The sequence below is a fragment of the Carcharhinus amblyrhynchos genome, chromosome 14 (assembly GCF_965287045.1).
Source record: "Carcharhinus amblyrhynchos chromosome 14, sCarAmb.v2.hapA, whole genome shotgun sequence".
Taxonomy (NCBI): Eukaryota; Metazoa; Chordata; class Chondrichthyes; order Carcharhiniformes; family Carcharhinidae; genus Carcharhinus; species Carcharhinus amblyrhynchos.
This window is the reverse complement of record NC_137337.1, coordinates 54,748,917-54,893,095: the sequence shown is the minus strand read 5'-3', so window position 1 is coordinate 54,893,095 and position 144,179 is coordinate 54,748,917. Positions and strand designations below refer to the sequence as shown.

The following is a 144,179-nucleotide window of genomic DNA, read 5'->3' as shown; positions in this document are numbered from 1 at the left end:
TGGTACTATTGCTATCCATGTTAGTTTCCTTTACTAGGGTCAGTAGTGTACCAACCCTGGCTCTAAGGCTTTCACAGATACTTGTGTGTGTATCTGATTGGGTTACGGTCTCGTGTTCCCACTGTTAGTACGTTTGTACCTTCAGTAACATCCCGCAGAGCCCGACCCGCGTATAGCGGGGAGATTTCCGCTCTCAGAGGCAGGTGAGCTCTGTATAGCCTCTCCGCAGGGGCCGCAGCATACGAAGAGATTACCGATTACAGTGACTGGGGCTACTATGGAATTTAATGCGGAGAAGTGTGAGGTAATTCACTTTGGTAGGAGCAACAGATGTGTCGAGTATAGGGCTAACGGGAGGACTTTGAATAGTGTGGATGAACAGAGGGATCTAGGTGTGTGTGTACATAGATCCCTGAAAGTTGGGAATCAAGTAGATAAGGTTGTTAAGAAGGCGTACGGTGTCTTGGCGTTTATTGGTAGGGGGATTGAATTTAGGAGTCGCAGTGTAATGTTGCAACTGTACACTACTCTAGTGCGGCCGCACTTGGAGTACTGTGTGCAGTTCTGGTCCCCGCATTACAAGAAGGATGTGGAGGCGTTGGAGAGGGTGCAGAGGAGGTTTACTAGGATGGTGCCTGGTATGGTGGGGAGGTCCTATGAGGAGAGACTGAGGGATTTAGGGTTGTTTTCGTTGGAAAGAAGGCGGCTAAGAGGGGATCTTATTGAAACATATAAGATGATTAGAGGTTTAGATAGGGTGGATAGTGATAGCCTTTTTCCTCGGATGGAGAAAGCTAGCACGAGGGGGCATGGCTTTAAATTAAGGGGGGGTAGCTACAGGACGGATGTCAGGGGTAGGTTCTTTACCCAGCGGGTGGTGAAGGATTGGAATGCCCTGCCTGCTGCAGTTGTAAATGCGTCTAGTTTGGGGGCGTTTAAGAGATCTCTGGATAGGTTTATGGACGAAAAGGGATTGGTATAGGCTAGTGGGTCATTGTTTTTGTAACTGGTCGGCGCAACATCGTGGGCCGAAGGGCCTGTTCTGCGCTGTAATGTTCTATGTTCTATGTTCTATGTACCCAAACTCCTATCACTAAATCGACTCTCAGAGGACAGCCGTTTCCCTATCTCCCAGGGAGTCACCTGGACCTGGGTGCAGACTGGCATGTAGTCGACCGCGGGTTGGAGTTTCCCGATGTGTAGTCGTTTTTTCACACGACCAGAGGTCTCCTGCTTGTAGCGGTCAAGGCACTCACAGTGGCTCCAGACTTCATAGCGCCTGGACATGTAGCAAACTCCTCACGGATTTTGCCCCCAGTGGCCCGATCTCTCGCGCCTGCAAAGGTCCTCACCGACTTGCAGTGCCCGGACATGTACCGAACTCCGTGAGTCCGATCCCAGTGGCCCGAAACGTTGGACGTCCTCCTTAACCTTAAATCCCAGGGTGCTGTCCCTGAACCTTAAATCCCAGAGTAATATCCCTAGTCTGTAACACCTGTTCTGTCGGTTCCCCTAGTGGGCAGTCAGTCTGTGGTCGGGGGTCAGCGGAATGTGAAAATAATACAATGAATCACAGTTCGCGATCTCAGCCGCCCACCCAAAAAGAAACTTAAACCCACGTTACCGCTGTGCAGCTACTGAACGGACCCTGTTCACAAGTTCAGATCGCAGCAGCCGTGAAACACCGCTCTGACACGAGGACACTAATATTCCGTGGGTTTGATGAAATGAGTAAAGATACTCACCCAGTGCCAGGAGACGGCGTTCCAGTGACGATCGCAATCCCGGACGAGCCCCCAATTGTTAGCGTGAGTGGGCGAAACGACCACTACGGACTCATAGGGTGAAGTTCAATAATGGCACAGCTTTATTTTCTTTTACGTCAACGGAGATGCACACAGGACATACAATTGGACTGTCCCGAAAGCGGTCTAAAGACTCCCCCACAATGGGCTATAGTTATACCTGAACTTTGTGTTTCAAATACTAATCCTTTATTTACAGTATTTGACTTCAGCCATCCTGTTTCGATGTTTTTGAGTGTTGGAACAATTGTTTTAAGTGTGCGTTAATCATTTTTGTCTGATTGGTTATCAATGGTCTGAAATCTCTGGGGTTTGAACCATAGGTGTGTTATTGATCTCAAGAGTTTTGAGGGGCCAGGGACGCTTCTTTAACTGTGCTAATTTTAGGTGTCTCCATGGGTTGTTTGACTGGTTTAGAGGTATTGATTTTGATGGGATGGGGATGTGTTTTTTAATTTAGTTCCTGTACGTGCCATCCTGTCCAATTTCCCTTATGTGCTAGCCGTCACTTGCATTCTAAAAGCATGCTCTTGCCTACTGATCAGTGTCTGTTACTTTGTGTTTTTAGTGGAAGGCTCTGAGGATAACTTTAGTTTGCTTCCATTTTGTGTGCCCAATTTTATAAAATTTGTTGTCCGATAACAGTGGCAAAGAGTTGAAGAAATTTCAGGAAACCCACATTAGTTCCACAGTTTCTCTCAATGCCATCAAGCAATGTTCGGTATTTGACTGATATTTTGCATATGTGACGATCGCAATGCGATGAGCATTTTGAGTCAATCCACATTTGGTTGCTACAGTTTCTCTGACAGCAATTGAATATGTTTCAGCACTGAACTGATATTGTGGCAAAGTGCTTATCTCGATGAGTTCAGCAAGTTGCAGGAAATCCACAATAGGTAACAAAGTTTCTTTGAATACCTTCGAGCAGTGAACGCCATTCGGCTGATGTTCTGCCAATGTGCGTATCTCAATGAAATAAGAAGATTGAGCACTTTCTGTTCTAACGTTCTCTCATAGCAACTGAATATTTTATGACAGTGAACTGATAAAGCGGTAAAGTGCTTATGTTGATGAGTTTGGCAATTTTCAGAAAATCCACTTTGGTTTCAAATGATTCTGTGATTTCCTTCGAACAATGTTCCAGATTACGCTGATATTGTGCCAATGTGTCTATCTCAATGAGATTAGCATTTTGATTAAATCCACATTTGTTTTCTCATCTTCCTCTGTTTAGGCACTTGTATAGCTTTTGACATTGAACTGATACGGCGACAAATGGCTTAGCACAATGAGTTCACCAAGTTTCTGCTAATCCAGTTAGTTTCCAACGTTTTGGTTAAAGCATTGAGCAGTATTCGGCATTAGGCTGATATTGGACCAATGTGTGTATCTGAACAAGAAAAGCCCTTTTGAGTAAATCAACATCTCTTTGCTAAAGTTTCTCTGACAGCAATTACATATGTTTCGGCGCTGAACTGATACTGTGGCAAAGTGCTGTTATCGGACAACAAAGTCCGTTTCACCAGTCAACTGATACGGCAGCAATGAGCTTATCTGGAGTTTAGCAATTTGCGTAAATCTACATTTGTTTCCAATGCTTCCCTCAATCAATTGAGAATTTTCTGCCAAAATATTAATATTGCGGCAACGTGCCAGGGCATAAGCATTTGATGAGGTTAGCATTTTGAGTAAATCCAGATTTCATTCCAATGTTTCTGTCAAAGTAATTGATTGTTTTTTCGCACTCCAGCTGATGTTGCAGCAATAGGCCTATGTGGATGAGCAAAGCATTTTCAGGAAATCTAAATTAGATTCCAAAGGTTCTCTGAATACTATCAAGAAATGTTCACTATTGGCTGATATCGTGGCAAAGTGTGTATCTCAATGTGATAAGCATTTTGAGTAAATCCACATTTGTTTTCCAATGTTCTGTCTTGGCAATTGAATATTTTTCGACAGTGAACTAATATGGAGGCAAAGTACTTATCTTAACGAGTTGAGCAATTTGTGTAAATCTACATTAGCTTCCAATGCTTCTCTCAATCCATCGAGAATTTTCTGCCAAAGTATTGATATTGTGGCTTAGTGCCATGGGTTACGCCTTCTGACTAAATCCACAATGGTTTCCAAAGTTTCTCTCAATTGCCATCGATCATTTTTTGCTCAAATGTTGATATTGTGGCGAGGTCCTTATCTCGATTTGTTCAGCATTTTCAATGAATTCAAAATCATTTCCAACGTTTCTCTCACTGCCATCGATTAATTTTCGCCAATAAGCTGATATTGCGGCAAAACTTAATAAGCATTTTGAGTAAATCCACATTTGATACCAATGTTTCTCTCAAGTAATTGAGTATTTATAGCCAACAATCTGCTATGACAGCAAAAGCCCGATGTCAATGAGCAAAGCATTTTCAGCAGATGCACATTATTTTCCAAAGGTTCTCTCTATGCCAGCGAAATTGTCGTTCAATGATGGTGATATTGAGGCTTAGTGCCTACCCGTTGAGTTAAGCATTTGGAGTAAATCCACATTCATTTCTCATGTTTCTCTGATAGCAAGTGAACATTTTTTGCCAGTTCAGCACTTTGCATAAATCTACATTAGTTTCCAATGAATCCATCGAGAATTTTCCGTCAAAATATTGATATTGCGGCAAAGTGCCATGGCGGAAGAATTTGATGAGGGAAGCATTTTGAATCAATCCACATTAGTTCCCAAATTTTCTCTCGATACCATCGAGCAATGTTCGGTATTAAGCTGATATTGCGATAAAGTGGAAAACTTAATGAGATAATGAGTAAATCCATATTTGATATCAATGTTTCTCTCAAAGTAATTGATTAGTTTTGCCAACTATCTGCTACTGCAGCAAAGTTCCACTGTCAATGAGCAAAGCAGTTTCAGCAAATCCACATTATTTTCCAGAGCTCCTCCCAATGCCATGGAAATTGTTTCTTCAACAATGGTGATATTGAGGCTTAGTGAATTAAGCATTTGGAGTAAATCCACATTGCCTTCTAATGTTTCTTTCATAGCAATTGAATATTTTTTGCCAGTGAACTGATATGGCAACAAAGTGCTGGCCTCAATGCGTTTAGCAATTTGCGTAAATCTACATTAGTTTCCAATGTTTCCCTCAATCCATTGAGAATTTTCTGCCAAAATATTGATATTGCGGCGAAGTGCCAGCCCCGGGCTGCTCTTACCAGACCAGGCCAGACTGGAGTCCTGGGCCGTTCAGACAGGATCAGAGCCCCGGGCCGTTTGGACTGCAGCTGAGCCCCATGCCCTTTGGATCGGTCTAAAGCCCCAGGCCACTTGCACCGGACTGGATCGGAGACCTGGGCCATTTGGACTGGACCGGACTGGAGACTCATACTTGAGCCATTCAGACCGAACTGGAGCCCTGGGATATTCGGACCGGACCGGATCGGAGCCCAGGGCATTTAGGACCGGACCGGAGCCCCAGGCCGTTCAGACCGGGCCACAGCCACGTGCCGTTTGGATTGGACAGGGCTGTGACAAGTGGTGTTCCTCAGGGATCAGTGCTGGGACCTTCGCTGTTTGCAATATGTATAAATGTTTTGGAGGAAAATGTAACTGGTTTGATCGGTAAGTTTGCAGACGACACAAAGGTTGGTGGATTTGCAGATAGCAATGAGGACCAAAGAGGAGACAGCAGGATATAGATTGGTTGGTGTTTGGGCGAAGAGATGGCAAATGGAGTTGAATCTGGACAAATGTGAGGTAATGCATTTTTGAAGGTCTAATACAGATAGGAAATATACATTAAATGGCAGAACCCCTAAGAGTACTGTTAGGGAGATGGATCTGGGTGTGCAGCTACACAGATCACTGAAAGTGGCAATGCAGATGGAGAAGATAGTCATATGTCATGCTTGCCTTCGTTGGCCAGGGCACTAAGTTTAAAAATTGGCAAGTCATGTTGCAGCTTTATAGAACCTTAGTTTGGTCACACTTGGAATATAGCGTTGAATTCTGGTCACTACAATGCCAGAAAGATATGGAGGCTTTGGAGAAGGTACAGAAGAGAGTTACCAGGGTGTTGCCTTGTATGGAGGGCATTAGCTATGAGAAGAGGTTTGAGAAACTTGGTTTGTTCTCACTGGAATGATGGAGGTTGAGGGGCAACCTGAAAGAAGTCTACAAGATTATGAGAGACATTGACAGAGTGGATAGTCAGAAGCTTTTTCCCAGGATGGAAGAGTCAATTACTAGAGGGCATAGGTTTAACGTGCAAGGGGCAAGGTTTAAAGGAGATGCATGAGGCAAGTTCTTTTACATAGAGGGTGGTGGGTGCCTGGAACTTGCTGCCAGGATAGGTAGTGGAAACAGATACAATAGTGACCTTTAAGGGGTGTCTTGACAAATATATGAATAGGATGGGAATGGAGGGATATGGTTCCCGGAAGGGTAGCTGGTTTTAGCTCAGTTGGACAGCATGGTCGGTGCAGGCTTGGCGGGCTGAAGGGCTATTCCTATGCTGTAATTTCCTTTGTTCTTTGAAAGCTCACGCCAGCGAAAGGCACCCGGTCACTGCTCGCAAATCCATTCCATTGCTCGCTCACAAAATAAAATCAGCAACCATAATCTGAAATTTCAGGCCCACGTAATACATTCTGAATCCTGCCACCACCTTCAAATCTACCGCACACCCTTCATAAAAATAGAATCATTGACCCGAATCTGAAAGCTCACCCCGGAGCAAGACACTCGGAACATGGCCACTGCCTACAAATCTACCCTGCCCCCACAAAATCTGACTGACCCAAATCTGAAATCTCGTGTCCAAGGAAGGCACCTGAAAGATGGCCAGTGCCTTCAAATCAAGCCCGTTCCCTTTGCAAAATGAAATCACTGACCCGAATCTGAAATTTTATTCCTGCAGAAGGCACACACAGGTTGTCCCCTGCTCACAAAATAAAATCACTGACCGTAACCTGAAAGCACACGCCCGGGGAAGGCACCCAGAACAAGGCCACTGCCCGCAAATCCATCCTGACCCCATTTGGCAGAATTTTTCCATGGAGAACAATCGGCATCTCCTGACCATTGCCAGTAGTGCAGCATTTGGCATGAAATTTTTTTCCCCGTGGTCAATGACCGCCATCTCCCCACCATTGCCAGTGGTATGACTCAGTTCAGCATTTCTGGGTGTTTTTATTTCCTGGCCTCCACCCTGGGTCCCCTTCACAAAATAAAATCAATGACCCCAATATCAAATCTCATGCCAGCTCAAAGCACCCGCAACCCAGCCACCACCTGCAAATGCAGTGGTTGGTGCTGCTGCCTCATAGCTCCAGGGACCCAGATTCAATTCCAACCTCAGGTCACTGTGTGTGTGGAGTTTGCACATTCTCCCTGAGTCTGCGTGGATTTCCTCCAGAAGCTCCTCCCACAGTCTAAAGAAGTGCGGGTTAGGTTGATTGGCTGTGCTAAATTGCCTCTTAGCGTCAGGGGGGATAAGTAAGGATAAATAAGTGGGGTTACAGGAATAGGAACCGGGTAAGATTGTGATTGGTGCAGACTCGATGTGCCGAATGATCTCCTTCAACATTGTAGGGATTCTATGATAATTCTGTCAAAAAATCCATCCCGCTCCTTCACAAAATAAATCACCGGCATGAATCTGAATGCGGATGCCCAAGGAAAGCGTCCGGAAAGCCCTTACCCCTCGCAAGTCCATTCAACTCCCTTCACAAAATAGAACACCAACATCAGTCTGAAATCTTGCACCCGAGGAATACACTGTAACCAGGCCACCGCCCGCGAACCCATCCTGTGCCTGTTCACATAATAAAATCACCAACCCTAATCTGAAATCTCATGCTCGCAGAAGGCACCTGCATCCCAGCCACTGCCTGCAAACCCTCCGCTTACAAAATAAAATCAGTGGCCATAATCTGAAATCTCATGCCCACAGAGGGCATCGCCTGCAAATCTAGCCCATCGCTTCACAGAATAAAATCAGCCACCCAAATCTCAAAGCTCATATCCGGGAAAGGCATCCAAAACCTGGCTACTGCCCACAAATTGATCCCGCACCTGCTCAAATGTAAAATCACCGACCCTATTCTGAAATCTCACACTCCCAGAAGGCACCCAGACCTTGGCCTGGGCCCACAAACCCCTGCTCATAAAATATAATCAGCGACCATAATTTGAAAGCTTACGCAAGGGGATGGCACTGTAATATAGCCACCGCCTGCAAATCCATCCCATGCACATTTGGCAAAGCTTTTCTGTGGAGTACGACCACCATCTCCCAGTCATTCCTGGTATTGTGACATGGATAAGTACTTCCTGGTTTTTGTACCTGGGTACCACCCACAAATCGAGTTGGCCCCCTTCGCAAAATAAAATCACCAACCCAAATCTGAAAGGTCGAGCCTGGGGAAGGCACCAGCGATCCGGCCACTGCCTGTATAACCATGCTGTCTCCTGCTCACAAAAAGAAATCATGACCCCCATCAGAAATCTCACGTCAGCAGAAAGCATCTGGAACCTGGCCACCACCTGCAAATTCATCCTGCCCCAATCTGGCAGACTTTTTCTGTGGAGTACCATTTCAATCTCCTGACCATTGTTGGTAGTGTGGTATTTTGCATGAATTCTTATTCCATGGAGTACAACTGCCATCTCCTAACTATTCCCATTGTGTATTTTGGTTCAGCGCTTCTGGGTTTTTATTTCCTGGCCACCGCCCGCAAGTTGAGCCGATCCCTCCACAAAATAAAATCAATGACCCTAATATGAAATCTCTCACCCGTGCAAGGCACCGCAGCCCGGCCATTGCCCACACATCCATCCCACTAACTGGTTCACAATATAAAATCATTGACCCTAATCTGAAATCTCTTGCGAAATCCATCCCGCCCTCTGGACAAAGTAAATTACCAACCCGAATTGAAAGCACTCGCCTGGGGAAGGCACCAAGAATGTGACCACCGCCTGCAAATCCATCCTGCCCACTTCATAAAAGACTGACCAACCCAAATCTGAAATCTCACAGCCCTGGAAGGTGACCAGAACACGACCAGCACCCGCAAATCCATTGCACCCTGTTGACAAAAAAAATCACCGACCTGAATCTGAAGGCCCATGGACTGGGACCCAGCCACTGCCTGCAAATCCATCCCGTGCCCTTCACAAACAAAATCAACAGCCCAAATCTGAAAGCTCACAGTCGGGGAAGGCACCTGCAAATCCATCCCACACCTGCTCACATAATAAAGTCACTGACCCTAATCTGAAATCTCATGCCCGTGGAAAGTCCCGGAACCCGGCCACTGCCCGCAGACGCATCCCGTTCCCTACTCAAAATAAAATCAACAACCATAATCGCAAAGTTCATGCCTGCAGAATGTACCCCCAACCCTGCCACTGCCTGCAAATCTACCTCACTCCCTTCACAAAATAAATCACTGACACGAATCTGAAAGCCCATGCCCAGGGAAGGCACCCAGAAAATCCTCACCCCTTGCAAATCCATCTCGTCCCCTTCACAAACTAAATTACCAACTCCAATCTGAAATCTCGTGCCTGCGGGAGGTACCGGCAACCCAGCCGTCACCCAGGAATCTATCTCGCATCTGCTCACATAATAAAATCACCAACCCTAACCTGAAATCTCACACCTGCAGCAGGCACCTGCAACCCCGCCACCATCTGCAAATCTACCCCACTCCCTTCACAAAGTAAAATCACCGACTTGAATATGAAAGCTCACGCTCGTGAAAGGCACACGGAACATGGTCACTACCTGCAAATCCATCCCGCCTCAAAAAGTAACCAACCCAAATCTGAAATCTTGGAAGGCACCTGGAATCTGATCACCATCCACAAATCTGAGAGCTTTCAGATTCGGGTTGCTGATTTTATGTTGTGAAAGGAGTGGGTAGATTTGCAGGCGGTGGCCAGGTTCTGGATGCTTTTTGCCTTCTCAAGTCAGCCGCAACCCGGTCGCCAGCCGCAAATCCATCTCACCCTTACACAAAATAATTCTGAAAGCACCTGCAACCTGGCTAGTGCCTACAAATCGATCCCGCACTTGTTCACATAATAAAATCACCAACTCTAATCTGCAATCTCATGCCCACAGTAGACACCCAGAACCCATCCATCCCATCTCCTGAGATACTAAGAGGTTAACATTGCGTGCAACTAAGAACTTTTGAGTTGATTTCAAAATGACAAGGTGATTAATGAATTTACCCTTTAACAGTTCTCTTTCTTTCAACATAACAATATTACGACCTCAGATATGATTAACCTGACTAGAACAAAAGGTGTCTTGTGATTAGCTATATTATATCAGGCCTCATGTGATCATAAGGATTGTAAAAGCTACATAAAGGGGGACAGTCCCATTATTTAGGGCACCTTTGGTACCTGATTCCCAGAACAGGGCGGCAGTTACGTAGCAAAGGTTTGCCAGCTTGTATATGTAAGAAGAATAAAGATCTTTTGAATCAGACAGCGATTGGTATTTGCTTTTGTATCAAGGACAGAAGAGTCTCACAAAAAACAAACTTAACACCCTGCTCACAAAATAAAATCACCGGCCCGAATCTGAAAGCTCACGCTCCAGGAAGGCATCCTAAACCCGTCCACCACCTGCAATTCCATCCTGGCCGCATTTAGCAGAAATTTTCCATGGAGTATGACTGTCATCTCCTGAACATTGCCGGTAGTGTGGGTCGGTTCAGCACTTCCTGGTTTTTTAATTTCCGACTACTGCCTGCAAATCAAGCCGGTCTCCTTCACAAAATAAAATCACTGATCCCAATCTGAAATCTCATGCCCGTGCAAGGTTCCCAGAACTCGGCCACTGCCCACGAATTCATCTTGCCCTTGCTGGCAAAATAAAGTCACCAACCCCAATCTGTAAGCTCATGCCTGGTGAAGGCACTGGCAATTCAGCCACTGCCCACGTAACTATTCCACCCCCTGCTCACAAAATAAAATCACTGACTGATCACTGATGCCAAAAGTTGATGACAGGAAGGCAGTGGCAGGTGAGAACTTAGAAGCTATCATCACTTGTGCTGAAGGATCCTCTTGGGGAGAGTGATCATTGTATGGTGGAGTTTCTGGTGCAGATAGAGGAGGAGAAAGTGGGTTCCCGGACATGCGTCCTTTGTTTGAACAGAGGGGAGTACGGTAGGATGAGAGAAGAATTGGCGAATGTTGATTGGGGGAGCGCGTTGGAAGGTAGGTCTGCTGAGGAGCAGTGGAGGATCTTTAAGGAGATCTTTCTTGGTGCTCAGCAGAAATTTATTCCGATGGTTAAAAAGGACTGTAGGAGGAGAGGTAATAAGCCGTGGATAACGAAGGAGGTGAAGGAAAGTGTTAAATTAAAAGCGGAGGCGTTTAGAGTAGCTAAGAGTAGTGGGCGAGAAGAGGATTGGGAGAGGTTTAAATGTCAACAAAGATTGACAAAGAAGTTGATAAAGAAGGGTAGGAGAAACTATGAAGCTGGGCTAGCGCTTAATATAAAAAAGGATAGCAAGAGTTTTTGTAAATATATAAAAAGGAAGAGGCTGGCTAGGGTGAACGTTGGACCCTTAGAGGATGAGAGGGGGGACTTAGTGGTAGGGGATGGGGAAATGGCTGAGGTCTTGAATAACTTTTTTGTTTCGGTCTTCACGGAGGAGGACGTGAATAATTTGCCGGGTGTTAGTGATGGAAAGGTGGTAGGACTGGAGGGTCTCTATGAGGATGTGTCTAGGGCGGTGGATAGAGGAGAGCCGGTGGATGTGGTCTTTCTTGATTAGAACATAGAACATAGAACATTACAGCGCAGACCAGGCCCTTCGGCCCACGATGTTGCGCCGACCAGCTTTTAAAAAAAACAACACTAACCCACTAATCTAAACCAATCCCATTTCGTCCATAAACCTATCCACAGATCTCTTAAACGCCCCCAAACTAGGCGCATTTACAACTGCAGCTGGCAGGGCATTCCAGTCCCTCACCACCCTCTGGGTAAAGAACCTACCCCTGACATCAGTCCTATAACTACCCCCCCTTAATTTAAAGCCGTGCCCCCTCGTGCTAGCTTTCTCCATCCTAGGAAAAAGGCTATCACTATCCACCCTGTCTAAACCTCTAATCATCTTATATGTTTCAATAAGGTCCTCTCTTAGCTGCCTTCTTTCCAGCGAAAACAACCCCAAATCTCTCAGTCTCTCCTCATAGGATCTCCCCTCCATACCAGGCAACATCCTGGTAAACCTCCTCTGCACCCTCTCCAAAGCCTCTACATCCTTCCTGTAATGTGGGGACCAGAACTGCACACAATACTCCAAGTGCGGCCGCACCAGAGTTGTGTGCAGTTGCATCATGACGCTGCGACTCCTAAATTCAATCCCCCTACCAATAAACGCCAAGACACCGTATGCCTTCTTAACAACCTTATCTACTTGATTCCCAACTTTCAGGGATCTATGTACACATACACCTAGATCCCTCTGCTCCTCCACACTATTCAAAGTCCTCCCGTTAGCCCTATACTCAACACATCTGTTATTCCTACCGAAATGAATTACCTCACACTTCTCCACATTAAACTCCATCCGCCACCTCGCAGCCCAGCTCTGCAACCTTTCTAAGTCTTTCAGAAGGCGTTTGACAAGGTACCTCACAAGAGGTTATTGCAGAAGGTAAGGGGACATGGAGTTGGGGGTAGGGTGTTAGCGTGGATAGAGGATTGGTTGTCAAATAGGAGGCAGAGAGTGGGGGTTAATGGGTGCTATTCGGATTGGCGGTTGGTGACTAGTGGAGTGCCCCAGGGGTCGGTGCTGGGGCCTCAGCTATTTACCATTTATATAGATGATCTGGAGGAGGGAACCGAGTGTATGGTGTCGAAATTTGCTGATGACACCAAGATTGGTGGAACGGCAAATTGCGCGGAGGGTGTGGAGAGTCTGCAGAAGGATCTAGATAGGCTGGGTGAATGGGCCAGGAACTGGCAAATGGAATTTAATGTTGGCAAGTGCGAGGTGGTCCACTTTGGTAGGAATAATGGTAGGAAGGACTATTACTTACATGGCGAAAAACTGCAGCAGGCGACGGTGCAGAGGGACCTTGGGGTCCTTGTGCATGAGTCGCAAAAACCCAGCCTGCAGGTGCAGCAAGTGGTCAGGAAGGCTAATGGGATGCTGGCCTTCATAGCGAGGGGGATTGAATATAAAAGTAGGGAGGTCTTGCTGCGGCTGTATAGGGCATTGGTGAGGCCGCAGCTGGAGTACTGTGTGCAGTTTTGGTCGCCGCACTTACGCAAGGATATCTTGGCCTTGGAGGGGGTGCAGAGGAGGTTTACTAGGCTGATACCGGAGTTGAGGGGGTTGAGCTATGAGGAGAGGCTGAATAAACTAGGCTTGTACTCGTTAGAGTTTAGAAGAATGAGGGGAGATCTCGTTGAGACATATAAGATGATGAATGGGATGGATAGGATAGAGGTGGAGAGACTCTTCCCGCTCAGAAAGGACAGTAGGACTAGGGGGCACAGCCTCAAGATAAAGGGGGGGACGGTTTAGAACGGAGTTGAGGAGGAACTTCTTCACTCAAAGGGTGGTGAATCTCTGGAATTCTCTGCCCATTGAAGTGATGGAGGCTGCCTCGCTAAATATTTTTAAGATGTGGGTTGATGGGTTTTTGATAAGCGAGGGGATTAAGGGTTATGGGGAGAGGGCGGGAATGTGGAACTGAGCCACGACAGATCAGCCATGATCTTATTGAATGGCGGGGCAGGCTCGAAGGGCTAGCTGGCCTACTCCTGTTCCTATTTCTTATGTTCTTATCACGAAAGAGGTAGTGTTGGGCAAATTAATGGGGCTAAAGATAGACAAATCTCCTGGTCCTGATGGAATGAATCCCAGAGTACTAAAAGAGATGGCGGAAGAAATAGCAAATGCACTAATGGTAATTTACCAAAATTTGCTGGGGTGGTTCCCCGCAGATTGGAAAACAGCAAATGCGATGCTACTGTTTAAAAAAGGAGGTAGACAAAAGGTAGCTATAGGCTGGTTAGCTTAACTTCTGTAGTAGGGAAAATGCTTGAATCTATCAAGGAAGAAATAGCGAGACATCGGGATATAAATTGTCCCATTGGTTAGATGCAGCATGAGTTCATAAAAGGAAGGTCATGTTTGACTAATTTGGTGGAATTCTTTGAGAACATTACATGTGCAGTGGACAATGGGGAACCTGTGGATGTGGTGTACCTGGGTTTCCAGAAGGCATTTGGCAAGAGGCCGTGCCAAAGACTGCTACATAAGATAAAGGTGCACAGTGTTATGGGTAATGAGTTAGCATGGATAGAGGATTGGTTAACGAACAGAAAGCAAAGAGTGGGGTTAAATGGGTGTTTTCCTGGTTGGTGATCAGTGACTAGTGTTGTGCCTCAGAGATCAGTGTTGGGACCGCAATTGTTTATGATTTACAGAGATAATTTGGAGTTGGGGGCTGTTATCGCGAGTGGGCGAAACGATCACTACAGACTCAGGGTGAAGTTCAATAATGGCACAGCTTTATTTTCTTTTACGTCAACGGAGAAGCACAGTCAGGACATACAATCGGACTGTCCTGAAAGTGCTCTAAAGACTCCCCCACAACAGGCTATAGTTATACCTGAACTTCGCGATTCAAATGCTGATCCTTTATTTACAGTATTTGACTTCAGCCATCCTGTCTTGATGTTTTCGAGTGTTGGAGCAATTGTTTTAAGTTTGTGTTAATCGTTTTTTGTCTGGTTGGTTATCAATGGTCTAGAATCTCTGGGGTTTGAACCATAGGTGTGTTATTGATCTCAAAGAGTTTTGAGGGGCCATGGACGCTTCCTTAACTGTGTTAATTTTAGGTGTCTCCATGGGTTGTTTGACTGGTTTAGAGGTGCTGATTTTGATGGGATGGGGATGTGTTCTTTAATTTAGTTCCTGTAGGTGCCGTCCTGCCCAATTTCCTTTACATGCTAGCCCTCATTTGCATTCTAAAAGCGTGCTCTTGCCTACTGATCAGTGTCTGTTACTTTGTGATGTTAGTGGAAGGCTCTGAGGATAGCTTTAGTTTGCTTCCATTTTGTGTGCCCAATTTCATAAAATTTGTTGTCTGATAACAGTTCCCCCCTGTCGGTCGGGAGCGGGCTTGTCCCGCCTCCCTCAGACCGATTCTTCTTAACAAATTTTACGTCCGGTGCTCCCTGCATTTGCACGCTGCAGTCGTACAGTTTAGGGGAGCCTCGGGTTTGTCAAATTAGGTGTGTGCGGGAGAAGTCTTCCCGATTTGTGAATTGTCCCATATTGCCAATCATTCTGATTAGCTCCCTCCTAGTTTTGGTTTTCTTGCTCTGGGGGTGTGTATAGCACATTATGACCCCCCCAGGATATTACCAGTATGAGTTGGATGGCAACCAGTATGTGCGAGATTATCTGGATCCAGGGGTGAATGTCTACACTTAGACCCCAGTCCCACACCCTCTGAACCCATGCCTGGCTCTGTAAGGCTGACTCTGTGTCATGCTCTGGGATTTTGATATGTGATTGTAACTGGTGGTATAATTGAACAGAGTGTCCCACTTTGAGACGGAGCTCTCTCAGTATTTCTGATAAGTGTGGGATGGGAGCCTGTTCTGGCTCTCGGTAATATTTGAGGTCGTCTCTCAATGGGTCCGTGGCATTAAGTGTCAGGGTCTGTCTACTTCGGATGTTGGTGATGTGGACCTGGCCAATAGTGACCGGTCGGCGAGGGGTGAAGCAGAAGTTTGGGCTGGGGATCGGGCATGTCAGCCCATTGTATATGAAGGAAGTCTTCCCTCGTTGTGGCTACACAATACCTGCCTCGTCCTCCATATCCTGCCCGGGCAAAGTGTGGATCAGTGGGTGTAATTTCTAGGGTACAGCCCTGTGTTTTGTTAAACCCGCATTCCGCTGCCTCTCCTTGTCTCAGTGGGTGAGGGCAGATGGTTATCTCTCCTCTTTGTTTGCATCCCGAGAGGGAGGTACTGAATATCATGCCATGCTTTGAGATGGCCGTGACTTCGGTTATGTGGTAGCGGAGGGAGGTGTTGCCTCTAACAACACCGATGTTTTCAATTTGGAAGATAGGGAATGGTCCTGAGTCTGGTGTAACTATCGGAATCAATAGGACCAACCCTACTCCCATACTCTCGCTAACCTTGCAGTCGGGGATCACTGGATATACCCGCGTCATTCCTTTCAAGGTTCGGTTATCCAGCACCCTCTTCTGATCTGCGAGTTGTGCTATCCGGGTGCTGTCAATCCAATCGGAGACCTGTGTACCTGGTCCAAATTATGTCTTAATCATCCACTGACTGTACGCATGGTACAGCTGTCCCTGTTGTACCCGGGTAGTGTTTCTCTCTATCTATGAGGTGGATAATGGTACGGGCGTGTGTTTCCAATATTGTGATTCCATCTAGTTGAGCATGGGCACCCCTCTCCCCCAAAAGTGCCTGCTCGGCTTGTTGGGCTAGTGACTGTTGCAGGATATCTTTCATCACTCCCTTCAACTGTTCTATCTTATTATTGAGTCCCTGGATGTCAATTGAGTTAACCACGCTGGATCCGGTATTTATCCCTGTGAGGATGTCATTGACTATGCCCCTTCTGCTTCTGTGTGTGTTGTCTCTGTAGTGTGTTACTCCCATCGCATCAATAACCCGCTTTATAGTTTCTCTGCCCAGCATTTGGTACATGTCTCGTGTTTGTTCTGAACAGTATCCCGGCACCTGGATCCCTGAGATATTGATTAGAACAGGCACGATTTTGTGTTTCACGTTGTCATCTACAATTTCTCCCTCGTTCCACAACACCAGTCCTCCCTCCGGCCCCCCGCTCAGCAAGGGGCAGAGTAAGATTTCGGGCGTCATGGTCGTGGGGGCGTGCGTTGTAGGAAGTGCAAAACATACATATAGTGAGACTACTGGAGCCTCAACTAGTCCATAGTACCCGCAAATATCAGTGTCCGGTTTCAAAATGTCTCTTTGTGGCTGGATCCGTGGGTCCTCGGGAAGGGCGCAGATTGTTCCAAAGGTGCAGCCCGAGTCGCTCAGCGAGTCTGGCCGTTGGATACATGTTTGGGTCTTATCCAATGTGCAGGTGAAGCACGTCACATCGAGACCTGGGTGGACTTGTAGCCATGCATTGGAATACATTCTGTTGCTCTCGGAGTATGGTGCTGCCGGCACGCACAACGCCTCGAACGTATTGAATATTATTCCGTGGGATTGTTGATAGGTGGTGTATCCCTGGATGGCAAACCTTGGCAAGAAGATCATGGATAGGGCCATCCTCCAAGTGGTTATCATCCTGGAGAGAGGTAGGAAGGGTACACAAAGCCTGGTGTCCGCCAGGTATTAGAATCTTAATATTAACTAATCTCTATAAACTAATCTACTTAGGCATGCCTCTACATCTATATACAAATATACACATATTAAGAGCCATGGCTGATGTGTGGCTCTCCTCCGTCCTAGAAATGAAGGTTGTTAATTCGATCTTCGCTGTGTGGAGAGAGGCGGTTAGTGATGGGTCGATACGTGGCCCGTCGACGGACTACTCTTGTCTTGACAGTTGGTCAGTCCTGTCTCCCCCCCCCCGGGGTGGTATGCCTTTAGCTGCGACCAGTGTTTCCAGTGGCCTTTCCCTTTGATGTCAACACAGGCACATGTGTCGCTGGTGAGGATAATCTCATGGGGTCCTACCCATTTTGGTGCGAACCCTGTTTGATCGGGGGCAACTCGGACCAAAGCCTTGTCCCCTACCTGGGGAAGTGTGGGGGTATGGCAGACGTCATGTTTCCTAACCTGGTCTTTTATGGCCTGTTGGTCTCTGGCTACGTGGTGTAGCTCTCTGAGTTGGTGGTCTATATCTTGCACATATCTTTTCATTTTATCCCGCAGGGGTGCCAGTTCTTCTCCTCCTACCGGTATGTTTTCTGGGAGTCTCATTGCCCTCCCCGTCATTAATTCAAATGGTGCAAGTCCTATAGTGCGACCGGGGGTGGCTCGTAGGCGCGTTAAAATACAGGGAAGGACATCTACCCACCCCTGACCTGTCTCAGCAATTGACTTGGCAATTGTGTTTTTAAGTGTGCAGTTCATTCGCTCGACCATCCCAGAACTCTGAGGGTGGTATGGGATATGGAATCGCTGTCGGATTCCTAGGGTCTTACAAGCCTGTTTCATTATCTTGCCTGTGAAGTGTGTCCCTTGGTCGGAGTCTAGTTGTAGTGGGACTCCCCACTTCGGGATGATTTTGTATGCTCGGATGTGGGCTACGGCGGTGGCTTCGCAATCCCGAGTTGGGAATGCTTCCACCCAGTGGGTGAATTGATCGATTAAGACTAAACAATATTTCTTTCCTTAGCTAGTGGGTAGGGGGCCGATGAAGTTGATCTGCAGGTTTTCCCAGGGTCCTTTTGGTCGGGGTTGGTGGGCCACTTTAACTCTCAGGGGTCGGCCAGGGTTGTGCTGTGCGCATATGGTACAGCGTTGGCAATATTTGGCTACATCCCGTCCCATCCCTGGCCACCACCAATCAGCTGACAGTTGGGCCAGGGTCCCATCCCGGCCGGAGTGGTCTGGCTCGTGGTGGAGTCGGAGTAGTTCGGTGTGTATAAATGAGGGGGTGACTACTTGGTGCCCTCTGCACCACACTCCATTTTTGTCCCTGGACGCCCCTGCCTGTTCCCACTGTGCCACCTCATCTGGCCTGGTACTACCCTGCAGCTTATAAATATCTCCTTCCTCCAAGGGTGCTGTTGTGGTGGCGGCTACGTGCAGGAGGGCTTCCCCAGCTGCAGCCTTGGCTGCAGCGTCTGCGAGTTGGTTCCCTTTTTGTTCCGCTGTCTTTACTCTTTGGTGGGCTTTTATCTTAATTACGGCTGCTTCTGAGGGCTGCAGGTCAAAGAACAAAGAACAAAAACAGCCCGGGAAACAGGCCCTTCGGCCCAACTAATTATATTTTCGTGCTTTATGCGGCCCCCCGCCCCCGCCCCCCCCCCCGTGGTGATAAACCCGCGCCTTTTCCAGGCCATCATGTAATCGTGGACCACCCCAAACACATATTGGCTGTCAGTATACACATTTACTCGCTTTCCCCTTCCTGTCTTGAGGGCTTCCGTGAGGGCTATGAGTTCGGCCACTTGGGCTGAGGTCTCCCCATTCATAGTGTCTTTTGCTACCGGTATTATCCCTTTTTGGTCTACTACTGCCCAACCTGTGTGGTATTGTCCCTCTACTTGTCTTCGGGACCCATCTACATACAGTATGAGGTCGGGTTTATCTAGGGATTGATCATTAATCCCTCCCTCCTCTTCAGTGTCTGGGTTAATTGGACAGTAGTGTGGACTTCCCTCTGATAGGAGTCCCTCAACAGGGTTCTTCCCAGTGTCCTGCACTATCTGGATGGACCGGTGTCGGGGGAGGAGTACCGCTTCCCAATTGGCCCTTCGGGTGTCCAAAACAGTCCGGAGTCGGCCTGTATTCAGGAGCTCAATGATGGTGTGTGTCGTGTGTAAAATGATGTGTCCTGACATAGTGATCAGTTCGCATACCCTGACTGCCCAGGTGGCGTAATCTAGTGCAGTCCCTGGGCTACTGGGGATTGTCGGGTGGAATAATATGCCACCGGTCGCATGGTACCCCCGTATTCTTGGGTTACCATGGAGCTATAAAATCGCTCCTCTGAGTCATAGAAGAGGTGGAAGGATTTGGTTATGTTAGGCAGGCGTAGGACTGGAGCTGCTAATAGTTCTGATTTTAGGCGTGTGTATGCTACCTTCTGTTCGGGTCCCCACTCGATCGTTTCTGCTCCTGGCTTTCCCCCTTTGATCAGCCGCTGAATTGTTCAGCCAGGGATGAGAACTGGTTAATGAAGTTCCGGCAGTAATTAAAGAGTCCCATAACTCTACGCACCCCTTTAACTGTGTTTGGACGGGGCATATTTATAATCGCGGTCTTCCGATCGGAGGGGAGGGCTCTCTTTCCTTGACTTATGTTGTGTCCTAATTACCGGACCTCCTGTTGTACAATCTGTGCCTTGGTTGGGTTGATTTTAAACCCCGCAGCCTGCAAGGCGCGTAGGATTGTGGACGGTTGGTGGAGGCAATAAGGATGTCGTCCACATAATGGAGGAAGGTACTTCTATATGGGGACAGATCACAGTCCTCAAGGGCCTCACTCATAACTCGGTGGAAAATGTTGGGCCTGTTGGGCCTCCCTTGGGGGAGGCATGTCCATGTGTACTGTTTCCCTCCACAGGTAAAGGCCAACCTTTCCTGGGAGTCCGTGTGAAGCGGGATGGACCAGAATCAGTTTGCTATGTCTAACACAGAGAAAATACCATGTTCAGGTCGGAGTCCGTTAAAAATAGTGGATGGACTCACGACTATGGGGTGTTCTTTCGGGGTTATTTTGTTTAGGGCAGTGTAGTCTACGGTCAGTCGGTAACTTCTGTCTGGCTTACGGACTGGCCATATCGGGGAGTTGGTGTTAGACACTGTAGGTCTTAAAGTACCCTGGGCAACCAAAGCCTGAACGATTTTCTCAGTGGCCTGTAGCGCCTCGGGCTTTATGGGGTATTGTTTGTGAGGGATGTGGATCGGCCCGTGTATGTGTAGGGGAGGGATTTTTACGAGGCCGCAGTCTTGTTTCCCTGCTGCCCAGACTTGGGGTAATGATGGACATAGAAGCACTACTAGCCCTTCCCTTCTCCAATCTCGGGCTGTGGGTGTGTGGTCTCCTACCTGGACTGCAGCCACATTTTTGTTTGGGACCCAGTATCCCTGAATCCCACTTTTGTGTCCCTTCCTCGCAGTCCACAGCAGGCGCTTGTTAAAGGCATCCACCACTTCCCCTAACTCCCCCGGGAGGTCTATTCCCAAGATTGTTCCCTCCTGATTCGGGCATACCCAGAAGTGTACTGGGAGTAAGATGTCCTCAATTTCTAGTAGGACTGCCTCGCTCTGATAAGCTGTAGTTCTATTTCCCCCAACCCCCACTACTACGATAGACCGGTGGGTTGTAGGAAGTGCCATGTTGGTGAGGGATATTGCGGCCCCCGTATCTATTAATATTTTGCATCGCCGGCCCCTTAACGATGCATTAACCCAGATGCGGGGGTCGACTCCTGGGATGGGGGCCGACACAATTCATGCGGTCTTTTGCGCCGCCAGAGTCTGTATAATATCCAGCAGCTGCTGGTGGCTGAGGTGTGCAGTATCAGAAATGATTTTGCTCTCTTTCAGGTCAGGGCGCACTTGCCGGGGTTTAGTCATACCGGGGGGCTCTCTCTCTCTCCTTGGGAACCTCCTGCTACGGCAAGCTGACTCATTGTGTCCAGTCCTGCCGCAATTGTGGCATATGTGGGAGGGTTGGGCCACCTGGACTCGCTAGTCTTTTCTACAATGACCAGGTTTCCCACACCTGTAGCAGTCCCTTCCGTCAGTTCCCAGGGAAGATACCCCTGCCCTAGCGCTTTGGATCTTTTTCTGTTGGTTGTCTACACTAATAGCCCAGTTCCCTAGCTCGTCAAAGGTGTTAAAGTTTACCAACCCGGTCTTTAGGATTGCTTGGTGCGCTGGGCTCAGCCCATCCTTATATAGCTGGAGGAATGCGGGGTTCTGTCTATCGGCATCAGGCATTCCCCATGGGCTAGAAAGGCGTCAAATTTCCATCACCCGTATTCCTGGGCTCCTTCCTCCTTCCCCTGCACTACCCCTATGATTGCGTTCCAGCTCACGGGGACTTGCCCCATGGTTTGGGTAATATCATCTTTAAAATCCGTCAAGAGCTTGGTCTTGCTCTCGGCGGCTCTCGTTCAGGTTCGCGCACCATGTCCCGTTCTGGTGCTCTACCTGAAGACGGGTCTAATAACTCTCCGGCATTTTGGCTCTTACGAGCCCTGCTATATCCTGATTATGTAAATTGTAACGCATTTGCATCTCCTTAAGTTTTTGCCATAAGATTGCGTTACTGCGTCTGGGCTGGAGGGTCGGGAGTTTGTCCAGCAGTTTCACTGTGTCCCCCGGGGTAAGGGATACATATGTCATCTTTATCCGAGCCTGGGCAGATCGCCCTCACCCGTCTCCCCCTTGCCCCCCCAGGGACACACTCAATTTTAACAGGGGCTGCCATAACGCGATGGGATGGGGGGGTCGGTGGTAGATGGAATGCTCCCCTCTGTTGGGCACAGTGAACCCGTTTCATCCACTAAACATTCCCAGTTGGGACACTCCTCACTTGGAGGTTCGTGTGAGAGGTCAGACAGCGCTGGCAGCACAGGGTTAGCGGCCATCACAGCGGCGTGTTGTCGCTGTGCAGCTTGTTCCTGCTTGCCTTGTACATATTTATGAACTCATCCTGCAAAGGTGACATGAGCCTTTAATATTAGGATCCAAGCCTTGTCATCCTTGCTCCTTTTCTCTTTCGCCCACCATTCCCGTTGGGTTTCAAGGTTTCCACCCTGCCTTCATCATGCTTTTAATTAGATTCTTGTTTTTGTCTGCTAGATAGCAGGTGAGGAACCCTTCTGGTCCCCATTCAAAGGTGGTACTGTTGTTATCCATGTTAGTTTCCTTTACTAGGGTCAGTAGTGTACCAACCCTGGCTCTAAGGCTTTCACAGATACTTGTGTGTGCATCTGATTGGGTTACGGTCTCGTGTTCCCACTGTTAATACGTTTGTACCTTCAGTAACATCCCGCAGAGCCTGACCCGCGTATAGCGGGGAGATTTCCGCTCTCAGAGGCAGGTGAGCTCTGTATAGCCTCTCCGTAGGGGCCGCAGCATACGAAGAGACTACCGATTACAGTGACTGGGGCTACTAGTTCCTACCCAAACTCCTATCACTAAATCGACTCTCAGAGGACAGCCGTTTCCCTATCTCCCAGGGAGTCACCTGGACCTGGGTGCAGACTAGCATGTAGTCGACCGCGGGTCGGAGTTCCCCGATGTGTAGTCGTTTCTTCACACGACCAGAGGTCTCCTGCTTGTAGCGGTCAAGGCACTCACAGTGGCTCCAGACTTCATAGCGCCTGGACATGTAGCAAACTCCTCGCGGATTTTGCCCCCAGTGGCCTGATCTCTCGCGCCTGCAAAGGTCCTCACCGACTTGCAGTGCCCGGACATGTACCGAACTCCGTGAGTCTGATCCCAGTGGCCCGAAACCTTGAACGTCCTCCTTAACCTTAAATCCCAGGGTGCTGTCCCTGAACCTTAAATCCCAGAGTAATATCCCTAGTCTGTAACACCTGTTCTGTCGGTTCCCCTAGTGGGCAGTCAGTCTGTGGTCAGGGGTCAGCGGAATGTGAAAATAACACAATGAATCACAGTTCGCGATCTCAGCCGCCCGCCCAAAATGAAACTTAAACCCACATTACCGCTGTGCAGCTACTGAACGGACCCTGTTCACAAGTTCAGATCGCAGCAGCCGTGAAACACCGCTCTGACACGAGGACACTAATATTCCGCGGGTTTGATGAAATGAGTAAAGATACTCACCCAAAGCCAGGAGACGGCGTTCCAGCGGTGATCACGATCCCAGACGAGCCCCCAATTGTTAGCGCGAGTGGGCAAAACGACCACTATGGACCCATGAGGTGAAGTTCAATAACGGCACAGCTTTATTTTCTTTTACATCGACGGAGATGCACACAGGACATACAATTGGACTGTCCCGAAAGCGCTCGAAAGACTCCCCCACAACGGGCTACAGTTATACCTGAACTTCGCGATTCAAATGCTAATCCTTTATTTACAGTATTTGACTTCAGCCATCCTGTTTCGACGTTTGAGTGTTGGAGCAATTGTTTTAAGTGTGTGTTAATCATTTTTGTCTGATTGGTTATCAATGGTCTAGAATCTCTGGGGTTTGAACCATAGGTGTGTCATTGATCTCAAAGAGGTTTGAGGGGCCATGGACGTTTCCTTAACTATGCTAATTTTAGGTGTCTCCATGGGTTGTTTGACTGTTTTAGAAGTGCTGATTTTGTTGGGGTGGGGATGTATGTTTTAATTTAGATCCTGTAGGTGCCATCCTGTCCAATTTCCCTCATTTGCATTCTAAAAGCATGCTCTTGCCTACTGATCAGTGTCTGTTACTTTGTGATTTTAGTGGCGGGCTCTGAGGGTAGCTTTAGTTTGCTTCCATTTTATGTGTCCAATTTCATAAAATTTGTTGTCCGGTAACACCATCTAAACCCCTTACCCTAGGGAGATTCCAATCGATATTTGGGAAATTAAAGTCTCCCATCACGACAACTCTGTTATTATTACATCTCTCCAGGATCCGTTTCCCTATCTGCTCCTCAACATCCCTGTTACTATTGGGCAGCCTATAGAAAACACCCAGTAAAGTTATTAACCCCTTCCTGTTCTGAACTTCCACCCACAGAGACTCCGTAGACAATCCCTCCATGGAGTCCACCTTTTCTACAGCTGTGACACTATCTCTGATCAACAGTATCACTCCCCCACCTCTTTTGCCTCCCTCCCTGTCCCTCCTGAAACATCTGAAACACGGCACTTGAAGTATCCAGCCCAGTCCCTGAGTCATCCAAGTCTCTGCAATGGCCATCACATCACAGTTCCAAGCAGTGATCCACACTCTTAAGCTCATCCACTTTGTTCAGAACACTCCTAGCATTAAAACTGACACATCTCAAACCTTCGGCCTCAGCACTCACCTTCTCCATCACCTGCCTATCCTCCCTCTCACACTCGACAATTGCTCTCTATTTGCAAGCTAACCTACTCTCTCCCACTTGATTTTGATTCCCTCCCCCCAGGTTGTTCTCTGCTTTTGTCCCACTGCCTCCCTTTTATACCTGTGATGCCATATCAATATCCCCTTCAATAGGATTTGACTTGGGTCGCCAAAATCATGAGATCTAAATTTAATAGATTATTGGTATCAAAGTACCTAATTCAAATTGATTGGCTGAATTAAAAAAATTCAAACGCCTGAAAGCCTGTGCCTTGGTAACCCTGCTGCTCGGCCTTCTGATACAAATCTTTCATTTTGGGGCACTCAATATGTTCTTGCAGTTTTTTAATTTTCTCAGCACCGAAAAAGGACAACCTTTTTAAAGGGACCATAAAATGCTTTTTCTCTAGCATTTTACAAACACCAATCAACAATTACTCTACTCAACTTCCCAACCACCTAGCAAGCCATTAATGTCAATAATGGGCCATCAATGCTGGCCCAGTTGTCCATTGAATAAAAAAATCTCTGCTCTCTTTTCGATCAATCTAGCCTTGCAATAACTGATTTGTCTGTTCTTCTGTCTTTGATATTATTTTCTCTTTTATCCAACCATTTCCAACATTTCCTCATACATCTACATCTTAAATGACTTAATTGACAGAATACCTGACTTCATTGCTCTATTCCCACTTAGTTTCTGACGTCATTCATTCATTTATAACTTAGTTACTGATATCATTGCATCATTTCTGCAGAGTTGCCAACTTCATTAACTAATTTCTGACTTTGTTCCCAACTTCATTAATTTATTCTCATCGTAGTTCCTGACGTCACGGTGTCATTTTCGGTGTAGTTGTTAACTTCATTGACTAATTTCCAACTTTGTACCCAACTCCATTGACTCATTCCCAACACAGGTCCTGACTTCATTGATTCATTTCCGAGACAGTTCCTGATGTCACTGCAGTATTTCCAATGTAGTTCCCGACTTCACTGACTCATTTGCGACATAATTCCTGACTTAATTGATTCATTCCCAACTCAGTTCCCGACTTCATTGATTCATTCCCAACGTGATTCACAACTTCAGTGCTGCACTTCCGACTTAGTTCCCGACTTTATTGACTGATCCGGACATAGTTGCCAAAGTCAGTGCGTCATTTCCAATGTAGTTGCCGACTTAATTGATTCATTCCCGACATGATTGCCGACTTCATTGGCTCACTCCCAATGTGGATCCCGACTTCATTGACGCGTTCCCCACTTTGTTACTGACCTCATTGAAGTCAGCAGCCGCACTGGAAATGATGCATTGACACATTTCTGACTTGGTTCCCAATTTTATTGATTCATTCTGGATTCAGTCCCCGACTTCATTGATCATTCCTACTGTAGATCTTTACATTCATTCACTCATTCCTGATTTAGTTACCAATCTCATTGGGTCATTTCTGACGCAGTTGGCAACCAAATTAATTCACTCCTGACATCATTGACTCATGGCTACCGACATCACTGACTCATCAAGATAAGCATTTTTGCTGCAATATCAGTCCTTAGCGAAAAAGACTCATTGGCATTGAGAGAAATTTTGGAAACAAATGTGGATTTACTCAAAATGCTTAACTCATCAAGTCTCTGAACGTCCCTTCTGCAGACATAAGTTTCCCATTTAGGGCTGGTGATTTTGTGAACAGGCAGGATGGATCCATGGGCAGTGGCCTGGTTGCGGGTACCATCCATGGGTGTGAGATTTCAGATTGGGGTTGATTTTATTTTGAGCAGGAGCCAAGGTGAAATTTGCGGCCAGTGCCCGAGTTCTGGTGCCTTGCGTAGGCATGAGATTTCTGGTTGGGATCAATGATTTTATTTTGCGAAGGAGACCAGTTTGATTTGCAGACGGTAGCCTGGAAATAAAAAATCTTGAAGCACTGAACTGATCTGCACTACTGGCAATGGTTGGGAGATGACTGTTATACTCCATGGAAAATTTCTGCTAAATGTGGGCTGCATAGATTTGCAGGAGTGGCCTAGCTTCCAGATGCCTAAACTAGGTGCCTAAATGCATGAGTGTTTAGATTCGGGTCAGTGGTTTGTTTTGTGAAGTGGGTGGATGGATTTCCAGTCAGTGGCTGGGTTCCAGGTGCCTTCCTCAGCATGACCTTTGAGATTTGTGTAGTAACATAAGAACGAAGAGCAGATATAGACCATGTGCCACATTTCCCCCCACCCCGAGCCTGCTCCGCAATTCAATAAGATCACGCTGATCTTTTTGTGGACTCAGCTCCACTTACGTCCCTGCTCACTTTAATTCCTTTACTGTTCAAAAATTTATCTATCCTTGCTTTAAAAACATTCAGTGAGGTAGCCTCAACTATTTCACTGGACAGAGAATTCCACAGATTCACAACTCTTTGTGTGAAGAAGTTCCTCCTTATTTTGAGGCTGCGCCCCCTAGTTCTAGTTTCACCTGCCAGCGGAAACAACTTCCCTGCTTCTATCTTAACTGTTCCCTTCATAATCTTATATGTTTTTATAAGATCTCCTCTCATTCTTCTGAATTCCAATGAGTATAGCCCCAGTCTACTCAGTCTCTCCTCATAAGCTGACCTTTTCAACTTTGGAATCAACCTAGTGAATCTCCACTGCACCTCCTCCAGTGCCAGTATATCCTTTCTGAAGTAAGGAGACCAAAACTGTACACACTAGTCCAGGTGTGGCCTCACCAGCACCTTATGCAGCTGCAACATAACCTCACTGTTTTTAAACTGAATCCTTCTGGCAATGAAGGACAAAATTCAATTTGCCTTCTTAATTACTTGCTGCACTTGCAAACCAACTCCTTGTGATTCTTGCACAAGGGCACCCAGGTCCCTCTGCACAGCAGCATGCTGCAATTTTTTGCCATTTAACTAATAGTCCATTTTGCTGTTATTCCTACCAAAATGGATGACCTCACATTTACCAACATCATACTCCATTTACCAGACCCTCGCCCACTTAGACTATCAGACATGCAGACATTCAGCATTCTCTGCACACTTTGCTCTGCCACCCATCTTAGTGTCATCTGTGAATTTTGACACACTACAATTGATCCAGGGGCACTCCTCATCACAATGGATGTCTTGGTGCTCTACACCAGCATCCCCCACGACGATGACATTGCTGCAACTGCCTCAGTACTCAACGCCAACAACTGCAAGTTTCCAGACGCACAGGCATCTTTGTGCACAGGCTCAAACAAGACTTCTTCACCATGCAGGACCTTCAAACAATGTTATACACTAAATACATCGATGACATTTTCTTCCTTTGGACTCATGGTGAACAATCACAAACAACTATATGATGACATCAACAAGTTTCATCCCACCATCAGACTCACCATGGACTATTCTCCAGAATCGGTTGCATTCTTGGACACACGCATCTTCATTAAGGATGGTCACCTCAGTACCTCACTGTACTGCAAGCCCACAGGTAACCTCACGATGCTGCACTTCTCCAGCTTCCACCCTAAATGTGTTAAAGAAGCCCATCCCCTATGGACAAGCCCTCCGTATACACAGGATCTGCTCAGATGAGGAAGATCACAAGACACCTCCAGACGCTGAAAAACACCCTCATAAGAGCAGGATATGGCGGTCGACTCATCGCTCGACAGTTCCGGCGTGGCACAGCGAAAATCCACACCAAACACAGGTGGACAGGGTACCTTTTGCCATCCAATACTTCCTCGGAGCAGAGAAGCTACGACATCTTCTCCAAAGTCTTCAACATGTGACTGATGAAGACAAACATCTCACCAGGGCCATCCCCACACCCTCACTTCTTGCCTTCAAACAATCGCACAACCCCAAACAGACCATTGTCCACAGCAAACTACCCAGTTTCAGGAGAACAGTGACCACAACACCACACAACCCTGCCACTGCAACCTCTGCAAGACATGCCGGATCATCAACATGGATGCCATCATCTCACGTGAGAAGACCATCCACCAGATACACAGCCCATACTCTTGCAACTTGGCCAATGTTGTCTACCTGATAATGCTGCAGGAAAGGATGTCCCGAGGCATGGTACATTGGGGAGACCGTGCAGATGCTACAATGGATGAATGAACACCACTTGACAATCACCATGCAAAACTGTTCCTTCCTGTTGGCAAACACTTCAGCAGTCACAGGCACTCAGCCTCTGATCTTCAGGTAAATGTTCTCCAAGGTGACCTTCATGACATACGACAGCACAGAGTCGCTGAGCAGAAACTGATAGCCAAGTCCCGCACATGAGGACGGCCTCAACTGGGGTCTTGGGTTCACGTCACACTAACTGTAACCCCCATGGCTTGCCTGAACTTGCGACGTCTCTCTTACTGTCCTGTCTGAAGACAATACACATCTCTCTAACCTATGCTTAATGCTATCTCTACTCACAATGTCTACACCTTTGAGACTTGAATAGCAGGTCAGTTGTAAAGACTCGCATTCTAATCAGTATTCTGTAAACCGTGTGCCTTCATATACCCTGTGATCAGAACTTTCCACTCACCTGACGAACAGCATTCTGAAAGCTAGTGGCGTTTACTACCAAATAAACCTGTTGGACTTTAACCTGGTGTTGTGAAACTTCTTACTGTGTTTATCCCAGTCCAACACCAGCATCTCCACATCATGCAATATTCTAGTCATGGCCTAACCAGAGCTTTAAGATACAGCCAGTTTTGGACTCGATACCAGTTTATGAAGCATAACGTCCCCTCTACTCTTTCAGGATGTTTCACCGCCTTAAAAGATCTATGCATGTGAAGCCCAAGATTACTCTCTCCCTTTGTACCTTTAAAAAATAATAGCAGCGGTCCAAACACTAGCCCTTCACTTAATATTTACTTAATTTTTGTCCCCACCCCCTTAATGTTAACAGCCATTCTATTTTTTTGTTGACCAGTCATATTTTCCACTTCATTTCACCTCAATTTATTGAATTTAGTCTAGTTCATGCTTGGAGAATCCACCTGACATGCATCAGGTATTTTTGTTCATCATGTTCTCCATTTCCTTCAGCATCAAAACAGCTTGATTACTTTTCATCCTTGTTGGAATGGACTGAGCCTGCACCTGACATCTTCGAAGAACATCCACTGTTCCAGTAGTTTTATTTCCCTATCAACATTTGGTTCCATTTTACTCTTGAAGTTTGCCCTCTTTCAATTGTAGATGTTCCACTTCAGAGTGTTCCTGGCTATTCAGAGTGTTCCAGGGGGTGGTGGTTGATGGTAAATATTCATCATGGAGTTCGGTTACGAGTGGTGTGCCTCAGGGATCTGTTTTGGGGCCACTGCTGTTTGTAATTTTTATTAGTGATCTGGATGAGGGTATAGTTGGGTGGATTAGTAAATTTGCTGATGACACCAAAGTCAGAGGTGTGGTAGATTGTGAGGAAGGGTGTCATAGTTTGCAGGAAGACTTGGACAGGTTGCAGAGCTGGGCCGAGAGGTGGCGGATGGAGTTTAATGCGGAGAAGTGTGAGGTAATTCACTTTGGTAGGAATAACAGATGTGTTGAGTATAGGGCTAACGGGAGGACTTTGAATAGTGTGGATGAACAGAGGGATCTAGGTGTATGTGTACATAGATCCCTGAAAGTTGGGAATCAAGTAGATAGGGATGTTAAGAAGGCATAGTGTCTTGGCGTTTATTGGTAGGGGGATTGAATTTAGGAGTCGCAGCGTCATGCTGCAACTGTACACAACTCTGGTGCGGCCACACTTGGAGTACTGTGTGCAGTTCTGGTCCCCACATTACAGGAAGGATGTGGAGGCTTTGGAGAGGGTGCAGAGGAGGTTTACCAGGATGTTGCCTGGTATGGAGGGGAGGTCCTATGGGGAGAGACTGAGGGATTTGGGGTTGTTTTCGCTGGAAAGAAAGCGGCTAAGAGGGGATCTTATTGAAACATATAAGATGATTAGAGGTTTAGATAGGGTGGACAGTGATAGCCTTTTTCCTCAGATGGAGAAAGCTAGCACGAGGGGGCATGGCTTTAAATTAAGGGGGGGTAGTTATAAGACGGATGTCAGGGGTAGGTTCTTTACCCAGAGGGTGGTGAGGGATTGGAATGCCCTGCCTGCTGCGGTTGTAAATGCGCCTAGTTTGGGGGCGTTTAAGAGATCCATGGATAGGTTTATGGACGAAAACGGATTGGTTTAGGTTAGTGGGTCAGTTTTTTTTAAAAAAACTGGTTGGCGCAACATCATGGGCCGAAGGGCCTGTTCTGCGCTGTAATGTTCTATGTTCTATTGCCCACTGCCACTCAAAACTTTATGGTGATCACTTTTATCATACCATAGACACATGGTCCATTGTCAGTCACGTCTCCTCCCTAGTTGGACCAAAAATATACTGGTAACAAAAATTCCTCCCATTCTTACCATTTACTGTTTTATAAAAAAGACCTCAATTGATATTTGTGTTTCTCAATATTGTAACTCTGCAGATTTGCTCCCTTACCTCACTATTTGAAGGCTTATTGAATATTCCGAGTAGCATTATAAACTTTTTGCTGGTCGACTCCAACCCATCAGATAACTGGTGTTGCCTAAAACGTACTCTCCAACCTTGTGAAAAAGAATGTCTGAAAAACCACCCAGATTGCCGGGGGTGTGGGGTGGGCCTACCTGTACTGCAGGGATACCTGCACGGCAGGAGTGGGGTGGGGTCTGGTGGTGGTGGTGGTGGTGCTGGGGCTGGGGGACTGGAGATCGGTGCGGTCCGGGATGGAGAGCGAATGGGGTTGAGGCTGGCCTGGGAATGGTCAGGGGGAGGCTGACAGTTTGGGGTCACTGCGCATGTGCAGAAGCCCGCTGGTTACAGCCCAGGCAGGAGTAGGCCCTGCCCCCTGAAATCTAATGATATTCGCGCTGGTGGCCTCTGCAATGCACAGCGTGTGGGAGATTCTAGTGTGAATTCCCACTGAAAAAAACCAGCGTGATTTACATCAGTGTTTGTGAATTCAACACATACAATTCTTTGGGGAGAATTCAGCCCTGTATGTGCAAATGAATGAGGCTCAGTTACCATGGCCTCCCAGTTGGAATAGCCTTCCAGTAATCACTACCCCAGGCAGTGGGATGGCCTTCTGCATGCAGCAATAAAGGCAACAAAGCCTGTGTGACCAGCAAGTTACCAAGCTCCAAGGAAGCGCAGATTTGGCACTAATGTACAGCCTTATTTCCAACTGTTTTCAGATTACTGGAAGCATTGGGCCAGCATATCAGTGGTATGATTTGTGTAACCTGTACCCACCCTGTAGCCATAGCCAACATGGTGGCATTTCAAGAGTCTCTTTGGAGCGGGCTGTTCCTAGAACTATTACAAACTCTCCACTGCATAAGCAGCAGCCCCTTTAAGTTTGGTGAGGTAACTTAAAAAACATATCTATTCAATAAAGTAGAATCAGTAATAAAAAATAAAATGGCAGAAACTTAATCAGGCTTCATTTTAAACCTTATTGCCAATTTCACCAATGTTCAGGCCAACACAACATTGCTGCTCTCTCTTCTATGACCACCCCTCCGACCCTACGTAATTGAGCAACGCATCAACAGTTTAATATTGTGACAGGCTTTTATCTGTACCAAACCACTGAGTTACTGGGTGCGTCAGAAAGGAGGGACAAGGTTGAATCTGGAGAACCAAGTGGGAAATATGAAAAAATCTGTTTATTGAATGATCTATATCCCTCTTTGGAATAGCAGCAGGTTAAAAAAAAAATGGGGGCCTGAAAATGCACTGCCAAGTAGAGAGGTGGAGGCAGACACGCTAGGGTTGTTTAAGGCTTACCTAGATAGGCACATGAGCAGACTGGAGATGGAAGAATACAAAAGAATGTTCTAGTTGAAGATCAAGAGCCTCAGGACGTTCCTGGGAATTAAGATTCCCATCAGCCGTCCAACAAATTTTAAGGCTCACCTGTCTCTTGCGTTGGAGCTACTGGGGATCTTCCACGAATGTCTGTAAAGTCTGTTGTATGTTTATTGATGTCTCCTTTTTACATCCACATGCGATTTTGTCCGCCTTGTTGGCCATCAAGGGGCACGCACACAGTGGGTTGTGCGTGAGCTGCTCTTGGATGTTGCTTCAAGAGTTGCCTAGTGCTTCATGTCCATTAGTGTACGCTTAAACTGGACCAATTGACGGGCAACACGACAGCTCAGTGACTATCACTGTTTGCTGATCTTCGGCTTGGGTCAATGTCTGTGGGAGTTCACATATTCTCCCCATGCTTGCGTGGGTTTTCTCCGGGTGCTCCGGTTTCCTCCTGCACCCCAAAAACATGCTTTTAGGCTGATTGGTGTCAATAAATTGCCCCCAAATTGCATCTCCCTTAATCTGGCGCACATATAATTCCTTAAATTTGCACCCCAGTCCACTAGATGTAGACAAAAGTCGTAGGTAGAAGGAAGTCTTGAATAAGGCACTCAGTTAAAATGGGCGGCATAGGCTTGTAGGGCCTAAGGGCCTGTTTCCCGTGCTGTGCTGTTCTTCATTAATCGCACAACTGAAGCGAATTAATTTTAGTCCATTTTCATGATGCTCTGCTAAAGTTGGATTCTGCCACTTTTATTGTATGAAATAAAGCACACTCTGAAACCACAAGACAAATTAAACCAAAACAAGCTTAAACTCAGAAGTTTATCCAAGCTCAACTGCACATGAATGGACTTGTATCATTAGAAACTACTTGCAAACCAATCTGGTAATAATGCAAGGTAGAAACTAACAGATGTCATAATGCAGTCTTGTTGTTTCAAGTGGACAGCAATCCTTAGTAAAAGTGTACTCTAAATGATAATTCACAACGCAAAATAATACCTCTGTTGCACTCCGACTTGCGCCATCCTGCCCCTGCTGAGGTTTGGAAAGTCTGGGTACAAAATGTTTGTTTAGACTCTGCAGAGAACTGAACAAATGACGTGTTTACTTATATCCATTTCACATGGATTGTAAGTCAGATGTGACTGAAGAAATTGGTGCCCTTCTTGCTCTCTCTCTACAAAGTACCACTATGCAACACTATTTCCAAAAAGCATGTCACTTAAAATAAATCCAGACAGGTATATACAAATGAGATGAATCATTTAGCCCATTTCCATTCTTAATGATTTGACATAACTCAGCAGCTCAGCCTAGGTCATTTTTGGGGTGGGGAGAGTGTTGAATACATTGATTTTAAAAGCAAAGTGCTTTTAGTATGCTCTAATACCGATTCCTGCATTCAGCTGCTACTTATAAAATTAACTTCACTTTCTTCATTGTAAAGCGTAGTAATCACTTATGTGATTATTTGCAATCAAAACTGGTCCTTTTTCTGCGACTTGGATGTCAGTAACACTGTCAAACCTAGAGTTTCAAACTTTTTAAAAAAAAGTGAAAGGAAAACTTTATATTTCACATTGTGTCAGGACTTAATGGAACACTGTCAATAAATAATCAGACTTTGGAGTCAGACCATCTCCCATTTCGGTTGTTCAACATCTTGCATTGAGAACTTTCTAAAATAAAGCCTCCCAACCATTTCAGATTAAAATAAACAATTTCTGGATATAGTTACTCAAGATCAAAAAGACCCATTAAAGAGATGGCATTCCTTTTAATGGGCCCATATAGGTTATATTTCTAAGATAACCATGAACCCAACATCTTACAGCTTACAACACATTACACCCTTTACAAAGGTCATTGTAGTTTATTAAAACTTCACCCCAAAATAATTGTACGAGGCTGACAAAAACAATAGTTGGCTCCTTGTATTCTCATCAAATAATTCTGGCTATATAAAAAAAATGGAAAACGTTAAGATTTGATTTCAAAACACATTTTCAATTAAACCTATGTTGGTAACTAAAGGGGATACAGATCTCTTTAAAAAGTCAACTAAGACATTGGCAAATCTTTTTATTCATTTCAAAACCATTTAAACCCTATTCTGTCACCTGCTGGAAATTCAAACATTTTAAATGCAACCTTTTAAAATATTTTCTTAATGTTGATGAGAAAACATTTCTGCATATTTCAAAGTTCTTCTCTCTCAAAATTACTAGTGTCAAAACAAAAAATGTATAAACATCTTATTTCTAAACCTGCTCCTCCATATCACAGGAACAACCTGGATATTAAGTGCAAATATCTTGCATCAATACAGCACAACCTTCCATAAGTGTAATACCCGACAGAACAGAAATCAGTGTGTTGGTGATGAAAATACACAGAAGCATTCAATTTATAAAAAATAACCAGTCATTTATCTTAGTGAAACAAAAAAAGGATGATTTGGGGATATGACAAACCAAAGGAATAGGACAGGACTTCACATTATCTCTAAAATAAAAAATACAAGCTTCACAAGTGCCTCTGAAGACAGATGAAAGTTACAATTTTGAAGGATGGAAGAAATGTTTCCAAAAGACACATTCCTATGTTATGAGTAACAATCTATTTAACAAGTCCTATCTTTTTAGCCTCCGTTTCATATATTAATAACCTCCACATCTTCACAATGAAGACTTCTGCTTCTTCATCCAGTACCTGGAGGAGGAAATAACATTCAATTTAATATGACCTGAAGTAATTTCACTTTTCTTTTCCTCTCCCCTCAGCACTGACTCATCCTAGGGTAAATTTCTAGGACCACTACCAACTTTCTGGCATTTGGCTCGAATGATTGCTCATCATGAAAAGTTTTCGACAATGATTATTGTGAAAGATTTCAAAGCTGAGATGTACTTGATCCACAGTTACAAAGGGCAGATAAATAAATTGTGATGAGCCAGAACCTGAGACTAAATTGAACAAAGAATGCACAGCCACTGAAGCATCCCATTCCTTATGATCAAACAATCACCACAGACCAGGGTTGTATCTCAGAAACTGTCTTTCTTTAGGTAACTTTAAATGAACAATTGCTAACTTACAGCTGAAGTTTTTCTTTCAAATACACTGTACAATATACTGTCCTTACAATATTAGCTCAAAGTTTTTAAAACCTTCTCAATTTGAGAGTAAAACAATGGAATGAGTGACGCTGTAGGAATGACAAGACTGTGATCCATAGAATCCCATCTGTGCAGGAGGAGACCAAGTGGCCCATCAAGTCTGATGCATTGGCTCTGCACAAGATCACTCTACCCAAGCCCAGTCCCCATCCCAGGTCATCGGTCATGACCAATACACCTAACCTGCACATCTTTGGAGTGTCGGAAGAAACCGCTGTACCCAGGGGAAACCCCCACAGACACAGGGAGTAAGGGCAACCTCCAAGCTGATAGTCAACCAAGGCCAGAATTGAATTTGGGTCCCTGGTTAGTTTCAAGCTGGTCTTCAAATAGGCAACAAAAAGTGAAGATTGAATTGTGGACTGTTGCAGTACCTCGGGTGGTATTTCAAGTAATCCAGTGAAAAAAACGAGATTGCCGGTGCCCACAGCATTTCATGCCCACAATACACTGAAGTCATTTTAGCCCTTTCATAGATTCTACGATGTATGACCAATGACCAAATGGTTATTTGAAATAACATGCGTCACCAGATAATTAAAAACCTCCCAGTTTTCCATGTATTCAGCTCAGATACATTCATGTCAATTAATTAATGATGATTAATTCAATGGTGTATTTTAATTATGTGCTGTGATCAATTGTATGGAAATTGTGGGCATTAACTGAGGATTCATCTAAAACTATGAGCAGATATGACTTGAAACTGCGATTGTTGGATTAGGTGGTGTTATGCTTGAAATGTCATTCTCATTAACAAGTGTTAGTAAAAAATGTGCTCCAATTCAACCTTTCACCATCTGGTTTTATGAGCTCTGGTGATATCTTTTACTGGAAGGAAAAGCTAATGAAGCAATAATCCTGTTTAAATGACTAAATTACATACAAAATATTATTAACCAGCTCAACATAACTTAGTAACAGAAAAGAAACATTTTGTGGCATTTGGAAAATTCATGTGCTGATTTTTGTGTGAACTTGTTCAAACTGGCATTTTAATTTGTCAGAAACTATTTGACTTGGTTAAAAGAGGGACAAGACCAGCAGCTAAACGTTCCGGGATATAAGTAGTTTAGGCAAGGCAGAGGGGAAGGCAAAAGAGATGGGGGGAGTTGCAATACTGGTTAGGGAAATAATTACAGCTGTACAGAGGGAGGTCACCTTGGAAAAATGAAGTAATGAGACACTGTGGGTAGAGCTCAGAAATAGAATGGGGGCAACCACTATGATAAAGTTGTACTACAGGCCTCCCAATTGCCCACAGGATGTTGAAGAACAGATATGTAAGCAGATTCTGAACTGATGTAGAAATGATGTTGTTGTTGTAGTGGGAGACTTCAATTTTCCTCATATTGACAAGGGCAGCACAATGCTTAGCACTGTTGCCTCTCAGTGTGAGGGACCCAGGTCCAATTCCAGGCTTGGATCACTGTGTGTGGAGTTTGTACATCCTCCTCGTGTCCTTGTGGGTTTCCTCCAGGTGCTCCAGTTTTCTCCCACATTCCAAAGATATGTGGGTTAGGTTGATTGGCCATGGTAAATTGCCACTTAGTGTTAGGAGGACTAGCAGGGTAACAATACAGGGCCAAGGGGATGGGAACTGGGATTGACATCAGCGCAGACTCAATGGGCCAAATGGCCTCCTTCTGCACTGTAAGGATTCTATGATTCATAATCCTGTAGGGCAAGAGATCCGGAATGCTCAGGAATTTGTGAAGTGCGTGTGTTCCATTGGAGAGGGGGCTATACTGGATCTGGTATCAGGAATTGAGCCCTGCCAGGCTGTCGAAGTTGCAGTGCGGGAACACATGGCAAACAGTGACCACAACAAAACTCATGGAAAAAGACAAGGAGAAAGGTTAACTTCAGCCTCATCTGGCTGAAGGATATGGGTCAAATGCAGATAATTGGGAGTTGCTTAGTGGTTAAAAAAAGGAGTGGGACAAGTTGGGCCAAAGGGCCTGTTTCTATGCTGTAAACCTCTGACTCATTTGACAAGCTATCACTTAAAAGGCTGCTTAACAAAATTGAGACTTATGGAAAGGGAGGGTCAATGTGCAACTGGATAAATAAAACCCAAGAGCAGAACAAAGAACAAAGGAAATTACAGCGCAGGAACAGGCCCTTCAGCTCTCCAAGCCTGCACCGACCGTGCTGCCCAACTTAACTGAAACCCCCTACGCTTCCGGGGACCATCTCACTCTACTCCCATCTCATTAATAGACTTGTCAAGACATCCCTTAAAAGTCACTACCATTTCTGCTCCCATTACTTCCCCTGGCAACGAGTTCCAGGCACCCACTACTCTCTGCATAAAATATCTGCCTCGTACATCTCTTCAAACTTGCCCCTCGCACCTTAAACCTACGTCCCCTAGTAACTGACTCTTGCGCCCTGGGAAAAAGCTTCTGACTATCCACTCTGTCCATGCCTCTCAATCTTGTAAACTTTTAATCAGGTCTCTCCTCAACCTCCGTCGTTCTAGTGAGAACAAAAGTAAAGAGCTATGGTTTCTTCAAACTGGAGCTGGTAGACCAGTATCCCCTCCAGGATCAATATTAGGTCTATTGCTAGGAACAGAGTAAAATTTAAAAATTTGCTGGTGATACCAAATGTGGAGCACTAGCAAGCAGTGATGATTACATGGATTGCCTGCAACAGAATATAAATAACCTAGCTGAATGAAAGTGGCAGATTTGTCAGAAGTATTACAAAGAGGCAACATAGATCGAACAACTCAATTTTGAAGAGCTTGCAGGAACAGAGGGACCTCTGGACGCATGTGCTATTGTGGCTGGTGAGCCAAGCATATAGGAACTTGGCTTTTTACTTCCTTAATTTATTGGTGTCACAAATAGGCTTACATTAACACTAATGAAGTTACTGTGAAAATCCCCTAGTCGCCATACCCCGGCACCTTTTCGGGTACAGAGAATTTAGCATGGCCAATGCACCTAACCAGCACATCTTTCAGACTGTGGGAGGAAAACCACAGCACCCGGAGGAAACCAATGCAGACATGGGAAGAACATGCAGACTCCACACAGAGTGACCCAAGCTAGGGATTGAACCCAGGTCCCTGGCACTGCGGTAGTAGCGCCACCATGTCGCTTGAAGTATTCAATACAAGAGCAGTGAAGTCATGCTGAAAATATGTAAAGCTCTGGTTTTTCACAAGTAGAGAAATGAATCCAGTTCTTGTCACTGCTCTTTACAAAAGGTCCTCATGAGGTGCAATGGAGATTCCAGGGTTGAGGAATCAATTAGTTACAAGTTAGGTTTGAAAAAAGCTGTTTTTCATAAAAGTTGAGGGGAAATGTGATTATATGACAGTCTTTAGCTTCACCAAAATTGATTTTGGTGAAGCTAAGCTCCTTTGAGGGTGCAAAAGGGCAGCTCCAGATTGGAGCAAATACTGGATTAGCCAGTGATGCCCACATTGCATGGAAGAATAAAAATTGTTTCAAGCAACCTAGTTTAACCCACGACAATGCTGAGGGAGCAGGATGGAATCCGTGGCAAAGGTGCCAAGTTTGTGGGAGAAGCCAAAGAGCTTTAACCCGTGGATCAAATTGCAGTTCATCCTTGGACATGCCATTTAGTAACAGTGACAGAAAGACAGGGCTTACTGACAATGTATACTTTGAAGGTTGATCCTGTGTCTGAAGATGATTGAACTAAATGACAGCATGCAGATAAGGAACAGAAATTGACCAAAGGCAAATTGTTGGGAGGCTAGAGAAGTAATGGGGCAAATGAGGAGCTTCAGCTACAAAGGGAAAGCCATAGTGGAACTCAGCGAAGGCAGTCTCACTGAGGTAGACAACAAAAAGTTGCTGGAAGTTTTCAGCAATTGTAGTAAGGAAACTGAATTAACATGTTTCAGGTAGGGTCATCAACTTTTCTCCTTACTGCTGCCATTTGCCTGCCAAGTATTTCAGCAGTTTTTGTTGATAGTTCTTGGCTTTCTCAGTTTCCCTTCCCTGGTACTTAGAACTGTTTTAAGATCCTCCCTCCCTTTCACCTCTTGATTCACAACTATCTCTGGGATGTTATTTGTTAGATGTTCAGCTCCAAAGTGAAGCTTCCACTATTTCCAATATTAATTGCCCAAATCTCTCAAGGCCAAGTCACTTTAGTTCCTCTTTTCCTTTTGAAATAATTGTAAACTTCTGCAACCTGTTTTTATATAGAGCCATTTTTCTCATTTTTCCTCCTCTTTATTGATTTATAATCATTATTTGCTGCATTTTAAATTTTGTCCAATCTTCTGACTACCACTAATCATGCCATTCTTTAAGAGCTTACCACATCAGAGATTTACCATCTAATGCAAGAATTTCACAGATATGGAATGTGCTGTAAATTGCTGGAATACAGAACCTTAAAACAAAAGCAAAAAAAAACTTACCATGGCTACATCATCTAAAATGCTCTGTGGTGAACTGTGTGCCATGACCTGCGGAAGCAAATTAGTTCAGTCACAAGAGACATTTTACAATTGAAATTTTGTAGTATCTTTTATGCTTAGCTAATGCTTAATTAATATTGCAAAAACTTCTACGCTGACAGTTCTTAGTGGCACCTGACTGATACAGTATTCACAAAATCATTAAAAAAATCAATTGAACTATGCAAAGTATAAAAGGAAGTAGGTATTCTCAGATGTGATTCATAAATTTGTTGTTGATTTTATCTAGCAATACTGATGAACTAAACAGATGACAACCTTTTAAAATGTCAAATATGTTACAATCCTATAAATCTGTTAATTGTTGTGTTTTGTAACTGTCTCTAAGGTAAAATGGAAAGAACATGTGACCAGAGGTGTAGGGTAGTTAAAGATCAATGGCCCAGATTGTGTTTCTGGAGTCATTAAGGTGCTCATAATGGGACACAATGGCAGTGATGTAAAAGTGTCCCAAAGTTCCAGAAATGCGGAACTGTTAGGTTGCAAATGATTATGCGGACTATTTAATTCTACGATGATAGTGGTGGGGGGGTGGTGGTGGTCAAGAATAGCTAATTAGTATTTCTACATATTTAAAAGCTAATGGAATTCACACTGTGCTAAGAACGCACAGGAAGTCATTTTTTGATGTCAGATAACAGGCTTGCTTTTGGCATAAAAGGGTATTTTTCACGATTGGCAGAAAGTAACTCATGGGGTATCGCAGCGATCTGTGCCAGGACACCAACTGTTCACATTATATATTAATGATTTGGAGGAGGGAATTAAATGTATTATCTTCAAATTTGTAGATGATACAAAACTAGGTGGGAGGGTGAGCTGTGAGGACGATGCAAATATGTTTCAGCATGATTAGGGTAGGCTGAACGAGTGGGCATACACATGGCAGATGCAGTATAATCCGCCATGGTTATACTCTTCAGCTGTAAAAGTAGGAAGACATTATTATTCGAATGCGTAAATTGAGAGAGGTGGCTACTCAGAGACACCGTGGTGTCCTTGTGCAACAACATGCAGGAACCGCAGGCAGTAAAGGCAAATGTTACACTTGCCTTCATAGCAAGAGGATTTGAGTGCAAGAATAGGGATGTTTTACTGCAATTGTATAGGACATGGTGAGGCCACACCTGGAGTACTGCAATTTTGGTGACCTTGAGGAAGGATGCCCTTGCTATAGAGGACAACAGAAGTTTACCAGGCTGATTGTTGGAATGGCAGATCTGTCTTATAAAGGAGAGAACAAGTGGTTAAGATTGTGTATTTGGAGTTTTGAGGGGATCTCATAGAAACTTACAAAATTATAACAAAATTAAACACAGTAGATTCAGAAAGAATTTTCCAGATGGTGGGGGATTTCAGAACTAGGGGTCATAGTTTGAGGATAAAGGGGTTAATTTTTTAGGACCGGGCGAGGAGAAATTTCTTCACCGAGAGGGTGGTGAATGTATGGAATTCACAAGCGCAGAAAGTTAGAACATAGAACACTACAGCACAAACAGGGCCTTCGGCCCACAAGTTGCGCCAATCACATCCATAACCCAATAGCAAGAGCTAATAACAATAGTTGTTGTGTGATTTCAAGAAGTTAGGTATAATTTATAAAAGAATTAAGGAATATCTGTTGGGGAGGGGGTGTGAGATGAGGGTATTGATTTTGATGACCAGTCATGATTAAAATGAATGGCAGAGCAGGCTCGAAGGGCTGAATGGCCTTCTCCTGCTTATATTTTCAATATTTCTAAAACAATGAATAACACACATAGACAGCATTTGGGTCATCAGCAGATAGAAGCCACTGCTTAGTTTTGCAAAGAACTGCAAATGGATATATGAGGGAGAATGGTTTTTAATTGAAAAAATACATCCTGCAGTCATCCCAGGATTCCATGAGATTCAAGATTGAGAGGAGATTTGTTAAGAGGTTTTCAAAATCATGAGGATTCTGGGAGAAACTGTTCCCATTGGTAGAATGGGAACCAGCAGAGACCAGTTTGAGTAGCAAAAGAACTAGAAGTGACTGAGGAAAAAGATTTTTTTCCCTTCGGCAGAACTGAGTGTTTAGTTGAGGCAAACTCAATCAAGACATTTAAGAGGAAATTAGATCATTACCTGAAAAGGAGAAACATGCTGTCTACATCAAGAAAATTTAAGCTCTCCATTATAACAATTCATAGTTTTTGTAGTTCTCTACAATTTGCCCGCAAATATACCCCTCTGCAGCTTATCTACAAAATACAGTTAAAGTAATGATATCCCTAAAATTTCTTAGTTCTAATTAAATACACTGTATCCTTGATCCCTCTAGAACATCTTTTCTTTACATTATAGCATTATAGAAACATAAAATCTAGGAGCTTTTGGACCTTCAAGCCTGCTCCACCATTCAATTTGATCAGGGCCTCAGTCTCAATGACGTGGAGATGCCAGCATTGGACTGGGGTAAGCACAGCAAGAAGTCTCACAACACCAGATTAAAGTCCAACAGGTTTATTTGGTAGCACAAGCCTTTGGAGTCTCAGGCTCTTTCTTCAGGTGAGTGAAGAGTTGTGTTCACAAACAGGGCATAGATAGACACAGACTCAATTTTCAAGATAATGGTTGGAATGCGAGTCTTTACAAGTAACCAAGTCTTAAAGGTACAGGCAGAGTGGAGAGAGGGCCAAGCACAGATTAAAGAGGTGGGTATAATCTCCAGCCAGGACAGTTAGTCAGATTTTACAAGCCCAGGCAAGTTGTGGGGACTATATATAGCGTGACATGATGTAGCTGAGACTGTCCTCGTGCGCACAACTTGGCTATCAGTTTCTGCTCAGTGATTCTGCGTTGTCATGTGACGTGAAGATCGCCTTGGAGAACGCTTACCCGAAGATCAGAGGCTGAATGCCCGTGACTGCTTAAGTGTTCCCCAACAGAAACAGAACATTCCTGCCTGGTGATTGTCGAGCAGTGCTCATCCATCCGTTGTCATAGCGTCTGCATGGTCTCCCCACTGCCCTACTCTCATCAATCATCTTCGTCGCTTCCTCGAAAAACTCGATCAAGTTTGTGAGAAATGACCTCCCTTTCACAAAACCATGTTGCCTCTCACTAATAAGTCCACTTATTTCCAAGTGGGAATAAATCCGTCTCGAAGAATCCTCTCCAATAATTTTCCTACCACTGACGTAAGGCTCACCGGCCTGTAATTACCCAGATTATTCTAGCTACCCTTCTTAAACAGAGGAACAACACTGGCTATTCTCCAATCCTCTGGGACCTCCCCTGTACAGTATGAAGTCTCACAATACCAGGTTAAAGTCTAACAACTTTATTTGGTAGCACAAGCCACAAGCTTTGAGTGCTACCCCTTCATCAGGTGAGACTCCGAAAGCTTCTGGCTTGTGCTACCAAATAAACCTGTTGTACTTTAAGCTGGTGTTGACAGACTTCATACTGTGCTTGCCCCAATCCAATGCCGACATCTCCACATCTTACCTCCCCTGTAGCCAGTGAGGATACAAAGATTTCTCTCAAGGCCCCAGCAATTTCCTCCCTTTGCCTCTCTATTCTGGGGCATATCCCATCAGGCCCTGGGGACTTGTCTACCTTAATGTTTCACTATAGCTGGACAGGAGAATGCCAATCATGGACAAGGTTGGAGAATCCCAACCTTTATCGAATGCTCTCTGGAAGTCGATATAAATGATGCCATCAACATTCCTCTGTCCACTACTTTAGTCACCCATTCAAAAAATTCAATCAAGGTTATTAAAACATGTAAATCTCAGCCACTGCAGTGTAGAACACTAACATTTTTTAAAACCTTTAAATCACTAACCTTTGAACAAACAAAGTCAACTAGTGTTGCTTCTTCTTCACCAATGTATTCTATTATTTTTTTATTGATCCATGGTCTAATGCGTCGGTCCATCAAGTTCTGTTAAAATTCAGAAAATAGAACCATCAAAATAATATTCAACTGTAACTAGAAATGACAATTACAGCTCAATATTAATTTCACATCCTTTAAGGCTCAGACAGTATAGAAATCTAGGAGCTGAGTATGTATCCACAAATCTCAGAAGTGGCAAGTTCTCTTTTACTGCTCAGAACACAATACCTGAGTTCTGAGTGTTTGAACGGTAAAAACACACAACTCAATATCTTAGATAAACCAGAAACACAAAGGATGAAGGACGCGTCACCAAAGTCCTCCTGTCTACTCAATCGAGTACTTGTATTTGAGAAATTCAAGTGGAGAAATGCTGTGCTCCAAATCCTAAACTTCATAAGTTAGCATTTAGCTTCTTGCAGCAGATTCTTTAACTGAAAGGAAAATATCTCCAAATGAGATGGTTTTGTACTGGTGGCAGGAATCACCCCAGATCTTGATATGAATCAGCTGATAGGAATCTCACACAATTGCACTTTGTTTTTATTCTCCACATGCCAATGGAGAAAATCGCAACTTCTTTTGTAACAGAACTGCTCATGAAATTTCTCAAATACAAAAACTCCCGTAAGTCAGGAAAATTTGATTTGATTTGTCACATGTATTAATATACAGTGAAAAGTATAGTTAACATGATTTGCTCTAAGTCGAAATACCCATTTTTTTCCTGAACTGTGGGAGTCACTAGCAAGACCAGCATTATTGCTCAAATCTAATTTCCCAAAAAGTGCTTTCTTGAACTGCTTCAGTCTAGTTTTTTTTGTGTGGCAATTTCAGTCTAGTTCTATGTGGCTTGCTGGTCAGCAATGAGCTAAACCACACCTATTATAAAACTAATTTTACTGTGTGGAATAAAAAAGTGAACTGGGCAGACTGAAGCCTAAAATTTATTTTTTTACAGTAAAAGTTTAACTCATTTTCTTTCAATAAAATTCAAAGCTGTTATGGGATATTTTGACAGTTAGGAAATTAAAGAAAAAAATCAAAGTTGAACAAACAAAATGCTTAGCTCTCCAGATTCTTCTATCACTCTTTCATTAGAAGGCGATGACTCAAGCTTGAGTTGTTCCACAGCAAACAGGAGACACTCTGGTGCCTCATTCCAAGTGGCAAGGTAACCAATCAGGAATGCAATCTTATTAAGGACTTTGATGAATTGTACTGTACAGAATGCACAGCACAGAAGCAGGTCAGATAACTGAAATGGCCTGCATAGATGTCAATGCGCACATCAGTCTCCTCCCATCCTACTCAATCAGCATAACCTCATGTATTGATCTGGTTTTCCCCTTAAGTGCCCTGATGGTAGTTACCTCAACACGCCCATGTTAATAAATTCCACATTTAACCACTCCCTGGAAAACTTTTGTCTAAATTCTTCATTGAATTTATTGGATATATCAGATTTATCTCATTTCGTCTCTTCACCACCACCTGTGACACAAGCCCAACCACTAACTCTGGATGGCTGGAATTTTCTCCATTCAACTGAAGTGGAAAGCAGAGTCTTGGTGCTTTACTTAACTAGGGTTGAACTTCCAAGCACCTATTCTCTCTCCATTTCCAAGATATGTCGTGCATCCACCCACTTCTGAAATCCACATGCATGACTTTTGTCTCCAATGCTCAACTGACTGAGATCCCGTTCTTCACAAGCTTCAGCACAGCGAAAAACTTGTCTGCATCTCCTCTCTTTCCACTACCCACATCCAAGTCTCGGTCAGCCATCACTTTTGTGGTCACTGATTCTGTGATGGGACTAAGACTTACTTTTATGAAATACATCTCATCTTGGCTGATTCCTAAAATTTTAAGAACTGTACCCTTTAAAATGACTGAAGCCATGACAGGCTGTGGCTTTTGACAAATAGCAGCTAATTTGGTAAAGAATAAAGAAAAGTACAACACAGGAACAGGCCTTTGAGCCCTCCAAGCCTGCGCCGATCATGATGGCTGCCTAAACTAAAACCGTATGCACTTATGGAGTCCGTATCCTTCTATTCCCAACCTATTCATGTAGTTGCCTTTTAAATGCTGCTATCATACCTGCTCCCATCATCTCCCCAGGCAGCACGTTCCAGACATGCACCACCCTCTAAAAAAAAATTGCCTTGCCCATTTCCCCTAAACTTTCCCCCATGCACCTTAAACCTATGTCCTCTCGTACTTGACTTCTCTACCCTAGGAAAGAGTGTCTGACTATCCACTCCTCATTATCCAAGCCCCTCATTATCTTGTAGATCTCTATCACTTCACCCCCTCAATACCATCATTCCAGTGAGAACAAGCCAAGCTTATCCAACCTCTCCTCGTAGCTCTCCAGACCAGCCAACACCCTGGAAAACCTCTTCTGTATCCTCTCCAAAGCATCCACATCCTTCTGCTAGTATGGTGACCAGAATTGTACAAAATATTCTGAATAAGGCCTAACTAAGTTTCTGTACAGCTGCAGCATGACCTGCCAATTTTTACACTCAATTCCCCAACCAACAAAGGCAAACATGTCAGATGCTTTCTTGGCTACCTTATTCAACTGCGTTGCCGTTTTCAGTGATCGGTGGACACGTACTATTGAAGGAATTTGTGCCTTGTTATTTCTGAAGCGACATTAATGACCCTTGTGGGCTAGAGACCAAATTCAAAGGAAATTATACAAAGATCATCTATATTTCATATGTACAGCCTAGCTGCTGGAATTCTTCCTGAAGTCGTCCTTTCAAATTTTTAATGGGTAGAGCCTTAACAATCTTAGGAATGCAGACAAAGAAAATACATCCTCCATCAAAGCTAAAGTGGCAGTTATGGAGTCTTGCTGGACTGCAACGCGGTCTGCCATCTTCCAGCCACCAAGCAGTAGTGCAGAAAAGGGACTTTGTCCTGGTTTGAATGCCTGTCCCCATCCACGGTTTCTACTGAAACTTCTATACCATTGCCTGCATGATGAATTCACCTCTGCAAGGAATAGCAAGGTAGGACACGTGAATGCATGTCCACAGAGCTGATGCAGGGAACAGGGTTGACCTATACTAGAGGGACAGTTGCATCTAAACTGGAGGGGAATCAATATCTTTGCAGGGAGGTTCACTAGTACTACTCAGGAGGCTTTAAACGAGAGCGGCAGGGGGCTGGGAACCAGGTGGTGAACAAGTGGCAGCATTGATAGGAACATAGAGTTAGGACCAGTAAGTCTGAAAGTAAAGACAGGCAGGAATAGGTTAATAAACATGATGGGACTGATGCGTGTTTATTTCAACACACGTATTATGGATAAGATAGATGAGCTTAGAGCTCGGGTCAGTACATGGGGCTATGATGTGGCCATTACTGCACTTGATTGAGGGGGGGACAGGCTTGCTGCTGAATGTTCCAGGGTTTCGATGTTTTAGATGAGATAGAAAGGGAGGTAAAAAAGATGGTGTTGCATTACCAAGGAGAACGTTGCATCAGGACATTCTGAAAGGCTCGTCCACTGAGGCAATATGGGTGGAACTCAAAAACAAAAAGGGTGCAATCATTCTGATAGGATTATGCTATAAGCCCTCTAACAGCCACCAGGACACTGAGGAACAAATACACAGGCAGATTATAGAAAGACGCAATAACAACAGGGTTGCCTGTGGGTGACTTTAACATCCCCAATATTGATTGGGGTTTCCTTAGGGCAAAAGGCTAAGACGGGGCAAAATTTGTTAGATGCATCCAAGAAGGTTTCTTAAACAGGATGTGGATAGTCCAACTACAGGAAGGGCCATATTGGACGTTGTATTGGAAAATGAGCCTAGCCAGCTGACTGACCTTTCAGTGGGAGAGCACTTTGGAAACAGTGATCACAACTCCTTGGGCTTTAAGATAGCTTTAAGGATAAGTTAGAACCTTGCAGAAGGCACTAAACTGGGGGAGTGCAAATTACAACAGTATTAGACAGGAGCAGTAGTTGATTGAGAGTAGTTGATTGTCAAGCAAGTCCACAATCGACATGTGGGACTGATCAGAGTTCATGTTTCAGTAAAGAGGAAGGACAAGGATGGCAAGGTGAGCAACCCTTGGATACAGGGAGGTTGTGAATTTAGTCAACGAAAAAATGCATATAAAGGTTTAGGAAGCTAAAATCAGACCGAGTCCATGAGGATTATAAAGAAAAAAGGAAAGAACTTAAGCAGAGAATTAGGAGGGCAAGTAGGGGCCATGAAATAACTTTGGCAAGTACGGTTAAAAAGAATCCCAAGGCATTTTATACATACATTAAAAACAAGATGTTAACTAGGGAGAGGGTAGCACCACTCAAGGTGAAAGAGGGAACTCGTGTGTGGAGGCAGAGGAACAAAAACAAAAAGAGCACAGGGAGAGTGGTGCAGGTAAATACGATAGGGGCATTTAAGGTGCTTTCAGTTAAGCACATGAATAGAGGGATCTAGAACAAGTGCAGGCAGAAGAGATTAGATTAAATTTGGTGTCACATTCAGCATAACATCATGGGCCAAATGGCCTGTTCCTGTGCTGTACTGTTCTACGTTCTGCATGCACATCTCATCTTGGAACTCATCTGTACTGGAAAAGTGAATTATCCAGCATCATGTTATCAGCTTGCTGACATCTGTGAAGGAAAACATCACTGAGCTTTGGATTCTGGATTCATATGAAACAATAATTATTTTCTCTGGTATTTGTCTTCTAAATCTTTTTCTATCCCCTCTTTCACTGTTACAAATGGAATGGAGAATATGTTGCCACTGTCCTCTTGCATTTGTATGTGTGCAAATTAACTAATCCTGGTGAGTTTACCTTATTTAGAACAAAGAACAAAGCACAGGAACAAGTCCTTTGGCCCTCCAAGCCTGCATCGTTCATGTGTTCCTAACTAGATCATGCGTTTGTATCCCACCGTTCCCAGTCTGTTCATGTGACTATCTAGGCAAGTCTTAAATGATCCTAGCATGTCTGTCTCAATCACCTTGCTTGGTAGTGCATTCCAGGCCCCCACCACTCTGTAAAAAACGTCCCCCACGTATCTGTACTGAACCTTGCCCTCCTTACCTTGAACTTGTGACCCCTTGTCATTTCTGACCTGAGAAAAAGCTTCCAACTGTTCACCCTATCTATGCCCTTCATAATTTTATAAACTTATATTAGGTTCCACACCCCCCCCCCCCCCTCCCCGTCTGTGTTTTCAAAGAGAACAACCTTAGTTTACTTACAGCTAATACCCTCCATACCAGGCAACATCCTGGTAAACCTTTTCTGCACTCTAGAACATAGAACATTACAGCACGGTACAGGCCCTTCGGCCCTCAATGTTGTGCCAAGCTATGTCTAATCCCATGATCAAGCTATCCCCTCCCTATCATTCTGGTGTACTCCATGTGCCTGTCTAATAACCTCCTGAAAGTTCCTGAAGTGTCTGACTCCACTATCACAGCAGACAGTGCATTCCACACCCCAACCACTCTGAGTAAAGAATCTACACAGTAAAAAGTCTGACAACACCAGGTTCAAGTGCAACCGATTTATTTGATAGTACACTCACTAGCTTTCGGGTTAGTCCCTTCGTCAGGTGAATGGAGAGAATGGAGGTAAGTTGGTTGCACTTAAACCTGGTGTTGTCAGACTTTTTACTGTGTTTACCCCAGTCCAACGCCGGCTGGGGTAAACACATAAAGAATCTACCTCAGACATCCCTCCTATATCTCCCACCATGAACCTTATAGTTATGCCTCCTAGTAACAGCTACATCCACCCAAGGAAATAGTCTCTGCACGTCCACTCTATCAATCCCTCTCATCATCTTATAAACCTCTATTAAGTCGCCTCTCATCCTCCTCTACTCCAAAGAGAAAAGCCCCAGCTTCCTCAAACCTTTCCTCTCTACCCTCCAAACCAGGCAGCATCCTGGTAAATCTCCTCTGCACTCTCTCCAGTGCTTCCACATCCTTTTTAGTGAGGTGACCAGAATTGAACACAATATTCCAAATGTGGTCTCACCAACGTCCAGTATAGTTGCAGCATAACCCCACGGCTCTTAAACTCAAACCCCCTGTTAATAAACGCTAACACACCATAAGCCTTCTTCACGACTCTATCCACTTGAGGGGCAACCTTCAGAGATCTGTGGATACATAGAACATAGAACATTACAGCGCAGAACAGGCCCTTCGGCCCACGATGTTGCGCCGACCAGTTACAAAAACAATGACCCACTAGCCTATACCAATCCCTTTTCGTCCATAAACCTATCCAGAGATCTCTTAAACGAACCCCAAGATCTCTCTGTTCCTCCACATTCCTTAGAACCCTGCCGTTAACCTTGTAATCTGCATTCAAGTTTGTCCTAACAAATGAATCACCTCACATTTATCAGGGTTAAACTCCATCTGCTACTTTTCGGCCCAGCTCTGCATCCTATCAATGTCTCTTCGCAGCCTGTAAGTGCCCTCCACCTCATTCCACTACCCCACCAATCCTGGTGTCATCAGCAAATTTACTAACCCACCCTTCAGCCTCCTCTTCCAAGTAATTGATAAAAATGACAAATAAAAATCACACAAAAATCACTCTTCAAAGCCTCCACTTCCTTCTGTAGTGTGACGACCAGAACTGGATGTAGTATCCCAAATGTGCCCTAACCAATGTTCTATATAACTGCAACATCATATGCCAACTTCTATACTCTATGCCCTGCCCAATAAAGGCAAGCATGCCATATGCCTTGTTCACCTCTTTTTCCACCTGTGCTGCCACCTTTAAGGATCAGTAGACTTGCACACCCAGGTCCCTCTGTGTGTCTATACTCCTGATGGTTCTGCCATTTATTGTATAGCTCCCCCCTGCATTAGATCTACCAAAATGCATCACTTTGCAATTATCTGGATTAAATTCCATCTGCCATTTCTCCGCCCAATTTTCCAGCCTATCTATATCCTGCTGTAATGTCTGACAACGTTCATCACTATCCACAACTCCAGCAATCTTTGTGTCATCCCCAAAACTTACTAATCAGACCAATACATCATCTTCCAAATCATTTATATATATCACAGAGTTTACCCTATTTAGGGTTACAACAGAAATTGGATCACGCCAAAACCAAGGGGTTGGGAAATGCTATAAAGGACAAAATTAAAACACCTGATTACGAATGGGTGATGAGAAGAAAAATTAAATTCCCTTCCTTTCCATAACAATTCACTCCTGCTTTCCCAATACCTAAAATATAGAATACATACCTGTGTTAAAATGCTTTTGTGTCCTCATCTCTACAATCTTCTCTAGTCCTACATCTGTCAACTGTTGTCTTCTGTGCATCCCATGATTAGCAGCCATGCCCTCAGCTGTCAACATTCCAAGCTGTGAAATTCTCTTAATTTCCTGTTCTTGCCAACTTCCTTTTCCTGTTTAGAAGTCACTTCTTGGACCAAGCTTTGTAGTTACCTTTCCTAATATCTCTCTCTCTGGCTTGTTTCTATTTGTCCAATTTGGCTTCTATCAAGCATCTTGAAATGTTTTGGTCATATAAATGCAAACTGTTCTTAATATGATCCCACAACCCTTCTCCCAAATCATAATTGAACCCGAAAACAAATTTCAGCCAAGTAAAAACTTGAGTAGAAATATAATTCAGCCCATTTTACATCCAGAAGATCTTCCCACACTCAATAGTTAGCAAGCTGTTAGTTCAAATTGTTACCTAAACCCTTGCCTATCATCTTTGTCTCTAAATGTCTGAAGATGCTAACTCCTTATTGAAGCAGGACCCATGGAAGCCAGCTGTCCTCTTTTTACTAGTGGGCGTTATGAATTTCCCATCATCAACAGCCACAGTCAATCCTGTCCTCATTTTGCATTCACAAATACATAATTTCAATAATTTCATTTAGTACCTCTGCCAATCTGTTTTAACCCAACATTTATCATGACTCAGCTCTTCGAGACCTTCCTGGCTGCTCTGTAACTACCAAACTAAAACAAAAATCTGATTAAGAATTTCCACCTTAGGAGGTTGAGGACAATCCACATCTAACCACCTGTTCTTAAAACTCTGCTCATTTTGGCAGCTGAGATAATTCACAAGTTTCTAAAACACTCAACAACATTCTAATTTAAACCCACAACAGTCTATAAAAAGTCCATTCACCCTATCTCCCAGTGTTAATGGATGCTTAAAAGCATTCCATGATCCAGATCAGCACCTTAGCCAAAAATTAATCAGTTCTTCATTACTCTGTACCTACCATGTCACGTACTAGAGTTCATTGGATATATTGCCTCCGGACAATGGCAGAAGTAATGAGGATTGTACCAGCACCAGAAGTGGAAAATTTGGCTGATTTCAATACCCCTATCCTATCCCAAGAGACACTGATGATTATGTTATGACAGTCATTACAACAGAAATCAGTTAACTCAGCTAGACCAGAATTGCACATGGGAATTCCATCGTAGGGATAAAACTCACAATTGCGGAAACCAACTGTGCTAAAGTAGTCAGGTTGTTTCAACTTTCCGGCCAGCATTTATATTTAATCCCCAAACAACCCATTTGAGAGCAGAAATTCAATTTTGAAATTGTGGGATCAAACTATAACTGACATAGCTCAAGACAGTGACCTAGTACAGGATTGCATTGCATCACTCATTTGTTCACTCTCAAGTTAAGACTTACTGAATTGACATCTATGCTGTAGCGGTTTAGTTCTTTGAATCACAACAGTAAACAGCAGATTGTGTTAAATGACACACTGACTCCATTTATGCATCAATCTCAAAATTGTACAACCTGTATTCACTTTCACAGTGATTTGGGAAATGGATAAATTACTATTGTGCTTACCAGTTACAAACCCTCACAAATAAAAGTAGAGAAGCGTACCGTGTCCACAATAGACCAATCAAGAGGATATGCAAAAAGTTCCGGTTTAGCTGTTGGGATTTTCTCAATCAGATTTTTTATGTGTTTTCGTTTCTCTTCAGTATTTACATTTCCCTTAGAGGCACCCTTTTCATCCTCTGAATAATCCAGTGGAACAAGTTTCCGCTTACGAGGAACTTCATCACTATCTTCATCTTCAAATTTATTGAAAACACTATCAACTGGAAGTTTTTTTCTTTTCACTGAAATTGTCTGACTCGGACTACTGGAGCCACCTAAACAGAAAAAGAAATAAAAATCAAGTTCAGATTCACTAGTCAGTTAAGTATCGGATGGGGTCATATCAATTCTGGTTGGGGCCATGTTACTTCCATTGCTTGCTACCGTTGCCAAATTGTGTTCAACATTAAGTACCTGAACACCAGCAGTCTGTCAACTGCCTAATGAACATGCTGTGATGACAATTTGTGTACACACTTTCTTGCTCAAGGTTTGGGACACCATACTACAAAATGGAACAGTTCTCTCTCCGTGAGGATTTGGTGTCAAGTATCTAGCTCTCACTCCCCATTGTGAGCACAATGCAGTGTGAAATTGTACTATGCAAGGGCAGCACCCCAAATACACTGTTAAGTAAAGATGCATTGACCAAACATTGAGCACTGCTGAAAAAAAGACATGTCAAAGCTTTTTATCTTGCAGTCATCAGGACACTTTGCAAGAATACCAGTACAAGGGGAAAACTATATTGCAAGAGACTATTGATTGGTTGGTAAGTGGATTTGAATTAATAGAGGCTTTACCACAGAAAATGAACCAGTTGACGGTGACTGACAGATACTACCAAGCCTTGTTTGAAATTTCAAACAGGTAGCTTGACTCGGATTAGTCAAGATACTGCCCTGAAGAATGAATCAGTGAATGGCTCTCACTTATTTTGGTGCAATGCGTACACGTTCTTTGTTTGCAAAGATCAGGGCCCTGCCCTGTGTATTAACACACGTAGCCGTACACCGCAATGGCTGGCAAATCATTTCAAACAACGTGCCCTTTCTGCTATTCACAACAGGCTTACTGTACCCAGCACATGCTTGCAAAATTCAAACGTGCGTCCAATGTTAGATGTGATTCTGCATTTGGACAACATTTGCTAAATAATCCTCAGCGTGCTATCAATTACACTAACGACCAATTTAAGATTGTCAGTCAGACTTAGTGTGGTGCACATTTGCATGTACTGGCAGTATATATAATGATGCACAAGAGAAAAAACATGTACACGCAGTGTGCCTGTTTCAGCTAAATAAAGTAAGTGACAGCTATTCATTGATTCATTCCCCAGGACAATGCTATGTCCAATCAGGATCAAGCTACCGAGTTGAAATTTCAAACAATGCTTGGCAGTTATCTGGTGATGGTTGTCACCATCAATTGATGCATTCTCAATGGCAACGCCTCTACTAGAATCCACTGGCCAATTAATCAGCACTCTCACCTCATACAATATAAATTGTTGTTTTCCCTCATACATTGGCATTCTTGAAGTGCCCTGATGAATGCAAGACAGTTTTGACAGGTCTTTTTTTTCCAGCAATACTTAAAAGTTCTGTACAAACAAACAATTGTACCAAACATTACAGTTGTTCTTTCAACCAACAGTGCTATTTCTCATGCCAGCTTTCCACCAGTAGCTCATGGCCACCAGTAACTGGTCCAAGATTTCCCAAAGTGATTTTACATTGCATTCATCCAGCCAGAAGACAGAAGATTAATCTTATTTGCCTATGCTCAAATTAATTCCAGATCCCAAAAGTGAAAGAACAATGTTGCTTAAAAAGTTACGAATGAGAAAGGTATTTTCACAAAAGACCAACTCATTATCAGCAGCAACAGTTATATACCATGTTAACTTATAGTGCCTAACCTAATTTGAGGCTCAGTCCTATTTTAGGCCGCTGTTCCTCTTGCTGTTGATCTGGAGAATTCTCATGTGGAATGATAATGCCACAGGGAGATTCATCTGCTGGAGTGTTGGGTGTAGCATTTCCACTTGCTGATGAAACAGAGGGAACAGAACAAATAGGACGCAAGGTGGGTTTAAGGCAGGGTTTCTGCTCTGGCTCTTCCTCCTCTTCATCCCGTCGCTCCTCTTTCTCTGGCTTCTCCTCCTCCTCCTCCTCCTCTTCTGATTCTGGCTCCTGCTTGATTGGCTGTTGCCGCCGCCTTTCTGCTTCCTGTTCCATCTGCACACAAGATGTTAACATGTAACAAGACATTTAAGTCCATCCTACCACAAACCACACATGAAATCATGAAATCTAATACTTTGGGAACCTCCCCAAGGTCATCAGCGAAGGCAACAACCAGGGCCTTGCCTGTGTGGCAAGGCTATGGTGGTCACATTCACGAAATACCGCAAGCTATTTTGCCCTGCCTGCTATCACCCATCAATGGTGCAAATTCATGCCTCGCCATGGTGATCTCATGCCAAAATGGTTACAGCAAAATTAGTAGTATGGCTCACACAGAAACCCATCAAATCAGCTGCACCCTTCTTCCTAGCTAGGCATTCAACAGTGTTCAAACAAGCAATAGATATGACTAATTTAACTAGGAAATTGTTCAACATTTCCATTAATAAGCAAAATATGTGTTCCATGTTCAGTTAGAATCATAGAAAATTACAGCTCAGAAGCAGGCCTTCTTGCCTGTGCCGAACCATTTTTTGCCTAGTCCCACTGACCTGCGCTTGAACCATATCCCTCCACACCCCTCTCATCCATGAGCCCGTCCAAGTTTTTCTTAAATGTTAAGTGACCCCGTATTTGCCACTTATCTGGCAGCTCATTCCACAGTCCCACCACTCTCTGCGTGAAAAGCCCCCCCTAATATTCCCAATCATAGCAACTTAAGCCTAGTTACATCTACATTGTGCCCTTAGCATTGTACGAAGTTATTGGTTCACAGAATAGTGGCAGAAAATGCCTAGGTTTGAAAATACTTGAAGTGATGAAAAAGTTCACGAAATTTTGAGGTTTTTCTGACTATTGGTAATAGGTAGGCAGGAAGGGACAGAGCAAGAGAAATAGGCAGGTAGTACAACAATCTCCTGTGGCCATTCCTCTGCAAAACAGGTATACAGCTTTGGACACTGCTGAGAGGAATGACCTCTCCAGGGAAAGCAGCAGCAGCAGCCAAACTTGTACCATGGTTGGTTCTCTACAGAGTGGAGGGGTAAAAAGTGTGCCAGTGCAATAGTTACAGGGGATTCAATTCTAAGGGGAATAGACAGGCATTTCTACGGCCGTAAACGAGACTCCAGGATGGTATGTTGCCTGGTGCTAGGGTCAAGGATGTCTCAAAGCAGGACATTCTGAAAGGGGAGGGCGAATAGTCAGTCAGTCAGTGGTTGTAGTACATGTTGGTACAAACAATATAGGTTTAAAAGGATACAGTCCTAAAAGAAGAAAGTTAAGAAATCAGACCTCAAAAGGTAGTGATCTCAAGATTACTACCAGTGCCCTGTGCTCGTCAGAGTGGAAATGACAGAACATATCTGCTAAATACATGGCTGAAGAGATGGTGTCAGGGAAGAGTTTCAGATTCAAAGAGCAACACAGCACAGGAAACAGGCCCTTCTGCCCAACAAGCCCACACCACCATTTTAACATTGTGAGTGCCCTCTTCTACCTATGACCTTTGTCTATGCCTACTGGACTCCACAATAAAGGAATTATAACCAGATTGAGAGACGCCTAATTTAGGGACAATTTGTTAACACCAAACAGCCTAAGAGCACATTTTTGGGGTGTGGGAGGAAACTGGAGCACCTGGAGAAAACCCACGCAAGCATGGGGCGAATGTGCAAACTCCCACAGACACTGGCCCAAATCAGCAAACAGTGATAGTCACTGAGCTGTCATGTTGCCCGTCAGCCGGTCCAGTTTAAGCGTACACTAACGACATGAAGCACTAGGCAACTCTCAAAGCAACATCCAAGAGCAGCCCTCGCACGACCCACCGTGTGTATGCCCCTTGTTGGGCAACAAGGCGGACCGAATCACCTGTGGATTAAAAAAAGACATCAACCAACATGCACAACTTAAACAGACATACGCGGAATCCCCAGAAGCTCAAACGTAAGACAAGTGAGCCATAAAATATGTTGGATGGTCCACAGGAATCAACTGATTCCCAGGAACGTCCGAAGGCTCTTGATCCTTATTTAGAACAATCTTTTGTATCCCCAAATTATATTACTGGGGCATTGGAACTGGTTCTGTGGGAGGTGGAACCTGTACAAATTGGACGGGTTACATCTGGGCTGGACTGGGACTGATGTCTTGGAGGAGTGTTTGCTAGAATGATTGGGGAGGGTTTAAACTAATATGCCAGGGGGGTGGGAACCTACGTAAGGAATCCAAGGAGGAGGGAGCAAGGACAAAAAGAGGGGGTGAAGGTTCCAACTACATCAACAATCAGAAAGAAGTTAAAAGGAAGGAGAACTCAGGAGAGGAAGTGTTAGAATTCAAAAAGGTACAAAAACTAGTGTATGGGCACTTTATCCGAATGCTTGTGACATTCAAAACAAGGTAAACGAATTGACAACACAAATCACTGCGAACGAATATGATTTAGTGGCCATTAGAGAGACATGGTTGCAGAATGGTCACGACTGGGAGTAAATGTACAGGGGTATCAGACTGTTCCGAGGGACCGACAGGAAGGTAAGGGAGGTGGTGTAGTTTTGATATTTAAAGATGACATCAGGGCAGTAGTGAGAGAAGATATAGGTTCTATGGAAAACAAAAATGTTGAATCCATTGGATGGAAATTAGAAATAGTAAGGAGAAAATGTCACTGATAGGCGAAGTTTATAATATCATGGTGGGGCAAGAAATAAACAAAGAAATAACTGAGGCATGTAAAAATGGTACAGCAATTATCACAGGGGATTTTAATCTACATATCAATTGGTCAAACCAGATCGGTCAAGGCAGCCTTGAGAAGGAGTTCATAGACTATATCCATGATACATGAACAATACGTAATGGAACCTAGAGCGACCAAGCTATCCTAGATCTGGTCCTGTGTAATGAGACAGGAATAATTAATGACAGTTGGGGGTCCTCTCAGAAGAAGCAATCACAGCATGGTTAAAGTTAAAATACAGATGGAGCATGAGAAGTAAAATCCAATACCAGTGTTTTGTGCTTAAACAAAGGGATGAGAGGGGCATTGGCTAAGATAGACTGGGAACAAATACTTTATGGTGGGACAACTGAGGAACAGTGGAGGACTTTCAAAGCGATCTTTCATAGTGCTCAGCAAAAGTATATGCCAGCGATAAGGGAGGATTGCAGAAAAAAAGAGACACCATGTGGAAATGCCAGCGTTGGACTGGGGTAAACACAGTAAGAAATCTCACAACATCAGGTTAAAGTCCAACAGGTTTATTTGGTAGCAAAAGCCACTAGCTTTCAGAGTGCTGCTCCTTCATCAGGTAAGTGGGTGTTCTGATCACAAACAAGGCACAAAGATACAAACTCAATTTATAAAATAATGGTTGGAATGTGAATCTTTACAAGTAATCAAATCTTAAATACATGGGCAATATGAGTGGAGAGAGGATTAAGCACAAGTTAAAGACATACAAATTGTCTCCAGCTGGGACAGTTAGTCAGATTTTGCAAGCCCAGGCAAGTCATGGGGATTATAGATAGTGTAACATGAACCCAAGATCCCAGTTGAGGCTGTCCTCATGTGTGATGAACTTGGCCATCAATCTCTGGTCAGCGACTCTGCGTTGTCGTGTGTTGTGAAGGCCACCTTGGAGAACGCTTACCCGAAGATCAAAGGCCGAATGCCCGTGACCACTGAAGTGTTCCCCAACAGGAAGACAATACTCTTGCCTGGTGATTGTCCAGTGGTGTTCATTCATCCGTTGTCGTAGCGTCTGCGTGGTCTCCCCAATGTACCATGTCTCAGGACATCCTGATACGTCCAGTGTATCAGATAGACAACGTTGGCCAAGTTGCAAGGGTATGTACCATGTACCTGGTGGACGGTGTTCTCATGTGAGATGGCATCCGTGTCGATGATCCGGTACATCTTGCAGAGGTTGCTGTGGCAGCATTGTATGGTATCGTGGTCATTCTTCTTCTGAAGGCTGGGTAGTTTGCTGTGGACGATGGTCTGTTTGACGTTGTGCGGTTGTTTGAAGGCAAGAAGTGGGGGTGGTCTTGGTGAGATGTTCGTTTTCATCAATGACATGTTGAAGGCTCCAGAGAAGATGTCGTAGCTTCTCCGCTCTGGGGAAGTACTGGATAACGAAGGGTACTTTGTCCGCCCTGTCCTGTTTTTGTCTTCTGAGGAGGTTGGTGCAGTTTTTTGCTGTGGTGGGTCGGAACTGTCGATCGATGAGTCAAGTGCCATATCCTGTTCTTATGAGGGCATCTTTCAGTGTCTGTGCAATCCTCCTCCTCTGAGCAGATCCTGTGTATATGGAGGGAGTGTCCGTAGGGGATGGCTTCCTTAGCATGTTTAGGGTGGAAGTTGGAGAAGTGGAGCATCATGAGGTTATTCATGGGCTTTCGGTACAGTGAAGTGCTGAGGTGACCGTCCTTGATGGAGATGTGTGTGTCCAAGAATGCATGTCACACTATCTGTAACCTCCATGGCTTGCCTGGGCTTGCAAAATCTCTAACTGTCCTGCTGGACACAATACACATCTCTTTAACCTGTGCTTAACCCTCTCTCCACACATACTGTCCGTATCTTTAAGACTTGATTACCTGTAAAGAGTCACATTCCAACCATTATTTTGTAAATTGCGTTTGTGTCTTTTTATGTCATGTTTGTGAACACAACGCCCCATTACCTGATGGAGGAGCAGCGCTCCGAAAGCTAGTGGCTTTTGCTGCCAAATAAACCTGTTGGGCTTTAATCTGGTGTTGTGAGACTTCTTACTGTGAAAAAGAGATAATCAGCCATGGATATCTAAGGAAATAAAGGAGGGTATCAAATTGAAACAGAAGGCATACAAAGTGGCAAAGATTAATGAGAAACAAAAAGATTGGGAAATCTTTAAAGGTCAACAGAAAGCCACAAAAAAGCTATTAAGTAAGATGGATGTTCGTAAACTAGCTCAGAATATAAAAACATAGCAAAAGTTTCTACATATACATAAAATGAAAAAGAATGGCTTTAGAGGATGAGAAGGGGGATGTCATAACTGGAAATGAGAAAATGGCTGAGGCACCGAACAAGTACTTTGTGTCAGTCTTCACAATGAAAGACATAAATAACATGCCAAAAATTGATGACAGGAAGACTATGGCTGGTAGGATCTAAAAACGATCACAAAAGAGATAGTGATGGGCAAGCTAATGGAGCTAAAGGTAGACAAGTCTCCTAGTCCTGATGGAATGCATCCCAGGGTACTAAAAGAAATGGCGGGAGAAATAGCAATTGCACTAGTGGTAATTTACAAAATTCTCTGGACTCTGGGGTGATTCCCATAGATTGGCGTCATGTTTGCTGTTTTCCACTGTTAAAAAAAGGAAGTAGACAAAAGGCGGGTAACTATAGGCCGGTTAATTTAACTTCTGTAGTAGCGAAAATGCTCAAATCTACCATCAAGGAAGAAATAGCGAGACATCTGGATATAAAGTGTCCCAATGGTAAGACGCGGCATGGGCTCATGAAGGGCAGTTCATGTTTGGCTAATTTGGTGAATTCTTGGAGAACATTAAATGTGCAGTGAGCAATGGGGAACCTGTGAATGTGGTGTATTTGGATTTCCAGAAAGCATTTGACAAGGTGCTGCACAAGACTGCTGCATAAGATAAAGGTGCACAGTGTAATGTCTTAGCATGGATAGAGGATTCATTAACTAACAGAAAGCAAAGAGTGGGGGCAAATGGTTGTTTTTCTGGTTGGCAGTGACTAGTGGTGTGCCTCAGCGATCACTGTTGGGACCGCAATTGTTTACAATTTACTTAGATCTTTTGGAGTTGGGGACCAAGTGTAGTGTGTTAAAATTTGCAGATGATACTAAGGTAAGTGGCAGAGCAAAATGTGCAAAGGACACGAAGTCTGCAAAGGGATACAGATAATCTAAGTCAGTGGGCAAGGGTCTGGCAGTTGGGTACAATGTTGGGAAAAGTGAGGTCATTCATTTTGCTTGGAATAACAGCAAAATGGACTATTATTTAAATAGTAAAAATCGCAGCATACTGCTGGGCAAAGGGACCTGGGTGTATTTGTGCAAGAATCACAAGGAGTTGGTTTGCAGGTGCAGCAGGTAATTAAGGCAGCAAATGGAATTCTGTCCTTCATTGCTAGAGGGATGGGGTTTAAAAACAGCGAGGTTATGTTGCAGCTGTATAAGATGAGGCCACATCTAGAGCAATGTGTGCAGTTTTGGTCTCCTAACTTGAGAAAGGCACTGGAGGGGATGCAGAGGAGATTCACTAGCTTGATTCCACAGTTGAGTGAGTTGGCTTACAAGGAGAGACTGAGTAGACTGCGGATATACTCACTGGAATTCAGAAGAATGAAGGAGATCTTATAGAAACATAAGATTATGAAGGGAATAGATAAGGTAGAAGCAGGGAAGTTATTTCCACTGGTAGGTGAAACTAGAGCTCGGGGGCATGGCCTCAAAATAAGAGGGAGCAGATTTAGGACTGGTTTAGATTTAGAATGTCTTCACACAAAGGGTTGTGAATCTGTGGAATTCCCTGCCTAGTGAAGCAGTTGAGGCAAGGATATTTTTTTAAGGCAAGGATAGATAATTCCTTTACTGTTCAAAAATTTATGGCGACCGAGCAGCTAAGTGGAGCTGAATCCATGAAAACCATGACCTTATTGAATGGCGGAGCAGGCTCGAGGGACCAGATGGCCTACTCCTGCTCCTAATTCTTATGTTCTGTTGGGAGTGTGAATTGCTTGGCTCTTCCATTATGGAATGGATGATTTGGGCAAGTTCCCATCATTAAAATATATCTCTTTCTCATATGAAATTTTAGATCGATCAAAGTTAAAAGAATGACGTCAACCAGCTATATTCTTAAAATTAATTGTTTTGCCAACTTAACCAATAAACACTGCCTCCAGGAATGCATTGTGGAATGTTAGCTCAGGGTAAATTAACTATGTTTTCCTAAATTTTCAGTTGAAATTTAGCCACCCCTTTGACTAGCTGCCCAATCAATATTACAAGTTATGAAATGTAACAACAGCTTTACTCTTTTACACTTGAATTAAAATGCTTTGTTCACAATATTTGTAAATATTTCTAAATGTTACACATCTAGAACAGTATTGAGGCAGTGACTAATATTCAGCTGTGATTTACCCTTTGAAGCTCAGCATCTGGGTCAGGATGCCCTTCTGCCAGCAAACGCTGTCGAATCTCCTCATGCTCCTCCTTCTCTCGCTTGCGATCCCTTTCATCTGCTTCTATTTCTTTTTCTCGATCCCTTAAGCGTTTTTGCAAAGCACTCCCTCTAAGATTAAACAAGGAAATACCTTCACAGAATGCAGGCATAAGACACCCAAAATATGTTTCAGACATGTTTGAGGAAGACTAAATTTACCTGTAATACTTCGGATCATCTCGGTCATCGTCATAATCTTCCAAAAACTCTTTCAGTCTTTTTGCTTCCTTTGCCTGTGAAGAGAAATATCGCATTTAAGTTGCAAGTTATTTTAAAGCCAAAAGCCTTGCTATGAATGAATGTATTTGGAATGTTTAAAAAGTAAAACCAAATCTCCAGTTCCAAAAAAGTCTCTCAGTTATTTTCTTCCTTCATTTCAGCAGCACACACTGCATTTTCACTGTTGGGATGGCCTTGCTTTCCAGTCTGTGTTGCCGGCATCGAAAGCTGGTTACAATGACACAGGCAATGTATTGTCTCAAGAGGGATAAGCTCTTTTCCTGCATTCTCATGTTGATGAGAACCTTGATTCCTGTATGGCCGAGCTCCATATTGATAAGCAAATAATCAATCATGGCTTCAATCAGGCTATGCAAAGTGATCAAAAACATGTGCTAAATTGCTGAATTCCGCTCGTTATTTGCACGAAAGCACTACTAAACAGCTGCAATTTTTAACATACACAAATTCTTACTTACTGCTAAGACTGCACATGTTAAAATAGAAGAAATCATAGAAACCCTACAGTACAGAAAGAGGCCATTTGGTCCATCAAGTCTGCACGGACCACAATCCCACCCAGTCCCTGCTCCCATATCCCTACGTATTTACCCACTAATCCCTCTAACCTCCGCATTTCAAGAAATGAAGGGCAATTTTAGCATGGCCAAATCAACCTAAGCCGCACATCTTTGGACATACAGTCAATCTGAATATTTTATATATCAAGACAGTGTCTACAATGTTTTACTTATCATCTCTTCACTTTGATACTGTTACTTGTGTAACTTGTTCAACTTTTATCTCTCTTACTCTTGTCTTGTGGGCAGCACAGTGGCGAAGTCGTTAGCACTGCTGTCTCACAGCACAATGGACCCAGGTTCAATTCTGGTCTTGGATTGTGGAGTTTGCACTTTCTCCCATGTCGGTGTGGGTTTTCTCCCACATTCCAAAGATGTGCAAGTTAGGTTGATAGGCCATGCTAAATTGCCCCTTAGTGTTAGGGGGACTGGCAGGATAAACAGATGGGGGTTAAGGGGATAGGGCCTGAGTGGAATTGTGGTCAGTGCAGAGTTGACGGGCGAATGGCCTCCTTCTGCATGCTATGATTTGCTCCCTAGCTCTTGGCTTTGATTTTGTCTGCTGCTTGCATTTGATTTTGTCTACCGCTTGCATTATCTCCCTTTCAGTTTCTGTAAGATGAGTGCTCAGTGGGAATTGCTCAGGACTGAAATTTGCATTTCCTGGCATCTGCAAGGCACACAGCAACTATTTTCCCGACCTTCACTCACCCTTACTCCCAATCACAACACATCTATGTTTTCAACATAATCCTCCCCTTCGAAACAGCTCCCTCAAATCACACCATGAACCACTATCTCACCTGTTAAATGCGGTATGCAGGTGACCAGATTAATCAAATCCACTGCACATTACAACAAGTGGAAAACAGTGGCAGGGCTGGACAGAGCCAGCATTGATTTATGAAAGGCATACTTGACAAACCTTGTCAATTACTAGGGGACATAGATTTAAGGTAAAAGGGAGAAAGTTTATTACAAAGAGGGCCTGGAATGCGCTGCCAGAAGAGATACAATAACAAAGTTTAACAGGCATCTTTCACAGATACATGAATAGGTAGGGAATAGAGAAATACGGAACACTTAGAGGCAAAAGCTGTTTAGTTTAGGAAGGCATCATGTGGTGGTGAAAGCTTGGTGGGTACAAGGGCCTATTCCTGTGCTGTCTGTTCTTAAATCTACTGGAATTTTTTCAGGATGCAACTAGTAGAGTTGATAAAGGGGAGCCAGTGGACTTTAAGGCGGCTTTCGACAAAGTCTCACCTATGAGATTAGCATGTAAAATGAAAGCACACAGCACTGAGGGTAATGTATTGAGATGGATAGAAAACTGGTTGGCAGACAGGAAACAGAATAGGAATAAATGGGTCTTTGGCAGTGACTAGTGTGGATCATGGATCAGTGCTGGGACCCCAACTATTCACTACATATCTATGAATAATTTAGATGATTGTCATATCTCCAAATTTGCAGATGACACAAAGCTAGGTGGGAGGGTGAGTTGTGAGGAGGATGCAGAGATCCTTCAACGTCGTTTGGGCAAGTCTGAGTGGGCAAATGAATGACAGATGCAGTATAATTTGGATAAATATGGTAGCAAAAATGGGAAAGCAGATTGTATGTTGGGCATCATACTAAGAGGTTTCGAACACAAGAGCAGGGTAATTGTTGTAATTATGCAGGGACTTGGCTGGAAAATTATGTGTAGTCTCCTACTCTGAAGGAGAATGTTCTTGCTCCAGAGAGAGCTTAGAGAAGGTTTACCAGATTGAACCCTGAGATGGCAGGACTGACCCATGAGGGGGGATCGAGTCAATTAAGATATTTGCTGCAGTTCAGAAGAATGAGGGGGATGTCATAGAAGCCTATAAAATTCTAACAGGGCTAGATGGGGTAGGTGCAAGCAGGAAGGTGGCTCAGTGGTTAGCATTGCTGCCTCACAGCGCCAGGGACCTGGGTTCGATTCCAGCCTTGAACTGTGTGATGTTTGCACGTTCTCCACGTACTTGCATGGGTTTCCTTCAGATTCCTCCCATTTCCAAATACATGCAGGTTAGATGAATTGACCATGTTAGTGTCAGGAGATTAACAAGGTAACTAAGGGGGTTCTGGGGATAGGGCCTGTGTGGGACTGTCATTTGTGCAGGCTCAGTGGCCTCTGTCTGCACTGTAGAGATTCTATGATTTTCCTGATGGTGGGGCTATCCAGAATCAGGGCTCACAGGCTGGAGATACAGGGATAGAGATCATGAGAAATTTCTTCACCCAGATTGGTCAGCCATAGAATTTGCTTCCACACAAAGTTGTTGAGGCCAAAACACTGTAGTTAGATATGACGCTTGGGGCAAAGGGGATCAAATGATAGGGGAGAGGGGGTAGGGGAAGGGAAGCAGGATTAAGCTATTCCGTTGGATGATCAACCATGATCATAATGAATGGTGGCTCAGGCTTGAAGGGCGTCCTCTTGCTTCTATTTCTTATGTTTCGACACCTTACATGTCTGACTCACCAAAAGCTATCTGTGCTCATGTTGCCTTTCATTCCCCTTCCTTTCTTCTGAGCCCCTACTACTTTGATTAACTTCAAGTGTGCCCGACCTGGCCTTAATTCTGGTGCCAATTACATAACTGGAGTTCTATGAGGATGTGTCTAGGGCGGTGGATATGGTCTTTCTGGATTTTCAGAAGGCGTTTGACAAGGTACCTCACAGGAGGTTACTGCAGAAGGCCAGGGGACAGGGAGTTGGGGGTAGGGTGTTAGCGTGGATAGAGGACTGGTTGTCAAATAGGAGGCAGAGAGTGGGGGTCAATGGGTGCTATTCGGATTGGCGGATGGTGACTAGTGGAGTGCCTCAGGGGTCGGTGCTGGGGCCTCAGCTATTTACCATTTATATAGATGATCTGGAGGAGGGAACCGAGTGTAGGGTGTTGAAATTTGCTGATGACACCAAGATTGGAGGAAAGGCAAATTGTGCGGAGGGTGTGGAGAGTCTACAGAAGGATCTAGATAGGCTGGGCGAATGGGCCAGGAAATGGCAAATGGAATTTAATGTTGGCAAGTGCGAGGTGGTTCACTTTGGTAGGAATAATGGTAGGAAGGATTATCACTTACGTGGCGAAAAACTGCAGCAGGCGACGGTGCAGAGGGACCTCGGGGTCCTTGTGCATGAGTTGCAAAAACCCAGCTTGCAGGTGCAGCAGGTGATCAGGAAGGCGAATGGGATGCTGGCCTTCATAGCGAGGGGGATTGAATATAAAAGTAGGGAGGTCTTGCTGCGGCTGTATAGGGCATTGGTGAGGCTGCAGCTGGAGTACTGTGTGCAGTTTTGGGCACCATACTTACGCAAGGATATTTTGGCCTTGGAGGGAGTACAGAGGAGGTTTACTAGGCTGATGCCGGAGTTGAGGGGGTTGAGCTATGAGGAGAGGCTGAATAAACTAGGCTTGTACTCGTTAGAGTTTAGAAGAATGAGGGGAGATCTCATTGAGACGTATAAGATGATGAATGGGATGGATAGGATAGAGGTGGAGAGACTCTTCCCGCCCAGAAAGGATAGTAGGACTAGGGGGCACAGCCTCAAGATAAAGGGGGGGCGGTTTAGAACGGAGTTGAGGAGGAACTTCTTCACTCAAAGGGTGGTGAATCTCTGGAATTCTCTGCCCGTTGAAGTGGTGGAGGCTACCTCGCTAAATATTTTTAAGACGCGGGTTGATGGGTTTTTGATAAGAGAGGGGATTAAGGGTTATGGGGAGAGGGTGGGAATGTGGAACTGAGCCACGACAGGTCAGCTATGATCTTATTGAATGGCGGGGCAGGCTCGAAGGGCTAGATGGCCTACTCCTGCTCCTATTTCTTATGTTCTTATAACAATTCTAAACCAGTGTAGGTACACTCTTAAACCAAGCTAAAGGAAGAATTAGGAGGAAAAGAAAGGTCAAATTATCCCCAAAACCAACAAAGCTAGGAAAAGCAAAGCCAATTTTAAGTTGAATGAAAATAATGGGAGTGTTGACATCCTTTAGCACTATTAAGAAAAATTGGAGCTTTGACATAACAGTTCACATTCCCCATCACCACACTCACCATTTCTCTTCTTCTCTCTTCCTCTCTTTCAGCTTCCTTTTCATAGTCTCTTGCCTTCTTCCGTTCCCTTATTTCCCAATTTTTAAGACGCTGAATCAAAAGGCCAAACATTAAAAGCAGCAACGAAGAACAAACAAAATTACAGCACAGGAACAGGCCCTTCCGCCCTCCAAGCCTGCACCAATTATGCTGTTCGATTGAACTAGAATCTGCGAGCCTCCTAGAGACCATGTCCCTCCATTTCCATCCTTTTCATGTATTTGCCCAGATGCCCCTTAAAGGTCTGCTTCCACTACCTACCCTGGCAGTGAGTTCCAGGCACACACCACCCTCTAAAAAATCTGCCTCGTACATCTCCTTTAAACCTTGTCTGTGGCACCTTAAGCCTATGCCCCCCAAGCAATTGAATCTTCTACCCCAGGAAAAAGCTTCTGACTATCCACTCTAATCAGGCCCCTCAATCTTGTAGACTTCCTTCAGGTCTCCCCTCAACCTCCGTCGTTCCAGTGAGAACAAACAAGTTTCTCCAACCTCTCCTCACAGCTAATGAGGAGGCAACCATACCAGGCAACATACTGGTAAATCTTTTCTGAACTCTGTCCAAAGCCTCCACATCCTTCTGGTAGTGTGGCGACCACTATATTCCAAGTGCGGTCCAACTAAGGTTCTATAAAGCTGCAACATGACTGGCCAATGTTTAAACTCAATGCCCCAGCTGAAGGCAAGCATGCCATATGCTTTCTTGACTACCTTCTCCAACTGTGTTGTCACTTTATGACCTGTGTACCTGTATACCCGGACTCCTCTGCCTATCAACGCTCTTAAGGGTTCTGCCATTTACTGTATATTTCCTATCTGTATTAGACCTTCCAAAATGCATTACCTCATTTGTCCAGATTAATTTTCATCTGCCATCTCTCCAGCTAAGTCTCCAACCGATCTGTAGCCTGTTATATCCTGTGACAGTCCTCGCCGCTATCTGTGAATCTACCAATCTTTGTATCGTCTGCACGCTTACTAATCAAACCAATTACACTTTCCTTCAAAACATTTGTATATATTCCGAACAGCAAAGGTCCCAGCACTGATCCCTGAGGAACGCCACTTATAAGAACATAAGAAACAGGAGTAGGCCATCCAGCCCTTCGAGCCTGCCCCGCCATTCAATAAGATCATGGCTGATCTGTCGTGTCTCAGTTCCACATTCCCGCCGTCTCCCCATAACCCTTAATCCCCTCACTTATCAAAAACCCATCATAGCCTTCCATTCAGAAACGCACCCTTCCACCCCTACCCTCTCTGTCTTCTATGACTGATCAAGTTCTGTATCCACCTTACCAGCTCGCCTCTGATCCTGTGCGACTTCACCTTCTGCACCAGTCTGCCTTGAGGGGACCTTGTCAAAGACCATACTGAAGTCCATGTAACAACATGCACTGCCTTATCCTCATCAATCATCTTCGTCACTTCCTCGAAAAACTCGATCAAGTTACTGAGACACGGCCTCCCCTTCACAAAAGCATGTTGCCTCTTGCTAAAACGACCACTTATTTTCAAGTGGGAATAAATCTTGTCTCAAAGAATCCTCTCCAATAATGTCCCTACCACTGACATATGACTCACTGGTCTGTAATTACCTGGATTATCCTTCCTATCTTTCTTAAATAAAGGAACAAAACTGGTTATTCTCCAATCCTTTGGGACCTCCCCTGCAGATAGAGATAATACAAGATTTCTCTCAAGACCCCAGCTATTTCCTCCCTTGCCCCTCTCAATATTCTAGGGTGTATCCCACTGGGCCCTGGGGACTCGTCTACCTTCATGTTTCTCAAGAACCCTAATACCACCTCCTTTTTGATCTCAACATGGCTCAAACTATCTACACATCCTTCCTCAGACTCATCATCCACAAGTCCTTCTCCTTGGTGAATACTGACACAAAGTACTCATTTAATACCTTGTCCACTTCCTTTGGCTCCATGCATAGATTCCCTCCCATCATTGAGTGGGCCAGCTCTCTCCCTGGTGCTTTATAAACGTCTAAAAAGCCTTAGGATTGCTGGCCAATGACTTTGTGACCCTTTTAGCTCTCCTTACTCCTTTCCTTGTAGTCCACACTTGCTTCATGACCCAGCCTCCTAGCCTTGACAAATGCTTCTTTTTTCTCTTTGACTAGGCTTATAATATCTCTCATTATCCAAGGTTCCCAAAACCTGCCATATTTATCTTTCATCCTTACAGGAATGTGCCAGTCCTGAATTCCTATCAACTTACACTTGAAAGCCTCCCACATGCCAGATGTTGATTTGCCCTCGAACATCTGCCCCTAATCTACATTCTTCAATTCCTCCCTAAAAATGTTGCAATTAGCCTTCCCCTAATTTAGTACCTTCAATTGAAGGCCACACTTATCTTTATCCATTAGTACCATAAAGCTTACTGAAATGTGGTCACTGTTCCCAAACGGCTCCCCTACTGAAACATTGACCACCTGGCCTGGCTCATTCCCTAATCCAAGGCCAGTCAGTACGGCCCCTTCCCTAGCTGGACTATTTACATAACTGTTTCAAGAAGCCCTCCTGGATGCTCCTTGCTAACTCTGCCCCATCCATGTCCCCAGGACTGAGTCCCAATCCATACAGAAGTTAAAATCTCTCACCACAACAACCCCGTTACTTTTGCACCTTGCCAAAATCTGCCTACATATCTGTTCCTCCATCTCCCTCTTGTTATTGGGCGGCCTATAGTAAACCCCTATCACTGTGACTACGCTCTTCCTATTCCTGAGCTCTACTCATATTGTCTCACTGTATGAATCCTCCGAGATGTCCTCCCACAGTACGGCTGTGAGATTCTCCTTAACCAGTAGTGCAACTCCCCTACCCCTTTTACACCCGCCTCTCCCCCACCTGAAACATCTGTATCCTGGAACGTTAAGATGCCAACCCTGTCTTTCCCTTAACCAAGTCTCTGTAATAGCAACAACATCACAGTTCCAAGAACTAATCCAAGCTCTAAGTGCATCTGCCTTACTTGCTACACTTCTCGCATCGAACCAAATGCATTTCAGTCCACCAAACCCTCATGGTTAGCAACCACACCCTGCCTGCTCTTCTTACTGGCCCCCACTCTCTGGTTCCCTTTCAGTTAGTTCATTTTTGCTTCAGTTTCCACCCCCATGTCAAACTAGTTTAGCAGTTCCAAATTCAGTGGCATGAGGCAGAAACTAATCACCCACAAATATCTCTGGTTAGATGTGCTTGTGCATGCAGTGTAGCATATTAATAGCCAAAGCATCTACATCAATAAGCATTTTAAATTGTGAAATAAAACTTGACTGCAAAGTTTTTACTGAAAGAAATTCTGACTTTTAGTGTTAATTTTTTGTTCTGTTTTGGGATTAGAGACTGCTTCCAATGAAGGGAATATTTAAGACAACTACCATTCCCAAGATCAAATACAGAACAGAAGTAAACATGCCTCAACTCTAATCCAAGACATCTGCCTCAACTCTAATCCAAGACATCTGCCTCAACTCTAATCCAAGACATCTGCCTCAACTCTAATCCAAGACATCTGCCTCAACTCTAATCCAAGACATCTGCCTCAACTCTAATCCAAGACATCTGCCTCAACTCTAATCCAAGACATCTGCCTCAACTCTAATCCAAGACATCTGCCTCAACTCTAATCCAAGACATCTGCCTCAACTCCAGAAGTATAAAACCATTACTACAGCAGTGTTGATTGTGAATTCCTTTGATCTCACAATCGATACCTCTTGGTAAGCATTCTCCTTCTCACGGAGCTTCCTTTCAAGTTTCCGACGTTCATACATTTCTTCTTCATCTTCTTCCCGATCTCTTTTCTTCTCCTTTTCTCGGCTCTTCTCTCTGCAAATTTCAAAATATAAGCAAATGATTTTAATGTAATTAAGCATGTAACTGAGCTCTTGTGAAAGCTGTTGTGGTCAAATAACCTGATACTCTCAATGCCAAAGACAATAAAAGGTGCAAGTTATAAAGACCAAGTGGAAAGAGTCAACAACACCCAGAAAACCTCTTCTTTCCTCTTATAGTCCCACTGAGTTTGCACTGATTGCTTTCTTAAACGATGGAGCTTGTCTGCAGAATATCAACGTGTTACAGCAAATTTCAAATTTCCTTTGACAGAAGTTAACTTCCTCCGATTTTATTTCCAAATTAGCAAATGAAATAAGCCAACAACTTATACTAGAAAGGGGAAGCAAGAGAGAAATTTCAAAATATAATCTGTAGAAAGACAGTAAACTACTTTCCCAAAATTTAGTGCAAACCTGGATCTACTACGATCCTTGCTTCTTTCTCGGTCTCGGCTTCGCTCTCTCTCTTTATCCCGCTCTCGGTCCCTTTCTCGGTCTCGCTCCCTATCCTTGTCCTTGGTTCTTTCACGATCACGGTCACGATCTCTATCTCGTTCTCTCTCACGTTCCCGCTCACGCTCCCTTTCCCTTTCCCTTTCACGTTCACGTTCACGCTCCCGTTCCTTTTCTTTTTCACGTTCCTTCTCTCTCTCTCGCCTTTCCCTTTCTCGTTCACGTTCTTTTTCTCTGTCTCTTCTTTCCTTCTCAACTTCTTGTCTTTCTTTTTCCCTCCTTCCTTTTTCTTCTTCTAGTTTCTAAAAATTAACAGAACAATCCTTAGCCATTAAATGCAATATTTCAAACATTACATTGCTTTAAAGGAGAGCATTAATCACAAGATCATATTTATTATGCAGAAAGAGTGCATATTGATATAGAACCTGTCAATTATAAGGAAGGTATTGTACAGTTTAGATGATCATTTACTGATAAAACATACAAATTTTAATGATAACTTTACTGTCCAGAATTCCCTCAAGAAAATGAAAACATCAATAGACTACAATCCATCCTTGGAAGTGATTTGACTTACAGTGGTCTGCTAGGACTTGGACCGTCATGACTGGATTAAGACTGCCTAAAAGCTAAGTGTCTGGGAAGAGCAAGTAAATTGTTCACAAGTAATAGAATGACCAAGCTGTCAGCACCAGCAGATGCCAACACATTTAAAAAAAAACAACTTTTACACACACTACATACAACACATCATCCCTATTTTGTAATTAAACATGGAATTTTTAAAAAAATACAATATATAACAATTCAAAAGTATTAAACAATCATAAACACAGGTTCTTACCTCAAGGTTCTTGTTGTCAAACGGTCACCAATGACTCAAATCATCAAACAATAGCAAAAAGAAAGCTTTTACAACACATCAATTTATCCAAACAGCATGAGGCAACACAAAACACTCAAAATCATCACCATCCACTGCCGGATATACTGATGTAACTGCCATAATTAATGTTGAAAAGAGATGCAAAAGTATGTTTTAAATATATCAAATTGAATTAAGTGCACAAGCACAATCTGGCCTATATAAAAATGAAGATGCAAAGATTAGGGCAAATATTTATGCTGCAATTTTCAACTCTGATCATTCTAAATTGTTAAAACTACTAATGCATTAAGTTAAACAGTGCCAGCTTACACAAAGCACAAGCATGCTGGAACGTTTTGATAAAAAGCAACATAAAATTACAAAAATGGGTCATTTCTAGATTTGATGGATAGTCGTTTAAAGTGTTAACAAAATTTATATAAACTTACCTCTGTAATTTCCTAAAAACTAACATTTTGGTGTGAAGGAAAAATATATTCTTCTACATACTTACAGATGTCTGAAATCCCTTTTAGCTGAGCACATTTCACTAGGATAAACTTGAGGGTAAAGAAATATAAAAAGGTAGGCTTCAAAATCCCCATACCTTTGAATATTTTGTTCAATTCCTTGAGTTTTCATTGTATGTAATAATCCTTCAATTTCCATTTAAACTACTTATAAAATTCTGATTTACTTTACCATTTGATATCTTTTACATCACAAGATCAAAACTGCTTCAACATTAATGTGGCTTTTTAAATGATGTTACTGTGTTTTTAAAATGAATGAGTTTAAGTGAAAACAATTAAAATATTAGATTTAATGACACAGCAAATGCAAAATAATAGCAAAATGAAGAGAGGGAAAAGATAAACTTATCTTACCTCACATTCTTCAGACTCATCAGTGCTCTAAATGGACACCCCCTGTTAAACTGAACATCTGACAGCAACAGTCTGAAAGACTGCAGCAAATACATTACAATATAAAAGAATCAAAACATGCAAAGGTTGACTGTGCAAATATTAAAAGAATCCCAATGTTCAAATGATTGCATTAAACCACAAATACTGAAATAAAGAGATTACTCAAGATCATGACAAAACTAAACTTTAAAGAATGACCAGTTGCACCTTTGCATATTTCTAAGGGGGTATCCATGAATTTTATAAAAAAGAAACTGAAGCTCATACTTACATCCTATCCATGCATTTTCACAAGTTCTGAGTTCATCTTGCTTTAGTCACCATATGATCTCTATCATAATGGTGGGGGTCAATGAATAGATTAGCTTTAAGGGCATGTACATTATTCCATGCATGTTATATGGTACCTGTTTTGGATTCCCCTTGCCCAAGCTGCTTCTTCAATATGCAAATATATGCCTACCGTTCAAAAGTACTACATAACACCACTTATTTTTCCACTAGCCAACAGCTCGAGGGCAGGGCTTTAATTTGTTCTCCCTTCTCAAATTTGTGTTAACTTAAAATGTCTAAAGTTGATTCCTATACTCATTTGCTAAATGCGCTACAAGCAATACTCAGCTCAATGCATTAAGACAAAACTAACCACTAGTCTATCAACTGATGCTGAAACTAGTTCTGACTACATAAAACATGAAAGTATTTCTAAGAAAATCAGATTATACGAGCAAATATTCATTGTGGATTAAGCTATTTTTTGCTACCTTGTAATTCTAACTTAAAATGGGCCTAATGTAACATCCATCTACATAAAGTTGCAAAGGTAAAATTCTGATTGCTTCAATTTTACAAAGAAAAGCTAAATGACAGCAAATATTTTAATGACTAGCAGCTTTATTAAAAACGTGAAAGAGCCTGCAGTTCTTGTGCTTATATTTGTAGAAATAGTGAATTTTGGTACTACCTTGTGAGTATCTCTGAATTTGCTAATTTCTCGAGAAATTAGGTCTCGTTTGTCTTCTTCCATTTCCATCGCACTTATATCATCCTACAGAATAAGAGAGAATAGTTAATAAAACACACTAATTTTAATTGCAACTTGTCTTTTGTTGTCAGGGATACATTGAGAATAAATATGGAGATGGCTCTAAATACATAGTACGCATAAGGGATTGAGTTAACTATTTTGGGTAGTGTTCCTTAACCAGAGTCAAAATGAATCCTTCACCAAATCTGAAATGAATAGGAAAAAGATCCTCGGTTAAGATTATAAAGAAACGCTGCCAGTTACATAGCGCTCTCCTTTATTTAAAATGGCATCCGGAAGTGCTTCTATAGTTACTGTTGCAATGCAGGAAACATGGAAGTAAATGTGCATTATAAGCAAAGGTCACACAAACAGCAATGAAATAAATGACCAACCACAGGCAATTTTTTAAGCTATTGTTCATCTTTGAACAATGTTTTCAGTCTTTTACATTGACCAGAGGGGAAAAGTGAAAGCTAACGTTGGTCCTCCAGAACAAAAAACAAAGAAATGGCAAGGGCATTAAACAAGTGTTTAGCACCTACCTTAATGGTAGAAGGCTTAGAAAAGTTCCCATTGATATTTGATAATCAAGAAGTGAGGGGACGAGACGAATGTAAAACAATCATGGTCAACAGGGAAAAGTGCGAGGAAAGCTATGAGTTCTAAAGGCTAACATGTCCCCAGGATCCATTTCAATAGAAGGAGAAGAAAGCACAGACAAATCAGTTAGATGAACAAGTCACGTCACATGAAAATGCTGGAATTCGTTATCAGAGAGACTACAGCAAGATGCAAAAATCACAATGTGGTCAGGAAGATACAACATGGCTTTACGAAAGGCAAACTGTGTCCTACTATCTGTTGAGTTTTTTGATCAACTGACATTCAAGATGGATCAGAAAAGAACCAGGGGCTTACTCCTAGATTAGGGAGCAATGGTCAATTACAATTTTTTGGGCAGGAGGAATATTTGTAGCGGTGATCCGCAGGGGTCCACGTTGGGAACTTTGCTTTTCCTGATGTATATTAATGATCAAGATCTTGGTGTGCAGGGGACAATTTCAAAATATACAGATCACACAAGAAGTATTGCAAACTGTGAAGTGTGCAACTTCAACTTCAAGAGGATATAGACAAGTTGGTAGAATGGGCAGAAAGGTGGCAGATGAAGTCCAATGCAAAGAAGATGACGTATTTTGGTAGGAAGATCATGGAGAAACAATACAAAAAGGGGTAAAATTCTTAAAGGGGTGCAGGAGCAGAGGGACCTGGGTGCATAGGCACCTAGATCATTGAAGGTGGCAGGACATGTGGAGCGAGAAGTTAATAAGACATATAGCATTTATGACATATAGGCTTTATTAATAGGGGCAGAGTGCACAACAGCATTTAGTATCTTGGGCTTTATTAAGAGGGCAGAAAATACAACAGCATACAGCATTCTAGACTTTATTCAGAGGAGCATAGAGTGCAAGAGGAAGGAAGTTATGCTGAACTTGTCAAGACACTCAAGATCTCAGCTGGAGTACTAAGTACTGTTCTGGACGCCACACTACATGAAGATACTGAAGAGAGTGCGGAAGTGGTTCACAAGAATAGTTCCAGAGATGAGGAATTTTTGTTATGAGGTTAGCTTGGAAGGGTTGCAACTATTCGCCTTGCAGAGGAGGTCAAGAAGAGATTTGATTTGTTGGTGGCACAATGGTCAGCACTGCTGCGTCAGCACCAAGAACCCAGGTTTGATTCAAACCTTGGGTGACTATTTGTGCGTTTGCACATTTTCCCCACATCTGTGTGGTTTTCCTCCCACAGTCCTAAGATATGCAGGCAGGTGGATTGGCCATGCTAAATTAGTGTCCAAAGATATGTAGGTTAGGGGGATTAACGGTTGGATATGTTAGTCTATTCATTTATTTGAAGAGACAAAAGGACAGCACTGGTACGAGTTTTAAAATGGTTTTCCTTGATTGAAAAGAACTTAAAGAATTAACATGACAGAAGCAAAAACAGCAAACTTGGTATCTGGCTTCTCAGCCAGGGTCTCTTAAAAAAATGTACTGAAAGGAGTGGAATCTAAGAACTTAACTGAACACAGACTCTAAAACCAAAATATATTTCAACCCTTATATCATTACTGGAAGTGTTTTTTGTATGCCGTCTCCGTCCAGAAAAGGCTGCTGTTACAGGAAACTGTTTTCCTTCAGGAATGCAGTTAAATTTTAGCTAACCCATCATACTTTCTGATTCTACATGAAGTTGAGTTAGCTACAATTGTTCAGCTTAACAGAGTTACTTAACCCCTACAGTCCAGCATTTAAACTTAATTGTGCACAGGCAGAAATATCTTAAAATGAAGTATTTGCATGGACTGAATCAAACAGTTACACAGGATCCCTCCATTCCCTCCTTTGATTCTATATAACCATTTCAAATCAAATATGAAACCTCTTCCTGGTTCAAAATTGTTTGTTTCTCTTTCCCTTCACAGTCATCATCATCACTCAGAATTTACCCTTCTCTATTGTCATTAAATGGTTGTACATACATTTATGGAGTAATATTATCCAGTATATCATTACAACAATAAGAATAGCACCAGCCCTTGTACCATGGGTACAAGGGTTTGTACCCATACCTTGTCCCAAGTGAACCCAGCCAACCAGTTGCCCAGTTCCACAAGGTGGAGGCTGTTCAAGTTTTTTGATTTCCTTTCTTAATGTGTCCAGCCAAATTAGTGATATTTTCCTAACTGTCAGGTATTCATATGCAGCATACAGCTGGAGACATTAGCCCTTCTGGCATAGACATGTATACCAAGGTGTTTACCTCCAATTCTTTGGTCACTTGTTTTGGTTCCTTAGGTGCAAAGGACTGGCAGTAGATAAATGCTTAATGTACAAAAAGACAACAGAATACTGAATCTAAACATATTAAAATGTGACTATATATGCAAGTAGCATAAAAAGTCAATGTCCTCAGGTGGAACCACTGGGTGCTCTCCTGATCTGTGATGTATCCAGGCCTTCTTTCCCTGGACTTCAATGGCTGCTTGGGTGATCAATAGCACTTGGTGGACACCTGCTGGGAAACAGAACTAATAATATTTGCCAGATATTAACAATATTCTAATAAGTGTCGTTCCTCAAGCAGCAATCAGCTTTTCACAAGTCAATGGTTCTAAGCAACAACATTGATCTTCCTATTATTACTTCAAATGGTAGTGTGTACGGGGTGTCAAGAAGGGGTATTACCTCTGGTGGGAGAACATGTCGTATCCTTTTCAGGGCAGTTTGTCCATCCTTAGTTCCCACCTGGCACTCAGCTCTCACCTGTGGCTCCCCGTTGCTGTTTGCAAGCAACAGCCGCCACACTCCAGGCAATGGCTTCAGCAAGCCAGCTCAACTCGGTGAGGGTAGCCGATGGGTCTCAACCCTCATGAAATAGGGATTTGTCTATCCCAGCATGTGAAGAGACTCTGGTGGATTGGTCTCGTCCGCTCAATGGAAGGTTCAACTGTCAAGGCAGTCTCTGCAAGCGTCGTGAAACATGAACAGCAGGTCAAGATACAGAAAACGCGTCGTCATCCACTGCGCATAGTCCCATTTCCAGCCTTCTTGCCTCTTGTCTTGCCACTGGATCCAGATGGGAATTGGGAAAAGAGAGTGAGGCTGACGCTGCGCAACTCTCCCTCAATTTAATCTAAATCATTGCGAGTCTCCACACCATCATCATCATCTTGCTCAACCTTTGAAGTCCTGTGGTGATGGGCGAGCGACAAAGCATCAGGTGCGGATACAGTGGGAGCTGTAGTCACGGACCTGCACACAAGCGACTCAGGTCTAATGGTCATTTCCCACTGACCGAAGCAGCAGCGAAACTCAGCTTTTACCTGGGTGACTGAACAGTCCTTTTCAGGAATGCACTACTCACCTCCGTAGAATGGGGAAGGGGCTAGAAAAGATGCCCTAACCATTGCCTGCTTCACGTCACCCTGGCCAGTTTACCGCTGCTGGCGGGGATCCCATCTTGTGGTTGAACAAAGTAAAACACAAGGTGACACTGCTCACCATCGGCACTTGGAACGTGCGTACGCTTTTGGACAACCTTACAGCAGACAGACCAGAGAGAAGAACAGCCTTAGTTGCCAGAAAGCTTGCAAGATAACATTGCAGCCGAGTGAAACTCGTCTTGCCAACATAGGTCAGTTGACTGAAACTGGAAGTGAATACACTTTCCTCTGGAGAGATCGCGGCAGCGATGAATATCGCGATGCTGGAGTTGGCTTCGCTGTCAGGAGTCGGCTTCGCTGTCAGGAGTCATCTTGTTTGGAAACTTGATAGTCTACCCAAGAGTGACATTATGACATTACACCTTCCGCTACAGAACAAAGTCAAGCCACCCTAATCAGGGCCTATGCCTCCACAATGAGGAATCCTGACATGAAAGACAAGTTCTACGAAGAACTAGACGCCCTACTATCAGCAGTGAGCAGTAGCGACAAGGTGATCTTGCTCAGTGATTTCCATGCAAGAGTAGGGTGCGACTCTGCAATCTGGCAGGGAGTCATTGGGAGGCATGGAGTGGGCAAGTGTAACAGTAACGGCCCACTGTGCAGCACACGACCTCATCACCAACACAACCTTCCATCTGCCTACCCGCAATAAGACCTCTTGGATGCACTCCCACTCTAAGCATTGGCATCTTATTGACTATGTCATTGCCAGGAGAAAAGACAGGCAGGATGTTAGAGTGACCAAGGCCATGTGTGGTGCTGACTGTTGGACAGATCACAGGCTCATTGTCTCCAAAATGAGGCTTCGCATCAGATCCAAGAGGCGACCACAAGGAAGCAGGGTTATGAAAAGAATCAGTGCGGCCAAGCTAGCGTCAGCACTGACTGAAGACTTAGCACAGTGGTTAGCACTGCTGCTTCTCAGCTCCAGGGACCTGGGTTTGATTCCTGGCTCGGGTCACTCTGTGTGGAGTTTGCACATTCTCCTCGTGTCTGCATGGGTTTCCTCCAGGTGCTCCGGTTTCCTCCCACAGTCCAAAGATGTGCAGGTTAGGTCGATTGGCCATGCTAAAATTGCCCCTTAGTGTCCTGGGAAACTTAGGTTAGAGGGATTAACAGGTAAAATGTGCAGGGATATGGGGATAGGGCCTGGGTGGGATTGTGGTTGGTGCAGACTCGATTGGCCAAAAGGCCTCTTTCTGCACTGTAGCTTCTGCAATGTATGATTCTATGAAATCAAGCTGGCTGATCAACATCTCGCAAGCAGCGCTGAAGACGACTGGGAACACTTCAGGGATGCTGTCCATTCATCTGCACTGAAGATGCTCAGGCCCTCTACCACAAGCAGCATGACTGGTTCGATGAGAATGATGAGGAGATACAGACTCTACTTGTTGAAAAGCACTGTCTTCGTCGGGCCTGTCAGAATTACCATCGGCTGCCAAGAAAAATACTTTCACCAGTGCTTGCAGGGCAGTCCAGAATAAACTGTGTAAAATGCAGGATGCCTGGTTGAACGCCAAGGCAGATGAAATATAGGGGTACGCTGACAGAAACGACTTGTTCTATGAAGCCCTCAACACTCTCTACGGACCTCAATCTCTTGGGAGTTCCCCCTCCTGAGTACAGATGATACAACTCAGCCCAGAGATGGGCTGAACGCTTTGAAGCAGTCCTTATCCGACCGTCATCTATTTACGATGAGACAATAGACAGGATTCCCCAGGTCGACATCAACAGCGTCATGGATGACCCACCAGTAGTAGCTGAAGTCACGAAAGCTGTCAGCCAACTATCCAGTGGCAAAGCCCCAGGGGCAGATGCCATACCCGCAGAAATCTACAAAGCTGCTGGTCCTGTACTTATCGAGAAGCTCACCGAGTTGTTCCAGTCCTTTTGAAAGCAAGGACTCATTCCTCAGGAACTTAAAGATGCTTCCGTCGTACACCTCTACAAGAGGAAGGACAATCGGCAAGAATGCGACAACCACCCAGGAATCTCGCTGCTCTCCATCACAAGAAAAGCCCTCAAGAGTCCTGCTAAATTGTCTGGTCACTCATCTGGAGCTGGGCCTGCTTCCAGAGTCACACAGTGTGGCTTCCACAAAGATCGCAGGACTATTGACATGATTTTTGCTGCATGCCAATTTCAGGAAAAGAGTCAGGAGCAGAATCGCGAGCTCTACACAACCTTTGACCTAGCAAAAGCCTACGACACTGGTCAGCTGACAAGATCTGAGGAGGATCATGTCAAAGTTTGGCTGCCCCCCCCCCCCCGCCCCCACCAAAATTCATTCAGATGGTATGCCAGTTCCATGATGCAGTAAAAAGTCTGACAACACCAGGTTTTCGTCCAACCTATTTATTTGATAATATACTCACAAGCTTTCGAGGGACACCCTCTTCGTCAGGTGAATGGAGAGTTCTGGCCTCAGACAGAGCATATAAAGCACAGACAGTTTAGAGATTACTGATTAGAATGCGAATCTTTACACCTAACCTGCTGTTCAAGACCTGAAGTGGCTGATAATGTGAGTGGAAGGAGCACTGATCACAGTTTAAAGAGATGTGTATTGTCTCCAGACAGTACAGTAAGTGAGGTTTTGCAAACCCAGGCAAGTCACGGGGGTTACAGATAGTGCGACATGAACCCAAGATCCCTGTTGAGACTGTCCTCATGTGTGCGGAACTTGGCTATCAGTCTCTGTTCAGCGACTCTGCGCTGTCGTGTGTTGCGAAGGCCGCCTTGGAGAATGCTTACCCGAAGGGTCAGAGGCTGAATGCCCGTGACCACTGAAGTGTTCGCCAACAGGAAGGGAACAGTCTTGCCTGGTGACTGTCGAGCGATGTTCATTCATCCGTTGTCGTAGCGTCTGCATGGTCTCCCCAATGTACCATGCTTCGGGACATCCTTTCTTGCAACGTATCAGGTAGACAATGTTGGCCGAGTTGCAAGAGTATTTACCATGTACCTGGTGGACGGTATTCTCACGTGTGATGATGGTATCCATGTCGATGATCCGGCATGTCTTGCAGAGGTTGCTGTGGCAGGGTTGTGTGGTATTGTGGTCACTGTTCTCCTGAAGGCTGGGTAGTTTGCTGCGAACAATGGTCTGTTTGAGGTTGTGTGGTTGTCTGAAAGCAAGAAGTGGGGGTGTGGGGATAGCCCTGGCGAGATGTTCGTCTTCATCAATGATATGCTGAAGACTCCGGAGAAGATGTCGTAGCTTCTCCGCTCCGGGGAAGTACTGGACGACGAAGGGTACTCTGACACAGTGGACAGAGTACCCTTCGTCATCCAGTACTTCCCCGGAGCGGAGAAGCTACGACATCTTCTCCGGAGTCTTCAACATATCATTGATGAAGACGAACATCTCGCCAGGGCTATCCCCACACCCCCACTTCTTGCTTTCAGACAACCACACAACCTCAAACAGACCATTGTTCGCAGCAAACTACCCAGCCTTCAGGAGAACAGTGACCACAATACCACACAACCCTGCCACAGCAACCTCTGCAAGACATGCCGGATCATCGACATGGATACCATCATCACACGTGAGAATACCATCCACCAGGTACATGGTAAATACTCTTGCAACTCGGCCAACATTGTCTACCTGATACGTTGCAAGAAAGGATGTCCCGAAGCATGGTACATTGGGGAGACCATGCAGACGCTACGACAACGGATGAATGAACATCGCTCGACAGTCACCAGGCAAGACTGTTCCCTTCCTGTTGGCGAACACTTCAGTGGTCACGGGCATTCAGCCTCTGACCCTTCGGGTAAGCATTCTCCAAGGCGGCCTTCACGACACACGACAGCGCAAAGTCGCTGAACAGAGATTGATAGCCAAGTTCCGCACACATGAGGACGGTCTCAACAGGGATCTTGGGTTCATGTCGCACTATCTGTAACCCCCGTGACTTGCCTGGGTTTGCAAAACCTCACTTACTGTACTGTCTGGAGACAATACACATCTCTTTAAACTGTGATCAGTGCTCCTTCCACTCACATTATCAGCCACTTCAGGTCTTGAACAGCAGGTTAGGTGTAAAGATTCGCATTCTAATCAGTAATCTCTAAACTGTCTGTGCTTTATATGCTCTGTCTGAGGCCAGAACTCTCCATTCACCTGACGAAGAGGGTGTCCCTCGAAAGCTTGTGAGTATATTATCAAATAAATAGGTTGGACTAAAACCTGGTGTTGTCAGACTTTTTACTGTGTTTACGCCAGTCCAACGCCGGCATACCCACATCATGACTACTATCAGTTCCATGATGGCCAGAGTAATGGATGGCAGAGAATCCTCTGAGGCATTCCCAGTCCCGACGGTGTCAAACAAGGCTGTGTGCTCGCACCCACACTGTTCAGCATGATGTTTACTGCCATGCTGAATGATGCCTTCCAGGCCAGTGTTGCTGGAATCAGCCTCAAGTACAGAGTGGATGGGAAGCTCTTCAACCTGAGGAGACTTCAAGCTATTACCAAAATGAAGGAGGAGACTGTTCTGAGAGACTTCCTCTTTGCCAACGACAGTGCCCTATATACTGGCTCAAAATGTGGAGATGCCGGCATTGGACTAGGGTAAACACAGTAAGAAGTCTGACAACACCAGGTTTAAGTCCAACTGATTTATTTGATAGTAAACTCAAGTTTTTGAGGTTTCCCTCTTCGTCAGGTGAATGGAGAGTTCTGGCCTCAGACAGAACATATAACAGCACAGTTTACAGACTGATTAGAATGCGAACCTTTACAACTAACCTGCTATTCAAGTCTTAAAGTGGCAAACAATGTGAGTGGAAGGAGCACTGAGCACAGGTTAAAGAGATGTGTATTGTCTCCAGACAGTACAGTAAGTCAGGCTCCATCTACCTGACGAAGAGGGAAACCTCCAAAGCTCGTGAGTTTACTATCAAATAAATCGACTGGACTTTAAACCTGGTGTTGTCCAACTTCTTACTGGCTCAAAGCCAGAGATGCAAGTCAGTATGGACAAATTTTCCACGGTTTGTGACAACTTTGGACTCACCATCACCATTAGAAAGACTGAAGTCATGCACCCGCCTACTCCTCAAGCACCGTACACAGAACTCAATCACAATCAAAGGGCAGACTTTGATTGTGAAAGTGGGCCAGATCACTTATCTTGGCAGCACCCTCTCTCAAGCAGCAAGTATTGGCACAGAAGTTAACTGCAGAATAGCAAAGGCAAGTTCTGCTTTTGATAGACAGCGCTCCACTATATGGCTTCATCGAGAACTCAGCCCAGCAACAAAACTGAAAGTCTACAGTGCTGTGCTACTTACTACCCTCCTGTACGCCTGTGAAACTTGGACTGTGTATCGAAGGCATGCAGGACAGCTCAATCATTTCCACATGAATTGTCTTCGCAGAATATTACGCATCAGATGGCAAGACAAAGTGCCAGACACTGAAGTCCTCTCTAGAGCAAGTCTACCATCAGTTCACATACTGATGACAGCGCAAGCAACTCCTTTTTGGGGAACTCTCTGCTGGAAGACGCTTGCATGGAGGGCAGAAAAAACGTTACAAATACACACTCAAGGCCTCCCTGAAGTTGCTTGACAGACACGACCACCTGGGAAACACTGGCACAAAACCGCCCTACCTGGTGCTGCCTCATCCACAAGGGCTGTCAAACTTATGAAGCAAAGTGCATTGCTGAAGCACAACTTAAGCGCAAGCTGTGCAAGTCTAGAGCCACCAGCGCAACAACTACAGCACCTACAATACCACCAGCACAACAACTACAGCACCTGTCCAATATGTGCTGAGACATTCCGTGCCCGAATTTGCCCAATCAGTCATTTTTGGACACACTGCATCCGGCCTCAAAATGACTAATGATGTTGAGATCCTCGTCGACGACAATGGATGAACAACTTCAAACAGACTCGGGCCCATTGTCCTACTTGGGGTTACCCTGTACCACACAGGATTACTGGTAGTGCCTGGGCCATGGTGTCCCTTCGTGATAATATTTAGCAAGTCAGTCTTTCAGATTTCAGTTCATTCACTCCACTTGCCCAGATGATTGTTGGTGGTAAGGAGAGGGTGTAAATTCCAGGTCATGTTTAACAGCTTTCAACCTCTTTACAGACAATATCTGTAAAATGGGTTCTCTGATCAGAGTCTGTTCAGGACTCCCCATCTGGGAACGTAGTCCTTCAACAAAACCTTGGCTCTGTGTTTGACAGTGGATTGCTTTGCCAGGATAGCCTCCATCCATCTCGAGAATCAATCCACAATGACCAAGATGTTTTAGTATCCTTGACATGGAAGGAGATATATACATATAGTCAACCAGTAAATCCTGAAATGGACCCACTGATGCAGGGGGCTTTAGCTGGGGCATTACCGTGATGAGTGCCGGAATGTTGTTCTGACAGACCACACAACGATCTGCTGCCAGCTGGGCGTGTTTTTCGACTCCTTGTCTCCACCAGCTTTCTGAAACCACACCATCTGTTTCAGGCCCAGGTGTTCCCACAACTGGATCTGCTGTGCTAGAAAGGGCATCAGCGCCTTCATATATCATCTTCCCACTGAACATAGAACATTACAGCGCAGAACAGGCCCTTCGGCCCACGGTGTTGCGCTGACCAATTAAGAGAAAAGCAATGACCCTCTAACCTAAACCAATCCCTTTCCATCCATAAACCTATCCACGGACCTCTTAAACGCCCCCAAACTAGGAGCATCTACAACTGCAGCAGGCAGGGCATTCCATTCCCCCACCACCCTCTGGGTAAAGAACCTACCTCTGACATCCATCCTATAACTACCACCCCTTAATTTAAAGCTATGTCCCCTCGTGCTAGCCTTCTCCATCTGAGGAAAAAGGCTATCACTGTCCACCCTATCTATACCTCTAATCATCTTATATGTTTCAATAAGGTCTCCTCTTAGCCGCCTTCTTTCCAACGAAAACAACCCCAAATCCCTCAGTCTCTCCTCATAGGACCTTCCCTCCATATCAGGCAACATCCTGGTAAACCTCCTCTGCACCCTCTCCAATGCCTCCACATCCTTCCTCTAATGTGGGGACCAGAGCTGTACACAATACTCCAGGTGCGGCCGCACCAGAGTTTTGTACAGTTGCAACATGACATTGCGGCTCCTAAATTCAATCCCCCTACCAATAAACGCCAAGACACCGTATGCCTTCCTAACAACCTTATCGACTTGATTTCCAACTTTCAGGGATCTATGCACATATACACCTAGATCCCTCTGTTCGTCAGCACTATTCAGAGTCCTACCGTTAACCCTATACTCTACACATCTGTTATTCCTGCCAAAGTGAATTACCTCACACTTTTCCACATTAAACTCCATCCGCCACCTCTCGGCCCAGCTCTACAACTTGTCCAAGTCTCTCTGTAAACTATGATACCCCTCTTCACTATCTACCACTCCTCCAACTTTGGTGTCATCAGCAAATTTACTAATCCATTGCTTTATTCTGCCTCAATCCACATCCATTTTTCTATGTATTCTCATTTTGCATCTTCTGCAGATCTTGTGTCAGACCAAGTGCTCCCAGTCTGCACATCTGGGTTGATTCTTCCAACCAGGCTGATTGAGAGGCAGCCTTTTTGGCTCACTGGTTGGCCAGCTCATTTCCCTTTGCTTCCTCGGAATTTTCCTTTGTCTGGGCTTCGCACTTCAAAATGGGTACTTCCTGGGGCAACTTTATGGCTTCGAGTCTTCCTTCCTGTTACTGATAAGAGTACCTGCTACTTTGAGGCAACTCCTTTTGCGCCATAACTGACCAAAGTGGTGGGCGACTCCGAAAGCATACCATCAGTCCGCATAAATATTAGCCATTTGTCCCTCTGCTACCTGGCAGGCTTCAACCAACGCTCGCAGTTTGGCCTGTTAAGCTGACATTCCTGAGGATAGACAGCCTTTTACCACAGTAAATGTATGGGAGTAAATGCCCATTCTGCTTTTCTGACATCAACACAGGAGGAGCCATCTGTAAAAAGGATTAGATATGGGTTGTGGTACAGGGCCCTCAGCCACTAAGGTAGCTTATGTTTCTTTCAGAAGTTCCACACAATCATGGTCTTCTTCATACTCTCCCTCCTCAGGAAGCGAGAGCATAGTTGTGGGGTTAACTGGACTAGCCCAGATGAAATGGAGAGTGTGGGCCTCCAGAACCACCATCCAGTAGATCCATCGGGCTGCCATGACCTGTAATACTCTGTTTATTGACAAAGTGTGGATTGTGTGGGGACACTTGACAGTTAGCTTCTGATCCAGAACAGGTGTGATGGCCATAATGGCTCGACAGGTGGCAACCATATTGTTCAGGTAGCCTCCCCATCTCAGGGCTTACCATACCAATTTTGTGAAATAGTGACCAATTGACCTTGGCCGATCCCCATGTTCCTGTCAGTATAATGCTTAGTGTCCAATAGTTCCTTCCCACACAACTTCCAAGTCGATTCATTAATTCTGTGTTCACTGCCAACTTCCTAATGAGGAAGCTAAACATTACTTGAACGAATATCTCAATCATGCCCACACAATACTGACTATTTGGCACTCTACACAATTACAACAAAAGTCAATGAAAATTGTAACACAATATCTTTTTAAGAACTTTGGAATGCCTTGATCTGAGAATTAACTTTGGCAACTTCAGATCTGTTGATCAATTTCCAAAAAAGGTCATCAAGGTTTACCCCTTATTTTGGGCTGGTTTTATTTGCCTTTAATGTTTTCATTTTTTTTGATCCAGCCATCACTTTCCACCTCCTGCAGCTTTTACAAATCGAAATAATCCATTCACAGGCTTTTTGACTTACCAACAAATCTTCATGGTGATTTAGAGTCTAACCATAAATGAAGCAGTGATCTGAAAAACAGTCTTTTCTGAGCCCCCACATGTAATGGTCATTGACTTTCCTGTGATTTAGAATCATAGAAGCCCTACAAAGCAGGAGGAAGCCATTTGCCCCACTGAGTCTGCACTGACTCGCTGACAGAGCATCTTAGCTGCCCTATGCCCACAATCTATGTATTTATCTCACTAACCCCCCCCAACCCACACACTGGGGGGAGATTAGCATGGGTAATCAATCTAATCTGCAGATCTTTGGAACCAGAGCACTCAGGAAACCCACACAGTTACTGAAGGCCAGTATCAAATTCAGGTCCTAGGCGCTGAGGCAACAGTGCCCAGTGGCACCATTGTGCCACTGCGCTGCCCAATTTAACTGTAAACATTTGGTTGCCAAGCTCGACATGTCATAATAGCAGTTGGGATAGCCCTGACATTCAATACATTAAAGTTTACAGATATGAAGGAGCCTACATAGTTTCAACATTTATATTTCACATTTCCAGCAATTTCAGCCATAATTTCCTGCTCCTAAGTTTATTTTGTCTAAATATATGATGTCTTTTTTTTCCCCATGTTTATTTTTCCAAATCTTTAATTCTTCTGATCCATAGTAGCCAATTCATAAATAACGTACAGGGCAAATTATGGCTGGAAATTCAGCTGGGCAAAAATAATTCTAACTTTTCAAATGTACCTTTAATGTATTGGGAAATTAATTCAGCATTCAACTGACTGTGCATTTTTGCTTTACCAATTTACATGTAAAAAATTCATCAGGCATTTATTCACATTATTCCTGTTCTCCATCACTCTTTTCTCACTAATGGCAGATTCAGGATTTGATTCTGCCTCCCCAGCCTCTTACATGTTTTTATAACCAGACAATGAGGATCACAAAGGTAACACAACCCTGCATCCAAATTTTACCCCACTGAGGCAAGTGACCTAAAAAAGTATTTGCAACAACAGATTATATGATAAAGCAAAATGAAAAGTACTGAATTGTTGCCTCAGCATCAATATGGTTATCTCAAACATGTGCCAGGGTGTGATAAAGGAGCAGGAGCAGTGCACGGATAAGAGGCTGTGACAAAGGAGCGGAGCAAACCAAAGACTCAAATGATCAGTCAGTGACTGTGATAAAGGAATTGGAATACTTTGGTGATCCTGAGGTGGTTCTCCAAGTTTAGGATAGCAATATTACTGAAATAGCATCAGACTTCCAAAGTTATCCCAGTGTCAAGAATGTTGGAGGAGAGCCGTATCTATTTATTTGGGTCCTGAATCTGAAATTGAGGAGAGATCCTGGTAACCTTAACAGACTTGGGGAGTTTCAGGGATGTATTCACCTTACCTATGGTGAAGGAAGCTGAAAAGATGACATATGTAGACAGCTTAAGCAGCCTTTTCACTCCGTGCTTTTTATTTGGTCCTGCTCCCTTTGGTCTGGTTGAGAGAACAGTTTGTCATACCCAAAAAGATGGAGGGGTAGTCAAACACAAAAAAGAGATTGAAAATTGCAAGAGAAGTGCGCACAACCATCAGAAATAAAACAAGTAGTACATAACCCATGTTTGAAAGTAACCTGCTTCTTACATTTCTTACACCAAAAGTGCAAGAAACTGTGGTTGTCAGGGTGATTTGCATGTTCGGCACAGTCAGCATTTCCAGAAGGAAGATCTGAGCAAAACAGTGGTTTGTGGAGGAGTTGTTGTCAAGGGATAGTTAACCCCCAAATACTACTTCAGTGTTTCCCTTCCTCCAACAAAAAAAAGTCAGAGGGCCGCAAACAAGGGAAAGGTGAGTTGAGATCTTTTTAAACTGTAAAAGGGCAGTTATGGCAATGGTATGCTCCTCCTGCCAGATGTGGGAAATCAGGGAGCAATGTCCCTGCAAGAAGTGTGGCTAGTTACAGCCCACATTGTTCAACTGGGGCGGCAACTGAACACATCGTGGAACGTACAAGGGGCAGAGAGTGTGATAACTGTAATACTAGTCACAGGGAGGTTGTCACACCACAAGTTCCGTCAAGTAGATGGGTGACAACCAGGAGAGGCAGGCAGGTAGTCTAGGAGTCTCCTGTGACTAGATATATCATTTTGGATACTGTTGAGGAGGATAGCCTCTCAGGGGAAAATACCAGCAGCAGCCAGGCCGATGGAACCACACCAGAGTAGAATCGAGCAAAGACCAAGCAACTAGTAGTAATAGGGGATTCACTAGTTAGAGGCACAGACAGATGTTTCTGTGGCAATGATGGAGACTCCAGGATGGGGTGTTGCCTCCCAGGTGCCAGAGTCAAGGACAGCTCTGAGCAGTTGCAGTACATCCTTAAGGGGGAGTGTGAGCAGCCAGAGATTGTTAGACACATTGGTACCAATGACATAGGCAAGAAAGGAGATACGGTCCTGAAGCACAGAGAGAGATACTTAGGCAGAAGGCTAAAGTGCAGGACCTGGAGGGTAATAATTTCTGAACTAGTGCCACATGCTAGCGAGATTAGGAATAGGAAGATTAGGCAGATGAATGCGTGGTTTGAGAGTTGGTGCAAGGAGTAGGGATTTAGATTTGAGGATCATTGAAATCTCTTCTGGGGCAGGGGGTACCTGTCCAAGAGGCACTGGTTACTCGTGAACTGGAGAGAAACTAATATCCCGGTGGGAAGATTTGCTACAGCCACTCGGATGAGTTTAAACTAGGTTGGCGCGTGCGTGTGGACTCAAAGCAGTAGGGAGACAGAAGAGAAGACTGAAGACAGCATGGAAGTTAAAGAGAGCATGTTAAAAAGTAAAAGCAGCATCAGTAATCCTAGTACTAGACAGATCAGGCAGGAGTAGGGCAGAGAGCAAAGGAAGTCTAGATAAAACTGTAATTTATTTCAATGCAAAAGGCCTGACGGGCAAGGTAGATGAATTCAGGGCATGGATAGATACGTGAAACTGGGATATAATAGCTATTACTGAAACATGGCTACAGGAGGGACAGGACTGGTAGCTCAATGTGCCAGGGTACAGATGCTATAGGAAAGATAGAACAGGAGATAAGAGAGAAGGGGGAGTTGTGGTTTTGATTAGGGAGAACATCACGGCAGTACTGAGAGGGGATATTTCTGACAATTCACCCAGAGTGTATAGGTAGAACTGAGAAATAAGAAGGGGGAGATCACTGATAGAATTGTATTCTATGTCCCCAGATAGTCAACAGGAAATTGAGGAGCAAACATGTAAGGAGATTACAGATCACTCCAAGAAAAACAGGGTGGGACTTCCACTTCCCAAAGTGATTAACATTAACTGGGACAACCATAATATTCGAGGCTTGGATGGACAGAAATTTGTTGAGTGTATTTGGGAGGCATCTCTCATTCAGTTTGTGGCTAGCCTGACTACAGAGGGGACAAACCTTCACCTCCTCTTGGGAAATAAGGAAGAGCAGGTGACAGAAGTGATAATGGGGATCACCTTGGGGCCAGTAATCATAATTCTATTAGTTTTAAGATAGCTATGGAGAACAATAGACCTGCCACAAAAGTTAAAATTCTAAATTGGGGCAAGACCTTGCCAATGATCTTGTAATACTCCTATTCTCCTCATCCCTAAATCTGGCAGCCAGGAAGAGAGACTGGTCCAGAATCTCAGACAGATAAATAAGGTAATCCAACCTTTACATCTCATTGTCCCTTTTCCTTAGTAACATCCCCTCGGATGCATGCGTCTTTACCCTTTCTTTGCTATTCCCTTAGATACGGAGTCTCAGGATCTGTTTGCCTTTACTTTTAAGGACCAGCAGCATACTTGGACTCGCCTCCCTCAAGGATTTGTTCACTCGCCTATTCTCCCAGGTCTTGCACCACCAGCTCCAAGATCTTCGACTCCTGGATGGCTCCACAGTTATCCAACAGGTTGACCATCTGCTTTTAGCAAATCCATCAGAATCCACTAATATTGTGGATACTAACCAACTTTTGAACGCTCTCCACTCTTGGGGATATGTTGTGCCCGCTGCAAAGGTTAAGCGTACCCAACGGCAGGTACAATTCTTAGGAATTCTACTCAGCGCCTCAAAGCGAACACTCACCCCGAACGCATTTCACCTATCCTTATCCCTTGCCCACTACCTCCAAATGAACGAGAGCTGTGTTCGATCCTACAGGCTTTACAAAAGTTAACGGACAGGACGTCCCTCTATGGGTACCTTCGGGCAAAAATATAGCTCAACTTGCAGAGCGGTGTAATATAACAAATTCTTTTAAGAACCATTACCAACCCAACTACGACAGATTAGACTCCCCACCCCACTTTGTTGTAAAAAATCAAGTAAAAAGTCTGACAACACCAGGTTTTAGTCCAACCTATTTATTTGATAATATACTCGCAAGCTTTCGAGGGGTTACCCTCTTCGTCAGGTGAATGGAGAGTTCTGGCCTCAGACAGAGCATATAAAGCACAGACAGTTTAGAGATTACTGATTAAAATGCGAATCCTTACACCTAAGGATTCGCATTTTAATCAGTAATCTCTAAACTGTCTGTGCTTTATATGCTCTGTCTGAGGCCAGAACTCTCCATTCACCTGACGAAGAGGGTAACCCCTCGAAAGCTTGCGAGTATATTATCAAATAAATAGGTTGGACTAAAACCTGGTGTTGTCAGACTTTTTACTGTGTTTACGCCAGTCCAACGCCGGCATACCCACATCGTAAAAAATCAACACAGAGGATCTATCTGCCTGATAAGAAATGGAACCATACTGTTGACCATAGCTACTGCATTCAGCAGTTTAATATTACCTATCAGATGTATGGGATTGTGGGTAATCTAGGAAGTTGGATCAGGAATTGGCTCTCAGATAGGAGACAGAGGGTGGTGGTGGATGGTAAATATTCATCATGGAGTGCAGTTACGAGTGGTGTGCCTCAGGGATCTGTTTTGGGGCCACTGTTGTTTGTAATTTTTATTAATGATCTGGATGAGGGTATAGTTGGGTGGATTAGTAAATTTGCTGATGACACCAAAATTGGAGGTGTGGTAGATTGTGAGGAAGGGTGTCATAGTCTGCAGGGAGACTTAGATAGGTTGCAGAGCTGGGCCGAGAGGTGGCGGATGGAATTTAATGCGGAGAAGTGTGAGGTAATTCACTTTGGTAGGAGCAACAGATGTGTCGAGTATAGGGCTAACGGGAGGACTTTGAATAGTGTGGATGAACAGAGGGATCTAGGTGTGTGTGTACATAGATCCCTGAAAGTTGGGAATCAAGTAGATAAGGTTGTCAAGAAGGCGTACGGTGTCTTGGCGTTTATTGGTAGGGGGATTGAATTTAGGAGTCGCGGTGTAATGTTGCAACTGTACACTACTCTAGTGCGGCCGCACTTGGAGTACTGTGTGCAGTTCTGGTCCCCGCATTACAAGAAGGATGTGGAGGCGTTGGAGAGGGTGCAGAGGAGGTTTACTAGGATGTTGCCTGGTATGGTGGGGAGGTCCTATGAGGAGAGACTGAGGGATCTAGGGTTGTTTTCGTTGGGAAGAAGGCGGCTAAGAGGGGATCTTATTGAAACATATAAGATGATTAGAGGTTTAGATAGGGTGGATAGTGATAGCCTTTTTCCTCGGATGGAGAAAGCTAGCACGAGGGGGCATGACTTTAAATTAAGGGGGGGTAGCTACAGGACGGATGTCAGGGGTAGGTTCTTTACCCAGCGGGTGGTGAGGGATTGGAATGCCCTGCCTGCTGCAGTTGTAGATGCGTCTAGTTTGGGGGCGTTTAAGAGATCTCTGGATAGGTTTATGGACGAAAAGGGATTGGTATAGGCTAGTGGGTCATTGTTTTTGTAACTGGTCGGCGCAACATCGTGGGCCGAAGGGCCTGTTCTGCGCTGTAATGTTCTATGTTCTATGTTCTATCCCAGTTGGAAAGAAAAAAAGGTTTCTTGTTCCACTACACAAACTGGGATGTTCATACAGAACGCCTTCTTCTTACCAAAGGAATGTGAAGGTTGGGAAGAGGGAAAAATTACATGCCACAATGACAACAATCTCCCAGCTAATCCCAGCCTATTAAACGGTATGATCGCATACAATGGCACCTGTTTTGTCTGTGGAGATAGCCCTATCCTTGGCTTCCCTGGGACTGGTACGGATCTTGCTATCTAGCGTATGTAGTAGCCTATGTCCAACATTATGACTCCCTGCACGTCCACCTCAAAATACATCTATTAATATAGAAACGGCCATCACTGAAGCTTAACGGTTTTGGATGATAGCCTTTCCTTTCTATGGCACAGCAAAGGCAGCTCAAGAGCTGATCAATATGGCATGAGCTCTAGAAAATAGCTAATGATACTGCGGATGGATTAGTGGATGTGAGCACCGCTATCTCCGAAGTTTCAGCTGAAGTCATAGCTATACGGATGGTGGCACTCCAAAATCGAATGGCTTTAGATTACTTGTTAGCAGCAAAAGGAGGCACGTGTGCCCTAAGAGGCTCTGAGAGCTGTACATGCATTCCAGACTCCTCTGACAATATCACTGATTTAGCTGAAACTTCACCCAGATCATGTGCTTAGCGACAGCAAGTGTAAATACAAAGACAGTATGTGCGTAAAACCACAAATATGTCAAAAACCCATTTTGGTTGCCATTGAAACTGCATGTCCACCATTGCTCAAGCGTGAGATAGCACCCGTTCCTATATATCTTGGGATGCTGCCTTGCCCATAAAGCAAATGTTATCTCCTTCAAACAAGGACAGCATCAGCCGAGTCCCGTCTAAACCAGTTTACTTGAGGAGTTGTTATTTGCAAAAGAGTGCTGACAAAATTAGGGCTGAAGGGCAAAACTTTAAGAACTACAACCCTCCTGGCTGGTGGCCTTTTGGTAACCTCTTCGGAGGCTGGGGAGCGATGCTGATGCACCTGGGAGTCATTACCCTGGTAGCTTGCTTACTGCTAGGCTTATTGAAGGGTGTCTGCCAATGCCTGGCAAATCATAGAGCACATGTTCCCTTCTAAAGAGGTTAGAGTTATCATGGAATGATAAAAGGAGGGAATGAGATGTTCAGGGGTTAACATCCCATGAATCTCCTATGATCTTGGCCATTTGTAAAAAAAGGTGTGTAAGCTGAGCTCCTGCAAAAGTGCAAATGCAGCTGGTTGCTGTAAGATAAAGTGAAGTAAATTCTTAGCTTGAAAATTGTGATTAACTGCATCTTGCTGTTTGGAACAATTTGTGCTGGTATCAGCACATAGTCCCTATTCTGAACTGTCACCCCGGCCTTGCAAATAACAACTCCTCCTCGAGTAAACTGGTTTAGACGGGACTCGGCTGATGCTGTCCTTGTTTGAAGGAGATAACATTTGCTTTATGGGCAAGGCAGCATCCCAAGATATACGGGAACGGTTGCTATCTCACACTTGAGCAATGGTGGACATGCAGTTTCAACGGCAACCAAAATGGGTTTTCGACATATTTGTGGTTTTACGCACATACTGTCTTTGTACTTACACTTGCTGTTGCTAAGCACGTGACCTGGGTGAAGTTATACTACATGTACGTGACTAATTGCTGTAAAAAGAGTATAAAGGGAGGGACTACCCCCTGTTCAGAGAATATCGCTCAGCAAAGCTCAGCACACTGTGCTGACTTCGTAAAGCGATTCTCCAGAAGCTTGTACTTGCTTGAAAATAAAGGACTGGGCGTTCTTATACAGATTAGTGTCTTGTTCTTACATCAAGTATGCAAGGGTCTATGAGAAACAAACCTGACACCCACTCTAATGATATGCAAGTTAGGTTGACTCTTTTAATTCACAAGTTTTAAGTCGGTCCGCCTTGTTGTCCAACGAGGGGCATACACGCGATGGGTCATACTAGGGCTGCTCCTGGATGTTCGAGAATAGCCTAGTACTTCATGTCGTTAGTGTGCACTTAAACTGGACCAGGTGCTGGGCAACACAACAGCTCAGTGACTATCACTGTTTGCTGTGCAGACGCATGGATTTGGGCCAGTGTCTGTGGGAGTTTGCGCATTCTCCCCGTGCTTGCGTGGGTTTTCTCCGGGTGCTCCGGTTTCTTCCACACCCCAAAGATGTGCTATTAGGCTGACTGGAGGTAATAAATTGTCCCTAAATTAGTTTCCCTCAATGTGGAATGCCATAAGCACAGATAAGGGTCATGGGTGGAGGGGGGGACTGGTAATGTTAAAATGGCGGAGTGGGCTCATGGGCCGAAGGGCCTGTCTCCCAGGCTGTTTTTGTTCTTCTGTTCTTTGACTGGCCATGCTAAATTGCCCCTTAATGTCCCAGATGTGTAGATTAGAGGGATTAGCAAGGTAAATACGTGGGGCTGTGGGATAGGGGCTGGGTGGGATTGCTGTTGGTGCAGACTCGAAGGACTGAATAGCCCTTTGCGCTCTATAGGGATTCTATGAGTGCAAAAGAATAACTAGGGAGTGAGTAGGACCTCTTAAGGATTGAGAGGGTCATATACGTGCGGATCCGCAAGTGATGGGCGAGATCCTAAATGAATATTTCTCATCAGTATTTACTGCAGAGAAGGGCATGGATGTGAGGGAACTTGGGGAAATAAATAGTGATGTCATAAGAATTGTACGTATTACAGAGGTGGTGGTCCTGGAAGTCTTGAAGTGCTTCAAGATAGATAAATCCTTGGGACCTGATGTAGTGTATCCCAGGAGGCTAGGGAAGAAATTGCAGGTCCCCTGACAGAGATAGCTAACTCAACGACAGCCGCACATGAGGTGCCTGAAAATTGGAGGATGGTAAATGTGCTTTTGTTTCAGAAGGGCTGCAGGGTAAAGCCTGGGAACTACAGGCCACTGAGCCTAACATCTGTAGTGGGTAAGTTGTTAGGTATTTGAGACAGGATCTACAGGCATTTAGAGGCACATGTACTGATTAGGGACAGTCAGCATGGCTTCTGAGTGGAAAATCATGTCTCTCAAATTTGAGTTTTTTGAAGGGGTAACCAAGAAGGTAGATGAGAGCAGTGCAGTCGACATCTACATGGATTTCAGCAAGGCCTTTGACAGGGTACCGCATGGTAGGTTGTTGCATTAGGTTAAATCTTTCAGGATCCAGGGCCAAGTAGTCAATTGGATACAAAATCGGTTTGGTGACAGAAGATGGTTGTAAAGGGTTGTTTTTCAAACTGAAGGCTTCTGACCAGCAGTGTGCCTCAGGGATCAGTGCTGGGTCCACTGTATTTGTCATTTATAGTAATGATTCGGATGAGAATTTAGGAGGCATAGTTAATAAATTTGTAGACAACACCAAGATTGGTGACATAGTGGACAGTGAAAAAGGTTATCTAGGATTGCAACAGGGTGCCACGGTGGCACAGTGGTTAGCTGCTTCACAGTGCCAGGGACCCAGGTTCAATTCCAGCCTCGGGTCACTGAGTGGAGTTTGCATATCCTCCCCATGCATGAATGGGTTTGCTCTGATGTCAATGATGTGCTGGTTAGGTTGATTGGTCACGCTAAATTCCCCCTTAGTGTCCCAGGATGTATAAATTAGAGGGATTAGCAAGGTACATGTGTGGGGTTGTGGGATAAGGCCTGGGTGGGATTTTTGTTGGTGCAGACTCGATGGGCCGAATGGGCTCCTTCCACATTGTAGGGGCTCTAATTGGGCCAGTAGGCTGATGAATGGCAGAGTTTAATTTAGATGAATGCGAGGTGATGCATTTTGGTAGGCTGAACCAGGGCAGGACTTAGTTAATGGTAGGGCATCCGGGAGAGTTATTGAACAAAAAGATCTAGGGGTATAGGTTCATGGCTCTTTGAAAGTGGAGTTACAAGTGGGGAGAGTGGTAAAAAAGATTTGGTATGCTTGGTTTCATTGATCAGAATATTGAAGATGTAGAGATGCTGGCGTCAGACTGGGGTAAACACAGTAAGAAGTCTCACAACACCAGGTTAGAGTCCAACCAGTTTATTTGATAGTAATCTTACAAGCTTTTGGAAACGGTGTTTCTTTGTCAGGTATGTGGAAGATTCTGATCACAGAAAACATATCAAGTCACACACGGTCTACAGAATGTCTGCTTCTTTAAGGCTTGAATAGCAGGTTAGTTGTAAAGACTTGCATTCTAATCAGTATTCTGTAAACTGTGCGTGACTTTATATGCCCTTCTTTGATCAGAACCTTCCACACACCTGACTAAGAAACACCGTTTCCAAAAGCTTGTAAGATTACTTTCAAATAAACTGGTTGGACTCTAACCTGGTGTTGTGAGACTTCTTACAGAATATGGAATACAGGAGTTGTTGAAGTTGTACAACACATTGTTCAGACAACACATGGAATGCTGTATACGTCTCTGGTCTTTGATTTGATTTATTATCACATGTATAAGCATACAGTGAAAAGTATTGCTGCTTGCGCACTATACAAAGTATAGTGATCATAGAGAAGGAAATGAGACTGCAGAATGTAGTGTTACAGTTTAGCTAAGGTGTAGAGAAAGATCAACTTAATGCAAGGTAGGTCCATTCAAAAGTCTGCTGGCAGCACGGAAGAAGTTGTTCTCGAGTTGGTTGGTACGTGACCTCAGGCTTTTGTATATTTTCCCAAAGGAAGGGAAGAGAGAAAACATCCGGGACGTGTGGGGTCCTTATTTATGCTGGCTGCTTTGCCGAGACAACAGTAAGTATAGACAGAGTCTATGGATGGGAGGCTAGTTTGCATGATGGATTGGGCTACGTTCACAACCTTCTGTAGTTTGTTGCAGTCAATGGGCAGAGCAGGAGCCATACCAAGCTGTGATACAAGTAGAAAAAATGCTTTCTATGGTGCATCTGTAAAAGGTGTGGGAGTTGTAGCTGACAGGCCAAATGTCCTCAGTCTTCTGAGAAAGTAAAGGCGTTGGTGGGCTTTCTTAACTATAGTCTCGGTAAAGGGGTGTGTGTACGCGTGTGTCCAGGACAGGTTGTTGGTGATCTGGACACCTAAAGACTTGAAGCACTAATAGGTTACCCTAGAAAGGATATTATTAAACTAGGAGTACAGAAATGAATTACTAGGATGCTACAGAGACTTGATAGTTTGAGTTATGAGAGGCTGGATAGACTGGGACTTTTTCCCCCTGGAGCTTATGAGACTTAAGGATGATCTCATAGAGGTCTATAAAATAATGAGGGGCATAGAGAAGTCAACATCTTGTCCCAAAGTTAAGAGAAGTTTTGGGGCGGCAAGGTAGCACTGCTGCTTCACAGCTCCAGGGGCCTGGGTTCGATTCCTGGCTTGGATCACTGTCTGTGTGGAGTTTGCACATTCTCGTGTCTGCGTGGGTTTCCTTCGGGCGCTCCGGTTTCCTCCATAGTCTGAAGATGTGCAGGTTAGGTCATTTGGCTGTGCTATAATTGCCCCTTAGTGTCCTGTGATGTGTAGGTTAGAGGGATTAGTGGGTAAAATATCTAGGGATATGGGGGTAGGGCCTGGGTGGGATTGTGGTCAGTATAGATTCAATGGGCCAAATGGCCTCTTTCTGCATTGTAGGGTTTCTATGATTCTAAAACTAGAGGGTATAGGTTTAAGGTTGGGGCGGGGGGGGAATAGAAAAGGGTTCAGAGGGGCAATTTTTTCACAGAGGGTGGAGGGTCTGGAATGAGCTGCCAAAGGTCAACTTAAAGGAGGTACATTTGTCTTTTAAAAAGCATTTAGACAGTTACCTGGGTAAGATAGGCATAAAGGGATATGGGTCAAATGTGGGCAATTGTGACTAGCTTAAATGGCAAAAACTGGGTGGCTTGGACAAATTGGGCCAAAGGACCTGTTTTCATGCTGTAAATCTGAGTCTTTGCCTCAATAAAGGGAGCTTCTCAATAGAATTTTCAGGTCTGATCCTCCACCAGTAAAAGGGGGAGGAAAGTAGGCAAAGAGAAGGCGTTTAAAAATTTGGCAAATAAAATTAAGCAAAACTTCATTTTATGATAAACACAGTGCAACAGGAAACACTAGGACCTATTAGCAAATAGCATGGACACGAAATTCGCAGAGTAATAGGAGACAGTGTTGGGAGGTTAATGGATGTTTTCTGGTTTGGAGGCATGTTTAAAGTGGAGTTCCCCATATGTTGGTGCTAGGGCTGCTGTTCCTATAGAGCACAATTTTGAAATTTCTCAATAATACAAATCTTGAAAGCATTGTAAACCATGAGCAGATTGTATCAAACTTCAAAAGGATACAAGACAAGTTGGTGAAAATGGGTGGACAATTGGCTAATGAAATTTAATACGGAGAAGGCGAACTGAATAATTTTGGTGGAAGAACAGAGAAATAATACAAAACAAAGGGCGAAATTCAAAAGGTAGTGGAGGAGCAGAGGGTGCATATATATGCACATGAATCATTGAAGGCAACAGGACTGGGTGATTAATAAAGCATACTGGGGTATCCTGGGACATATTAATAGGGGCATAGAGCACAAGAGCAAGGATGTTATGTTAAACTTGCACAGAACACTGGATGGATCTCAGCTTGAGAATTGCATTCGATTCTGGCTGTAGCACTTTAAGAAGCATTAGAGAGGGTGCAGAAATAATTCAAGAAAATGGTTCATGGCATGATGATTTCAGTTTAGTACATAACTTGTGAAAGTTGGGATGGAGATGGAACTTAATAAAAGGAAATTTTGACAGAAGTATTCAAATTCACAAAGGGTCTGGAGAGAGTAGATAGGGGAGAGCTATTCCCATTGCGAACAAAATGGCACAGAATTAAGGTAATTGGTGACATAAGGAAAAACCTCATATGCATTGAGTATTCAGAACATAGAATGGATTACTTGAGGTAGATTCTTATATGGCATTGAAGAGGGATCTGGATTATTTTTGATAAAGGAAGAACATGCAGGGAAAAAGTGAGGGTCTGCCACGAAGAACTCTTTCAGGCAGCCAGCAGACACGACAGGCCTAATAACTGCTATGATTACGGAGTCATATACTGGTCTGGAGCCAGACCAGTTGAGGACAGCAGATTTCCCTCCCCAAGGGACATTGGTGAACAAGATTTTTTTTGTAAACTTTCTACAATAATAAATTCATGATAGTTTGTTGGATTCACATTCCACAATCTGCCAGGGTGGAATTTGAACCTGGTTCACCAAAGCATTACCCTGAGTTTCTGGATCAGTGCAGTGACACCACTGGCTAGTTATAAGGAAAGTCTATTGCTGATCACTCAGGAATAGGGAAGAGACTTTGGCAAGATTTAATTGAGAGGCTTAGATAGAGCAGAAAGACAAATACTGTAGCACAAAGACCTCTATCAGACCATAAGATTTAAAGTACTTGACAAAATTATTACAGCAGAATGGAAGAGTCATTTTTCACCCAGAGGGATGAAGTGATCTGGAACGCTGTCTGGAGGGGCAGCAGAGGCAGAAACCCTCACCACATTGAAAAATCACATGGATGTGTACCTGTAGCTACAAAGCTATAGACCAACGGTAGGGAGGAGAGGTTCCCTGTAATAGCTCTTCTGTAGCCGGGCAGGGTGACTCAATTGACTGACTCCTCCTGTGCCATAAATTTCTATGGTTATAAGATAAATACCTCCTCCTTCTTTTCCTTTTTCTTCTTTCTAGGATGTGCATCTTGGTCTTGAGAAGGTGCATTTAATTCACTGGAGTACTCTCTTATTAACCCTTCAATTGCTCCCTTCACAATCTGATCTCTCCTCTTGGTTTCCTCATCTACAACATCATCTGATGAATCTTCTGTCTTTGTATCCTACAGGATGCAACAAAAATAAAAATTATATCCAACATTAAGGATTGCTCACAAAACCAAACAGCTTGCAGCAGACTAATTCCCAGCTACATCAAATGTCTGTTTCTCATGATTCATTTATTGCCAACAAGAGGCAGCATTTTGTTTTTTTTAAAATCAGCCATAAGCAACATTAGCTTTGTCTTGGACTTGAAAGTTGGGACATTTTGAAATCGAGCTTTGCCCTCAAGATCCATCAATTCAAATGGGAAGCTCATGCAATATAAACACAAGACCATTTCTTCCTTTAAATATTTTTGCTGCTCGTCAATTTACTTCCCACTCATCATATTTTGAACTCCTTTCATGAAATACAGTTTGACATGCACTTTATCAAGTGTCCATTGTTGCTCAACAACAAATATCTTCACAGCATTACTACGATACACACATCAACCGGTACAGAATAGTAAATTTAATATTGTTCTTGCCAAATGCTATCACACTACTATCATTGGGACAATGCTCAACAGAATCAGGACTAAATTATAAAGCTATATGTTCCCTCTGTAAAGTCCCGTGTCAGTATTTGGCTGAACAGCAATCTTCCTCCTCCATCCCACAGAACTCCAATTGAAGTCTTATGGTCTTATTAGCTTCTTGATTAATAAGGGATCGGGATTATGGGGAAAAAGGCAGGAGAATGAGGATGAGAAAAATATCAGTCATGATTGAATGATAGAGGAAACTCGATAGGCCACACGGCCTAATTCTGCTCCTACGTCTTATGGTCTTATGAAGTTTTAATTTCTTGAGCATAAACTCAAATGCAATTAAGGGTTTGAACTCTGTCCCGAAGGGGTCCATTCTGCAATGACAGGTTTATTTTAAACAATGTTCAACAATTTAATTATTTTTCATCTCCTAAACTTCTTTCTCTAATAACAGATTATCTGCTGTTGCTGGGTAAAATTTATCAATGCGTTAAAGCTTCCAAAATCAGAAGGCCTGTTAGACTATAACCAATGATCCAGATAAATGCGAGGTGATGCATTTTGGACAAAATAATGTAGGGAGGAGTTATACAATAAATGGTAGGACCATTAAGAGCATAGAAACACAGAGGGACCTAGGTGTGCAAGTTCACAAGTCCTTGAAGGTGGCAGTACCGGTGGAGAAGGTGGCAAAGAAGACACATGGTACACTTGCCTTTATAGGAAGGGGTATATTGTATAAAAGCTGGCACCTAATGTTGCAGTTGTATAGAACGTTGGTTAGACCACATTTGGAGTACTGCGTCCAGTTCTGGTCGCCGCACTACCGGAAGGACGTGGAAACCCTGGAAAGAGTACAGAGTAGGTTTACCAGGATGCTGCCTGGTATGGAAGGTCTTAGCTATGAGGAGAGGTTGGGCAAATTGGGGTTGTTTTCCCTGGAAAGACGGAGAATGAGGGGAGACCTAATAGAGGTGTATAAGATTATGAAGGGTATAGATAGAGTGAACAGTGGGAAGCTTTTTCCCAGGTTGGATGCGAAAATCACGAGGGGTCATGGGCTTAAGGTGAGAGGGGCGAGGTATAATTCAGATATTAAGAGTGAGGTTTTTCCACACAGAGGGTTGTGGGGGCCTGGAATGCACTGCCAAGTAGGGTGGTGGAGGCAGGCACGCTAGAGTTGTTTAAGGCTTACCAAGATGGGCATATGAGCTGACTAGAGATGGAGGGATACAAAAGAATGTTCTAATTAAGGATCAAGAGCCTCAGGACGTTCCTGGGGATCAAAAGATTCCTATGGGCCGTCCAACATATTTTATGGCTCACCTGTCTCTTGCATTGGAGCTACTGGGGATCTTCCACGAATGTCTGTATAGGCTGCTGTATGTTTATTGGTGTCTCTTTTTTACATCCACAGACGATTTGGTCCGCCTTGTTGGCCAAGGGGCATACTCACAGTGGGTCGTGCGAGGGCTGTTCTTAGATGTCGCTTCGAGAGTTGCCTTGCGCTTCACGTCATTAGTGTGCACTTAAACTGGACCAATTGACAGAAACACAACAGCTCAGTGACTATCACTGTTTGCTGTGCAGTTACAGGGACCTGGGTCGGATCTCCAAATTGGGTCGGTGTCTGTGGGAGTTTGCACAATCTCCCTGCGCTTTTGTGGGTCTTCTCCGGGTGCTCCGGTTTCCTCCCAACCGCAAAAACGTGCTTTTAGGCTGATTGGTGTTAATAAATTGTCCATAAATTGGATCTCCCTTAATCTGACACACATATAATTCTCTAAATTTGCACCCCTTTATTGTGGAGTCCATGAGATGTAGACAAAAGTTGTAGGTAGAAGGAGGATTGGAATGAGGCACTCAGTGGGCAGTGTGGGCTTGTAGGGCCGAATGGCCTGTTTCCTGTGCTGTGTAATTTGATAACATTGAAATCTGTTATGATGTGACCAATGACAAAATGATATGGTGGTCAGCTGACTAGCTGACTCAGTATAGATAAGCAGCAGTTGGGAATTGTGGGGAGCTTAGATGGCTCAGGATGTGGCCTCAGGTGTTGGAATAATGAAATTTCTTTATTAAATCTTTTTCTTTGATTTATTTGTTGAACTAAGTTTTGTTTTATTTTAATCGCTTCCAACTGAAGAGTCCCTTCTGTTTGGTAAACAAGGCCTAGTACATGTCAAATGATAAGTAAACATGAATGGAGAACTGAAGTATGACATGCAAAATGGACAGGTTTTTAAGGTTGTGAATATAAAAGCATGCAGGTGATTACAGAAATGTAACATACTCCATTGACTCCTTTCTTTTTGGCCTTCCACTCATCCAGCTGAGCTTTCGTCTTCGCATCTACTTTCACAAGCAGTTTTTTGTCTCCCACTTGAAGTTCGTGCAACAATCGTAAAGCACGTAGCGTAGATTCGGGTTCTTTGTACTCACAAAAACCAAATGCTACCAAGACAAAAAAGTTGGTTACATTTAACAACATTTAGTTTTTAAAATTGCTGAAGTTGTAATAATTCATTTATCTACTTTGGGTGTTCATAAAAAAGTCTGAAAAAAAATAGGGATAAAAAGTAGACTTTGCATTTTTGGGCAATGTATAATTTCACAAAATCATCTGAAGAAGGATATACTGCAGGATACATAATTTAACACTACTGGACAGACTATTGTAACATGGATGCTGAACGACTTTACATTTTGCACAGCATCTTACTGCAATCACAGAATCCCTACAATGCAAAACAGGCCATTTGGCCCGAGGAGTCTGAACCGACCCTCCAGATAAGCACCCTATCCAGGCCCAATCTCCAACCCTAAACCTCCACAATGATCATGGCCAATCCACCTAACTTGCACATCTTGGGAGTATGAGAGGAAACCCACACAAACAGGGAGAACACGCAAACTCTCGACACAGTCACCCAAGACTGGAATCGAACCGAGGTCTCGGCACTGTGAGGCAGCAGTGCTATCACAGTATTTTGTATCCTCAGCAATTTTAAAATATTTCTCAAATAGGCAACTTTTTAACCTCCAAATCAGTTTCTGCACAAGTAGGCAGATGTAAAGATTATAGCCATGTTACAGAACTTCAATTATCCTGATAAAGACTTAGCTAGTAACAGGTTAAAGGGAGGGGAATTTCTGTAACATGGCTCACTGTATGTTTCAAATCCAATGAGGAAAGATGCATGCAGAATCTAGTCCTGGGAATAACGTGGGGCAAATGGAGCAGGTTTCAGTGGAAGTCTTTTGAACATGACATAAGAGCATAAGAAATAGGCACAGGAGTAGGCCATCTGGCCCTTCGAGCCTGCCCCCCCATTCAATAAGATCATGGCTGATCTGTCGTGGCTCAGTTCCACATTCCCGCCCTCTCCCCATAACCCTTAATCCCCTCTCTTATCAAAAACCCATCAACCCGCGTCTTAAAAATATTTAGCGAGGTAGCCTCCACCACTTCAACGGGCAGAGAATTCCAGAGATTCACCACCCTTTGAGTGAAGAAATTCTTCCTCAACTCCGTTCTAAACCGTCCCCCCTTTATCTTGAGGCTGTGCCCCCTAGTCCTACTGTCCTTTCTGAGCGGGAAGAGTCTCTCCACCTCTATCCTATCCATCCCATTCATCATCTTATACATCTCAATGAGATCTCCCCTCATTCTTCTAAACTCTAACGAGTACAAGCCTAGTTTATTCAGCCTCTTCTCACAGCTCAACCCCCTCAACTCCGGCATCAGCCTAGTAAACCTCCTCTGCACTCCCTCCAAGGCCAAAATATCCTTGCGTAAGTACGGCGCCCAAAACTGCACACAGTACTCCAGCTGCGGCTTCACCAATGCCCTATATAGCCGCAGCAAGACCTCCCTACTTTTATATTCAATCCCCCTCGCTATGAAGGCCAGCATCCCATTCGCCTTCCTGACCACCTGCTGCGCCTGCAAGCTGGGTTTTTGCAACTCATGCACAAGGACCCCGAGGTCCCTCTGCACCGTCGCCTGCTGCAGTTTTTCTCCACGTAAGTGATAATCCTTCCTACCATTATTCCTACCAAAGTGGACTACCTTGCACATGCCAACATTAAATTCCATTTGCCAGTTCCTGGCCCATTCGCCCAGCCTATCTAGATCCTTCTGCAGACTCTCCACACCCTCCGCGCAATTTGCCGTTCCACCAATCTTGGTGTTGTCAGCAAATTTCGACACCATACACTCGGTTCCCTCCTCCAGATCATCTATATAAATGATAAATAGCTGAGGCCCCAGCACCGACCCCTGGGGCACTCCACTAGTCACCAACCGCCAATCCGAATAGCACCCATTGACCCCCACTCTCTGCCTCCTATTTGACAACCAGTCCTCTATCCACGCTAACACCCTACCCCCAACTCCATGTCCCCTGACCTTCTGCAACAACCTCTTGTGAGGTACCTTGTCAAATGCCTTCTGAAAATCAAGAAAGACCACATCCACCGGCTCTCCTCTATCCACCGCCCTAGACACATCCTCATAGAACTCCAGTAAATTTGTCAGACACGACTTCCCCTTAACGAAACCGTGCTGCGTCTGCTCTATCAAGCAATTCCCCTCAAGATGCCTTGCTATTTCCTCCTTGATGACGGATTCTAACATTTTACCTACAACAGAAGTTAAACTAACCGGCCTATAATTCCCCGCCTTTTGCCTGGCACCCTTCTTAAACAACGGCGTAACATTAACCTCTTTCCAATCTTCCGGCACTTCCCCGGAATCCAGCGACGTCTGGAAAATAACCACCAAGGCATCCACTATCACCTCCGCCATTTCTTTCAGAACCCTCGGATGCATTCCATCCGGTCCTGGGGACTTGTCCACAATCAGCACCTCCAGTCTGTCGAACACCGCCTCTCTAGTAACAGTAATGTCACTGAGACCCTCCAGTCCTACCACCTTTCCATCTCTAACAGCCGGCAAATTATTCACATCCTCCTCCGTGAAGACCGAAACAAAAAAGTTACTCAAGACCTCAGCCACTTCCCCATCCCCTACCACTAAGTCCCCCTTCTCATCCTCTAAGGGTCCAATGTTCACCCTAGCCAGCCTCTTCCTTTTTATATACTTATAAAAACTCTTGCTATCCTTTTTTATATTAAGCGCTAGCCCAGCTTCATAGTTTCTCCTACCCTTCTTTATCAATTTCTTTGTCAATCTTTGTTGACATTTAAACCTCTCCCAATCCTCTTCTTGCCCACTACTCTTAGCTACTCTAAACGCCTCCGCTTTTAATTTAACACTTTCTTTCACCTCCTTCATTATCCACAGACAGAGATCACAATAGTGTTGAGTTTAGAATGGTGTGGAAAAGGACAAAGTTTATACAAGTATAAAAATACTTAAGTGGACGAGCACTAGCTTCACTAAGTTGGAAAGTGGATCTGGCCTAGGTGTACTGCAATAAAAAAATTGGTGAGCAAAACACAAACTGAATAATAGGAAGCCTTCCCAAGGTGATAGATACAGAATGGGGGGCAGAAGCTATGCAAAACCAGAGCTCCCTAGGTGACTAAAAATATAAAAGATTAAAATGAGACAGAAAAATGCTCAATTGCTCAAAAAAAGGAGGCACGCTATCTTAGCTTTCCATCTTGTAGGCATCAGGATAGCTCACACTAAATTACAAAACTCTAACAGGAGACAACAAAAGATACTTGACAATGCAGCATATGATTGATTCATTAGCAAAGTTAAAGTCGCAGGACAAATATAAGGACCAAGCAATAGAAAGCAGAGAACAAAGGTGGACATTTGTTTTTCTAGACTGCTGAAATCCCAGGGTTGGGACCACTGTTTTGGTGTGACCTGGACTAGGGTGTTCGGGTATATTTTCAAAGCTTGTTATTAACATGACACTTGAAGGATCAGAACAGTCTTCAGGGGGACATTAAAACAGGTCAAGCAATTGAGCAGACTGATGACACATAGTGATTAGCCCTGCAACTCCTCAACACCAGGGACCTTGTTTCAATTCCGGCCTCAAACGACTGTGGAGTTTCCACATTCACCCAGTGTCTGTGTGAGCTTCCTCCCACAATCTAAACATGTATGGGTTTAGGTTGATTGGCCATGCTAAACTGCCCCTTCGTGTCATGGGGATTAGCAGGGTAAACATGTGGGTTACAGGAACAGGACCAAGGTAGGATTGTCGTTGGTGTAGACTTCATGGGCCAAATGGCTTCCTTCTGCACTGTAGCGATTTTATGATTCTATGAAAGTGTGAAGAGCCATGTTTTGATCAGGAAATTAAAGGCAAAATTAAATGAAATAATTTTAAAGGGGTGCAGGAGAGAAAGAGAGAGATGGAGGGTTGTATGTCCACAAATCTTTGAATCTTTAATTTTAGAAGGCAATTTAAAAAAGCAAAAGTATAAGTAACAAAGCAAAAGCATAAGTATAAGTAACAAAGCAAATAACACAACAGGCTCTAGGCACCACACTTTGGAAAGGAAGTAAAGCTCTTCAAGAGGATGCGGAAGAGATTTATGGGAATGATACCAGGGATAAAAGTTATCTGGACAGACTGAAGTTGTATTCCTGAGAGTAGAGACAGTTACCTTTGGATTTACTAGAGGTTTTCAAAATAAGAAATTGTTTCAGCAAGTGTAAATAAGCTGTTTCCAGTGGTAGAAGATGCAGTTTTAAGACAACTGACCAAAAAAACTCAAAGCAAAATGAAGAATCAATTGTTACGAAAGGCAATACACAGCTATGATGAAAGAGTGGATTAATCAATCTACCAAGGAACAAACTCAGGCATGAGTAATTAGTTTTCTTCTGAGCATCATTCTATGATTCTACAATGTTTTGCAAAGTTAACAATGGAGTGGTGCAACTTTTGGGCATTTAAGATTAACCACGCATCAACCCCTTGCCTAAAGTTGCTGTTCCCATCTGTATACAAACAACCTCATTAGCCTCACTGTTATTTTGCCAAGAGATTCTGAATAACTTGAGGAAGTAATGTCGGTCAACATTAAATCTCTTCACCGTGCAAAGCACTATATGAACACTTACATTCATCAAGCTGACAAAGGGATTCTTGGTTAAACACCTCCAACAATGCTATTCGTTCACAGTGAATTTGGTCAACTATAACAATGAACTTTAGCATCAGGCTATTTTTCAATTTTGTTTTTCATTTCCCGATCAACCACCTTCTGGCTCAAAGCTGGGTGCTAAAGATTAATCAAGCTAATTCAAAGTTGTAGTTAGGAATCAAAACAGTAACCTAAAGGAACTTATCTTCCTGGAGACCAACTGTGGGAACTCAACAACTTACAAAATCTATAGTGCAGAAGGAGGCCATTTGGCCCATTGAGCCTACACCAACAACAATCCTACTCAGGTCTTAGTCTCGTAATCCCCTAACAATAAAGGGGGGATTTATCATAGCCAAACTAACCCACACATCTTTGGACTTCTATAACTTTAGCAGAGAAAAGAGAAACAATGCACAGGAAATTGCCTGCAGGAATCACCGTGTCCTAACATTCATGATATGGTACTTTGGAACAAAGATTAAGCACTTCAAAAACTCAAGTACTCTTAATAGAGATCAACGGATATTCTAATATACTCATGAGCAGACTAAATCAATGTATCAAATAACCAATTTACAATTTCAATTAGACATACAAACTATACATACCTTGCAACTTTCCTGAAGCCCCTTGTACTCTCTTCCAACTTAGAACCAAGCCACATTTCTGCAAATTGGAGAGGATTGCAATACATTTTAAAATAAATTTGAAACTACCCACTACAGAAATTATGTTTAACCAATTTACTAGAGTGCAACCTAAAGTTGCAACCTGTGCTGTGGATTGAGAGGAACTTGTAGACATACTGTACAGGATTTCCAAAAGCATTTGATAAAGTGCCACATCAAAAGGTTATTGCAAAAAATTATAAAGTTCATGGTGTAGGGTGTAATGGATTGAAAATTAGCTGGCTGGTAGAAAACAGAGTATGTATAAATGGGTCTTTGCCTAACTGGCAGTGTGATGTGTGGAATTCCGCAGGGGTCTACGCTGGGGTCTCAACTTTTTAACAGTTAACATCAATGACTTAGATAAGGGGAGCAAAGGCATGTTAGCTAAATTTGCAGCTGGCATCAAAGATAGGTAGCAAGTATTTGGTGAAGTCAAGAGTTTGCAGATGGATATAAACAGATTGAGTGAGCAAAAATCTGGCAGATCGAGCATAAAGTGGAAAAATGTGAAGTTGTTCACTTTGGAGGATAAAAAAATTATAATTTAAAATGGAAAACAGCTGCAAAATTCTAAGGTGCAAAAGAATCTAAGTGCTCTTGTACATGAATCACAAACAATATGCACGTAATCAAGAAAGTTAATGGATGCTATATTTTAATATGAGGGGAATTTAACAGAGGTAAGATGTTATGCCTCGGTCATCCAGGGCGTTGGTGAGACCACATCTCAAATACAGAGAGCTGTCTTCGACTCCTTAGTTAAGAAGGATGTAAATTACTTGGAGGCATTAGTTTACCAGACTGAAACCTGGGTTGTCTTCTGAGGAAAGGTTGGAAAGACTGGGCTTGATTCACTGGAGTTTAGAAGGGTGAGGGGCGACTCAACTGAAGTATACAGGATCCTGAATGGTTCTGACAAGGTATATATGGAAATGATGTTCCCTCTTTAGGTGAGTCGAGAACTAGGAGATACTGCTTTAAAATTAGGTGTCACCTTCATAGGACATAGATGAAGAGAGTTATTTTCTCCAGAAGGTTGTACAGCTTTGGAATCCTGCCTCAGAAGACAGTGGAAGTGGGATCACTGAATATTTTTTAAGGCAGAGATAGACTGGTTCTTGTCTTGCAAGGAAATCAATGGTATTAGTGGGGTAGAGAGGAATGTGGAACTTAACACAAATAAATGAGCCATGATCTTACTGAATGACAGAGCATGATTGAGGGGCCAAATGGCTTACTTTTGCTATTTCAAATGTTCATATGTGCAAAATGTACCACTGAAAAGTATATCTGCATACATGAAAATATCACAAGATCTGTGATAAGCTAAATGTTGATCATATATATTAAACATTTATATTCATAATTTTGCTACGTCAAAACATGAAACGTTACCTGCCAACAATCAACGACCTATGTAATTCATCGCAGTAAGTTTCAGGAAGTTTTTTTCCTAAAAATAGGCACTGTAATTTTTAGTTTCGCAATCTGAGTCTGAGGGGCATATATGCCAGTTTAGCACCTGTAACTGCTTGATCCATACTTGAAAGTATGGGTGGCGAGTGAGTGGAATTGACTGCCATCGGTGGTGGTAAAGGCAAACTCGCTGGGGTCCTTTAAGAGACTTCTGGATGAGTACACGGGATTTAATGGGATTGAGAGTTATAGATAGTTGTATGGCCTGGTAGGTATGGATGTGATCGGCGCAACTTGTGGGCCGAAGGGCCTGTTTGTGCTGTAGTGTTCTATGAAAGTGAGTGAGAGATTGGGATGATCGGGTTGGGGTATGGGGAGTGAGGAAAAAAAAGGATTAGACGCCATTGTCAGGCCACTATGGTTAAATAGCTCACCAAGTGAAAATGTCTGGGCTCATTCATGAAGATTGACTTCCTGGGCTAATTAACTGTCAAATGTCAACATAAGCCACCAACTCTGAGCAAAAACTATCGAACTATGCTCTATATATTACAGGAAGTGTAAAATACAAACTTACTGCAAGTAACTGCCTGATTAACATATCAGAAGCTTTTTCAGATATGTTGCCAACGAAAACCGTTGTAGTAGGACCACTGTTTTCATCATTATCACGGCTCCTCTGACTAGAATGGTCCTTCCTTGGTCCAATATGCTTTCCAACCATAGGTACAGAGGTTGGAACCAATACCTGCATGAAACACTGGAATATTTGAATCTTTTATTCAAGAAATAAAAAATTTGAAGAAACTTTGTCCTAAGTGGTCATGTTGATTAGCAAGCACTTTAAAAAATAAAAGATGCCCATTGTATCAACTTACTGATATCACAAAGTCCAAGTGAGAGTTTGTTCCTGTATATATGTCATTTAAATATACTCAATTTGCTCAGGTTTAAATTTAGAGACTCTAGTAAACCATGTAGAGCATTGCGATTAACGAAAATTAGAAAATGTGGATTTAAAGTGGAAAAGACTAATATTCTGCTGCAACAAATTCACATCCCAATGCAGTTAAGTTTTGACACAAAAATCACAGATCCACAAATTTAACGGTTTCAATTTAAAATATTATGGAATATTGCCATGGAGTGGTTACTCTTACTTGGCTGCGATCTGTCAATCACAAAGTTTTTTCCCCCTAGAATGAGAGCCAATGCTCCCTACTTCACCAACCCCAGTGTCAATGCTGTTGCTTCTCCTCATGGCTTCAGGGACAAGCATGAGAATCAGCAAACAAAAAGAATCAGCAAATAACAAGGAATAAAGTGTTAAGTAAAAAAAACATAAAAGGAGAAAGCTACACAGGAAGACAGAGCAGTAAAGGCAAAAAGGAAAAGAGAAAGTGAATAGAAAGAAATAAAAGTGAAATGCTCAAACAGGTTCAGGAAGAGAAACAGAAGCTAAAGGAATGACGAGCAACACAAACAAAAGTAAAAGAATGGGGATAGATATTCACGTAACAATGGATGCGAAAGAAGAAAGCAGGGAGGGCAAGAAAGAAATAGTAGAGGGAGGATCAATTCAGACCAAGAACAGTCAAAGGAGAGGAACACATCAGCAAAAGAGCAGAGATGTTCAGCACAAAAATAGTGAAGGAGATAAACTAACAGTGAAGTTCAATATTTACATGATTCGAACGCACTACAAAATGCAGTTTATTAGTGCTAATAAAGTTTTGCTTCAAAGATGGCGAAATAAGCTTTAAGTTAACCAAGCTCAGTATAAATTAGCATTGAATACAAAATTCAAGTACGGGCAAATACCAAAGCTGGGTTTGTTGGATTAGTAATAAAACTGTTGAACAAAATAAAAACAGCAGATCTTCTAAACACGAGATGGCAGTAAGTGGATTCATCACTGTCAGAATCTGAAGATAGTGAGGCTATTAAACAAGTTTGTATCTTTCAGTATTTTGAAAATTTAAGTTAAAAACAATTTTAGTGAGGTAATGCCAAGACTAAATACAACAGCTGGTTCAAGTTACGTATATGCAATATATAGCTCACTGTTTGAAAAAAATGGCAGTTGCAAATGTTGAAAAAAGTTGCTGAGAAACGTGAAAGTTTTTGTGACAAATTTATGAAGTTTCTAGACTCTCATTAAGATTTATAAAATATTGAATGCCTTGGATAAGAAAAGTTCTGCATACTATAAATCAGACAACAGTAAGTCTAGCGTAAAAAATTATAGTGACAAAAAGTACTGGTAAATTTAAGATAGGAGTTGCACAGAGGGTCAAGAATATCTAGAATAATCTGCCAAGTATTTTAGAGACAGACTGACACTAGGGTGGAGCAGGTCAATTGTTATTGGTAAAGGAGGAGACAGTAGCTGATTTCAGTGAAAGGGATTAATTAAAGATGGTTTAGTTACTACAAGACATACTGTCCATGATTTCCACTTCTGGCATTTTCACCACAGCTACTCAACAATTATTTGCAAAATTCAACAGGATGAAGTCATAGCCCAAATTACATAATATTTTCCATTATTTAAGAAATTATGAATATTTAATAACATACCATTTATTCTACAACAGGTGGACACCTTGTCAAAGGACAAGCATTTTTTAATGTTAAGGACATTCGCTCCCTATTGCCACTGAGCAACTGATGCAATTACTTTCAATTAGCCACACAGTCACAACCTTGTAAATGCAGGAGTTACAATGCAATTTCCTAATATTAAATTCTAACTTTAGGAAACTATAAATTCAATCAAGTGGCAAAATCTGATTTCCTTGCCAAAATTGCTAATTAAAAAACATTCCTGATTCGATGTGACATTAACCACAGTGAAGAAAGGCTGATATGGAGCTCTTCTGATGCGTCATCGGGGAGGCAACAAAGGGTTGCAATTTGATTCTGCATGTCCAGAAGCTCCATCCATCTCTTCCCATCGACCAATATCAACTATAAACTTGCTGACTCCCACTGCTACTTTGGCTAATTTTCTTCCCTCTGCACACTCAGAATTACATGGTTGAGATGTTAAGAGTGGTAATGTCACTGGACTGAAAATCCAGAGGTGTGGTTAATGCGGTGGGGATGTCTTCAAACCCCACTACAGCAGCTACTGGAATTTGGGTTTTATTAATAAACCTAGACTATAAAGCTGTAACGGTGACCTTGACAACAACCATCAACTGCTGTAAATAATAGGATCTCTGGACTTGCAAGTAAATTTAAAAGAAGTGTTAGTGATTTTTAGGCAGCGAGAGTTGTCTATTATTTCTACGAGATACATCTGCAAGCTTCATGGCTTGGGGCTCAGCTCCTCGTCTGCAACTGGATCCTAGACTTCCTAACACAGACCACAATCTACCACGATCATTCTCAACACTGGTGCTCCGCAAGGCTGTTTCCTTTGCTGCTTATACACCTTTGACTGCATGGCCAACTTCCCCTCCAACTCAATTTTCAAGTTTGCTGATGACACCACCATTGTGGGTCGGATCTCAAAACATGAGACACAGTACAAGAAAGAGAGGTGAGCTGGTGCAATGACATTAATTTCTCCCTCAACGTCAACCAAAAAAGGAGATCGTCATTGACTTCAAGAAGCGCACTGGAGGGCATGCCCCTGTCTATATCAATGGGAATGAAGTAGAAATAATTGAAAAGCTTCAGGTTTTTAGTATCCAGATCACCAGCAGTAACCTGTCCTGGTCCTTCCAGGCAGACACTATAGTCAAGGAAGCCTACCAATGCTTCTACTTTCTCAGGAGACTAAGGAAACATGGCATGTCTGGTACGTCACCAACTTTTACAGAATCACCATGGAAAGCATTCTTTGTGGTTGCATCAGACTGGTATGGCTCCTGCTTTATCCAAGACCGCAAGGAATTACAAAGGGTCGTGAATGAAGCCCAGTCCAGCCTCACATCGACTGACAGTCTCCACTTCCTGCTGTCTCAGAAAAGCAGCCAGCATAAGGACCACACACTCTGGATATACTCTCTTCCAGCTTCTTCTGTCAGGAAAAAGATACAAAAGCCTGAGATCATATACCCACCGACTCAAAAACAGTTTCTTCCCTGCTACCATCAGACTTCCGAATAGACCTACCTCGTATTAAGTTGATCATTCTCTACTATGACCTGTAATACTACGTTCTACACTCTGTTCTTTCCTTTTTCACGTATGGTATGCTTTGTCTGTATTGTGTGCAAAAAATGTTCCACTGTACTAATACATGTGATAATAATAAATCAAATTGTAAAAATCCATCCTTTGGAGAAGGAAATCTGCACCCTTATCTGGTCTGGCCTACATGACTCCAGTGTGGTTGAGTCTTCCCTCTGCAACAGCCTAACAAGCCACTCAAGAGCAATTAGGAACGAGCAACAAATGCTGGCAACACCTACATCACATTAAAAAAAAATTTCTCCATTTCTTGCCACCTGTTCTACTGTCCCATTCAGATGCTTGCAATGTATTTTTCCCTTTTCTTCAACTGAGGAATTCCCATCCAACCCACGTAAAGACCAGGTGAGGAGGAACCAAATGGCTTTCCTCTTTTCCCTCTGCTCAACTGTTCTTTATGTTTAAACAAAGTTATACTTACCAATTCAGTGACTTAACTGCTATACACTGATCGGACAGGTTTTCTTCAGTTTAACAAAAGAGGTGCAGCTTATATTTGACCTGATCTGGGCAAAATAATGAAATATACTGACTTCTGCTCATTGACACTCCAAGTCCACCCACACAGATACAAATTACAGAGGATGGGAATACAGATTGTCAAGAGTCTACATAAAGACAAAAGGAAATACACCAAATGAAAACAAAGTCCTGGAAAAATGCAGCAGGTTTGGCAGCATCTGTGGAAAGAGAAACAAAGTAAATCTAATGTGATTTTTTAGGAACCCTTCAAAACGTTAACCATTGTTTTCCTCTCTCCATAGATGCTGCCCGAGATGAGTTTTTCCAGCACTTTGTTTTTATTGTAAAATATACAGGTCAGCTTGGTGATCGGCTGGTTTTAGGCTGAATTCAATGGTCATTATGCCTCTGACAAGATGTACACATTTGACTTGGAGGTACAACTGTTTACTTAAAAATGCAAATGGAGATAAAGCCAACTATTAGTGGACACGGTCACAGTTTGACAGGTGGGTGGAGAGGAGGCGAGCCCCATTTAGCTTCTCAGCTTAGTCCTGTTTAAACTACCCAAGGGACCTGGGCTGGCCACATGATCTCTCTACAACTGCTGGTAATTTTATGTTGCAATTCTAACTGGTCTGGAGTTTTCTTAAAAATCAAGGTCTTTTTGTCCAAACAATTAATCTCTGAATGGTCGGTCTTCAACTGTCAGTGGTTCCAGAGTTCTTGTTAATAGGGCAGAAAGGAAGGTCATTAACAAAACCCCTGTCAGGGTCAGAGCAGAGAAGTGGCATTCTGATGGGTTTCACAGGCCTGCTGTCTCTTCTCCACAGGTTTGAATGTGAAATATATAACCATGTAAATAAATATTGGCCATCTTACTGCTGGTGAAAGTCCATAAAGTATGGATTTCAAAAAGAAAACTGAATAATCTTCTGCTTTTCTTACACAACTCCAATACCAGTAGTATTTTACTCATCTGTCTTTTAAATCTCTAATTTTATGTTTCTAATTTTATGGTTTAAAAATCAATATTTGATTTAAATATTTCACCAACACTGGTTAACAGGGCTCTCAATCACGCCCATTTACATTTCTTGCACTTCTGGTCTCAAACCTTCTCTCCCTCGACAAACTCCCAGAAAAGTAGCATTCTCCTACTCCTCATTAGTGTTTCATTCAACAGATTTCACTTGAACATCGGAGGCTAAGGGGTGACCTGATAGAAGTTTGCAAAATTATGAGGGGCATGGATAGTTGGGTGTCTTTTGCCCAGTTTAGAAATGTCAGTTACTTGGTTTAAGGTAGGGGGGGAAAGCTTAAAGATGATGTATGGAGTCAGTTTTTTTTAAACTGGGAGGATAGTAAGTGTAAGGAACGCAGCGCCATAGGAGGTGTTAGAAGAAGTTACCTAGTACATTTAAGAGGCATCTTGACAGATATACATGGACAGGCAGGAAATAGAAAGATACAGACTGCATAGAGACAAAAGGTCTTTAGTTTTGGAAGCGCTGTGTGTTGGCGCAGGCATGATGGGCTGAAGGGCCTGTTCCTGTGCTGTAATGCTCTTTGTTATCTTGTCACTTCTGCCATTTCCAAAACGCCAAACAAAACAGATTTTCCTCTTTCAGCATTCTAAAGGGACTGCATTTTCCACAACACCCTGCCCACTCAGTCACAGGGGGGTTATGCCTAACAAATGATACGAAAACGTGATCAAGTGTGTGGATGAGGGGCATTTATATGGATTTAAGAAAAGTCTCTGATAAGTTCCCATATGGGAAACTGATTGAGGAGGTTAAAAACTCATGAAATTCAGGGAAGCTTGGCGAGATGGATCAGAAATTGGCTTAGTAATGGAACAGAAAGGACTGTGTTAGAAGGCTGTTCGAGTGACTGGCCAGTGAGCAGTGGTGTACCACAAGGATCAGGACTGGGACCCTTATTGTTTGTTATGTACATAAATGGCAGGTGAAAACATGGTGGAAATGTTAAGCAAGTTTGCAGACATCAAGGTTGGTAAGGTGGTTAATAGCAAAGATCATGGTCATAGGTTGCAGGAAGATATAGATGGGTTGGTCAGATGGGCAGCGTAGTGGCGGATGGTATTTTATCCTGCTAAGTGCGAGATGATGCATTTTGGAACAAAAAACAAGATGAGGGTGTATTTAATGAATGGCATAACCTTGGGAAGCTCAAAGTTGGATCTTAGAGTACGCATTCACTGAAGTTGGCAGAGCACATGAATAGGATAGGTAAGGAGGCAAATGGGACGCTAGCTTTTATCAGTCATGGCATAGATATAGGCGCAATGCGGTAATGTTGGAGTTGTACACAGCATTGGTTCACCACAGCTGCAGTACTGTGTGCAGTTCTGGTCATCTCACTATAGGAAGGATATGATACTACAGAGGGGGTTCATCAAGATGTCACCTGGGATGGAGCATTTGAGCTACTAGGAGAGACTAGTTGGCTTGGATTGTTTCCTTTAGAACAGAGAAGGCAGGTGGGAGGTGTATGAGATTATGAAGGGTATGGACAGGGTGAGTAGAGAGCAGCTGTTCCCCTCAGTTGAGGGTTCAATCATAAAGGGGCATAGCTTTAGGGTAAGGGGCAGGAGATTCAGAGGGGCTTTGAGAAAACAAATTCACTCGAGTGGCAGGAATCTGGAATGGACTGCTAGCAATGTAGTAGAGTCCTGAAACCTTACAACTTTTGAAGAGTATTTGAATGAGCACTTCTAAACATAATATGGAAGGATATGGAATAAGTGCCAGAAAATGGGATTAGCGCACCTGTAGTGGTAGTTGTCAGTACAGACTTGATGGGCTGAGGGCCATTTCTGCACTGTACAACTTCTCAATCACCCCAAATATTCCTTCCTATGGCACCTTTATATGTAAGCAACACCTTTCTTTTGCCTTCTCCCTTCACATTTTCTAGGACCCCAAATTCCACTACATGTAAAGTGATTTACGTGTATTTCTTTCAATTTAGTATACTGTATTTTCGGCTCAATGTTGTTTTCTCCGCAGTGCAGAGAGCAAGAGAAAGACTGCTTCCTGGACCTCCATACAGTCAGCATGTGACTGTCAGGCTTCTGACTGCCTGTCATTTTAATTCTCTGTCCCACTTTCATTCTGACTTGTCGCTATCACTATTCTGTGCAGGCTCAAAGAACAGCACAATATCTTCAAATTAGGCACTTTTCAGACTGTAACCTGTAACCCCATTTCCTTAGAAAGCAGCTGATGTTTCTGCTGTTCAGCCAACCCCATCTCTTTTACACCCACCTTTCTCCTTTGTCACATTACAATATCCTCCCACCAATTTCCTGTCAATTAATCTCTTCTCCTTTCCACCCTGCACAGACCTCTTCTTTTACTCTCCTTGACAGGCCATTTCAGTCTGCTCCGCTCCTAATTCTAATGTAATGGTCACATGTTCTTCCACCCCTCTTTTCTCTGCCACTTAACCTCGTGCTACATTTCTAGCCTTTTCCAATTTGGCCAAAAGGCCATCAATATAAGTAGACTTAATTATTTCCAGCATTTCCTAACTTTATTTCAAATTTCCAGCAGAGTATTTTGCATTTAATTTAGTTGTGATGTGCTTCATGACAGCAAAGCCTTCAAACATTGATTCAGGCAAAGCATTAGAGGACTATCAGCATCTGTGCAACATAATTCAATAGGAGTCAACATCACTGCTATAAAATTCCTGAAACACAAAATAATTGAAACAAATTTGTTTTGAGAGCTGTGTTAAAATCTCAGTTGTACTTGGGTTTGGACAAGATGGGAGGTCACACGACACCAAGTTTAGTCCAACAGGTTTATCTGAAATCAAACTTCCAGAGTACTACTCCTTTGTCTGGTGAAGTGAGCGAGGTGTGCAGGCACAAAATATATAGACAGAATGATGATAGCCTGACACTAACTGACGAACGTACTTGGGTTTAGTTGACTTCTAAATGATCAGGTGTTTTGTATCAGTTTATGTTAAAATATTGCATAGATCGAATTTTCCATGTCCCTTTCTTGAAACAGTATTATGTAGAAATAAAAACAACACAAACAGGACATTTGGCTCAACCATTCCATTTACCCTCATGCCCTGTAGCCATATCTGTTCATTTCCATTTATTTCAACAATAATCTTAAAATGTTGACATGATCTCTACTTCCATCACACAAATTCCAATAACATATTCTGATTGAGTACTCATATGCTTGAGACATTCTTTTGCTTTAGGCCACCAAATAATGACATCATGGTGGGGCAAGAAATAAACAAAAATAACAGATGCATTTAAAAATGGTACAGCAATTATCATGGGGGATTTTAATCTACACATCAATTGGTCAAACCAGGTCAGTCAAGACAGCCTTGAGCAGGAGCTTGTAGAACGTATCCACAATAGCTTCCTTGAATAGTATGTAATGGAACCCAGGAGGAGCAAGATATCCTAGATCTGGTACTGTATAATGAGACAGGAATAGTCAATGATCTTACAGTTAGGGATCCTCTTGGAAGAAGCGATCACAGTATGGTTGAATTTAAAATACAGATGGAGCGTGAAGGTAAAATCCAATATTAGTGTCTTGTGCTTAAACAAAGGAGACTACAAAGGGGTGAGGCAGGTGGTGGCTAAGGTAGACTGGGAGCAAAATCTTTATGATGGGACAATTGAGGAACAATGGAGAACTTTCAAAGTGATCTTTCACTGTGCTCAGCAAAAGTATATACCAGTGATAAGGAAGAACAGTAGAAAAAAAGTAATCAGCTGTGGGTATCTAAGGAAATAAAGGGGGGTATCAATTAAAAGAAAATGCATACAAAGTGGCAAAGATCAGCAGGAATCTGGTGGATTGGGAAATTTGTAAAGATCAACGGAAAGCCATAAAAAAAACTATAAAGAAACACAAGATGGATTATGAGAGTACACAAGCTCAATATATGAAAACAGATAGCAAAAGTTTCTACAAATATATAAAATGAAAAAGAGTGACTAAATAAATAATAGCGAACGAGAAGGGGGATGTAATAACTGGGGAAATGAGAAATGACTGAGGCATTGAACAGATATTTTGTCGGTCTTCACAGTGGAAGACACAAATAACATAGGAAAAATTGATGACAGGAAGGCAGGTGAGGACCTAGAAACTATTATGGAAGAGGTAATGCTGGGCAAGCTAATGCGGCTAAAGGTAGACAAGTCTCCTGGTCCTGATGGAATGCACCCCAGGGTGCTAAGAGATGGTGGGGAAAATAGCAAATGCACTAATGATAATTTACCAAAATTCGCTGGACTCCAGGGTGGTTCCCACAGATTGGAAAACAGCAAATGTGATGCCACTGAAGCTTCACTCTGTAGTTGGTAAATACTTGAATTTATCGAAGAAATAGAGAGACATCTGGATATAAATCGTCCCATTGGTAAGATGCAGCATGAGTTCATAAGGGCAGGTCACATTTGACTAATTTGGTGGAATTCTTGGAGAACATTACATGTGCAGTGGCCAATGGGAAACCTGTGGATGTGGTGTACCTGGATTTCCAGGAGGCATTTGACAAGGTGCCACACCAAAGACTGCTGATTAAGATAAAGGTGCACAGCGTTACGGGACAGCACCACATGAATAGAGGATTCATTAACAAACAGAAAGCGAGGAGTGGAGGTAAATGGGTGTTTTCCTGGTTGGCGATCAGTGACCAGTAGTGTGCCTCAGGGATCAGTGTTGGGACCGCAATTGTTTACAATTTACATAGATGATTTGGAGTGGCGACCAAGTGTAGTATGTCAAAATTCACACATGACACCAAGATGTCATCTGGCAGAGATGCCATCTGGCAAAGTGTGCAAAGGACACTGAAAGTCTGCAAAAGGATATAGATAGTCAAAGTGAGTGGGTGAGGGTCTGGCAGATGGAGTACAACGTTGGTAAATGTGAGGTCATCTATTTTAGTGGGAATAACAGCAAAATAGACTATTATTTAAATGATAAAAAAATTGCAGCATGCTGCCGTGCAAAGGAACCTGGGTGTCCTTTTGCAAGAATCACAAGGAGTTGGTTTGCAAGTGCAGCAAATAATTAAAGCAGCAAATGGAATTTTGTCCTTCATTGCTAGAGGGATGGAGTTTAAAAACAGCGAGATTATGCTGCAGCTGTATAAGGCGCTGGTAGAGGCCACACCTGGGGGACTGTGTACAGTTTTGGTCTCCTTACTTGAGGAAGGATATACTGGCACTGGAGGGGGTGCAGAGGAGATTCACTAGGTTGATTCTGGAGTTGAGAGGACTGGCTTATGAGGAGAGGCTGAGTAGACTGGGGTTATACTCATTGGAATTCAGAAAAATGAGGGGAGATCTTGTAGAAACATAAAAAATTATTAAGGGAATAGATAGAAGCAGGGAAGTTGTTTCCACTGGCAGGTGAAACTAGAACTGAGGGGCATAACCTCAAAATAAGGGGAAGCAGAATTAGGACCGAGTGGAGGAGGAACTTCTTCATACAAAGGGCTGTACATCTGTGGAATTCCCTGCCCATTGAAGCAGTTGAGGATACCTCATTGCATGTTTTTAAGGCAAGGATAGATAAATTTTTTGAACAGTAAAGGAATTAAGGATTATGGTGAGCAGGCAGGTAAGTGGAGCTGAGTCCATAAAAAGATCAACCATGATCTTATTAAATGGCGGAGCAGGCTCAAGGGGCCAGATGGTCTATTCCTGCTCCTAGTTCTTATGTTCTTTTACAGTTTAAATTTGTTCGGTGTGATGAAAGTTATGGCCACACGATTGACAAAGTCAGTCAAGGTGTCTGGAGATTTCACTGAAGGAAAAAGGTTGTTTGGTAGTACAGAATTTGAAAACTGCTGAAAAAAAATAGACATGCTATCAAAGTTTTTCTTACCCCCATGATGACAGCTTCACTTGATGAACCAACAGTGAATTAAACATCAATTTATACTGCATGAGTAGAGCATGCAGACTGATTGATAAGTAGACTGATTGATAGAAGTTTCCCTTGGAAAATGAAGCAGAGAGTACTTAACTGCCAAACTTTTGTTTCAAATTCAAACCATGCATTGCATAAGGCATTGGCATGGAAATGAGCCAGGCAGTCCCCTAGACTTTGTTTGGCTGAAAAAGATGTAATGTGTGGATATGCTCCTCTGTCTGCAAATGACAGTGCCCTTTTTTTGTATCTATGGGTTTCTGGCTTTCGTCGTGAGGCATAGTGCTGGCCTGGCTGTATCATAAATTGATTTTCAGTGTAATTCTGAGCACAAACAGGATTGTGCAGCAAATGTTATCCCAACGTGGAATCTCATCTAATATTGGACAGTATGCTCTGAGTTTTGAAAGCTGAGCTGGTTAAGTACTGTCAGTACTTTGCCTGTTGCCTGGTTCATTCCCCAGAGCAATGCCTTGACTAGAGTCAACCTGCCTGGTTTGAATTTGAAACAAAAGCTTGGCAGTGAGCAGTTCTCTGTTGTATTCTTGTTGGCAATGCCTCTACCAATTACAGTCCACTTGCCAACCCATCAGCACTTTCATGCATGCATTAAAAATTGTTGCTCCCTTTACTGCTGTTATATCTTACGTAGCTGTCTGGATAAAAACAAGATGAAAAACTTCAACATTATGTCCCTTTTCTCAAAATAAGGTGGTACCTGGGGAAAAGGAAGAGGAGAAAGGGGGAAGTAGCTGCTTTTATACAATACTCATTATTCAGTTATAGACTGCCAATGGCACTGATTGCAGAACAGGTTACCTGTTTGCCCTCCGTTGGGCAACGGTTCATGGTGTACAGCATGGAGACCTGGAAAGGGGGAGGGAGACAACAATAGCATAAATACAACATATCTTACAGAAACATGGAATTAAGCTCGTCACATATAGAAGGCAGTTTTACAAACAGTACCAAACTGATTCCTGTCTCTTCTGAATCTGATTTTCATATACTTATAAATTAAGGAGCATGCCAAGCATTAGTCCAAGATAATACCGCCTCTGAATTTAGAACTACTTTATAAGCTGTGTTGTAAATGACTGACTCTTCTGATTGGAAATCAGAGCTTTCAGTGATAGCTTTGTTTGAAGCAAGAGTTCAAATTATAATTTTTAAACCACCTTCATTCTACCAAATTTTAGCATTTTTTTCACAATCCCCAAAATGCCTTTTTTCTGAAGATTACATTTTCACCCACTTAAGTTTATACTGCCAGACACTACTGGAAACTGCCAGACACTACTGGAAACCGACCGTTAATATCACAAGAATTAGGAGTGGGCCATACATCTCCTCAAATTTGCCCAACCATTCAACAAGACCATGCCTCAACTCCACTTTCCCATCTGACCTCCATGTCCCTGGGGATGGCATGGGGGGATGGCATGGTGGTACAGCAGTTAGCATTGCTGCCTCACTGTCCCAGGGATTGGGTTCAATGCCAGCCTTGGGTGTATGAAGTTTGCACAATTCTCCCACGGCTGCTGTGGTTTCCTCCCACAGTCCAAAGATGTGCAGGTTAGGTAGCCATGTTAAATTTTCCTTTGTGTGTCCCAAAATATCTAGGTTGATGAATTAGCCATGGTAAATGTGAGGGTTACAAGGATAAGGCAGGTTAGATACTCTGGTCAGAAAGTTGGTGCACATTTGATGCCTCACCTGCACTGTAAAGATTTTACGATTCCTTCAATGGCTTAAAATCAATGGTTCTCGATCCTTAAAAACAGTCAACTGAGTATCCACAATACTCAGGCATTCCAAATATTCACAATCCTACGTTGAGATGGCCACTAGTTCTCAACTCTCCAGCCAGAAGAAACAGTATCTATCCTGCCAAGTCATCCAATAACTTTATATGTCAATGGGATGATAGAAAATAGATCATAAACTCCCTACAGTGCCCATCAAGTCTGCAAAAACTTTGACAGAATATCATCCACAGAGCCCCCCCCACTTCCTATTCCTGTAACCCATTTACCCCACAAATCTCTGCAAATCTGTACATCTTGGGACGCAAAGGGGCAATTTAGCATGGCCAATCCAATTAATTGGCACATTTCTTATTCTTCTAAATTCCACAGAATATCAGCCCATGCTACTCAAACTCTCCTCAGCCAGCTGTCATCAGTCAACATGACTTTGTAATCTATGCCTCAATTGATCACCACTCTAACCTGCCCTTCTGCCTTCAGAGATCTTATGGACAAATATGCCAAACGTCCCTCTATTCCACAGGGAAAAAAACTTGCCTCAAGATGTTACTTAGTTCAAGAGATAAAATATCTTAATCACATTTCCTTTATTTAAACCTTTAAAAATCAATTATCCTCAGACGTTGCATGGCTTATTCTGAAACAAAGCAAGTTTTCCCAATAAAGAGGTAACAGATCCTGCCACCCACTATGTTGAATGGGCCACACTCAAATCAGAACATTAGTAGGATTACTACTTCATTCTAGGTTAAGAAAAAGGATTTCCAAATTGCTGTTGCAATTACATACAAGTGTCTCCATGACAATTTGTTTGCGGCTCACAAACTCACCAACACATGAATAATGACAACCCTAGCAGTTACAAGAAGAAAATAATGAACATTCAAAGACGAGACAGCTTTAGATTAGGATTGTTTATTTAATGTATACATCGGGATCAGATTGAAATTCTCTATACGAATTCAACTCTGATGAAAGGCCGCAGAACAAAAACGTTCTGTTTTGCCCTCCAGATGCTGAAAAACCTAAATGAGTGATTTCTGCAGTTTCTGACGTTAGTTCTAATTTCCAGCATCTTCAGTATCTCGCTTTTGACAGAAGCTGGAATTCACTGCCACAGGGAAGTGGTTCAAGTGAATAGTACTGATGTACTTTAGGGGAAGCTGGGCAAGAATGTGAGGGAGATTTACAATGACAGAATTAGGTAAAGAAAAATGAAAGGCTCAAGAAAGGCATGAACATTGGGATGGACTAGTTAGACCAAATGGCCTGTTTCTGTGCCATACATCCTAGCTAACCCCATGTAATTAAGTCTATTTTCTTATTCTCTAACAGAATTAACATTTAAATTATGAGATCCCAGAGTGCATTACAGAGAAAAATATCCCCTATATCCTATTCAAGGAATTTTATACTTCTACTTATACCAAATTTCAATCTGAGATTATCTATCAATAGCCATTAACTTACAGCAATACCAAATGGCATTTTACAGTTTCAAATATCAAAACATAGGGTTTATGAATATGATTTCATTTTATGTTTTGCTTTGGCAACAAAGTTGCAAAAATTCAAAATAGAATGGTCTGATGTTAATGCATATGATGAAATTTTGGTTTTTATCTCAACAGTGTTGGAATACAAATAATCACTAACAGTTCTCTTGATTAGAGTGCATCTGAAGTTTGAGGGTCCTATCTCAGGAAGGCCAAACTATCTTGGAGAGAATGCAACACTGATACACCAGAAAAATAATAAAGAAATTTGTAACGATGAGGCATGGTTGCATAGACAAAACTTGCATCCCCTTACATACAGAAAATTAAGGGGTGACCGAATTGAAATTTTTAAAATGACAAAGGAATCCAACACAGTAAATAGAAAAGTAAATAGTAAAATAAGGAGGCATAACTTTCAAATTACAGTTATGCCATTCAGAGCAATGTTAGAAAGTACTTCACACACAAGGTAGTCGAAATATGGAACGCTTTCCTCTCCTGCCACCTGCCAAAAAGATGGAGGAGAATTGAAAATTTCAAGAATGTGGTTGATAGGTACTATAGGTAAGGGAATTAAGGATACAGAACTAGACAGGTAGATAGGATTAAGAGATTATCTGTCATCCATCTGAATGGTAGAAAGGCTCAAAGGGCTAAACAACATGTTCCTACATGGTTGGCGTCTGAATTCTAAAGGCCACTAATTGCAGGTAAAAAAACTTCTTCACAAAATATTAGAATGAGGAAGACGAAGTAATTAAATGTTCAAATATGTTTTGAAGCGTTAAATGTCAAATACCATTACAGGTTTGGATTTTCACTTGAATCTTTTATTCCACCTGCATCATTTGAAAATGTCAAGCCAGTTAGCCTGGGATGACCGAGTGCAGGTTTAAATTAAAATAATGAATTTAAAACAAATTCTACAGGCTTCATTGCATTTGCATCCACAATTTGGTTTTAAATACTATTACAAGCTATCCACCTTTGGAAAAAGCTGAAATATATCAGTGCTTGACAATACTTACAGTTGTGGCAGGTGTCATTATTCCCATAGGAACAGGAATCACAGGTGCCCCTAAAAAATAAACATAATTTTGAAAATTTCAAGTAGTCATCACTCCAACTTACCTGCCTCCCTACCTTACTGGAACTGCTTTTTCACACCTATTTGTAGTTACATTGCCAGCCCAAAAGGATTTTGGCGAAACAATCAAATAATTGTCATCATGGTCCCCAAGCTTTCATGTCCTTAATGTTGCAAGTACCATGAATATACAGCAGGAATAGAAATCCTCAGCTGATTTCTTTCACCCCTATTCCCAACTTTAATATGCATAAGGCAAATATAGCTGCCTATCTCTTGTCCAAATTAAGAGGGGCCAACACAGCACTTATTGGATTGAGGCTGGATCCATTTGGATGTCTAACTCAGTAACATACCATGAAATACGTGTACTCACACGCAGTTGAAGTTAGAGACACTCGTACATGACATGTACCAATAAATAAATTGTTTAGAAAACATTTATAAGCGCATAGTAGTTCCTATTGCTTTTAAAATAATATCCAATTTACATACCAGGTGGCACAGAAGGAGGAAAGCCTGTAAATTGTGGAGGAGGAATACCCGGTGGTAACGGAGGTATCCCTAAAGGAGGGCGATTCATATGCGGTGGAAATGACATTGCTCCAGCACCAACCTGCAAGAGACAACAATGGTTACACAGTCCAAATTTTCGAGCTTTGTTACAATAATGTATTGAGGTGTTGTCCACTACCAAGTACAAAATTTGCCATGTGCAAGGAAGAGAGAAGCAGAGATGGAGATGTGAGGAGCTTGAACCTGTTACAAAGAAGTTCGATTAATTCCCACGCATCCTAATATCTGAATTTTGCTGTTTGGAAGTGATCTTGAACTGCCCATCTAATTTACCAACACATTCACCTTGCTTATCCAAATACAGGATATTTAACTACATGCGTGGGTTTAGTGGTTCAGTCACACAGCATCCATATCTGATCCAGCCATAGCATACAGGCCAACTCACCAACATTTCTTCAACACCATCCTTAGAACTCTCAACTTCTGGTCAAGTGGACACCAACATCTGCAAATTTCTTCCAAGGTACATACCACCCTGACTGAGATCTTATCACTATTGCATCGTTGCTTCGTCATAGTCCTGGATCTCCCTGTAGAATTGATTGCAGATGCAACTATGACACGTGGACTCCAGCTGTACAAGGCAGCTCACTATCTTTTCAAGGGCAATAAACACTTGCCACGTCATTGACGCCCATATGCCTTGCACCAATAGGTATTTAGAAGTTTAACACTAATTAATGAGAAAACGCAAATAATTTTCATTTACAGTATTCGCTAATGAGAGACCTCCATATGGTGCATATCACAGACAAAAACCACATCAGATTGAGAGAGACTTAAAACAACCAACAGGTCAAGTGTTTCCCTCTTCTATTTTGGGAGGAGAATAGTCAGGGGAACGGTTTGCAATGACCAGTGCTAATGAGAGAATGTCAGGTTGAGTTATCAAACAACAAAGCAGCAATGGAAGTTACAAAACGAAATACCATCAGAATTTGAGGTTGAAGAATCTACGACAGCAGGAAAAAAAATGACAAATATTTTGAGGAAAACAAAGTGCGAGAAAGTTGAGATGGAGATGTTTCAGTCAGTTCAGATGCAATGGGTTAAATCATTACACTGTAATTATCTCTTCTGAGCTGTCCGTGGCCTTTATTGATCTTAAGTAGGTAGCCCATATAGTAGAGGGGACCTATTTAAGATGGAGAAAATTGGCTGCTTGCTGAAGCTGCTCAATTTCCTGAGATCAGCTACGATGGGACAACATCAGAACTCTTGACTTTCACAATCTGACACCAACACGCTTTAGCATATGCTATTGTCTTAGACCTTCAGGTCTACTTACCAAATTGAATTATATGCTGGTTAAAGAGTGGCCAACTCTGAGGAGTTGAGTGGCTTAAACCAAATAAGGACATAAGCTTCCAGCTCAAGACAAGCAGTCATCACAGGTGATTGCAGTTGCATAAGGTAACACAATTTGATTTATTGTTGTCACATGTCTTGTATACTGTGGAAGTCTTGCTTCTTGCACACAATACAAAACATACTGTTAGTGCAGGAGAGGGTGCAGAACGTAGTGTCAGTTATAGGTAGGCTGTCGAGAAAGATCAATGTAATATGAGGTAGGTCCATTCAAAGGTCTGACGGCAACAGGGAAACAACTGTTCTGGAGTCGATTAGTACACCATCTGAGTCTTCTGTATCTTCTCCCTGATAGAAGGTGGAAGAGAATATGTCCAGGGTGCAAGGGATTCTTGATTATTCTGACTGCTTTTCTGAGGCAACGGAAGTGTTGACAGAGTTAACGATCAGACCCTGGTTTGCATGATGGACGAGGCTTTCTTCACAACCTTCTGTCATTTCTTGCAGTCTTGGTCAGAGCAGGAGCTATGATACATCCAGAAAGGATGCTTTCTATGGTGCTTCTGTATAAATGAGTGAGTGTCGTTCAGACATGCCAAGTTTCCTTAGCCTCCTGAGAAAGTAGAGGTGTTGGTGGGTTCTCTTAACTACAGTGTCAGCGTGGAGACACCAGGACAGGTTATTGGTGATCTGAACATCTGGAAACTTGAAGCTCATGACTATTTCCATTTCATCCTTATTGGTGTAGGCAGGGCATGTTCTCCAAAACACTTTCTGAAGTCTATGACTGTCTTTTTCGTTTTATTGACATTGAGGGACAGATTATTGTCGTGGCTCCAATTCATCAGATTCTCTGGTTCTTTTCTGTATTGTGCATCACTGTTTGAGATCTGGCCCACTACGGTGGTGTAATTAGCAAACTTGAAAATAGAGTTGGAGGGGAATTTGGCCACACAGTTTTAGGTGTATGAGGACACAGCCTTGTCGGGCAGCGGTCAATAAATGTCCAAGTGTCTTTGTTATCCAGGTGTTATCCTGCAGGGTTGAGCATGGAGTAAGGGAGACAGCATCTGGTGTGGACCTGTTGCAGTGATAGGTGAACTGTAGCAGATCCAGGCAATTTAGCAGCCTGGAATTGATCCGTGCAATGACTCACCTTTCAAGGCACTTCATAATGAGGGATGTCAGAGCCATCAGACGATCGAGATTAAAGCACGCTGCCTGGCTTTTCTTTGGTACAGGCATGATAGTCATCTTCTTGCAGAAGCTAGGGACCTCAGATCTGTGCAAGGAGAGGTTAAAGATATGCAGAGTCTGAGTGCTCGTCTGGATACCCCATCCAGGCCTGTCGCTTTTCGTGGGTTAACTTTGAATGAGGCTGATTTGAGGTCTGCGATATTGACCTCATACCACATCAGCTGGGGCTTCCGGGACTGCTTGCTCAAAACAGATATAGAATGCGGTCAGCTCACTGGGGAGGGGTGCATTAATACCAGTGATTCTACACGCCTTCATCTTGCAGCCTGTTGTGCCTTGCAGACCATGCCAGAATCAGTGGCAGCCTGAGACTCCAGCTTGGTCTGTTACCTTTAATGGCTCTCTGTAGACTGTATCTGATTTTTTTTTATTATAGGTCAGAGTCACCTGACTTGATCACCTCAGACCGGAACTTCTGAAGGACAGGATATCCCGGTTCATCCGCGGGTTGTAGTTGAAAAATGCTAGAAAATGTGTCAGGCACAATCTTGTGAAGAAGTGAGCGATGCCTCTGAACAGAGCAAATTTCTGTTCCAAGGCCTCTAAGTCAAGGCACCAAAGCTATAGAATAACATTCAGGACTGACTACAGAGATTACTCTTATCCTCCAAATTTATCTACTTACCCTGCAGAGTCCTGAGCGTTACTCTGAAGCTGTCTGGTGCATTGACTTAAGGGGATTGGAACAGGAATTTAGCAATGACAAACTCTGTTAAGGGTTAAAGAGTTCATCTCCCCTTCCACAACTGCCACAAAGGCTAAGCGTGTCTCAGTTTTTTCTAAAGAAAAAATTTAAACTTGTAATCTAATGGCCAATAGAGGGTTAGTCATGTCAACTAGTAGCTTTGTGTGTTCTGCCTGCAAGATGTGGTCAATCATGGACGCTGAGAGCATCCCTGATAATTATATCTGCAGCAATGTATCCAGCTTCAGCTGCTCATTGAACAAATGGATTGATTTGAGCAGCAGCTGGAGGCGCGAAGGAGCACTCAACGGTGGAGATCATCATAGATGAATATTGTCGAGATGGCTGTACCCAAGCTACGGGAAGATGAAGATGACTGTAGACACGGCAGGCAGATTTTGTCGGAGTCCCCTGCAGCTGTTCTCCTGTCAAATAAGTATTTCATTTTGGGTTCTGATGAGTATTGCCCATCAGATGACCACAGGAACAGCCAGAGAAGTGGCACCACAGTTGGTCCTGTTGTACTGAGGGGAGGGACAAAGCATATTAGAATATTTTGGGGCTTGATAGTCAGTCCTGCTTTTGTGGCTACAACTGAGACTCCAGGATGATGTTGCCTCCCTACTGTCAGGGTCACTGATGTCTGAGGTCCTTGTGCATGAGTTGCAAAAACCCAGCTTGCAGGTGGTCAGGAAGGCAAATGGGATGCTGGCCTTCATAGCGAGGGGGATTGAATATAAAAGTAGGGAGGTCTTGCTGCAGCTGTATAGGGCATTGGTGAGGCCGCAGCTGGAGTACTGTGTGCAGTTTTGGGCGCCGCACCTGCGCAAAGATATTTTGGCCTTGGAGGGAGTGCAGAGGAGGTTTACTAGACTGATACCGGAGTTGAGGGGGTTGAGCTATGAGGAGAGGCTGAATAAACTGGGCTTGTACTCGTTAGAGTTTAGAAGAATGAGGGGAGATCTCATTGAGACGTACAAGATGATGAATGGGACGGACAGGATAGAGGTGGAGAGACTCTTCCCGCTCAAAAAAGACAGTAGGACTAGGGGGCACAGCGTCAAGATAAAAAGGGGGGCAGTTTAGAACGGAGTTGAGGAGGAACTTCTTCACTCAAAGGGTGGTGAATCTCTGGAATTCTCTGCCCGTTGAAGTGGTGGAGGCTGCCTCGCTAAATATTTTTAAGACGCGGGTTCATGGGTTTTTGATAAGAGAGGGGATTAAGGGTTATGGGGAGAAAGCGGGAAAGTGGAACTGAGCAGCGACAGATCAGCCATGATCTTATTGAATGGCGGGGCAGGCTCGAAGGGCTAGATGGCCTACTCCTGCTCCTATTTCTTATGTTCTTATATCCTGAAGTGGGAGGGTAAACAGACAGATGTCATTGTCCACATTGGCACAAATGTTATAGCCAGGAAGAATGACAGTCCTGCAATGACAATTAAGTGAATTATGTAGTAAGCTAAAAAGCACGACCTCAAGGGTTGTGATCTCAGGTTTCCTCCCCTTGCAACATGTTAGTAAGGCTATGGACAGACAGATAATACAGTTGAACACGTGGCTGAAGAGTATGTGTAGCAGGGAGGGTTTCCGATTCCAAATAAACCAGTTGCACTTTAACCAGGTGTTGAGAGACCACCAGTTGCACTTTAACCAGGTGTTGAGAGACTTCTTACTATTTGCCTTCTTTACCGCCTGCTGTACATGCATGCTTACTTTCAGCGACTGGTGGACGAGAATATGAAGGTCTCGCTGAGTATCCACCTCTCAATTTAATTCAATAAATAATCTGTCTTCCTATTATTGCAATCAAAGTGGATAACCTCACATTTATCAACAGTAGACTGCATCTACCATGCATGTTCTGCAGCTTAGTCCTCATTATCCTGTGGGCAAGGGTGTGCACCATTATGCCTTGTGCTCATGGCTTTATCTTAGTAATATCCTTTCCATTATCCCTGCTAAGGGATTACAACGATTCCAAGTTCAATTCCAACTGAGATGCGCAGGTTAGAGATACTAGCGGGTAAATGTGTAGGGATATGGGGGTAGGGGCTGAGTGGGATTGTGGTCGGTGCAGACTAGATGGGGCAGATGGCCTCCTTCTGCACTGTAGGGCTTCTATGATTACAACAAAATGCAACTGATAATGTGAACCAATTGTAATGAAGTCCAAAGATGTGCAGATTAGGTGGATTGGCCACAATAAAAGCGCTGTGTTGTGAGGATAGGGTGGGAGGTGGGACTGCGCAAGATGCTTTGTAGAATCAGCACAGGCTCGATGGGCCAAATGGCCCATCCTTCTGTACTATAGGATCTTATGATTCTCTGGATATTTGCTGTTTTGTTTAATGAATACGTGGAACGATGGTAACTGTGCTGCACTGGATTTCGGGGGGCTGTTGCACTGTGATAAAATAGAATATTCTTCAATAAAAAACATGATCGTGAAACCAAAGAGATAAAATTAGAACTACTGTCAGGCTAACAAGGCTGTAGCAGGAAAAATGCAAGAAACTACTATAGACAATGTGATGACGGACATAGAAAAACGAGCCATTGGGCAGAGTCAACATGAATTTGAGATGTAGCAGAAGAGGGAAAGGAAAACTAGTGGATGAGATGCACTTGGTTTTTAAGGAGTCTTTTGATAAGGTCCCCATAAGAGATTCATAAACAAAATTAAGGCACATGGGGTTGGGTGTAATATACTGGCATGGATTGAGAATTGGTTAATGGACAAAAAACAGTAGGAACAAAAGAGTAATTCTCAGGTTGGCAGGCTGAGACTAGTAGGATACTGCAAAGAACAGTGCTTGGACCCCAGCTATTCCTAATCAATGATACGAACACAAATTAACATTTCCAAATTCGCTGATGATACAAAACTTGGTGGGAATGAGAGATGCGAGGAGGATGCAAAGAGGCTCCAAGGACATTTAAACAAGCTGAGTGAATGGACAAGAACATGGCAGACGGAATAATGTCAAAAAATAAGTAAACACTTTGGTAAGAAATACAGAAATGTAGAATATTTTTTAAATGGCAAATGACTGGAAAGCATTGATGTCCAAAGGATGTCTTTCATCATGAGTCACCAAAAGCTAGCATTCAGATGCAACAAACGATTAGGAAAACAACTATGCCTGTACTGGAAGAGGGTTTGGGAATAGGTGTTAAAAAATGTCTTGCTGCAATTTGTATAGAGCCTTGCTGAGACCGCACTTGAGCACCGCAGCCAAGTTTGGTCTCCTATTATGCAAAAGGAAGCATATGCTTGTCTTAGAGCAAGTGCAACGAAGGTTCACCAGATTGATTCTTGGAATGCCGGGATTTAGTAAACTAGGCCAGTGCTCTTTGGATTTTGGAAGAAAATTATTGAAACATACACAATTTTTCAACAGTCTCAGAAAAATAAATAGGCCATTTTGAACAGAGATGAGGAGGAATTTCTTCAAGAGTGTGATAACTGCTTAGAATTTATTAGCTCAGAGGCTATGGAGCGAAGTCATTCAGTACGTACAAATGACAGATTTCCAGACAGTCAAAGGCATCAAGAGATAGCATGGGAAAGTGGTGTTGAGGTAGGTCAGCAATGATCTACAGGCTCAGGGCTAAATTATTTAGCCTGGATCCTATTTCCCATGTTCCTAAACATGATCTACAGATTTCAGATCTGTACTGCCCACTCTGCAACAAACGCACAAGTCATCTCAATCTCTCCAATTCTGCACACAAAGGAAGTCAGCCTGACCTTAACTGTTGCCAAAATAAAATTCATATCATTCTACACCTTGTCACCCTAATATCCCATCTATTATATATTTGAAAAACTGAATCACTTGACAGGTCTTGGTAGTCACATTTCTCAAAGGGAACAGAACGGTCAGTGAGGGCAGGAGCAAAAGGGGCCGGGTGATGGAGGGCTGCCCCCCCCAAGCAAAAGGGGCTGGGTGAGGGAGGGCTGCCCCCCCAAGCAAAAGGGGCCGGGTGAGGGAGGGCTGCCCCCCGCACCCCCCAAGCAAAAGGGGCCGGGTGAGGGAGGGCTGCACCCCCCGCACCCCCCCAAGCAAAAGGGGCCGGGTGAGGGAGGGCTACCCCCCCAAGCAAAAGGGGCAAGGTAAGGGAGGGCTGCCCCCCCCGCCCCCCCCAAGCAAAAGGGGCCAGGTGAGGGAGGGCTGCCCCCCCCCACCCACCCAAGCAAAAGGGGCCAGGTGAGGGAGGGCTGCCCCCCCCCCCCACGCAAAAGGGGCCGGGTGAGGGAGGGCTGCCCCCCCACACCCCCCCAAGCAAAAGGGGCCGGGTGAGGGAGGGCTGCCCCCCCCACCCCCCCAAGCAAAAGGGGCCGGGTGAGGGAGGGCTGCCCCCCCCACCCCCCCAAGCAAAAGGGGCCAGGAGCACCCCATATGCTGATTCTGGCCCTTCTCATGGGATATGGTACCTCCCTACCCTTTATAGGCTGCAGTTCCCCCTGGAGTTCTGAACCCCAGCAAATGCAATCCTTACTGGTTCAATCTCTCCTGATGCTTCAGTCCTGTCATCTCAGCAATCAGTGTGGTGAACCTTCCCTGCTCTCCCTTCAAAGCAAGAACATCGTTCCTCCATTAACGAACAAAACTGCACACAATATTCCAAATGTAGTCTCACCAGGGCTCTGTATAATTGCAGCATGACACCCATCCTTATTCCTGAACCCAGGGAAAGATCAACAGTGGAATCTCAGAACAAATCCTGTATTTGTACCAGGATGGAATTATTCTGTAGTTACTTACCTGAGAGAGAAATTTGCTTCTTGAAAAATAAAGTCCGACACTATTTATTCTAGAAAACAAAATAGCACTTTACATCTCCATGTAACAAATTACAAATTAAACTTTGCTCCTGTATAATTTAATCTAATTATTGCTCCTTCACTTGTGTCACAATCCTTCTGTCATCAAGATCACGATGGGCAAATTATCCAAAAATGTAACAATTACCCAACCTCAATGTTTCGTTGGTAGGCAACCACCAATACAATGTTACTCTTGTCGGTTTCCCATCTGGATCCCTGATAGAGAACTAATCGTAACTATTTTGAAAAGCAATTCATTGTAACGCCCACCATTTTGTGGTAACAATTTTCTTCCAATACCTTAATTTAACGGTACAGTAGCTGGTATGCTTAATACCATGCACTGTACTTTACAATAGGCATGCGTGTCTCAAGTTACATTTTCTTAAATATTTTAATGCATTGAATGATACTAAGACCCAGAGAACTTTGAGTTAAACGAGATTACATTATAGAAATGCAAAGCTGGGTGTAATTTGATTCGATGAATCGCTTAGGTCTGTGCCGAGGACAGTACACAAGATGGCGAAAATACTCAGCCTCTCCTAGAAAAACTCAAATGATTTTAGAAACGTGTAGAAGATAAAGCTAGAAAGTAGAAGCAGCTAGTGACAGTGATTGGGTATTTTCTTGTTTGCACCGCACTGCAATGTGAAATAATCCTAGAAAAAACTCAACTGTTACCACAGTAAACAGCAGCATTGCTTCCAAATTGAGATTCAAGCTGAATGAAACAGCAAAAGCACTCAAAAATTAACGAAAAACTAAAGGCAGGAAGTGATCACGGCGAGGAACTACCAGGCCCAACCCGAGTTCAAGGCGTAGGTAGCTCCGAGTCCCTGCAAAGTCGCAGGCCCAGCCCGAGGCCTAGCTCCAATTCCACTCTTACTCACAGGCCCAGCCCGAGGCCTAGCTCCAATTTCGCTCCCAATTGCAGGCCCAACCCAAGGCCTAGATCCAATTCCGCTCCCAGACACAGGCCCAGGCCGAGGCCTAGCTCCAACACCACTCTCTGACCCAGCACCCACAAGTACCCCTACCGTTGCTCCGCCAGACAAGGCAGCTGTGATGGAAACATCAAGTACAGGCCTACTCTTAACTTATACCGCGGTGAGGCCGGGCCTCGACGGGAGAGCCCAGCACGGGGCCTCTGACGCCTTCGGCCATCCCCGACAGGCGACGAAACTCACCTAAGCAGACGGCGCGCTGTATCCGGACAATCTAACTCGGACTGAATGGCGACTCTGGACGGCCTCCCTCTCCAAACAACTGATCCTGCGTCACCCAGGACGCGCGCGCGATTTGACCTGCGTCATTCAATTCGCGCGTACGCTGTCCACTGCGTTGCATTGTTCACAAACACGGCGACGTAAATGTTGTATTTGCCCGCGCATGCCGTCCATGCGTCCATCTGTGACCGCGCGCGAAACATCTGCGTCACATTGTGCCCGCGCACGCAGTCCATGCGTCATTTCGTCTCCACGCACTCCTTGTGTCAATATACCCGTGTGAACCTCTACCGCATCTGTGCAAAACATTATCAACTCCTATACCCCATGGGTGTAAAATATCATCAACTCATACCCCATCCGTGTAAAACATCATCAATTCTTATACCCCATCAGCGTAAAAAATCATCAACTGCTATACCCCATCAGTGTAAAACTGTGATACCACCCCACCCTCCCTGGTGTAAAACTCCTCCGTATAGAACTCCGATACCTCCCCATGTAAATATCATCAGCTCCTATAACTAATCCGTGCAAAACATCATCAACTCTTGTTCCGCATCTGTGTAAAACACCATCAATTCTGAAATCTCCCGAATGTAAACATAATCAAGTCTGATACCCCCTCCGTGCAGAACATCATCAACTCTGATACCCGCATCATCAACACCTATATCCCCCAATGTAGAATACCATCAACTCTTATATCCCACTGTGTAAAACATCATCAACTCCGATACTTCCCCGTGAAAATATCATCAGCCCCTATACCCAATGCATGTACAACATCATCAACTTCATTACTCCACCTTTAAATATGATCAACTCCAATACCTCCCTGTGCAAAACATCGTCAACTCCTATACCCCCACGCCCGTATAAATGTCATCAACTTCTGTACCGCATTTGTGTAAAACATCAACTCCTATATCCCATCCCATGTAAAACATCAACTCCTAAATCCCGCCATGTAAAATATCATCAACCCCTATAACCTCACCCATGTAAACATCATCAACTCCTATCCCCCTCTTGTGTAAACATCATCAGTTCCGATACCTCACTACATGTAAAACATCATCAATTCCTATGCGCCCCCAGGTACCATGCAAATATCATTAACTCCCATACCACCCCACCATGTGAAACATCATCAACTCCTATACCCCCTATAAAACATCATCAACTCCGATACCGCCCACCCAAACATCATCTGGACTATACCCTTGGTGTGATATCACCAACTCCTAAACCCCATCTGTGTAAACATCGTCATCACTTATAACCCCTGATCATCAGCATCAAACAGCAGTAAACAGCATCAACTCGTCTACCTCCTCACGTAAACTTCACCAAGTCATATATATCCATGTAAACATCATCAACTCCTATACATCCCACGTAACCATCAACTCTGATGCCCCACAAATAAACATACCACCTCTGAGGAAACATCATCAACTTCTATACCCCTCCCCATTAAAACATCAACTACTATACACCCCCCCACCCCCATTTTAGCATCATCAACTTCTATACACTGCCCGCGAACATATCTTCAACTCCGATACCTCCCCCTGTAAACAACATTAACCCTAACCCCCCTCAACTAAACATCACCAACTCCTATACCCTGCCCACGTAAACATCAACTGCTTTCTCTGCCACAGGTAAGCATCATCAACTCTGCTAACACTGCTGCGTAAACATTATCAACTTGAATACCCCCCACAAGTGTAAACATCATCAACTCTTCTACCCCAATGTAAACAAAATTAACTCCTCTACTCCCCCATAAACGTCATCAACTCCTATCCCCCTCTCTGCAAACATCATCAACTCATAAACGCACCCACATAAACATCAGCCACCCTTATAGCCCCTCACATGTAAACATCAACTTCTATACCCCACATGTAAACATCATCAACTCCTATGTGCCCCCTGTGTAAATATCACTCACCCCCCAAAAAAATCATCAAGTCTGGTACCCTTCCACCATAGCAACGTCATGGACTCCTACACCCTCACATGTAAACATCATCAACTCTGAAGTGGGGAATTTTTGATGGTGGCCTCTTAATCTCTTTCGAAATTAAATCTCACAAAGGCAAATTCTCAGCTTAAAGTGTACTAAAGCTGAGCGTAACTGTCAGTATAAAACTAAGTTACTGGCAAAGGTGATTGGCGGTTGCGGGTCACATTTGCATAAGTGCAGTCACTGTGACCAAAAGGTGGTTTGTGCAGGAGCTGCTGTGAGGGGACAGTTGCAGCTCTTCACAGACTGCATTATTTGGTTGGAATGGCAGATGGATGTATTGTGGAGCATAGAGGAGGTAGAGAGCGTGATAGGCACTAGTTACAGGAGGTTGTCACACAGGTTCAGACAGGTAGATGGGTGACTGCTAGGAGAGGCAGGCAGATGGTGCAGGAGGCTCATGTGTCTATTCCCCTTTCACACAGGTATATCATTTTGGATGCTATTGAGGGGGATAGCCTTGATGTGGAGATGCCAGCGTTGGACTGGGGTAAACACAGTAAGAAGCCTCTCAACACCAGGTTAAAGTCTAACAGGTTTATTTGGTAGCAAAATCCACTAGCTTTTACAGCGCTTGCTGCTCCTTCATGAGATGAGTGGGAGTTCTATTCACAAACAGGGCCTATAAAGAGACAAACTCAATTTACAAAATAATGGTTGGAATGTGAGTCTTTATAGGTAATCAAGTCTTAAAGGTACAGACAATGTGAGTGGAGGGAACGTTAAGAACAGGTTAAAGAAATGTGTATTGTCTCCAGACAGGACAGTTAGTGAGATTTTGCAAGCCCAGGCAAGTCATGGGGGTTACAGCTAGTGTGACATGAACGCAAGATCCTGGTTGAGACTGACCTCATGTGTGCAGAACTTGGCTATTAGTCTCTGCTCAGCGACTCTGTGCTGTCATGTGTTGTGGAGGCCTACTTGGAGAACTCTTACCTGAAGATCAGAGGCCGAATGCCCGTGACCACTAGCCTGTTGGGGGAGTTACCAGCAGTAGCCAGGCCTGTGACACCACAGCTGGTTCTGCTGTGGGAAAGGGTCGGGCAAAGAGTAAGCGAGCAGTAGTAATAGGGGATTCACTAGTTAGAGGCATGGACAGGCGTTTCTGTGGGCTGCAATCGAGACTCCAAGATGGTGTGTTGCCTCCCTGGTGCCGGGGTCAACAACATCTCTGAGCGATTGCAGGACATTCTTAAGAGGGAGGGTGAACAGCTAGAGTCATTGTATATATTGGTACCAATAACATAGGTGGGAAAAGAGATGAGGTCGTGAAATGTGAAAATAGACAGTTAGGCTGAAGGCTAACGTGCAGGACCTCAAAGGTAGTAATTTCAGGACCACTACCAGTACCATGTGCTAGTGAGAGTAGGAATAAGAGGATTAGGCAGATGAATGCCTGGCTTGAGAGCTGGTGCAGGGGGCCGGGGTTTAGATTTTTGGATCATTGGGATCTTTTCTGGGGAAGGGCCGATCTGTTCAAGAGAGATGGGTTACATATGAACTGAAGAGGGACAAACATCCTGGTGGGGAGATTTGTTAGAGCCACAGGGGAGGGTTTAAACTAGTTTGGCAGGGGGGTGGGATCCAAATTGGTAAGGAGACAGAAGAGAAGTTTGAGGACAGCACGGAAGTTAAAGAGAGCACATTAATTAGTAAAGGTGGTGTCAGTAATCCTAGTACCAGACACTTCAGAAAGAAGCAAGACAAAGAGCAAGGGAAGTCCAAATTAAACTGCATTTATTTCGATGCCAGAGGCCTGATGGGCAAAGCAGATGAACTCAGGGCATTGATGGATACGTGGGACTGGGATATTGAGAGCAATTACTGAAACATGGCTATGGGAGGTGCAGGACTGGCAGCTTAATGAACCAGGGTAAAGATGCTATAGGAAAGATAGAACAAAAGGTAAGAGAGGAGGGGGAGTTGCAATTTTGATTAGGGAAAGCATCATGGCCGTACTGAGAGGGGATGTATCTTCAGGTTCGGCTACTAAGTCCAAATGGGTAGAACTGAGAAATAAGAAGCTTTCATAAGGTTGTATTCTAGGCCCCCAAATAGTCAGAGGGAACTTGAAGAGCAAATATGTAAGGAGGTTATAGATAGCTCCAAGAAAAATAGAATGGCAATAGTCAGAGATTTTAATTTTCCCAACATTGACTGGGACACCCATTGTATTAGAGGGTTGGATGGAGAGAAATTTGTTGAGTGCATTCAGAAGGAATTTCTCATTCAGGATGTGGATGGCCCAACTAGAGAGGGGGCAAAACTTTACATCCTTTTGGGAAATAAGGAAGGGCAGGTGAGAGATATGTTAGTGAGGGATCACTTTGGGACCAGTGACCATAATTCTATTAGTTTTAAGATAGCTATGGAGAATGATAGGTCTGTCCCAATATTCTAAATTGGGGCAAGGCCAATTTCGATGGTATCAGGTAGGAACTTTCAAAAGTTAATTGGGAGAGTTTGTGGGAAGAAAAAAGGAGGTCTGGGAAGTGGCATGCTTTCAAAAGTGTTTTAACCAGGGTTCAGAGTAAACACATTCCTCTTCGAGTGAAGGGCAAGGCTGGCAGAAGTCAGAAACCCTGGATGACTCGGAATATTGAGGCGCTAGTCAAGAAGAAGAAAGAGGCATATGATGTGCATAGGCAGCTGGGATCAAATGAATCTCTTGAAGAGTATATGGGGTGTAGGAGTAGAGTCAAGAGAGAAATCAGGAGGGCAAAAAGGGGACACAAAATTGTTTTGGCAGACAAGGCAAAGGAGAATCCAAAGAGCTTCTGCAAAGACATAAAGGGCAAAAGAGTAACAAGGGAGAGAGTAGGGCCCTTTAAGGATCAACAAGATAATCTATATGTGGATCCACAAGAGATGGGTGAGATCCTAAATGAATATTTCTGAGTATTTACTGTTGAGAAAAGCATGAATGTTTGGGAACTTGGGGAATTAAATATTGATGTCCTGAGGAGTGTACATATTACAGAGAAGGAGGTGCTGGAAGTCTTAAAGTGCATGAAGGTAGATAAATCTGTGGGACCTGAGGAGGTAAATCCCAGGATGTTGTGGGAGGCTAGGGAGGAAATTGCAGGTCCCCTAGCTGAGATATTTGAATCAACAATATCATGTGTGGGGTGCCTGAAGATTGGAGAGTGGCAAATGTTGTGCCTTTGTTTGAAAAGGGCTGCAGGGAAAAGCCTGGGAACTACAGGCTAGTAAGCCTCACATCTGATGAGTAAATTGTTGGAAGGTATTTTGAGAGACAGGATCTACAGGCATTTAGAGATGCAAGGACTGATTAGGGACAGTCAGCATGGCTTTGTGAGTGGAAAATCACATCTCGCAAATTTGATTGAGTTTTTTGAAGAGGTAACAAGAAAGTAGATGAAGGCAGTGCAGATGATGTTGTCGACATGCCTTTAACAAGGTGCCGCATGGTAGGTTGTTGCATAAAGTTAAATCTCACGGGATCCAGGGTGAGGTACCTAAATGGATACAAAATTGGCTTCTTGACAAAAGCCAGAGAATGGTTGTAGGGAGTTGTTTTTCAAACTGGAGGCCTTTGACCAGCAGTATGCCTCAGTGATCAGTGTTGGGCCTATTGTTATTCATCATTTATATTAATGATTTGGATGAGAATAGAGGGGACATAGTAAGTTTGCAGATGACACCAAGATTGGTGGCATGGTGGACATTGAGGAAGATTATTTCTAATTGCAGTGGGATCTTAATCAATTGAGCCAGTGGGCTGATGAATGGCAGATGGAGTTTAATTTAGACAAATGGGCCAAAGGGCCTGTTTCCATACTGTAAACTTCTATGACGCTAAAATTTATTTAAAACATATACTACAAAAAGACAAAAAAAGCCATGGCTGAAGGGATGCCTGCACATTGCCAAGCAGTCCAGAGTGCTACAAAGCCTTTCCAAAGATTTTCAAACTGTATGCCAAAATTCAATACAATTATTCCTTTTCCTTATCAAAGCTTTGCTTACTAATTAGCTTAATACAACTCCATTTCATATTAATGTGTCAGTTCTTATTATGATAGATTTCTTCAGCCAATTGTGATACACCAACTGATGTAGTGACATTCTATTGGTCTATTTCAATACTGGATGCCCACCTATTTGGCATAATCCATTTCTTTGACACTGTTTATAAGGATGCCATTCCTGTCTACCTTATCAGTGCAAATTGCCAAAGCATAGATAGCACCAACCTTGGACCCAAAGATTGATACTATTTTATGCCTGAAAAACATATTGTTTTCTAATATAGTATGTTTCGTCAACTGTTCCCAATTTGAAACATTTGTATTTCAACTGACTAAGTTATTGGAGTTTGAACTCCCTCATTAAAGATCCAATTGATGGGCTCTATTGTTGCAAAGGGATTGTCTGTTATTGTATTATAGGGCCTTGTATTGTGGTTTATCCCCCCTTTTTCTTTATTTTGTGGATCGTGGACTGAGGAGGCCCACCCCGGATAGAATAAGACCGGAGGGTCGACATTCTCTGGTGGAAGTTCCGGAAAGGGACCGGACAGAGTGTCCCAGGGAATTCCCCCGGAAGGCGAAGCCCCGGCCAGAGTAACCGCGGAGGTTCCCCATCCTGCAGGTTAAAATCCGGAAGATTGTACATGGACAGAGCACACTGCGGACCTCACCTCCACCCACAATCCAGCTAAAAATCCTGAAGGGAGGAGTCTGGACAGTGTTACTCAGAGTTCTCCCCCTCCCGCCTCCGGACAGAGTACCTCCGGTGAGTTGACCACCTGGCCCCGGAAGAGGAAAAGTCTGGCGAGACCCTGGAGGCTTGTAGATGATTTATATTGTCCGTTTTCAGCATAATAGAGTTGTTTGTTCGTATAGCAAAGAGGGTTATTATTGAGTTGGTATTGTGTTAATATCAGTTGTTTTATGATTTATTGTTGTGGATTGCCTATAGCCTGGACGTTGTAACCCTCGAATAAAGTAACCCCCGGTTCGAGGCAAGTTAATACGGCAGGCAAAAGTCCAGAAGGCGAGATTCCAGAGGGTCAAACACTAGAGGGTTGCAGATAACTCACAATGTTTATTTCATTGGAACAGGGATATTGGTTATTGTATAATGCTGTAACCCTCGGAAGGTGCAGCCTCAGGAAGTGCAGTCCCGGGCGCAGAACTCCGGAGGTGATACCCTGGGAAGACGAAAATCTGGAGGTCAAAGCCCTGGAAAGTTGTAGATAACTTATAATGAACCTCTTTCTTATTCATAGAATTATAGAATCCTACAGTGCCGAAGAAGGCCATTCGGCCCATCGAGTTTGCACCAACCACAATCCCACCCAGTCCCTATTCCCATAACCCCATGCACTTACCTTAGCTGGTGCCTCTGCCACTAAGGGGCAATTTAGCATAGCCAATCTATCTAACCCACACATCTTTGGACTGTGGGAGGAAACTGGAGCGCCTGGAGGAAACCCACGCTGAAATGGGGAGAATGTGCAAACTCCACACAGACAGTGACCCAAGCTGGGAATCGAACCCGGGTCCCTAGTGCTGTGAGGCAGCAGTGCTAACCACTGTGCTGCCCTAATTGTAAGAGAGTTATTTTTA

General features: G+C 43.5%; 1 protein-coding gene across 3 annotated transcripts; it reads right to left on the bottom strand.

The window, feature by feature from the left end:
* Positions 1 to 34,213: 34,213 nt before the first annotated feature.
* On the bottom strand, positions 34,214 to 136,637 carry LOC145352689 (RNA-binding protein 25-like). Of its 3 annotated transcripts, XM_080202907.1 has the most exons (20): positions 136,509 to 136,612; positions 135,257 to 135,305; positions 127,151 to 127,271; positions 126,597 to 126,646; positions 123,120 to 123,167; positions 111,254 to 111,436; positions 109,198 to 109,255; positions 103,800 to 103,960; positions 100,857 to 101,033; positions 74,327 to 74,410; positions 71,524 to 71,864; positions 70,987 to 71,101; positions 67,209 to 67,298; positions 62,485 to 62,558; positions 62,244 to 62,394; positions 54,807 to 55,125; positions 52,883 to 53,157; positions 43,906 to 44,004; positions 40,029 to 40,076; positions 34,214 to 35,150 (listed from the first exon to the last, which is right to left on the bottom strand). In XM_080202907.1, exons 3-20 carry the CDS (start codon positions 127,254 to 127,256, stop codon positions 35,058 to 35,060), a joined length of 2,472 nt encoding a protein of 823 aa, XP_080059033.1. In that variant the 5' UTR covers positions 127,257 to 127,271; positions 135,257 to 135,305; positions 136,509 to 136,612; the 3' UTR covers positions 34,214 to 35,057. The 3 variants fall into 3 exon arrangements, with proteins under 3 accessions (XP_080059033.1, XP_080059031.1, XP_080059032.1); XM_080202905.1 differs by lacking the exon at positions 135,257 to 135,305 and having other exon boundaries at positions 136,509 to 136,637; XM_080202906.1 differs by lacking the exon at positions 135,257 to 135,305 and having other exon boundaries at positions 111,254 to 111,424; positions 136,509 to 136,637.
* Positions 136,638 to 144,179: the final 7,542 nt, after the last annotated feature.

Excerpts from the sequence above, each read along its gene's own strand:
- LOC145352689 (XM_080202905.1), bottom strand. The coding sequence starts at position 127,256 with ATGTCATTTCCACCGCATATGAATCGCCCTCCTTTAGGGATACCTCCG. Across the intron at positions 123,168-126,596 it reads TAATGACACCTGCCACAACT|GTCTCCATGCTGTACACCAT; the intron begins GTAAGTATTGTC and ends CCCCCTTTCCAG. Across the intron at positions 35,151-40,028 it reads TTTTAGATGATGTAGCCATG|GTACTGGATGAAGAAGCAGA; the intron begins GTAAGTTTTTTT and ends TTCCTCCTCCAG.